This window comes from Sceloporus occidentalis, unplaced genomic scaffold, assembly GCF_023333645.1.
Source record: "Sceloporus occidentalis isolate IW3139 unplaced genomic scaffold, rSceOcc1.0.p SCAF_6, whole genome shotgun sequence".
Lineage (NCBI taxonomy): Eukaryota > Metazoa > Chordata > Lepidosauria > Squamata > Phrynosomatidae > Sceloporus > Sceloporus occidentalis.
In genome coordinates this window covers 141,516,337-141,660,515 of record NW_028316986.1, presented here as the reverse complement: position 1 = coordinate 141,660,515, position 144,179 = coordinate 141,516,337, and the positions used below count along the sequence as shown (strand labels likewise).

Genomic DNA, 144,179 nt, shown 5'->3' with positions numbered 1-144,179 from the left:
CCAGGTTGGCTCAGGATAATAAAGTACATATTCCAACATACGCATTCTTGTTACAGTCTGGAGTGGGAGAGAGACACATAATTTGATCCATACACACACACACACACACACACACACACCACCAAGACACTTCTAAATCTTTTAGAGATAGACTTACTAGGACCAGTTAACCCTGTTGTTTTAAGATTATTATCTGCTGCTATGCTGGATCAGCTTCCCCTATTAATTGTTTTTTGTCTCCATGGATTGGCCATTTAGCACTTCAAAGAATGGATGCATTCCAAAGAACTGGAATACATCTTCTGTATGAGCTCCTTTTGTTTCAGATAGATTTGCATGCAGTCAATAACCAGACTGTTCAACGGGAGCTGAAAACACAGCCAGGCCCTGAATGGATCCTCTGTTGAGAGCATGAACCAATGAATCCATAGAACACATAAGAATTCAGATTGGCTTCCACAGTGCTGAAACTATCCTTGGCATTTCCTTATTGGCTTTGCCATTTGTGGCTCCACTCTCAGGATCTTGGGGGCGGTGGCTTTGAACTTCTGTTGGCTTTGAACTTCTGCAGTTTGAAATGTTTGGGGTTTTTTGAAGGTTCAGTAAATAAGGGAAGGGCTAAGCTTTTGTCTGCAGGATGGTTGCCAGAAAATGAGTTCCCACTTATATTGATTATATCTAAATAGTGTCTGACGTCAACCAAAATATCATGAGTTCCAACATTTAATGGAAATTAAAGTGTCCTTCATTATGACAGAAGGGAGTGTGTCTGTTTCTGTGTGTATGCATGCATGTGAACACACATGCCCAGAACTCACAAGAGTTACTTTTTGGACCACAACTCCCAGAATCCCTCAGTCAGCATGACTAATGGCTGGGATATTTTGGGAAATGTAATTGGAAAAGTAATTGGCTTGAATCCTGTTGGGCAGTTATGAATACAGTATGTAACCTACTGCTACATATTCATAACTGGTATATATTTGTGATCCCTATGTATCCCCCAGTTTGGGGGCTACGTGGGGACTGTGAAAATCCTCCAAACCCCACTTACCAGTAAGCAACTACTGGGATCAGTGGGAGTCCATACCTTTGTTGATTGAGAAGTAGCTGTTTGATGTCCCCCCATACCCCCATGAAATCTCCAGTGTGAGGAGGATTTGCAACAGGGGTCTTTTTTTGTCTGTCATGTTAGAGATCACTCACTGGAGGAGCTGGAAACATCAGGCAGCCACTTCTCAACTGGCTGAGGAACAAAGCCTTGTTGATCCCAGCAGTTGTTTATTGGTAAGTGAGGTCTGGTAGAGTCTAGCTGGAATTTACTAGGTAGTGCTGTAGTTGTGGCACTATGCAGTACATAATGCACACACAGGCTTCCACTGGTTATTTCTAAGCTTTGCACTAGCCCAAGTGAAGTGCAGTGACTGAGGTGGCTCTGTGCAAACAGACACACTGCATACTTTTTCCAAGCAGGCCACCTAGTAGAGTCAGGGACGTTGCCACTACAGTGACGTCCCAAGTTCCCATTTTACCAGTTCCCTACAGGAAAGGATGGCATATTTTCACCAGCACAAGAAAGACATCCTCAGAACACCACTAAATTGAAGACTAGACCTTCAGTCACCCCAGTTATTTGTCTAATTCTACTCTTGTCACATTTTATCGTCATAGCAGCCCTTTTAGATACAGTGCCTTGTAGAATTATCCAACCACCCCTTTGACTTTTCCAAAATTGGTTGTATAACCATTTGGGATTGAAATTTATATAACTAGTATTTTTACTATTTGATGTACACAAGATACGCAATGCCACAAAGGTGCAAAATCCTATTATTGTGGCACAAAAAGTAAGTAAGCAAGTTTTAGTAGGCAACTTAAGTGTCTGAGTGGAGATTTGTACCTGGATCTCCCCAGTCCTAGTCCTAGGACAATATATTTCTTCAGTGGAACCAAACTTGTTCCTGATGGCATAATATGTATTGTTTTGCTTGATAATAATGGAGCAGCCACATTGCCCAGCTTAGTGCCTTCCAGGTATGCTGGATCACAACATCTATCATCCCCAGACAGCAGGGCCCTTTTAGTAGTGATGATGGTTGTGGTATAATGTTATAAAATACTCAAAAATGGTACAGAATATTGAGAGCTCAAGTAGGATTAGCATTCCTTTCTTACTAAATGTTCCCATCCATGGTTGGAGTCCTACTGGTGGACTATGTTTGATGTTGCAGTTCTTTCCAGAGAGGCACAGTCTTGGCAAGGAAAGGCAGATAATATCTGCATTCTTTCTTGACTATTGTGCCCACCGCATTTCTCCTCCTGCCACCATTATCTCTGGCAGCATAATTATACCAGCGCAATACATCTAGACAGATCACAGTCTGTTCAGTCTGTTCAGAAGCTACTACCATTTAGTCTAGTTAGAGTTAACTGCCATTAAATGTCATGGGCCTACTCCCAGGTAAGTGTGGAAGGCACTTTTAAAAAGAAAAGTCACAACATAGCTCGAGGATAATCCATTGGGCTTACCTCTGAGTAGACGCACCACATTGTAAGTCAACAGGTTGGTTTGGACACAGCAATGTTTACCTTCCTTTTTCTTTCTAATTTAAGTCAACAGCTCACTCATGAATATTTCCACGTGCTCATTACCGTCTTTCCACTTGAATGTTTGTGTGGTATTTTCTTGTCTGTACTACTGTTCATACTGTGAGGGCGTATTTTACTTGTGCTTTGAAAGAAGCGACTCATCGTGTTGTCATTTCTACAGATGAATATGGTGCATTGTGGCTGCAAGAAAAATCAAAAACACAGAAGTCTTCCTGAGGAGTCTTACACTGAAAGGCAGCTAAAGCAGCTTAAATACTTCTTGTGACAAGGAGTCCCTACCCTCGCATTTGTAGATTTTGAGGTACAACCAAAATCCATTAGTTATGATAAAATGTGCAGTTGACATCGATGCTGATGAGGGCAATACAATATCTTGTATTATCATTTGGTGTGTGAACTTTCCAACCTGAGCTATGACTAAGCTACTAATCAAAGAACGATTCATCATTTACCCACACATCTTGAGGCAATGATATGTAAACTGGCAGCCTGTTGGCATACTACAGTATATTTTTGTTAATTAAGTCATGCGGCAGTATCATCTTCATATCAAGGCATATGGTTTTATTTGTGTGACAAATGTAGGTATCAAGTGTAGAGCTGAAAACATTATCTCCATTAATGGCTTTAAAAAGCTTCTGTATGCAGCATTACCATGTAAAATGTAGTCTTCAAACAGCCACATGAATATCTGCTTCATTTTGGGCATATGTAGTAACAGAAAAGTGAAGCAAGATTGGCAATGATTCATAGATGGTTCAAGACATGACACAGTCCAGACTTTTCAACATGAGTATTAATTTTCATAGCAGGCAAGGTCTTTGTCCTAATCCAGAAGCATCTGAGTCAGGAATTTGGAGTGTGTGGCTCTCCAGATATTGTTTGACTATATTGCCTATTAACACTAGCCCTCACATTCACTAGGGAGAACTTCTGAGAGTCATACTCCATCAGTGTATGGAGAGTCACATATTCCCACTCCCTGTGCAATGTGCTAGTCAGTTGCTACATGAACAAAGAAGACTGCATCTCAGAATGTGCATTCCTTTGTATGTATGCTGCTGTTGCTGCTGTTCCTTTCTTTGAACTGAATGGTGATGCCCATTCCTGCAGACTTTCTAGGCAAAACTTGGAAAAGTTACCTTTTGGGGATATAGCCCTCAGAACTTCCCAACTGGCAAGGGCAGAGACTGTGTGGCTGGGGCATTCTAGGACTCGCAGTAAGTGATGCCTGGGGACTTTGGTGTCAATGGAGCAGTGAATCCACTCTGTGTTTTAGCCTGAATTTTAAATTTAAACAGTGCTGATGATATATCATATCATCAAACAAAACTAAAACCATTTGCCAATCTTCATTTCAAAAAAGGAAAGGAAAGGTTCCTCAGTGAACTTGTAGTTTCATACTTAAACTTACTTCAGCCATGGACCCAAGAATAAAACTGGGCATTTCTGCTGCCCTAATGTTAAACAAACATTTAACGTTGGACTGGGGGTTAGGCTGGATGGCCCTTGTGATATCTTCCAGTTCTAGATTCTATGAAATTTACTGCAGAATAGCAGCATTTTATTGTCTGAAAAGATATTTTAGAAGTAAAAATAATAAAATGTGCATTTGTAACCATTTGAAATATTCTTCCCTACTGGGCTTTCCAGATTGTAAAATCTTCAGGGAAGGCCATTTGCTAGGTCCCATAACTCTCTTAGGCGGGATACAAACCGCCGCTTTGCGGCGGTCTGCCGCCGCCGGTTAGTCCGCGGGGGAGCCGGAGCCTCCATATGGTGCGACTCCCGCGCGGAGCGAAAAAGAAGCTCCAAAATGGAGCTTCTTCTTGAGTCGCGTTTGCGACGTAGCAAGGCACCAGGGGCGCACTCGCTATGTCACAACGCCCGCGACACGTACAGACGCTCAGCGTCCAATACGTCAAGATGGCGGTGCCCATGTGGAAGGGGCGCCGCCATCTTGTACGTATAGGATACGTACTAGGGTTAGGGGGGTGCAGAAGCACCGCCCCTTCCTAACCCTAGTACGTATTCTATACGTACTAAATGGCGGTATGTATCCCGCCTAAGGCAAGTTTAGTGGAGATATGAGAAAGGGCCTCATCAGACCCAGGCTGAGGAACTTCCTTCCGAGAGAGGTCAAATTCCCTCTCTGTCGTTTTTGCACTGGCAGGCAAAATACTATTTTATTTAGACAGTTGTTATTGTAGTATGCTTTTAAGTTACTTCCAATTTATGGCAACGTAAGATGAACCTATCATAGAGTTTTCTCTCCCAGATTTGCTCAGATCAGGTTTGCTGTTGCCTTCGTTTGAGGTTGAGAGACTTGCCCAAGGTCACCCAGTGGGTTTCCATGGCTGTGCAGGAATTTTGAACTCTGATCTCCCAGAGTCCTGGTACAGCCTCAAATCACTACATCATGCTGGCTCTTCTCTGGCAGGCCTTGGGTCCCTTTTTGGGAGAAAGGCAGCATAAAAATGAAAATAAATAAATAAACAAAAATAATTAAGCTAGGCTGTTTCTGAAGGGTTTAAACTGTTTTTGAATGCTGTTAATTGTATGCGTAATTGTGTAGTGGGTTTCTTTCCAAATTTTAATTGTATTTTGTGTTATTTGAATTTTATTCTTGTTAGCCAACTTGAATGCTATTGTTTGGCAGAAAGACAGGATATAAATTCCATAAATAAATAAACAAGGATCAGTCACATGCTTTTAACTGCCTTCAAGTTGACTTTGAATCATCACAACCTTGCCCTGTCCTCAACAACCTGCTCAGGTCCTGTAGGCCCAGGGCTGTGTCCTCCCTGGTTGAGTCTACCTGCCTGTGGTACAGTCTTCCCCTTTTCCTGTTGTTGTTGTTGTTATTATTATTATTATTATTATTAACTATTATTTATAAAGCGCTGTAAATTTACACAGCACTGTACATACACTCTTTTTAATTGGACGGTTCCCTGCCCTCAGGCTTACAATCTAAAAAGACACGACACAAAAGGAGAAGGGAGTGGTGGAGGGGAAGGGGATGAGGGCCAGCAGTTCTTCTCTACCTCCGAGGCCTGGACCAAGGCAGATGGACTGGAGGGAGGGCTTGGCTTCTTAATGGATGGTTAATCTTCTTCCAGGGAGGCCTGTTGGAGTTAGCCTGCCTCTCTAGTAGGATAATACATATAAAATACATAGCAATACAGGAAATGATTCAATAAAATAACCTGGCATTTTCCAACTATTAATTGATTAAGAGGAGCCTTTTCCCTTTCAGTTTGTTTCATGGAATGTTGAAAGTTCTAATACTGTTGTGTCTCACAATATTCTGTTAATTTATAATTTATTATAAAGGGCTTTAGAATTTTTAAGCAGCAAGTGGTATATTTAAAGAAAATAATAAAACTGGATAGATGTGAGCATAAACCAACATGTACAACATGTAAGTAATTTTTCCCATTTTGTGCTGATTTGTGTACCTTTATAGATATTTGTTAATACAGTATAGGGCCTGAAAAACTGAGTTCCATTTATTACTGAGTACATCCTCAGTACAACCCACATTGCATTTTTGGCTAGACAATAAATCACAGGAGCTTTTTTTCCCTCCCAAAAGTATCCCAGGAAGAGAAAGGTAGATGCAGGTTCTAGTTGAATCAGCAGGGCTTGGGTCTAGATGATACTTCATTAAAACAGTAAAGTGGATCATGTGCAACTCTCAACTTGCTTTAATTATACATCAAAGTAATGTTGTGCTATAGAAAATAACTGAATGGCACCAAGAGAGTGAGTGTGCAGCTGTGTTCACTACCAATAATATTAACCACTGGAGTGACTAAAGGTCTAGGCTTTGATCCAGTGGTGTTCTGAGAATGTCTTTCTTGTGCTGTGATGCATTATGTCTCTGATGCTGCACAAAGTTTCTGCGTCATTTTGAACTGGTCCAGTGTGTCCTTTGTTACTCAGCACTGGGACAGTTTCCAGAAAAGAGCACCAAGCGCTGCCCATTAAAATGCACCTATGCTGTCTTTTCAGCAGTGAAAACTGGAAAAGTGGGAAGACACAGAAGGGTTGCAATAGGAAGATGAGGTTGTATGGAAAGCTTCTGCTACCCATCTGTCATAAAATTCCATTAATGGCTGATCTAAATAATGTGTGGAAGCAGTCCATGCACTCTCCATAATATTTTCCCATGCCCCAGTGTTTGCTGGCAATGGTGTAGTGGTTTGAGTGTTGGACTATGTCTCTGGAGATCAAGGCTTGAATCTCTGTTTGGCCATGAAACTCAGTGGGTGACTTTGGGCAAGTCAACCCTCTCAGCCTCAGACAATGGCAATGGCAAAGCCCCCACTGAAGAAAATTGCCAAGAAAACCCCATGATAGTTTTGCCTTAGGGTCATCATAAGTGGGAAATGATTTGAAGGCACATAACACACACACACACACACACACACACAGTGTTTGCATGCATGCACACACCTTTACCAACTCATGCCAATTTTGGCACTGGCCTTAGCTAAGCATTCAATGAAGTCAACAGGCAACTTGAAGGCACATATCCCTAGGATGGGTCTAACAGAAAGGATTCTGGATTTAGAGGTCCTGGATGCTTCAGCCACTTCATCAGTGGTAAAGTAGTTTTCAGAGCAATGTTGTAGAGGTTGAGTCTCCCTTATTCAGAATTCCAAAATCCAAAAACATCAAAAATCCAAAATAGTCCATATGGGTTGTTTTCTGATGATCCAGTGCACACAAACCTTGTTTCATGCCCAAGATTATTAAAAATATTACATATAAAGTTACGTTCAGGCTGTGTTTATAAGGTGCATAACATAAAAATTCCCTGTTTAGACTTGGGTTCCACCTCCAAAATATCTCATTATGAATATGCAAATATTCCAAAATCCTAAAAAATCCAAAATCCCAAACACTTCTGGCCCCATGCATTTTGGATGAGTCAGGCCTAACAAGTACAACATTTGTGGGATCAGGAATCCTTTCATAGAGTAAGAGAATCATAGAGTTGGAAGAGACCAACTTCCTTCTTCCTCCAGCCTGCCATGGGCTTTACTTCACTCCCAGCCTGACCCCAACACATGCTGTGGAAATTCACCAGGAGAGATGACTGAAAGACCACTTCCCATTTCATAAAAACATAAATGTTGCCTAAAATAGTGTCTGTAATCAAGTGACCTATGAGTAGGGATGCCATAACCCGGCGGCCCCCGTGACAAACCCGCTTTTGGGGGGCCCCTCCCAGTCCCGGTCCGGTTTGGCCCCCAGCCCCCGGTTCGGGGCCCGCCTGGCGCCAACCCACCTTCCCGTGCCTCCCCGCGTGGCCGCGCCACCCACCACCTCCTCCTCCTCCGTTCCAGGCCGTGCAGCCGTGTGGAGGAAGCGAAGGAGGAGGTGGTGCGCAGGGGGAGGCGGGAGAGGGTGGCGGGGAGGTGGGGAGAGTGGCGCGGACGTGCGCAGGAGGCGCACCTCCTCCTCCTCCTCCGTTGCAGGCTGCGCCAAGCGGAGGAGGAGGAGGCAGAGGTGCCTGCCTGGCTTGGTGCTCCCTGTGTGCGCGCGCGCCAAGGCAGCACGCACTGGCAGGCAGCCACCCACTGCCTCCTCCGCCTGGCGCGCCTCCGCGTTGGGCACTTCCTTGGGCCCGGGAGGCGGAGGCAGAGGAGGAGGCTGAGGCGGAGGTGGGTGGCTGCTTGCCTCCTGCCTTGGCGCGCGGGCGGGGGGGGGAGCGCACCAAGGCAGCCACCCACCTCCTCCTCCGCTTGGACCTGGGCTGGGAGGCAGAGGAGGAGGAGGAAGGAAGGAAGGGAGGAGGAGGAGGAGGAGGGAGGAAGGAAGGAGGGAGGAGGGAGGAAAAAAGGAGGAAGGAGGAAGGGGGAGGAAGGAGGGAAGAAGGAAGGGAGGAGGAGCAGGGAGGAAGGAAGGAGGGAGGAAAGAAGGAGGGAGGAGGAAGGGGGAGGAAGGAGGGAAGAAGGAAGGGAAGAGGAGGAGGAGGGAGGAAGGAAGGAGGGAGGAAAGAAGGAGGAAGGAGGAAAGGGGAGGATGGAGGAAGGAGGGAAGAAGGAAGGGAGGAGGAGGAGGAGGGAGGAAGGAAGGAAGGAGGGAGGAAGGAAGGAAGGAGGAAAGGGGAGGAAGGAAGGAGGGAGGAAGGACAAGGAGGAAGAAGAGGAGGAGGAGGAAGAGGATAGTGATGATGAAATGAGCCAGCTTCTGAGGCACGACCAATGTAAGTTGCTCTGATTTTTACAAACTCGTGCGCAGTGAAAAAAAACCAAAGTCCCTTGACCAAGTACACACTTCTGAGAAGTACAGTTGAAACCAAGGGCAAACCCACTTCTTGTTAAACCACCTTGACATATTCAGTGTGAAACCCAAAGAGTTTGGTTATGGAATAAGCCTCTGAAATATGCAAGAGGCCATGTTAAGTAAAGCCATGTTCAATGCCCAAATGTGCTGTTTGGAAGGGGGGGAGGGGGGGTGGCCAGAAAGGGAAAGTACATTTCTGCCATCTGTCTAGGAATAATGCCCAAATGTCCTCCATTTTGATCATGCCTAAGAAACATGTATTTATATTAACATTTTTTTAAAACCATCAATTTTTTCCGTGTGTCCTCCATTTTTAAAAAATGTGCCCTCCATGTGAAAATTTTGTCCTACATTTGTCCTACATTCGTCCCGGTTTGGAGGTCCAGACTTATGGCAACCCTACCTATGAGCTGTGTGTGGCCCTAAGGCTGTTTTTGCAGGCCCTGGAACCCCTCAGAGCTCTTTTCCCCATTCTCATTTTTCTTGGGAGGTAAATAACGTCCTCTAAAATGGCATGCCCCTCACAGCTTTACTGGATAATGGGGTAGGGGTGCAGATTTAAAACAAAACTAAAAGTGACCTTCCATTCACTTCTGATTTAATGCAGAGGGGTGTGTGTGGACCTCAGAGGGTGCCTGGAGCTGGGAAAATGGCACGTACCCCCCTGTACTTGCCCACCTCTGGCCTCCAACAAGGTATATGCCTGATACTTGTTTTTAAAGAGATGTTTACTTTATGGAAGCTCCCAGGAGTGAAATTATTATTGTTTTCTGGCCATAGCAACAGAAAATGTTGCAACAGGGGTTGGAGTCATATGCTGGCCCATATTCTTGAAGGATGTGGTGGCCAAACCTATCTTTCAATAAATACAGATGTTCATTTGGAGGCACGGTTTAATTCTAGCCCAGAGCATGTGAAATTATGTGTGGAAAGGTCATCTGAGACGTTCAGCTACCTCAGGGCTGAGGAGAATGTAGCTCATGGGCCATCTTTTGCCCCAATCTCTTTCTTGCTGCCCTTCTGATACCTATGTTCTTTTGGAGTGTGTGAATTGTTCTTTTGAAATGTGTGGAAAAGTGTGTGCAAATACCATAAAATGCCTGAAAGTGCACTTTTATTCAAAATATCACGTGGGTGGATCCCTCAATCCCAATCTGGTCAAAAATAATCCCAGCAAACATTGACACATGCACCAAAAGGAGACTTCTGGGAGCATTTGGCAGTGGGGGGGGGGGGGGGCAGATGCTGTGCTTTAGTCCCCCTTGGGAGTGAAAATTGAACCTTGGGCTGACTGCAGTTTCTCACCTCAGTTACAGAAGGAGGTGACACCCCCTTTCTGGTGTGGCCTGGACTCCTTGTCCTCCAGTGATGCTACTGCCTACAACATGCAAAATCCAAACTTGTCTGCTGTCACCATCTGCTACCTGGGGTGATAACTCTTTCTGCCTAATGAAAGGGCAGGTTCTGCTGGATGTCATTACACTCTTATAGTGCTGCTGTTCCACTTTTACTGCTCTGGTTGCCTGCTGTTGTATTCTGAGGTTTGTAGTTCAGTGAGGCCTAAGAACTCTTTAGCTGAATATTCTAAATGCCCCCTCCTTAAACTGCAAATCCCAGGATGCAACAAGAGGCAGCCAGAGCAGTTAAAGTGGAATAGTAGCACAATAAGAGTGTAGTGCCGTAATTTAGTTAGAAGTTTTGAATGCATGGCAAAAGCTGACCAATTGCCCAAGATGGAGTTCCTTGTCTGCATGTCAGTTCTAATAACATTACAAGTGGTTGACCACCATACAATAAACATTCAGCCATCTATGATGGTGCATTCAAATGAGACTTTAAGTAAAAAAGTGGTCCAAAAGACAAAATTTGTGGATGAAGGAAGATTGTATGAATACAAGCCTCCTACAAAATCCATGAGTGTAAACTGGGCCACTGTTGTAGCAGAATGACAGTCAAAGGGGGGAGGGGGAACTCCTTTAAAAAATGCTAAGGTTATTCATCTGCTGAGGAGGAAACATTTTTGATTGCTCTGGATTGTCACTGGGAATTTAAAAACAAAACATTTATGTTGGCATTTAAGTTTCTGCGTTTTATCTGTGAGGCTGCCATTCCCCGCAACAGAGTTATGAACAGGCTGTGTTTGTTTTTAAAATAAACAAATCCTGCCACCACTTATAAAAATACTTTCCTCCTGACTTGTTCAGTTTTGATTGGCATGAAATCACTCTTTGTTCTTAGCAATGGGATTATATCAAATAGTGTTTCTTTACCAGCTGCCATTACAAAGGAAGCAAAAGGCTTTGGGGCATGGATTTTCATCTAAAAAGATGAAGTTGCAACAGAGCAGAGTAATATGAGTGCTCTGAACATACCAGAAAAATATATCTGTGTATATCTAAAGAATATAATATAACAGGGAAGGAAAACCTCAGCCCAGGAGAGGTTTCCCCATATGGCCCAGACAAGCTGCTCTTATCTCCAATCAGTTTTCAGAGATAAGAGGCTATTTAAAGCTCAGGAAGTTATTCCGTGGGAAAGAGTTCTGTTTTGCAGTCTAAGATGTTTTTGCAGAATACAGGAGCTTTAATCTGCAGAAAGAAAACAAAAACACAGAAAGAGAAGTAGTAATAATGTCAGAGGAGAGGCAAGACAGAGGTTGGAAGAAAAGCTGAAACGTCTGTCCAGATGACATGCAGAAAGATAAAATACCCCACATGATTTAAATTCATACAAAGAGATGGTATAATACATTCTGTCACCTGGTCCATGCCCCCTTTTTTTAAAAGAAAGCAAATCCTCATTAAAATCGGACACACCTTTGAGCATTGGACAGAAGTTACAGCTTTTCTTCCAACCTCTGTTTTGCCTCTTCTCTAACTTTACCACTACTTCTCCTTCTGAGAGAAAATACTATTTATTGCCAATGATTTTGGCCCTTCAGGCATCACTACCAATTATGCATCATTGCAGAAGGTAGATGTGCTTTGCTCAAGTTCTTGACTAGGCTAATTCTTCCCCACCCAGGGCTGGCTCAATCATTAGACATAGTGAAACAGATACTTTATGCAGCAAATTTTAGATGATATGGAAGTGTAGCAACTTATTTGCAATTTAATGTGTTGCTGTTGTATTTTTATGTCCAGAGGATAAGTACTTCTGGGGTTTTCAGCTTCTTGTGGAAAAAATAACTTGGCCATCCCTGGTTACAATGCATCTCGGCTTGGGTGAGTGGCACTAGTCGCTGCTGCAGTTTAGACAGCAACATGTTTGGAGCCATTCCTACTAGAAACGTGCCATATGATGACCCTTTCCACATGCATCAGTGCCTTGCTTGTCTGGCAGAACCAAGATTATCCAGCTCCATTCAAGAACAGAAAGCTCCTACTGAACATGTGTGAATGCGAAACCAGCAGCATACCCCTGGATTAATCCGGCAGCACATGCCTTCATCACTTGTAAAAAGCTGGAGATTCATGCTTTGTTGGGTATACAATTGAAAATGGGGAGGGAAACTGCTTATATAACATAACCTCAGGATATTGGTATTAAGTGGCACATAAACTCCAGTGCCATCCAGTTGACTGTGTGTGTTTGGACAATTGTTTATAACTGCCAAAGGCATATTATGCCCTTGACAGAACAAACAAAGGTGTGTTCTCTGATTCAGGCAGAATCTTCATTGAGCTTAGCTCAGCAGAAGATCATTTCTGAGGATCACAGACTGCGTCAACAGTCTTCATTGTTCCAGTTTCTTGATCCCCATCTTCAGTATACTGGCCTGACTCAACACACCGAGCCACAGACTGCCAATTTACACCCTTGTTCTATGGCTTGCCTGCACTGCTGCTGGCCGCAGCTCAAGCTTGCCCAGTGATTCATGGGACTTGCTCTGACTTTGTGCCTGACTCTCTCCTTCAGCAACTGTTGCTGATATATAAACAGGACCTGGTTATGAGCAATGTCTCAGTTATCACATTTCAAAATAAGGCTGCCACCTTTGCCGTATTTTTTCACCACCTTTCTTGTGGAAACAGAAACAGCACAGGAATAACAGGAAGGATACAACAATATACATCAGCCATTATGACTAAGTGCAGGGCCAATGAGAAGTCTCTGGGATGGCATCAAAGCCAATTGCAATGCTCTATCAGTAAAGGCCTCTGAATGACACCAGAGCAGGTACCCAATGATATATAAAAAATAAAATTGCAGTCAGAAAAGTGGGAGGCAGAGCTGTTGTGTAAGAAAAAGATGCCCCAATAGTACAGATGACTCATTTGCTAGTTTAAAATATGCTGTGTTGCATTCCCTCATACCCTGTGCCTTCAATTAGGGCATTGGGACAGGGAGAGCAATGGCTCCTGCTTGCAAATGTCCATGTATTTTCTTTAAAAATGCAACCTCAGTGGGTTTTGTTTAATGATGTATTTTTAAATACAATGGATGGGTGGGAGGACCATCATGGACATGGCAACAAATACTTAAGAACGTAAACACTCCAAAACATTTGCTATTAATTTGTTACCCCAAAGGGAATGGGTGGTAAAGGTCTGCCTGAAATTGAGGGGAAACAGTGGCGTATGCCCTCCAACATTTCACAGATGTAAGCAGGGAGAAGCAACATCAGGGAGTGATCAAGATGGCAGAATTATTAATGAGAAAGAACACAAGCTAAGAGAGGCTACAGAAATTTGCTTTTGCCTAAATCTACAGTGCCCCTTCTAGCTTCTCTCTCCTGCTGAACTGAGTACAAACTTATTGTGCACTTTGAACTGAGTTTGCAACAACTGAAGTAAGCTGTGGACAAAGGGGGAAAGTAGAAAAGAGAGAAACTATTTTAAAAGCAGCTGAAAAAGTAGGACAACAGACAGAGGGGTTAATCTGCACTGTTCCTGCCAAATCAGGACAGCAGAGGAGGGGGACATTGCTCATTAGAAATATTACCTAGGACAGGTGAGTCAGACAGTCAGATGTTGAGAAATAGGCAACATGGTCACTGCAGGGACCACATGCACAGATATCGCCTCCTGCGTCCACAAAGTGCCTTCATACCTGTGATTGGTTTTATTTTCATATTCTTTTTTTCTGGCTGGCTCAGAATTCTCTAAAGCAAGGCATTATCTCCAACAACATGTCACCTTTATTTCCAAGAATGGCATACTTAAGATGCAAAGATGGTGGGTGGTTAGAAGCTAGCACCTTGTTTTGAAGCAGCTTTGACTGACAACCATGTCTGCCCTTTTGTGAATGTGCTCCACTCTATGGCATCCATTTCCAAGTGGCATCCATGACACTTTCTCAGAATTCCAGATATGCCCACCACCAGCACTAAAAGGTCAAAGTCCCCAAATCTACAGGCTTCAGTTCCCTCAGCCGTGCTCATTCTTATCCAGAGCCTGTGGGTGGAACTTTGGGCTGGGAAAGGCATGTAGACAGTCTTGAACTTGGCTGCTCTGTTTAGTCCCAAGATTTGTGCTCTCTGCCAACTATGTTGGCACCAATCCTCCTCCCTCCCCACTTCTTTGATTTTAAAAAAACAAAACCATAGTCCTCTGACTCTGAGGCTGCTGAAACAAAACAGAGGACCCCTAAGGCTACACAGTGCTTGGAAATGGTGGCTAGTATTTCAGATCAGCTACTTAAAGTTAACAACACAGTAAACTAAGGGTCATTCCCACTGGGCATATAATACAAAGCTCCCTTTGAGTCCACTCCAAATTGCGTATTTGATTCACCCGAGCCATAGTTCCCACTACAAAGCATGCAGGTAAACTGGATCTGAGTTTTTGAGGAGGGAAACATAGTGTAGCACCATTGTATAGTATGCACATCACATGGCAGGAATCTGGGTTTTACGCTACAAGGAGCACTCTTCCCCTACCACAAACCTCTTCCCTGGGCATGATTGGTGTTTCCATCCATCAAATTGAAGCCGTTTCCTCAAGGGGCAGCTGACAGCAGGGGGAGGGCACAAGTAGGACTGCTCCCTGAGTCATTCTTCCCAAGTCCCTGGCTATTCCTCTCTAATGGAGTATGAAACTGTGTGTCACCTGTCCTGTCCTGCACACTCTAAGCCAGCCTTCTGCCCTCAGAGAGGCAGTGGAAGACACTGTCAGCAGTGAAAGTAAGATTCAGATGTAAGTCTGGCCAGCTTCTGTACATGCAATGTGGAGAGGAGGAACCATCATGTCCTTCACCTGAAGCAACAAAATATCTTGGTTAGGCCCTGCATGTATCTTGTTGTGCACCTCACTCTCATGATTTGCATCAGCACCAAAGTGTGTTTTGATATTGCTGTTTTGATTCTTGGAATCTGGGGTGTGAAAGAGTGATTTCATCTTGAATGGAGCAAGGCCTAGTTTAGACAAAGATTTCCTCAGGAGAGGAGCAAAGCCAAGTCAGTGATTTAAACATGAGGCCTCCACAAGAGGGAAGTGGCCAGCTTGAGCTCTTGGTTCAAGTAGACTCCATCCAGGACATCAACGTTTGAATTCAAAATCCCTATAGAGCATCTCAAGCAGAAAAGAACCATATGATTAGAAAATTCTCTAAAACAAAGGCACTTAGAAATAAAGGGTGTCTCTGTGGACATCAGGGTCCCATTCCCACTGGGCTATAAAGCGACGAATCTTGCTGCGAGTCAGACTCGGAGCAAGTTCCCGAATTGTATTCAAATCACGTCCATCGTTCCCATTACAAAAGGGAGCAAGCAGACTCGGTTTTTCTTGACCCATGTTCTTGTTCCCATTGATATTTCTCCATTGTATTTTAACGCGGACTTTTTTGTTCCCCGTTCCCATTGCCTGTCTGGAACTGGTTTTTCCTTTTTTAAGCTGTCAATCAAGCGCTTAGGTGATTAGATGTCACAATGACGTCAGTTGCTTTGATTCATTTTGACACGGGCTATTTTTGTTCCCCGTTCCCATTTGTGTCTTTCAAACCTGTTTTTCTGGGGGGGGGGGGGGTGTTGTGGTCAATGGATCACTGAAGCGCCTGAGCATTTGGACGGCTAGGTGTCATTGTGATTGCCGTCCAGACACTGGAGCACTGAGGCGCTGAGGTGCTCAGCAAAAACAGAAAAAGGAAAAAGAAGAAATAATAGTTATAAAAAGGGTGTGCAGTGGGTATCCTCACACACCAATCTATGTGGAGGGGAGGTTGGCAGGGGGGCGTCATGCGCTTACCATGTTTGGAGGCCAATGGAGCAATTTGCAATGTTTGGACACCTGACAGAGCGCCTAGGCGATTGAAAGCTTAATTTTTAAAAAATAAATAAATTTGTCTACACACGCGATCGCCTTGCCCTCCTTCCTGCTCCACTGGGGGAAAGGCTACGCGGACGGGGGGAAATGGTGCCGGGAATGCAGGAAAGAGAACAAAGCAGGTGACACCCCCGGGACACCCCCTTGGACATAGCTCCTCCCCTCTAAAATACCGATTCAGACATCCTGTCGTTCCCATTAGTTTGCCCCGGATCCGACATGGCAGCTGCCAAATAAGCCGCTGGAAAAGTGCAGTCAGGATAACCCAGGTTATCCACCACTGCTTCAGGTTTTTGCTGGAGAAATTGATCAAAGTAGGGTCGAATGTGAATTCAAATGGGAATGATTTTTCTTAAACAAAGATCGAATGCAAGTTCAAGTGGGAACGATTGTCCCTATAATTCCATACTTGATTTGCTTTATAGCCCAGTGGGAATGGGGCCCTAGAGAGGTATTACCTGGTCCTTTGTTTAGCAAAAGGAGCTAATGTATCAGACAAGAACTTGCTTAAGAAAGACATCACTGAAGTATGTAGAGAGATCTTGTAGCACCTTTGAGACTAACTGAAGGAAAGAATTTGGCAGCCTGAGCTTTCGTAGACTTAAGTCTACTTCCTCAGATGCATTTGGCTATTACATCACTGAAGTGTTAAGTTGATCAACTTTGTCCCAAACATTTCTTATCAACTGCGTTTCTTGAATATAATGTATTGTTTACTGCCTACAGGGCCACGTATCAGGAGAGACAGAATCTTTTTTGGAGGGGTATTCAGTTGTGTCCTAATAGTTTAATCAGTAATCTTGGCACACCTAGCATCAATGAGATCACCTTCTTTCAGAAACAGGTGCTGATCACAAGTTGTTCATTAGGAGAGACTAACCCTTTTTCTCCTGAGCCAGAGGGGTAAAAGAGGTTCTATTGTAGAACATACACATGTATATTTTGGCAGGGGTGTTGCACGGATCATAACACATCTTACTCTGGTCTTGGGAAGATGGGGCCTTGACCAAATTGAGCTTTTAATAAAGTGATGTGATGATTGCTGATTGCACCTAGAGACCATGATTGTAAGGGTATGGGTATGGCTATGATTTTGTCATGGAAATATTGGAAGTGAACAGGCATCAATGCTTCTTGCTTTAGTAATTAGGGTTAGAGAGGGAACTTTTGAAATACATATCTTGTTTTCTCTCTCTGGTTGCATCTGCACTGCAGAAATGATCTGGTTTGACACCACTTTAACTGCCATGGCTGCATCCTATGGAGTTCTGGGAAGTGTAGTTTGTTGTGGCACAACAAACTGCAGAGCAGAAAAGTGGGGACACTCTCCAAGAACCTTCATGCAATTCCCAAGTTTTTAAAATGATGCCTAGACTTCACCAAAGAAGAAGAAGAAAGAAAAAAGAAAAAAGGAGAACAGCAGCCCATAATGTAAGTGTATCCTGAAGACTGAGTTATACTCATTAATTGCTGGTTTGCATCTTCCTTTATAGGAATTTAAGCACAGCATATAATCATGGTGACTTACTGTTTATTTATTATACCGCATCCTTTCTGTTCCTTCATCAACCTGCAACTATTATCTTCCTTTCCTTTCCCCCTCTCCCCACTCTCATACCATTCAACCATAAGTTTGACTACACACATATTTTTGTGAATAGAGCTATTTTTATATGTTTTACAGAGAAGATTAAGCTTATTTATTTTCTCTTCAAGAGTCAGTGGGTGGGCAGGCAGACATGGGACTGGTTGTTGTCCAATTTTTGCCTTGCCAATTGGATTACTCTGCTTGAGAGTCCCACTACTACGTATCTCTCACACTTCCCAGCTCGAGGCTCTTAGAGCTTTCCAGATATGCCCTTAAAATATCTTGATTCTGTTACTCAAATCCATTCTGTTCATGCAAGCCTCATCAGCAATTCCCCAGTTCTGGTTCAGAGCAATCTGGTGAATAATTCTGTGTTTTTCTAGGAAGAGGTAGACACAAATGCCATCAGTTGACTATTTGATTTCTCTCAAGTTGGAACAGTCGCAAAACCATGTCAATGCCAAAGTGAAGTGTTTTACAGTCCCCCGCTTCCTTTCTAGTCTGATAGAACAACATGAGAATGAGATGGGGAGATGTTTTGGCAGGAAAAGTATTCCAGTCATTTGACCTATATTAGCTAGTGCTGTCTTAATATTGTAGATCTGGGGTGAGATTGAGCTTCCATGTAGCCAGAATAGTCAGTGCTGAGTGATTATGGGAATTTCAGCCCTAAAATGCCTGCTATGGATATTACAGCCTTTCCTATCCTGGAGTCTTCCAGATGTTTTGTATTAGGGATGATGAGGGGTATAGTCTAAAACTTCTGAAGGGCATCATAGTAGCTGTGGAAATTGCTGCTATAAGTTATTTGCACCCACATTATACCATTTGCTCTGCCTGGCTACAGAATATTCCAGTCTAAGAGGCTGAATAGACTGGCATTATATGCTGGCCTCGGGGCAGAGTGCCCCAACGCTGCTCTAATGCTGTCGTCATGCTGTGTGCCCAACTGCACCGTGGGCAGCATCATAACACTTTAGCACTGTGTCCAGATGATGCCGTGCCAAAAGAAGTGCTGGAAAGTGCTGCTGTGGTGGCAAAGGGGCCTTTTGCCCGGCATGAAAAGGAGCCACATTGTGCCATTCCTTTTGGCATTGGGGAAAGGCTGGATTGAGGCCATGGCATGTAGTTCCCAAAGCCCCAATCCAGCACTGAAAGAGACGGTTGCAGGTCGCTCCAAAGAAGCAGTCTGTTTCGCCCCTTAGTTCATCAACACACTTGTACAAAGCGTGAGATGAGTCCTTCCTGAATCTTCATTCGCGAAGCAAAGCCAGAGAGAGAGAGAGAGAGAGAGAGAGAGATATGTGCATTTAAAGCAATCTTCCCCCAACTCACTGCCCTGCAGATATGGTGGACTTCAATGCCCATTTCTCCCATCAAATGTTTAGGCGTCTAACATAGATGGAGGATGCCAACATAAGGAAGGCCACTTTCAAGTGATCATTGAGAGCTTTCAGCTTTAGTGAAATGTTGCAAAACCCCAAGTGTATCTCAAAGATGAGCTGAATCAGAAAATTATAGACAGCAGGACCACTAGTGTGAATTTTACCCAAGGATGCTTAAGTGTCAACATGAGATGTTTATGTTGCAATGGTTTAAAAAAAAATATGAATGTAGTATAACAATTAAGGCAAAGGCATCTGTATGAAGTACAATGCTTTCTGACACAGATGGTCCCTGCTCACAATGAGTTGTCTGTCATTGATGAGCTCTTTAACCAGGCAGTGTTTGAACTGAAAGCACAAAGCCAGAGCATGTGATTCTGTTGGGGACTTTGGTGCATTCTGCTCTTCTTTTCACTGGTTTGTTTTCTCTGTCAGGGAGGGAAACAGGAAGAGCTGTTCAACTCTGATATGGCTGGCCCCTGCAAACAGAGGCTTCACTCCCACTCCTTCCACATTACGGCTTTAGAGCTGATCTTACATTTCCAGAAGAACAATAATGTGCTATAGCTGCATTGGGCTGTACCTCTTCAAATGGCAGGATGGATTTATAAGCCAAAATACTCCTTCATTATAAACAATGGCAACAATGCTTGTTGGTTGGTTTGTGACATATTATTTAGATAGGATTCCTTAAATAAGGAGCCCTGGGGCTCATTCACACTATGGAAATAAACCGACGTGGAACTGTTTTATTTCCATGAAGTGTACACCTGTCCTGACTGCAATTGGTGCAGTTTGTGGGGAGGATGACTGAAAAGCCCACTTAACCCGGTGCATTTGGCACCAGATCACTTAGCGGTTCTTTTCCTAAGCTAGTTTCTGCCTTCAGGTGGAGCACATGGATGGCAATGCTCCATCCTCTGCATTAAAAGAAGGTTTTGATTAATCATCCAATCATTTTTTATGGAATGGTAATGGGGCGCCATCTTGTTCTTTGTCTCAGGCAACAAAATATTTGTCGGATACCCCAGAAGTTATTCCACCCTCCTCCAATGTTCCTCACTATCCTGTTCAAAGTGGGAAGTTCTACAGTGGGTAGCTACTATTCACATTCATGCAGATCCACCAGCATAGGCCATGCTGGCTGGGGTATTCTGGCAGCTGTAATCCTAAAGTAGTAACTTTCCCATAGTCTCTTTTGGTTGTATCTTATTTCGGCAGAATATCTCAGTACCTCTTTATTGGTGAAAACATAGCGCTGCCAAAATCTCTTTAAGACCATCACTCCTTTTCACTTTGTGCTACTGTTGCCACCAATATGTGGCGAGATCCTCAAATGTGGATCTCTCTCCAGTGTCTCCTACACTAAAACTCTTTTAAGATGCCAGCCCTCTGGGTTTTAAAATCCTCCTAGCTTGGCATCATTAAGTGATAGCTAAACACCCGCTATCTGAAGTGCCCAAAATAATAAAAAGTCTTTTCTCTCTTTGGTAGCGTTTTAATTATGTTTCCATTAAACACACTTCAGACAACCACTTGTTGAAACAAACAAAAGAATTTTATTTACAAGCTGGGTTGATTACAGTATCTTTCTTAGTGGATGGTATTCAAGATGAATACGGTGTATAAGTGCTTCAGTAGTTACGGCTTAGTTCCCACAGAACCTTTATCTATCCTCTGTATCTCTTAACCCTTCTGGTTATCTGAAACAATAACAGCCACTAAATGAACTTCCTCAGTTTCCTAATGTTTATTTCATCTGTCCTTCAGATTACTTTATTAAACTTCACCACTTCCTAGTGACACACACACACACACACACACACACACACACACACACACACCTATCCCGCAGGATATTATCACATACACTTTAACTCTGGACCTTGGGTACTTAACCCCTTCAATCTGCACTTCACAACAGTCTACCCCAGTCTCCTTGGCAGCTAAACTCCCCAGAGTACAATAAATATCTCCCTATCTAACTTCAAACAAGCCTCTACATCTCTGTTTATACATCTCACTTTTTTCTAGCTTAACTTCCATTGGCTGTTTTCTCCACAAACTCTAACTCAGGCCTGCACAACATATGGTCCAGGGGGACCGCATGTGGTCCACCAAAGGATTTTGGGTGACTCATAAGGATGTGAAATGACATCTATGTTCCTCCAGCACTCTGTCTCCTCCTGAGGAGAGGGCCATGTGGAGGAGGGGAAGAAAGGGCAAATGCTCATCCTGCAAGGTTCCTCCACTGTTTGCTTGCTCCCGAAGAGAAAATCGGGTGGAGGAGGAGGAGGAAGAGGGGAAAATGCTTGCCCTTCAAGGCTCTTCCATCACTCGGCCTTCTCCCAAGGAGAAGTCTGGATGGAGGAGGACAGGCAAGGCTCCTCTGCCACCTGGCTTTCTCCTGAGGAGAGGGCTGGACAAAGAAGGAGGAGGATGGAATTATTATTAATTAGTATTAATTAATATTATTAATTAATTAATATTTAATTAAAACCTATCTGCCGCCCAAAGAAGTTTAGCCTATTTTAATGTTGGCCCCTACCTACTGCCATGTTGTTCAGGTTTACTCTAACTCAGCCTGATGATACTTGTAGACTAATGAAAATTTGTGTTTACTAGGGGCCCATTCACACTACCAAAAACATTGGTTCTCAAACCGATTCAATCACGTGAAGTTCATACTCACCCCGAATCTCACACAAGCGAATCCGAGGCTTGCACACCCGTTCCGTGGTAAATGGCCCCTAGCGCGGTGTTTTTGAAATCGGCGCAAATACCGTTTCTTTTGGAAAACCCCGGGTCCTGGGAATGAGAACTTGGCCTCGATCATGATCGAGGCAAATTGAGGGAGGGATTTAGGTCAGAGGGTGGGCAAAGGGCAAGGCATTTCCTCCCCTCATCGGAGGGGAGGGGGAGGAGGAAAGAGCCCTGGGAAGAAGAGAGCAAGGGAAGGCATTCTTTAGGAGCCTCTTTTCCCTGCATCCCCTGCCCAAAGCCCTCTGTCACTGGGCATTCCTTCCCTTGCAGGAGGAAAAAATTCAGGTCACGAACGGAGCTCACGTCAGGCAACCCCCCCCCCCCTTTTCAAATTCAAACAATTTTTTTTGAGCAAATATGCACATTGTTTGTATTCCAGAGGCAGATAGAGCCGGGCTTGCACTTTATATCCTTGGATCTCCTTGCTTTCTGCAGAGGGGGAAGCTACAAATGTTGCAAACAATCAATGTTACATTTTTAACAATTTTTTTGAGCAAATATGCGCATGGTTTGTCTTCTTGAGCAGATACAGCAAGGGAAGCAAAGGGAAAGCTAATGTTGCTTTTAAAAGCATAAAAAAAATGCATGGCAATCCCATCCTTTGCCTGGGACAGGGGCAGATCTGACCCAAAAGCCCACAGGTTTATAAAAAGAGAGAGAGAGAGAGAGGCATCTCTCTCCCTGCTTCAGCCGCTGAAACCCCTGTGCCTGGCTCTTTAAAAAGGGAGGACACTTTCCCCGATGCCCTGCAAACGTCACCATGACGATAGCTTGATTGGCAGCGGCCACCTCGCCAGCAGACACAGAATGCATTCGATTTCTAATTTGCAGGTCAAAATGCATTCGATTTCAAATTTGTAGTGGGCACTTGCTAACGGAGCGATTTGGGGGAGGGGCATCCGGATCAGCCCAGTTCCTTCCACGTCTTTTATACCAGTCTGAATGGGGCCTAGGACACAAGAGCTTTGCAAGACTGCTTCACCTCTCCATAAGTGAAACCTGTGTTGAGAAAAACAAATCAGTTAATATCTGGAGGAAAATTTTGTTCTGGAAAGGGAAGTTTACATGCATGGTGTGTGAGAAAGACAAAGGACTTTATCGCACCTTCCTGTTGCCTCTAGTGTTGAATTTGGGCCCTGTAAATCACTTCAGTGGCCATTTTTCCTAATCTTGAAGCATCTGATTTTGAAAAAAATGGCTGTTGAAGCAACTTATGAGGCCCGAATTCAACACTGAAGGCAACAGAAAGCCATTTTGAGGGGAAAGTCCATGCGATAAAATCAGTGTAACTTCCAAATTTGAGCCCAATTCAGAACAGGTAAGTCAGGCACCGGAGGTGGTGCAATAAAGTCCAAAGAGAGAGATCTGGTTCATAAAGATATAAACACATCACTGTTCCTTTACAGCAGGAGTGGGCAAATTATGGCCCCCGAGGCTGTCTTTGAGGGCTTTAACTCTCCAGATCCTACCTCTTTTCTAACTAGAGAAAAAGGAGAATCACCACTACTCAAAGCCCCCAGACTTCTAGGCACTTCTGCATTGAATATATATATGGTTTTCAAAACCAGAAGTTGAATTCCAGATATTTATGCCTTTTCTTCCATTCTCTTCTCTCCCCCCCCCCTCCACACCTTTTGTACTTTTGGCAGTACACACAGCCCCTGGGGGATCCCATGGGGTGGGAAATTGGTCCTTGGATCTATTGGATCTATCGTCCTATTAAAACACTGAAGAGATGGTGCAAGTGGGGTGAGGCTCAGTGAGAGGAGAAAGGAGAGGCCCCAGACAGCTATGTTGGGAAGATAACAGGACTAGAGCACATGTTTGGATGCACAAGATCCTAGATGTAACACCAACATCTCCAGTTAGATCATAGAATCATAGAATTGTAGAGTTGGAAGAGACCACAAGGGCCATCCAATCCAACCCCTGCCATGCAGGGACTCACAATCAAAGCATCCCTGACAGATGGCCATCCAGCCTCTGCTTAAAGACCTCCAAGGGAGGAGACTCCACTGCACTCCGGGGGAGTTTGTTCCACTGTCGAACAGCTCTTACTGTCAGCAAGTTCTTCCTAATGTTGAGGTGGAATCTCTTTTCCTGCAGTTTGCATCCATTGCTCTGGATCAGCCTTCAGGTGATGTGGAAGACCGAAGGCTTCTGCTGTTAGTCAGACTAGGCATTTCTGAGCTAGACGAATCCATAGTATAGACTTGGTATAAAGTAGTATCCTATACTCTGGTCCTCAGTAATAAACAAGGGCCAGCTTCCTCGATATCCGGACCTTCAACAGAATACAGTCTCCCTTTCTCCGCCTCCATTTTCTTTAGGGGAGGAGGGAACTGGGGAAGGAGAAAGAACTCAGCTGTTTGTACTTCATTTGGTTTCAAATGTTCATATAGCTAAAAAAAAAGTGCTTTGGGCAGCAGAGCAAGAGCAACTCTATTAAGTGGCCACCGTGAGATTGTTTCTAGAAACCAAAGGGACAGTTTGTTCTCAGCTGGTCTCATTCTGTGATCTTATAATAGAAGCCAGGGCTTCAGCAGTCTGCTCTGCACAATAATAGCTAAGTAAGGAACACAGAATCAAGAAAAATCTTTCTCTGAATTTCTCTTCCACACCAAGGGGAAGAGAAGGGGGTTGAGGACAAGCATTTTTTTAAATGAAAAAAAAGTTGTGGGGCAGTCTTTTTTTTCCATAGCACATGCACACACACACACACACACACACACACACATACACAATGAACTGCAATGTTTGAAGGGGTTCACGGAAGTGCACAGAAAAAGTTCGGACCAGATTTTACCCTGCCTCCCCCAGATCATCTTTCACATCCTTGGAAGGAATCTTTAGCCTAAACAATTATTCCCCCCCGCCCCAATCTTGTTCCTGAATAAGACTTTAAGAAAATTTCATCCAAAAAATCCCACAGTTCTTTTGAGGAGCAAATCTCAAAACCACAGTCATTATGAAATAATATATCTAGTGTCTTCTTTAAAAAAAAAAATCCTGAAATTAATATAGGGCCCTTTCAACTCTACATGATTCTATTCTGCCATGGCTACATCCTCTAGTATTCTGAGGTTTGTAGTTTGGTGAGGCATTAGAATTCTCTGGCTGAGAATTTTAAGTATTCCTTCCTAACATGAAAACCCCAGGAGTCCATAGGATGTTGCCAAGGCAGTTAAAGTCGAAACATAGTCAGGGTGGCCAGATGTCTTAACTGCAAAGGAGGATAAAGCACCAGAAAATGTAAGACATTATAAAATAAAAGCTACGAACACTAATATAAATTCATGCTTCTTAGTCATGCTCAAAATGGACGAATTCCTCCTGGACAGAAGGTTGAAATGTCGGACATGTCCTGGAAAAGGAGGATGTTTATTCACCCTGAGTATAGCACTATAGTTGTATAGGGTGAAAAGCTTATCATCTATTGATAATTAAAGCTGCAATCCTTTACTTACCTACCTGCATGTAGAACCCAGTGAAGATGTTGGAATTTAACTTCTGACTCTGAGTATACACTATTAAATGTTAGCTGAACTGGTATATCAGTTCTGAGGTGAGCTCAGAAAAGTTAATTTTGAAGAACTGCAACTCCTAGAACACTTAATCTGGAATGACCAGCAACCTTGCAGTCCCAAAAAGGAACTTTTCCAAGCAATGGGCTATGTCTACAAAACAGCTTTCCACCATTTCAGTATGATGGCCTATAGACCCCAAGTGGAAAAATGGGGTGCATCCAGCATGCCCTCCCCACAGCAAGACTATCATATACTCCATAGGAAATAATTATGCTGATTGTACCCAGGATGACCCTTCATTTCTCTACTGTGTAAACTGGCAGGTGACCAGGGGCCCCTTCATATCGCACAGTTATAGGACTATGATTGCATTAATTCCCATACTGCTGTTCTATGCAATCTTGGGATTTGTAGTTGGGGACATTTAGAATTCTCACCCAAAGACCTCCTCACCAAACTATAAAGCCCACTATCCCACAGGATGCAGCCATACCAGCTAAAGTGGAATCATAGTGCTCTAAGTGTATAGTGTGCAAGGGCCCCAGATGAATCCAAAGGACCCTTTCCATGTACACTGGGATGGAGCCAATCCACTAAAGTGGAACAGGGAGAGCACGCTTTTTGGAGAAGGCGTGATCAGGGTTTGATTCCCAGCTTGAGCATAAAGCTCATTGGGTGATCTTGGGCACATTATATACTCTCAGCCTCAGAGGATGGCAATGGCAAACCTCCTCTGAAGAAACTTGCCAAGAAAACCCTGACCTTATCACACTAGCTCAGAAACAGGATTTAAAGTAGATTTAAACTAGAAAATACCCGCAAATGTGGGAGGTTTATGACATGACATTTCTGCAAACCTGAAATAAAGCAAAAATAAAGCGAATGCAAAGAGGAGAAAATGACACCATTTTACTTTTGGAAAGTTCCAAAAATAAAAAGGTGTCATTTTTCTCCCCTTTACGTTCGCATTATTTTCACGTTATTTCAGATTTGCAGAAACGTCGTGTGGTAAACCTCCCACATTTGCGGTTTTTTCTACTTTAAATCTTGTTTCTTAGCAGAATTCCTCTAGTATGATAATGTCCTTTGCTTTAGGATCACCATAAGTAAAAACTGAGGTGGAAGCACACAACAACAACAACAACAACTCCAGGGCACATTCTTTGCATGGATGTGGTCTCATGCTGAGTCTGTGACATCTCTGGACAGGTAGCATTTAGCAAAACTGAGAAAGATCTTTTCCTGAGACATATGGTTATACCAGATCATGGAAAATTTACTTTTTGGAGAAGAGGCAACTTTCCAAATCCACAGCCACCATGGCCAGTGCTTTGAGTAATATCCAACTTCTGGGTAGCACATTTGTCTGACTCAGTCATAGTTCCAGAAAATGGCTCACAATGTTCTAGAGACATGGTAGCTAAATTAGAAAATAATAGGATATGCATGTATGCACACCACCATTTTGCAGGCTCCATGCAGATTCTCAACTTCAAGGGCTTGGCAACCTATGACCTAACAGGGCTTGGCAACCTACGGCCCTTTTGTTTCTAAACTCTTAACTCCATTAGCTGGCACAGGCAATGGACAGGGATGACAGAGAAGGTGATATAATAGCATCTGGAGGACCCCAGGTCTCCCACCTCTGCTCCAAAATCCCTGTTGTCAGAATTTCTCCTCCAAACAGTATTTTACTGTGTTAAATCTTATGGCAACAATAAATCACGATCTATTGGGAACTTTGTTAGTGTGTGCAAAACTGGGAGTCTCAGAGCCAAATCTACAATCTGTAATATAAGACATAAGAGATCAATATATTCAGGAAAGTGGATCTCCTGCTATTTATTTATTTAAAACTTGAACTTTTAACCTGCCTTTTCACACCCTGAAAGGAGTCCCAAAACAACCTGCAAACCCAGAACGCATATTAAATTTTTATTGATAACATGCCGGACCAAACGTTTGAATGTGCCTTTGTATAATTAACAGAACTGGGTGTCATGCGTTGTTTTATTGCCCCAACTCTTGGAAGGATCAGACTCTGTTTCCCTAAATGGCTGCCATTCACTTCTGTTTGGGGATAGTAGCAGGATTGCTTTTTGATTGCCTCAGAACAAAAGAATCCAGAATGGAAGCACCACAATTATTCCTTCCTGTCTGATAGAATATAAAGCAAAGCCCCAGCCAAAGCTCTAAGATTCACACACTAGTATTTATGAATAAAAAGATACTCCAGATTATTGAGCCCAGGCTGGTTGATGGTTTCCTATGTAGTAACCTACACTTTGAACTGGGACTACAAACTAATTGTCAGTCAATGCAACCACTAAAATATTAATCTTGATCTGCTCCCTTTCTTTGTGCCTATCAGGGGATAAGTTGCCTTTTAACTTTTTTATACCCTCCAACATTTCACAGATGAAAACTGGGACACACTTGGCCAAACTACATCAGTGTGTACAAGTTATTAATGGGGCAGAGCCCACAAACTAGTAGAAGCAGCAATTTACTTTTGCCTGAGCTAACTGAGAAGGACAAGTATCTGCCCTCTCCTCTCCTCCTACTGAGTGACCTGTCACACTGTAAAAATAAAGCAGTTTGACACCATTTTAACTGTCATGGCTCCATTCTGTGGTATCCTGGGGTCCGTAGTTTGGTGAGGTATTCTGCCTGGTCTCCCAAAGAGCATTGGTGCCTCACCAAACTACAAGTCCCAGGTTTCAGTAGGATAGAGTCATGACAGTTGAAGTGGTGTCGAACTGCTTTATTTCTGCAGTATGGATGCACCCTGAGTTAGCTGAGTGCAAACTACTTTTGTATTTTTGAACTTGCTTTGCAGCAACTGAAGTAAGTGGAGGACAAAGGGGGGGGATGTGGGAATAGGAGAAAGAAACTGCATCATGGGATTTGCATCCAACAACATTTGGATAACCGCATATCCCTTGTCACTACTGAGGAAAAATACTGAAATGGCTTAAAGTACAAGAATGCATGGCAATAGTTCTCAAACATTGGTCTTCCAAATATTTTGGACCTCAGCTTCCAGAAGGCCTAGTCAATATGGCTGATGGCCAGGAATCCTGGGAGCTGAAATCCAAAGCCCTGGAGGGTTAAATCTCAGAACCATTGCATGAAAGAAAGTAAAGAAATGGTCAGTTACACTAAAAGAGTTAGCAAACACTTCTGTGCCTTTTTTAAAATCACAACTGAAAGTCCAGCCTTAGGCTGTCCTTCAGTGTAGTAGCAAATTTTGGAAGAACTCATAATGAGAATTCTGGCAGGAACTCCAAAGGCATCCATCACGAGAATCCCTACATCCCCAAGGAGAAAGCAAAAGTGGAGAAAATTATGTCAATGCAATAAAACAACAACATGCTGCCCTAAGAATTTTAATCTCCACCCCCCTCAAAGGGCCTACATTGCATGGTTCAAGTAGAACAGACCCACTCAATCAATGCAACATATACAAAGGCTGATTTTATCAATTCTCATTGATAAAATCAGTCAAGTTCAATTGGAACTAATACTTGGATTTAAGTGGAGGTCTTTTGTAAGGCGTTGTTGTTGTTGTTGTTGTTGTTGTTGTGTGCCTTCAAGTAATTTCCAGCTTATAGCTACCCTAAGGTGAACTTATTGTGGGGTTTTCTTGGCAAGTTTCTTTGGAGGGGGTTTGCCATTGCCATCCTCTGAGGCTGAGAGTGTGTGACTTGTCCAGGGTCACCCAGTGGGTTTACATGGCTGAGCCAGAATTTGAACCCTGGTCTCCAGAGTCATCGTCCAGTGCTCGGACCACTACACCATGCTGGCTAGGGGATCCTAATGGCCCATTCATGTCCAAGCCAATCTCCAAAATATTTTGCCTAATAATAGGACTAACTCACAAAAAGGTATTGTTGCTGTGGAAGGGGGAAATCCTCTCTCTTGCTACTGTGAAGATTCCAGCCAGAAGTAGGGAAGCTTCAGGGGAATGTGTCTTCTTGGTAGTCACATTCTGTCATAGCTCAGGTTCTTGTATACCACTGAGTATCTTACCTCATTCTGCTCCAATAGAAACAGTGAGCACCCTGCCTACAAAAAGGTAACTACTGGGGACATAAGCTGTGTCTTAAATCATTAGAATTTTCCTGTACCAAGACAAATCCAGCAAAACTTATTTGTGGGTCCCAAGTGTCTGAGGGTCACAGGCTATCCTGGAAATCCTCATTGCAACAAACGTGAGGTTACTTAACGAAGCGCTCTGTAATGAACAGGCCAATTCAATACAGAATCTGGCAGAGAAAACCTGGATTCCCACCAAAGTGTAATTTAACATCCCCGAGCCGGGGAGACATGATTGAGAGAGTCTGCCTCGGAAGTGACTCTGAAGGGCACTTCATAATTGCAGTGCTAATGGAAATGCTCCATCAGTACTAATTTATTTCACATTTCTGAAGCGTCTCCAAAATAAGTCAAATGACTTCACTAGAAATACCAGTTCTGAAGGTGACACAGTTTAAAATCCTCTTGACTACTCACAACAAGCGGATGGGGGTGATCGGGGAGAGGCAACGGCTGGGCTCAACCTCAACATCCATGTAAATCTTCATTCATAATCCATCCATCATCAATTTGCATGTGGAATGATGTGGGCTGGCCAAAGTTGCTTGAGTGATCCAGTCTCCAACTACAAATTTCAGCCCCATTTGGCAATCTTGGTAACACAAAGCTTAGATGTGGTGTGTGGACTGCAACTCCCAGAATTCCCCAGCCAGCGTGGCTACTTTTCCAAACTCAGCTGACAATCACTTGGCAACAGCAATCCCTTCCCTTCAAACTTCTGGTCCTCTGCTACAATGTGTCCTATGTGAAATTGACCTTGATGGCTGTTCAGAAGCTTCAGCTGAAGCATATGGGCAGAAGCTCTACCATCTGTCCTTCTGTCTTCTACGCATAAGCGAAGAAATTGCTTTTGTCAGATATTATGCAAAGCAGTGAGTGTGGCGTAATGGTCTGAGTGTTGGACTCTGATGCTGGAGACCAGGGTTCAATTCCCACCTCGGTCATGAAACCCACTGAGTGACCTTGAGCAAGTCACTCTCTCTAAGCCTCAATGGGAGGCACTGGCACAAATCTTAGCAAGAAAACCCCATGATAGTTTTGCCTTAGGGTGTCTATAAGTCGGAAACAACTTTAAGGCACACCACAACAGTGCAACTTAGCGCAGTTGTTGAGTGGTGTAGTGGTTATAATGCTGCAAGTGGGGAGATCCACCACCTGCTGAGCCCTGAAACTCACTATGGGACACTGAGATGGAGGGTCACTCTCTCAGCCTGATCCACCACACAAGGTGAGCATGAGGCAGGGGAAAGCCACATATTTTGTTTGAGCTCCATGTGAAAATAAATGTAGTGAACAATTAAATTAAATTAACATTTAAAGTAGACTTTCCTCAACTGTCTGCCAGGTGGGTTGGTCTACAAATCCCATCGCATAAATAGGTGAATAAATAGGTAGGTAGATAGGTAGATGGACAAGAGTCTACATTTCCCCTGCATTCCATCAAGTGATTTAAGGTCACTTAAGGCGGGTTGCATAGTGGTTTGGGTGTTGGACTGTGAGTCTGGAGACCAAGGTTCAACTTCCATGAAACCCATTGGGTGACCTTGGGCAAGTCACATGCTCTCAGCCTCCGGGGAAGGCATTGGCAAACCTCTGAACAAATCTTGCCAAAAAGAAAAAAAACAAACAAACCATGTGTAGTAAAGCAGGGGCAGCTGAGGGAGTTGGGAGGGGTGAAGAGGGTCAGGTGGCACAGGAGAAGGAGGAGGAGTCAGGGGAGGAGCCAGAAGAAGAGGTGTGGCCCCAGGGGGTTATAAGTAGTCAGGAGGAGAGGCGTGCGGAGGAAGGGAGATGCGGAAGAGGGGGTTGTGGAGTGGCGGTTGGGGAAGGGACAGCCCAGGCAAACCACAGCCTTCAACAAAAGGCTATACCTGTTTCCCTTCAAGGGAGACACGGGGTGCAGCAACTGGGGCTGCACGAGGAGGACCAACTAAGAGACCCCAGACTGGAAAGAGACTTTGTTTACCCTGGAGAAGGAGACTGGAGGCAGCAGGAAAGAGGTAGTCTGGAAGGCGAGTGGTGGGACCCGAAGGGCGAGTGTTGGGAACAAGGCCCAAAACCCAAGGAAATAGAGATGGCCGAGAGGGAGCCGCTGGAGAAGTACCGAAGGGAACGCCAAAGGTCGGCGGCAAGCCACAAGGATCCAGCTGAAGGGGCAGAGGGGCTGTGAGTGGAGACTCCCCAGGGGCCAGACCGGAGGTGGTTGAAAGTTTATGTTTGTGAATAGAGCTTGGGACTAAGTTGCAAGTTGTGTTGACTGGGCATTATTAAAGTTTCTGTTGCAAGCACCCTCGCCTGTGCAAGTTTGTTACTCACGAGGAGTCAGTTTCCTAAGCTTGAGACCCAGGATGCAGCCGGCCACGCCTGCCCCGCCCACACCATGATAGGTTCTCCATAGGGTCACCATAAATTGGAGATGACTTGAAGGAAGGGCCAAATGCTGCCATTGTCCATCCCAGTGCAATTCATGGGCAACACGTGAGGCAGCATTCTTCACAGCAGCTCCATCGCTAGGGAATTCAGGCTTGCTTTTGTTCAGGTACCTCCTTCCCAGCTCCAGCACTTAGGTCCTTGTGTGGATTATCTGTGGTTTAAGTGGTGAGCAAGCAAAGTGAGGTTGAGAAATGGGACTTTACATAAGTCCCGGTGTCTGATATTGTTCTCTACCCCCACATTCATCCCCTTCTCTGACCTGGGATGACCTGTGAAGCAGGCAAGAGACTTTGGCCTTTGGATTTTATTGGAGTCAGCAAGGTCTTAGTGACAGGGGAAAAAAAGGTGGGGAGGAGAGGGGAGAAGAACTAGATTCACAAAGTGTTGCCGTCACAATTTTGCCTTTGAGATCCTAACTGTCATCAGCGTACCTGGGTAATATGGAGGCAGCCATGCAAATGTCTCCAAAAGAGAATGTGGAGTCTCTACAGAGCATGGAAAAGTTACTTTTGGGACTTCAGTTCCTTAAAAAGAACAGTTACAGAGTTACAGTCCAAAACCCCAACTTTTCCAAGAATTGGATCGATACATATTGAATCGTCCCTGGGTTCTTTGATGAAGGATGGGAGAGAGACCTTTGAGCCACTCTGTTCTTTGATGGATCTGAATGGTGCAGGAGAGCACTGCTCTGGCCCCTGGCCACTGTCAGCCAGTAAGAAGCTGCCAGTCAAACTGATCATCCACCCAGCTGACTGGCAACTGATTCTGGGAACTCAGGCAAAGGTCTTTCCCAAACCTTGGGACACTATCTTTAAAATGTAGGTAGTTATAATTCTGATTCCAGCCTCCAAAAGCAGATAGTTAAAATCAATTAGAAGTTTTGTTTAAAAAAAAAAAAAAGCTTTCTATTTTCCGGTTTCTCAGCATTTTCTTTATTGCCTGTAGTAGAAAATACTGTTCTCTCACTGAATATGTTTTTGCTTCAGCATCTGCAATACAGCATGAATCACAATGCAAGCCAGCACTGGCATGATTATGTCCTACAGAATCCTGGGATTTGTAGTTTGGTGAAGTAGTCAGCCTGGTCTGTCAGAGTGCTCTAGAGCTTCACAAAACTGCAAATCCCAGAATTCTGTAGGACAGTCATGGCAGTCAAACTGCACCCTAAGTTGCAATGTCCTACATTAATGTCTTAGTTATTGGGAAAGTAACTACATAATTGCAAGTGACTAGTTATTTGTAGCTGGTTACTTGCAATGCCTGACTCTTCCCTCCACTGCCGTGGCATCTTGGGGATTCGCCTTTCAGTGGAGTCGTGAATCTGCTCCAGGTCTTGTTCCAGACTCTAAAGGACCTATCCAAGGTGCCCTTACTAAACAGGTTCAGCACTTTGGAAAGTGCCATTAAAATTCAGATTAAACCCCAGAGTGAATTCACCATAATTCACTGCTGCCACTTGGTCCTTTTAACCAGAAGTGCGAGCTCTTCTGCATACAAGCAGTCTGCTGTGTTCCTGAAAATAATCTCAGGTTTTTCTCCTTCTGTTTTCAACAGCAACATCACACACACACACATACCTCATTCAAGGGCACACCACATTTTGTGTGGCTCCGTTGCCACTGAAGCTGCCCTGTTGAGTTTCTTCAGCTGGCTCCTGGTTATCATTAAACATATGTACACCTTCTCATGGATCCCTCTTGTTATTCCGCCTGAATAGCTCTGTGTCATTCAAAAGGTTTGCATAATTTAAAGCGAGAGAGTGGAGGAGAAAGAGAGAGAGTAGAGGAGAAAGAGAGAGAGGTGCTGTGACAGCAGCAAGTGTGAAAATGTCTAATGCCAACTCCGAGCTTTTTCAGCCTTGACACCGTTTCTAGCCAAAGTCCTTTGCCAGGCCTCCTTCAGCTCCAACTCGAGCATATGCCAAAGTCTTCTCTTGTAACCTTGATAGGGGCATTACAAACACACCAGAAATGAGGTTTTTAGAAACAGGACAAAGGGTTCTCTTTATTTTCACAGATGGTTTTTTTTTAAAGATGGTATTTATCTTGTGAGTCGCCTTGGGTCCCTTTCTGGAACAAAGGAAACATCAAAATGAAATAAATGAATAAATATTTGTTTAAAAGGGGGCGTCCCGGCCTCCCTCTAACCTTGGAGAGCACCGATCCGGGTTCCAGCAAGGTTGCCTACAGGGTCAAATTGTGTTGGCAGAAGGGTCAACTTGGGTCAACCTGGTTGAGTTGGCAGAAGGCTGGGGTCATCACTGGGCAACTCCTCTCCAGGCTCACACTTGCAGTGAGGACATCTGTTCATATGCAAACAATACCATAACACTAGCAGAAAACCTCCCAGGCCTGGAACAACTACTAAGAAAGATCAAGGAAGAAAATGCAAAGGCAGGCCTGCTGTTGGACATAAAGAAAACAAAAATAATGACCACAGAGAATTTACACAAACGCAGCCTAGCCAATGAAGAAATAGAAATGGTAAAGGAGTTCCCATACCTGGGATCAAAGACTGATAAAAACAGGGACTGCAGCCAGGAAATCTGAGGAAGATTAAGAATGGGGAGGGCGGCTATGAAAGAACTAGAACAGATCATAAAATGCAAAGATATACAATGCAACACAAATGTTAGAATCAATCAGGGATAGGCAACCTTTTTGAGCCGGGGGCCGGGTTGCTGTCCCTCAGACAACTGGGGGGCCGAACTCAAAATGGCGCCCGGAACGGCTTGGAAGCTGCAGCGGGGGCGGCAATTGGCGGCAGGACTGGGCTGGGGCCAGTCCCAAGGCCTTGCTGGACCGGACTCGGCCCATGGGCTGTAGGTTGCCGACCCCTGAATCAAACCATTGTATTCCCTATTACAATGTATGGATGTGAGAGCTGGATAGTTAAGAAACAAGATGGGAAGAAAATCAAGATCTGAGATGTGGTGCTGCAGAAGAGTGCTGAGGATGCCATGGGCAGCTAAAAAGACAAAGAAATGGGGCCTAGATCAGATCAAACCAGAACTCTCCCTGGAAGCCAAGATGACAAAACTTAGGCTGTTGTACCTTGGTCACATCATGAGAAGGGAGGACTCACTGGAAAAAACAATGATGCTAGGAAAGGTGGAGGGAAGTGGAAAGAGAGAAAGGCAGCATGATAGATGGATGGACTCTTTTAAGGAGGCAACAGGTATGGGTTTACAGGACCTAAGCAGAGCAGTAGAGGACAGAGAGTTTTGCAGGTGTCCCATCCACAGGCTTGCCATGGGTTGGGATCCACTCCAGGGTGGTTAACAACAACAACAATAACAACCTGCCTTATTGGGGTATGTGTGTGTCTGCCTCTGGCCTCTCCCCTCCAAAGAGGTCCCCAAGGAAGTTAGCTCCAGTCTCCCACAGCTCTTGCTCCTGGCTTGTTGGAGCCTCCATGGGAGAGAAGAAAGTCCTTTGCTTCCTGAGTGGCAGAATTCAAAGATATAGCTGTGTTAGTCTGTGGAATCAGTATGCAGAAAGATCTTGTAGCTCGTTTGAGGCTCACTGAAAGAAAGACCTGGGCAGCAGCAGCAGCAGCAGCAGCAGGAGCTCTCCCTGGACCTCAGCTTCCTTCCCCAGATGCCTTTGGCTCCGAGGGGCGTCTCAGTCTATCCTCCTCTTCCCTTTTCCCCCTCTGTGACGTCACAGACCCCCCTGTCCGGGCCTTCTGCCGCCACCCCATTGTGACGTCACAATCAGCCCACAAAATTGCTTTCCTTTTTTTGAGCCGGCAGGGACCTCCTGGCGCTGGCGCTCCCTTCCCTTCCTCTAGTTCTCTTTCTGCCTCTGCTCTTGCTCTTTCTCCTGCTGGGCGGCCGGGGCTTGGAGGGGCGACCGAGGGAGGAGCTCCCTCCTCCTCCTCTTCTTCTTTTTCTCCTTCTCCTCCTTTTTCTGCTTCTGCTGCCCAGCCCTCTGGTCCCGCTCTCCCTGGCCTCCCTTCTTCCGCTGGGACCCAGCAGCCTTGGCTCGGAGGAAGAAGAGGAAGAGGAGAAGGAAGGAAGGAAGGAAGGAAGGAAGGAAGGAAGGAAGGAGCCACCGGAGGAGAAGAGAAGGTAAACGCTCTTGGGACCCCGGGGAGGCGCCCAGCTGTTGCTCAGGCTCCGCTTCGCCTTCTAAGGGAAAGAAGCGCCCGCCCTCCTCCTTTTCCCGGACCCGTCCTCCATTCCTCCCAGGAGGGATCCCCAAAGAACCCCCCTCCATCCTTGTGGGCCCAGGCGTCCTCCTAGGATGCGTCCTCCAAAGAGGGGGTTCCCAAAAGGCCCTCCTCCCTTTGGAGCATCCATCGCTCCGGATTTGGTACTTTGAGGGGGTGCATCCGTCCTCCTTTTCCCGGACCCGTCCTCCATTCTCCCCCTTTTCTCCCTTTGGGTCTCTATTTTCTATTGGGGTGTTTGGAGCCTTTCGTTGGCCCCGTCCTCCATTCCATTTGGCGAGGACCTCTGCTCCCCCTTGGTTCCAAGCCAGGCCAGGAGGATGGGCTGGGATGGAAGGGGGCCTGATCCTTGGGGGCAGCAGAGCTCCCTTCCCAGCCCCAGGCCCCTTTGAGACCCCCTTCCTTCCACGTGCCTCCTCTGCCTCTGCTCTCACTTCCCCGGGAGATCTGAGGGCCACGAGGGAAGGAAAGAAAGACACACACCAGACACAGACACACAACACGTACATACTAGACACACACACACACACAACATAGATACAGGCACACAACACACACACACGACACAACACAGACACACACCACACACAGCACAGATATAGACACACACACACACACCCCAGACACACAGCGCACACAAACCACACACACACACAATAGGTCTCCCTTGTGGTCTCTTCCAACTCTACAATTCTATGATTCTATGAATACACACACACACACACACACACACACACACACACACACACACACACAGACACCACCCTGAGGGGCCTGTGGCAGCAACAAGTGTTGCAGGCTGACTACTGGATCCCTCCCTCCCTCTTCCACAGATGCTCCTGGGAAAGGCAGTGGTGGGTGGTGCAGCACCCAGTGGGCACTGCCTGGGCCCCAGGAAAATGCCTGACTGGCAGAACTTGGGAGGAGGATCCCTTTGGCTTTAGTGGCAGGACTGGCCTCCCTCCTCCTCTCCTTTGCAAATCCCAGGGCACAGGATGGGGTCTCCATCTCCTCTAAGGAGGACAAAAAAGCATGGAGGACCAGAGAAAAACTCAACCCACTCGGATCAGTGCCAATCCACGCTTCTTAGGGATGCTCAAGACGGAGGACACTTGGGGGTCCTGGAAAGGGAAGTGGACCCCTGGCCGCCCTGAGCTAAAAACACCCATAGAATTATTAAATCCACACTTCTTCATAATGCTGGAAATAGAGGACATTTGTGGGATTCCTCCAGGACAGATGGTAATGAAATGGAGGATGTGTCCTAGAAAAGGAGGACGCCTAGTCACCCTGAGCAAAAAACAAAAACACACTCCTTGAAGTATTAAATCCATGCTTCTTAGTGCTACTCAAGGTGGAGGGCATTTTTGACATTCCTCCAGGGCTGCATGCACACTGGAGAAATAACCTGGTTTGGGAGCTCTGGGCCCCACAACAAACTCCAACTCCCAGAATTCCATAGCCTTGAGCCAGGGCAGTTAAAGTGGTGCCAAACTGGGTTATTTCTCCAGTGTGCATGCAGCCCTGGACAGAAGTTTGAAATAGAGGATGTGTCCTGGCCTCCCTGCACACAACTGCGCACACACGCACACACACACAGCCCTCTTCCCATGTTGGGTCCAGCAAGTGGGGGGCAGACATCACTTCCAAAACTGTGCTCAGACATGGAGGCATTCCTCATCGTAAGAATAGACCCTCAGGTTGAGGTTAGGTATCCCAGGTTCTTCAGAAGGCGATGGTCCCCTCCTGGGGGACAAGAGCATCTCCATCTGAACCAGGATCTGGACTGGGGAAAGGGTAGTCTTCTGTAGTGGTTTGAGCTTCAGGACTCTGGATACCAGGGTTTCTATCCTGGCTCTGCCATGGAAACCTACCAGATGCCCCTGGGCAAGTCACATACTCTCAGAGGATAGCAATGGCACCCCCCCCCCCCCGAAGAAACTTGCCAAGAAAACCCTGCAATAAGTCAGAAGTAACTTGAAGGCACACAAAGTGCATTGGAAAGATGATCTGGCCCAGCTGCTTTCTCAGACTGAATTTATAAGATATTTACATATCTCTTTACATACATTTACATATTATACAGTACATTCTCTCAAGATGCCAGCCACAGGAATAAACTCTTCTAGAACATGGCCACATAGCCTGAAAAACCCACAAAAAATTATGAATGCCGGCCATGAAAGCCTTCGACTTCACATTTACATATGTATTTGTTATCTGCTTTCATGTCATTTCCGGCTTAGAGGAACTTGACAGTGAAGCTACTATAGGATTTTCTTGGCAAGATTTGTTCAGAGGAAGTTTGCCATTGCCTTCCCCTGAGGCTGAAAGCGTGTGACTTGCCCAAGGTCATCCAGTGGGTTTCATGGTTGAGCTGGGAATCGAACCCTGGTCTCCAGGGTTCTTAGTCCAACTCTCAAACCACTACGCCACGTTAATACCACTTTTTTTTCATGACTGTGTATACTCATGTATAAGTCTAGAAATTTAGGTTTAAAAATTGACCCAAATAACTTGAGTCAACTTATCCACGGATCAATGTAAGTATTGCATTTTAACGCAAAGGCAAAAGTTTAATCTGCCCTAGAAGCACTGACCCCCTTCTAGTCTCTCATCCATCCAGCCTTTAGTATATGTACTAATAGTTATGCCTGCTGGAATTTTGTAAGTTCTTTGGAATTATTTTCCTTTATTTCAGTCTTTAAATCCTCTATTATATGTTTTACCCTCGACTTATCCACAGGTCATATCAAAATCCATAATTTTGGCCCCAAAACTTGCCCTCAACGTCAATACGAGGTTGACTTATAGTTGAGTATATACGGTAATTTCAAGGGGGCATATACAGTTCTTCTCCATACTTTTACCATCGCTCAACAACCTTGTAATGTAGACTAGGCAGAGAGAGTGTTTCCTGGCCTTACTCAGTGAGTTTCATGCCAGATGGGGAGTTGAGCTTGGATCTTTAAAGCCCAGCCTTCCACTGCTAAGTTCTTCATAGTCTCTATTGATGGGGCTAAAAGTTGTTGGACTTCAACTCTCGGAAACCCCAGTCTCCATAGTCAGAGGCCACAGACTCTGGGAGCTGAAGTCCAACAAGATCCAGAGCTGCCCTGATTGACCACCAGGTTACTGATGGTTAGCTATATAGTGGTCCCTCCCCATTCCCTGGGGTTAAGGGTGAAGGACCCCCATGAATGTGGAAAAACTGCAAATAAAACAAAACTATTCTTTTTACCTAAGGGTAAAAAGGAATCTAGGAATCTCCAGGACCTCCAGTTCAACTCTGTGGTCAACATCTGCCAGAAGTTGATCACAGAATCATCCTGGATTCTGTAGGATTTGTAGGATGGACCTACAAATGTCTAGAGAAGTGTTTTCTCTCGGAACTTCAAGGTTCTCCAGCGCAACTCTGTGGTCAACTTCCAGCAGAATTGCGCTGGAGGCCTCTTAGAGATTCCTAGAGATAACATATTAATCAAAACAGCAAATAATCAAAGCCGCAAAACCCAAAGCCGCAAATGCGGAGGGCCAACTGTATTCTTCCACCACCCACAGCAGTCTTTCTGTGTGGGGAAATGATGTCCCTCTTCCATAGGAAGGATGCAACCCCTTTGGAGCTGCAGAAGTTATGAAACTCATGGAGCAAATTTATACCAATCCACCATTAAAACAAGCACATGCGGCTCTCTCAGCAAATATTCCTGTTCAAATAGGAGATTAAGGCTGGAAATGTTTTCTTGAGTGGGGTTCCCTTTTGAGCAAGTGTCCAGTTAAATTGGGAGAAGCGGAGTTCTTGGCCTCCCCATCTGCATTGCCTGGATGATGACAAGTTGGAGGGCTGTCACATTTAGTTTTTTCTGGTGCTGTAAAGGACGGAAAGTTTTTTGGACAACTCACTGCTAAAGTAAAGGGAATTTATTCCTGATCCAAATTGTAGCCTGGTCAAGAGAATGAAAAGATGTAACAGCCAGGTGTACCACTTGGAAGTGTTGAGAGAAAACAAAGGAATCCTGATGGTTTGTGCCAAGCTGTATTGTATCCTTCAGAGGATGGCAGTCTTCCTTTCTTGGTCTCATCAGCTGCTTTTATTTGAAGAGGCTTCTTTGCCATTGGAAAGCATGTACTTTGATTAGAGTGTTGCAAGATAACTTTTTTCCTGACTTCATCCAGGAGGGACTTTCTGTGGCCTAGTCTGCATGTAAGGGCCTGAACAGACAGGCCAAAATAAAGCTGCTTCGGGTCACTTTGGAGGTATGAGGTTTAAATGATGCATGTGTCCTAAGAGGCTGGAAGCCATGCCAAAGCCATGCTCCAGTCCTAAGTACTGGAGCACAGCTTTGGTGCGGCTTCCAGCCTCTTAGGACACATGCATCATTTAAACAGCATACCCTTAAAGTGACCCGAAGCAGCTTTATTTTGGCCTGTCTGTTCAGGCCCTAAGTGTACTATGAGAATTGAGGTGCATTTTTACACATTTGTGTTGAGTTATCTTCATGTTCCTGCACAAATTTGTCTCTATTTGCAACTGTTCGCCTTCCCTCTGCTAAAAATATGCAGCCATCCAAATGCACACTAAGCAGACAGGTGGCCACATATGCAATAATGCAAATTTCTCTGGATTTCAATGGCTACTCCAGTAAAAAAAATGCGAAAACTTTTTCCATGGGGTTTGAGGAGTTTTATGCTCCCCCTCCCAAGTCTAAGGTCCTGCAAATCACAGGTGGCCAGATGACATTCTACTTGACTGGATTGGGGAGTATTTTAAACGTTAGCAAGATGGATGTGTAGTTGCTCAAAGTAGACTGAAGTCATTGATGGGGCAGTGGAGGAGAACTTAGAACCTTCTGGAAGAAAAGCAGGAGAGAAACATAAGTATATGGATGTATAGGCATCACCCAAACAGTTCCATTGGTGTAGGAGGGGGAAAGAATAGTGTTAAGTTTTATTTGTAAACGTGGATTTTATGTTTGGTTTTGCTTTGTGCCATTTTGTGAACCTCTTTTCCTCAGTTCACAGTAATGCACTGGGAATGTTTAACTATAAAACATCTGACATCTTGTATTTTAAAAAATATTAACAATGTTTTACTCTGCTGCGATAACCTCTACTCTGGGAGCTTAGTGGCCAGCAGACTTTGGAATGCAGGCGATTCTGTATTGCAGGGAAAAACCTTTGGGGTGATGTGGAAAGGCAACACCACTGCTTAGTCAGCAAGGAGATTTGCTCTCTTAAGATATAAGATCCTTCTTTCCCAGGGTGAAATATGCTGATTGTTCAGAAGTGGCAGCACCCGAAGGAGAGGCCAGCAAGGGTTTTTTGTTTTTGTTTTTTGGTATCATAGCCCCTGCAAAATGAGCCTTTGTTCAGGGCTGACCCTGGTGTAACAGCTGAGCCCGGAGTGGGTACAAATTATAACAAAGTTGAAAGTTCAGAGAAAGCTGCAGCAAAGAGAAGGTAAAGCAGCAGAGCAACAGGCAGTCCTATGACTTCCCGGGCAGCTCCTTGATCAAGATCTTGCACACAGATGTCCCCTAGATTGGCTATGCATGAAAAGCATCACAGATTTAGTTAGGAGGTTACCCTACCTAGTCCAGCACCTCCCCGGCCCCCAGCATTCAGGCATGCTGCCTGGCAATGGTGTCTTTATGTTGGGTGTCACTCATTGTCTGGGGATGGTGGTGACCAAAAGAGCATACTCCTCTGGCCCCAGGCTTTCTCCCTAGGGGAAGCCCGGGGCTGCATCAGCCAACAAGGGTGCATGTTTGCCTCTTCTGCCTCAAGGTGGAAGGATATTACAACTGGGTGTCACCCCTCTTCTGGGTGTCACCCGGTGCGATCCGCACCCTCTTAATGATGCCACTGCTGCCTGGGAAAGCCTGTCATGACTTCCTTGGCAGAGGAATCTGTTGCATTTCTATCTCTCTGTCATTTGTGGAAGGCTCAGGAAACCAGGCAAGAGAGAAAAGCCGAAGCAAGTGGGTCAGTTCTGGTTTCTTACTGGTGGTTGTTGCAGTTGTAGGCCTAACTCTTGTGCTGCATGGCATGACATGGCATGGCTTGGTTGGGAGGGGACAAAGGAGCTTTTGCCGCTGTGAACCAACGGCTGCCAGCTGGCCCCTGGAAAGGAATATGTTTAGTAAGATGGTACAACAGCATCACTGCACGTAGTGCTGTACAAGTAAAAGAACAACAAAGCAACGAGAAGTCGAATGCTTTCATGGCTGGAATCCATTGTATTTTGTGGGTTTTTCGGGCTATGTGGCCATGTTCAAGAAGAGTTTATTCCTGATGTTTTGCCAGCATCTGTGGCTGGCATCTTCAGAGAATGCCAGCCACAGATGCTGGTGAAACATCAGGAATAAACTCTTCTGGAACATGTCCACATAGCCCAAAAAACCCACAAAAACTAACAACAAAGCAGTTCCCTGCCCATAGGCTTACAATCTATTCAAGACATGACACGAAAGGAAAACGGGATGGCAGTGTGGGAGGGGATTAAGTCCTGCAGATACTGCCTCTCTTTCTTACCCTCTGAGGACAAAGCAGTGGCAATTGGTCTGGAGGGAGGGCCTTTCATCTATTTCTGGACCTGTTCATGGTGGAACTGTGCCTGTGCTGCTTCTTTCCCTCTGAGTACAAGGCAATGGCAATTGAGATGGAGGGAGGGCCTTTCATCTGCAGTGGATGCACCAGGTGGGCATGTTGAATTGGCAGCTGCAGGCTTGCTCTGTGTTCTTTTATTCCTCTTCTTTACTTTCCTACTTGTGGTTTTCTGAAGTCAATATGGGGAAGTTTTACATATTGCCAGTAGATGATGTCGTCAATGAGGCAAAACAGCTCTAGGAAAAATCCATTAGGATTTTGGGCTACTGTGAAAACTTTGTGATAGGTTTTCCTTAGGAGTCACTATAAGTGAGAAATGACTTGAAGGCACATAACAACAACAAACGGTGTCTAGTCAATTCCATGCTCCTGCCAGAAAGAATACTTCTTTAGTCCATCTGGCCAAGTAATCACCAGCAATATGGGATGGTTGGAACTTCCCAACAAAGATTACATGGCCAGTCAAAATGTTTGTGGCTTAAAACAGTGCTTGAAAATGTGACCCAAACATAGTATATAGTTATATGGTTGTACAGTATTTTTTGTATTGTTTGATTGGCCGAGCAATATGATTCTGCTGGAAAGGAAGCCTAAGCTTAGGTCCAGCTTTTCTCCAGCCTGGATTAGGACAACTCCGTTTCTCCAGCACATTTGGAGGGTACCACTTTGCGGGAGACTACCTTACTCTGATTTAGGGGTAAGTTGATGGACTGCACTTCACAAGGGTCCTAGCCAGCAAGTGGTAAAGAATGCTGGGATCTGCTGTCCAACAACACTTGGAGGATCCCATGATTTGTACCCCTGGTCTAATTAGATCCAATTTTGCTGCTAGGCAGAGTGAAGCAGCTGCTTCAGTTGATAGATCTGGAGCTTCTGTTAAAGGACAGCAGAATGTCAAGTACATAACCATTTCCACCACTTTGCATGTGTGTTGTAAGGAATGTATTTGGAGTTGGATTGTCTGTCTTCATACCAAATTGCCTGGAATCTGAGTCTTTGCAGCAGGTGTGGAGAATACTGATATATCTTTCATCAGGCTGCTAAACTGGATTTTTGTTGAGTTACACCTTTCTGGAACTTGTGAAGCTTGAAGAAATAATTAGTGGCACTAATGATAAGCTTGGCTATTTATATTTTCTGTACTCTGTGACCAATAGTGCTTGGAATGACTAGGTGAGTGGGGAGAAGAAATTATTAATAAAATATTTTTCCCCCCCAAGTGAATGTTTTGCTATTTTTAGGGTGAAGTTTGGTTCAGTGACTTTAAAGTATGTGAAGGTGTGAAGTCTGGGGTGGTGGTAGTGGAGGGGACAAAAAACCTGTACTGTCACCATCAGGCAAGGATCATGCAGAGAGGCTCTCCTTGCTTGAGATAACCATATAGTTCAGTAGTTTTAATATTAGTTTAAACTTTGTATCCAAATATGCTGCTTGCTTAGTCATTCAGACTGTGAATACATGAGGCTCTTTATGTCCAATTAATACAGCTTGTTTATTACAAAATGTGTAGTTTCTGTTTTCATTTCCCCTATTTTTCAAACAGCAAAAACCAAGGTAAGATGTGTAACAGTTTGTTCCCTTCTTGCCCTTAGAGGCCCTATTCACAGTTTTTTCCTGAGGAGATCTAAGCATTTTACTTTTTTAAATATACTGAATAGAATAATGTATATGCTAGGTTATGAATGGAGCATTTCATGTTGTTCTGTGCTTCCAAATAATTTCTAGTGGCAACCCTAAGGCAACCCTAAATACTCTAAAGGCACCAGATCCCATATGATCTTGGAAGCTAAGGTTAGCCCTGGTGAATACTTGGATGGAAGGCTACCAATGGATACCAGGTGCTAGTACACTTATATTTCAGAAGAAAGAACTGGCAAAACCACCTCTGAGTATTCCTTGCCTAAGAAAATCCTAGGTAATTCATGGGGTCACCATGAGTTGATAGGCAACTTGAAGGCACACATGCACATGGCAAACCTGTCATGGAGTTTTCATTGTTGTTGATTTCATGTTACTAAAGCAGTAAAATAAATTTCAGTTTCATATGCAAATAAGTATTGCTCCCATTTTCTGCCAATTTTGATGTTTATCTGGTTTTTTTTCTTTGGGGGGGGGGGGGAGGCTCCAGAAATTTTTTTTTGGTAAAATCTGTTTTTTCCTCCATGGATTTGAAATGTCTGGAACCTTTGCACCTACTTATGTCATGTATGTAGTACATGGCCTTGACTTACCTTGCTCATGTATGCATATGACTGATGTGAGCACAAGGGGGTTGAATTCAGAAAAAGCCCTAATAGAAAATTCAGTTGTAGACTCCTTCCTGGTTTGTTAATACAGTACTTATTGGTGATTCTTGGTCATGTGGCCCTGTCTTGACCTTTTTTGGAAGTGGCTATGTGTCATTATTGATCGCAAATTGCAAAGTACTTGACAGCTTTTTTTTTTTTATCACAGCAAACATGTGGGTTAGAGAAAGCCATGTGAGGACTAGTTCACAATCCAACCAGCGATCCTCAGGACCTTCATGTGTTTGCAAATTCCTGTTTGCTGTGGATAGTGGGAGTGGAGTGGTGCACTTCTTATAGGGGCACTTGGGAGGGATGCTTTACCTCTTCCGAACTCCTACAAAGGCTTCCCTTGTGTGGTTTTTCTCTAGTCGGCCTCTAAAATAGGGAACATGCCATGTGGCTGGGTGAAGGATTAAAAATAGATAAATGATGAAACATATTTTTCCTTTTTCCATGTTTCCCCTGTGAGGACCACCTCGCAAAGCTATGTTTTTAGCAGGGATCTTGACTTGTTTGGACTGAAAAGAAAGTGTCCACTTATCTGTATAGTAATGGCATGTATCAGAGCACTGGTACATTTCTTGATATCTCCCACTAACCTCCCTATTTCCTTCCCTCCCCCTTTTGTGTTTGAAGGGCTCCTTGTGGTATTGTTTCCCATCTAAATCCATGGTGTATTGACTTGCCTGATTTAGACTTAACCATTATTATTTTGAACTGAAAGAATATGGATATCTGCTATTGAGTGACAATGGATGTAAAAGATAATGGATACTTCTGGTAATACTGCGATGGTTTGGAATTGAGGAGTGCCCCTTGTTGAACCGGAACATTTTGCAACGATGTGTAATCAATCTTAAGTGATCCGTTTTGCTTTTGCTACAAAAGCTTCCATCTTGTTGTCTTACGAGGAAGTATTCATGGTAATGGTCATGATATAATAACACATCCTTGAAGGTAGATGATTTCTACACTTCCTGTCAATGCACAGAACAAACATTGCCCGCCTGCAGGTGATGGAGTCTGGCATACCATTTTGAAAGGAAAGATTGCTATCTTGATTGGCCAGATATCTTCTAAAAACCTTTGTTTTGTTGAATGTGCTGATTATCAGAATCTCTTACCACTATTCCCAGTGCTTTCCACCTGAGGTCTAGTCACTGGGTTTTTGTCATGACTAAGTGCCACTCATATAGTGAGAGAATTCTGCAATGTAGTGTGGTGGCTTCTTTGGGCACAGGCTTGGGTTGTTGTCAGAGCTTGGAAAAGTTGCTTTTTTGTACTACCTACTCACCAACACCCCCAGGCAATACAGCCACTTGGCCATCCAAGCTGGGAGATTCTTATTATTATCTTATTATCTTAAAAATGTAATATTTCCAAGCTCTGGCTGTCATGGAAGTCTGCAGAAAAGGGTCCTGCCTGATCCTTGTTTGAATTTCTTTTTTTACATTAACAGGATCAAATAGTTGGAATTGTTGGAAGGGATTGTGGAGGCCATGCAGTGCAGCTCCCTGCGTGTTGCAAGGAATCTTGTAGCTACAGCATCTCTGACAGATGACAGTTCGGTCTGTGCTCAAATGCTTTCTGAGAAGGAAGAGCCCTCCACCCAACCAGGCAGCCTGTTCTACTCTCTTATAGGATACCTGTTGAGTCTCTGCTTTTTGCTGTTGGAAGATGGAATAGAGACCAGGTGAAGATAGCTTTGTGCTTCTAATACTGCTCTTTTTGGAAATAAATATCGGGAACAATTTCAATAGAGAAACGATTATGCATCAATGCCTATCATTTAGTTCTCAAGAACTGTGTTTCATTTGTGTTTGCTAGCTTTCAGATTATGGATATGTGTGTGTGTGCATGTGAAGGAATACAAGATTGGACTTGTTCTCCTTGAAAAGCTGTGTGAAAAAATGTAGCACCTTAAGTGTTGCTTAAAACACAACGTTTCTAGAAGTTTATGCCCTTAACCCCTTGCTTATCCTGGTATACTAACCCAATAGGATTTAAGATAACAAATTAATAGAAATGATAACAAATTAATAGAAAGGTGGATTGAGTAAATGACCTGTGTGCTGATTGCCTTCTGGAATTACTGTTTAATCTGTTCCATGAAGATGCAGGAAGCAAACATCTGATCTGGTACAATATCAATATCTTAGGTTGCACTGCAGAAATAATGTAGTTTGACACCACTTCAGCTCAATGCTGTGGAGTCCTGCAATTTGTAGTTTGTTGTGGCACCAGAGCTCTCTGACAGAGAAGGCTAAATATCTCACAAAATGACACATTCCATAATTACATAGCAATGAGACATGGCAGTTAAAGTGGGGTCAAACACCATTAATTTTGTAGTGCAGATATACCTCTTAGGCTACTATCCCATGGATGCTTATAGGGCCATAATACTCATTGTTATTTCCTTCTGAGCATAGGATTGCACCAACGGTGGAGTGCTACTTAAAGTGTGTTCTAAACTTTGGGCACAACTGCTACACTTTTGTCAGGGTTAAGCTCAGTGTCACTAACATTCTGGTCATATATTTGTCTGCAGAAGGGCATCTATTTGCTGTTTAATGCACTTGACCTAGTGTAACTCTTTGTGAGCTGAGATGCCATTCCCAGTTGGCAGATCTCAGGAAGTTTTTAAAAAGAAAATAATGAATATACAGGTTGAAGTTTTTTAAAAAGTAGCAGTGTTAGTCACTTGCAGCATAAAAGGGAGGAAGGGGGAGAAGGGGAAAAAGAAGACTAACTGGTTTTTATTTTAGCATGAACATTCATGTATATAAACACACTTCTTTGGATGCAGTAAAGAGTGATGTCCATGCCTCAGGATATAAAGCATCTTTACACAGTTGTGGGAGTTGGATGGAATGTAATAGCATCAAGAAAAAATGCAAATCATGAACATTTAGGGCAAGGGTCATGATTTGCATCTTTCTAGATCTTGTTATATTCCATGTCACAACTGTGTAAATATACTTTATATCCTGAGGCCTGGATATCACTCTGTACTGCATCTGTAAGAAATGGGCTTTTATCCACAAAAGCTCATGCTAAATAAAAAAAACGTAATCTTAAAGAGGAACTTCCTGACATTAAGATCTGTTCGACAGTGGAACACACTTTCTCAGAGTGTAGTGGAGTCTCCTTCCTTGGAGGTCTTTAAACAGAGGCTGGATGGCCATCTGTCAGGGATGCTTTGATTGAGAGTTCCTGCATGGCAGGAGTTTGGACTGGATGGCCCTTCTGGTCGTTTCTAACTCTATGGTTCTATGATTCTAGGTGCTGTTGCATTTATTCTTCCCTCTCCCTTCCCACCCCCCTTTTTCTACATGCTTGAGGCATCCGTAACTGACCCGCGGTATGGTGATGCTCTAATATAAGGGTGGGTGACTTCCAATGGGCCAAGGAAGGGCACATTTCTCCTCTGGGATTCACTGTAGTGCACACCAAGTCCGGAAGTGCCATAAAAACATTAAGCCATCTATTTCTAGAGAGAGATTAAAAGAGGGAGGGGAAGGTTTGGAGGGCTATGGGTCCACCCCCTGCTTTGACATAAATGAACAGCTCTGGGGAAGAAGCAAGTTTTGAGTTTTAAAATTGTTCAGGGGACTCTGAGGGCTGCAAAACCAACTTTGGGTGGCACATATGGCTTGTGCAGGACACTGCTTGCTTCTGCTTAGCACTCAAAAGACCATTTTTACTGCTGCTCAGTTATGGGTGGCTTCAGTGCCATTACAGTCATTCCTCTTGTAAAACCAGTTTGATAAAGTTCTGTGTAGTTGGTATGTCATTGCTAATCTGGAATGTTGACCTTGACTTTTGGAATGAGTTGCTGCTCATTCTCTTGGCTGGCAATGCTGCCATGGTGTGAGGGCTGTCTCTTGTCCAGTTTCACATGTGTAGTAGGATTGCACTTGATCACCTCCTCCTGGGGTGGGGTACAGACATCTTCTCCTGCACCCTTGCTGGCCACCTCTCCCATGCATGTAACTTACTGAGGTGAGTAGGTCTACACAACTGTTTCCTTTCACTTCTTTTGGAAAGTAGAACTTCTCCAGTGAACATTATATGTAGGTTACCTACCCAAATATGTGAGACAGTGTGCCTGTGCTTGATTGGGTGCTATTGAATTGCATGTGAGAGACTGTTGGATATGGACCATGTGTTCTGGCACTAATTATTACCCTACCCTATCTTTCCATATACCCTGCCAGCATGGCGTAGTGGTTTGAGTGTTGGATTACGACTCTGGAGACCAAGGTTCGATTCCCTACTCGTTTGTGAAACCCAGAGGGTGACCTTGTCCAAGTCATGTTCCGAGCTTCAAGGGAAGGCAAGGATAAACCACTCTGAACAAACTGTGCCATGAAAACTCTATGCTAGGTTTGCCTTAGGGTCACCATAAGCCAGAAATGACTTGGAGGCACACAACAACAATGACAATCTTTCCATGCTTACAGTCTGTCTGTCTGACTCAGGCAAGCAGCTTGCAAGCATTTTTATCACATGTCTGAGTAAAGTACAAAGATCCTTTTTGTCATAGCAGGGGGCTTTCATCCCATTTTGCATTTGTGGCAGCCCCTTGGGAGTTACCTCCCCAAGTTTAATCTGCCCAGCCTGTGTAAGCTCTGACATATTGCTGGGAAGGCTACTTTTAGGAAGAAGAATGAATACAGTGACATGTTCAAGCCATCCATAACTGAGCAGTGGTAGGATAATGCTCCAGGTCTCATCCTACCAGCTGCTTTAGTAATGGATAATTTCAGCATGGCACAATGCTTATTCTTCTTAAAAGTAGCTTTCTGGTGTATGAAACAAATTGGAGTGAACTCTGTGGGTACATGTTTTGCAAAACAAGCAGTTTAGCTCTGAGTTTTCTAAGGCATGAGTTTCAGCTTTTGTGCACTGAGAACGCAGAAGGTTCAGTGGCAATGAAGTATAGATGTTGTCTTGGTAGAAGAAAACCTGAAAACCACTGGTCCAGCTGAAGAACTTAACAGTTTCTGTTCAGTTCAGCTTTTGCAAAAGTATGCCCTGCCCAGAGTGTGGTTTCCTTTGGCACATTACTAGTATTCTGTTCTGAGTCAACCTGAAGTTCTTCAGAAGCTGATCAGGTGTTCCACTGTGAGAAGTGCACACAAGTGGCTTCTGCCACATGCCTTGATCTCTAGGGAAGGCCTTCAGTTCATTTAGGTTTCGATCCATCTGCAGGATCAATACTCCCTCACTTCTTTTGCCTTCAAAACCATCATCTTCCAAAGTGGCTTTTTTGAAATGTATATAGTGTCAGGCCTCAGCTTGTATATAGCATGAATTTAGCCTAGAAGATTCTCCACAAAATGCAAGCAGACCGTATGTATGAACTGATTCTGACAGATTTGTATGATGACACTCAAGGAAGGCATTAAGCATAGGTGTAGCTTTCTCAAAAGTACACATAGATTCAAATCTTTTTCTTCTCAGCTTTTTGCCCTAGGCATGAAAAACCTCTCTCTCTCTCTCTCTCTCTCTCAATCTCTCTCTGTGTGTGTAGTTTGTCTTACAAATCCAAGTTACATCAAATCTCATGTATAAAAACATTTGTAATGCCATGTAAAAACTGGCACTAAGCATTGCTGCAGGAGGATACGGAGCTCAAACTTAATCCTCCCAAGCTCTTAAAACAGACAGTAGCAATGCTCCAAGTAGCCAATATTGTTTCTTACTACTTTCAGCAATAAATAAGTATGTGAGGTCAGGGACTGAATGGGATGTAAGTGTATTTTAAAATCAGCGTTAATAGCAGCAGTGTATTTTTCATGATTTAGAAGTGTAAGAGGGATGCTTGGGATACAAAAACCTAAGGGGAGACTAAAAATGGGAAACACAAGGGAGGAAAAGCAGTGGCAGACTTAATTGGTATTAAGAGCTCTAGGTTGCCATGAAACTTCACATGAAGTAAAGGTTATGTTCATTGCCTTTTCTCAGGCGTTTGGGGGCCTGAGAAAGAAAATTCAAATAGGGCTCTCTGCTCGATGGCAAGAAAGTATAATCGACAATGTGAAAATATAATTGACAATTCACTTTTAATGGCATTCCAAAATTACCATTTGAGACCAGATGCCTTACTCTGATGATAGGATGGAAAAATTGGGGCTTATCTTTAAAAGTGGAAAGGGTCTTTCTCCTTGAAGGTAGGAACTGGTAGAAACTTTGCTCTAAACTTGGGGGAAGAAGACATGAGATTCTGCTGGTAAGGCATTCAGGGTTGCATGTTTTATAATGGTAATAAAGCCAACTTATCCTGAACCAGGTAACTAACAAGTGTGACTATGTTGTTAGGTATAGATGAATATCTTTTATTTTACCAGTTGTGCCCTTTCTGTGAGTATGTGCCTTCAAGTCACTTGTCAACTGATCCATTACCCCATTAATTTCATAGATTTTCCTTAGGCAAGAAATACTCAGAAATAGCTTGTCATTCCCTTCCTTTGAAATATAGCCTACAGTTCCTGGTATTCCTTGGTAGCCTCCCACTGAAGACTGATCTTACTTAGCTTACAAAACAAATGGGATCTGGTGCCTTCAGGGTTGGAGAGATGCAAAACTCTTTCCTTACAGGTGGTTTCTTGGCAAAATTTGGGAAACCTTGCTTCTGTGTTTACCCTTGCCATGTTGCCAAGATTTCTAATTTTACCTAGGACTGGGTCTCTCTCTCTCCTCTTTCTTTTCTTGCACTGCCTTACAAGTATGCAATTTGCATACTTCCTTCTGCATTAGTAGTCTTTTGCTTCTTTGTGCCAACCTGTACTACCAGTGGGAGTTTGCTTTCAGCTTTCAAATAATCATGTGCAACAACTTCCAGTTTCTGGGAAGCTTTAAAGCTCTGATTACAGGAAAGTTGGTCAGGGATAAATGCCCCAATGACTTCATCCAAAGTTTGTTGTCTGTGATGAAACGAAAACCACAGGTTAGCAAAAAAATAAATAGCTAAATGAATAAAAAAAATGTAAACCCCCAACTAATCACAAAACAACAAACAAACAAAAAAATGGCTTAGAGAATCTTGCTTCCACAATTTTGGGGAGTAGTGGTGGTCATTTTTTGGGGTCTTTTTTTGTTTGTTTAAAAAGAATGAGCTGAAGCTTTCTGATTCTTAATTGTGCCCCTGCAATGTGAGCCTTGTGATTGTTTTCCATATTTTGCTCTTTTAAAAAGTTGCACAGGCATTCTGTCTCTCCGTTGCAAGCAATCTTTTCACAGCACTGTGGGTTTGGGAATTTGCATAGCTCATCTAAACCAGAACTTGATCTCTAAATGACACATAGCTTCTCTCTGTGAGCCTGCCATTGAGCAACTTTGCCTAGGAATTCCAAACTTTACCTAAAATCATCTTTGCACTATTAAAGTTCCCCTAACCTCTTCAGTGGCTTTGGAATTCAGCACAATGCTCTCAAGTAAATTGGTTGTTCAGACTCAACTGTGCAGCACCTGTATACTTATGAATGCCTTTTAGGCAGTATTGTGTTAAAATGAATGCTATATTAAATATACAGTATGTAGTTTAAGATCCCTTTAATGTTTTTACTTTCAAGTGGTCAGGATTGTCTTGTGAAAGCTGGACAGTGAGGAAAGAATCAACTCATTTGAAGTGTGGGGCTAGAAGAAAGTTCTACAGATACCGTAGACTGCCAAAAAGATAAATAAATGAGTCTGAAAGCAAATAAAGTCTAAATTCTCTGTAGGAGCCAAAATGACCAAACTGAGGCTTCTGACACTTTGACCATATCATGAAACTATATGACTCATTGGAAAGCACAATAATGCTTGATACAGTAGAAAAAGAGGGAGACCACATTACAAGTGGATAGACTCAACCAAGAAAGCCAAAGTCTTGAGTTTGCAAGACTTGAGCAAGGGCAATTTGGTAATAGGTTGACTTGGAAATCTCTTATTTATAGGGTCTCCATAAATTGACTTGATAACAGTTAACAACAACGAAGTGATAGGGCCCTGATCTGAATGGCAACTAGCATGTATACAGTGTATGTTAAACCTTCCTCTCCTGCCAATTTTTATTTTCACCTGAGTGAAGTCTAAAAATATGAGGAAAGCCTTCCATTAATGCTTATGGAGGCTTTCCCTCTTGTTTTTTCCAGCCCCTGCGTGAGGACATATGTGTGTTTCTTGAATTATGACATGAAAGGTAGCCTGTGGGAGACAGTCTCAATCTCTTCCAGCCGTGCCCCCTTATCCCAGTCTGAATTGGATTGTATGTATTTACTTGAAGGTTAAAAAGAGAAAGAGATCATAAAACTGTATGCAGTATTTGATGTGTGGTTTGGCCTTGGATATTATTTCATTGAGCTCAGCTGCTAAATTAAGAACCTCACCTGTGGTATCTGTTGCACTACTTTGCCACTTCAGGATGCAGATGGAAGAATTTAATATACAACATGTCCTTGTGTAAAAAGAGTCTTCTTAATATGCAAAATTAACCTGTATTCTGGTCTTCGACGTGCTACTTTTGAGTTTACAAAATAAGTTCTAGGTGTGTGTGTCTTAAAAGGAGGAAGCTTTACAATGTTGAAGTTTTCCACCTTATGTTTTCAGTAGTGCATTGCATGAGACTACTAGCTGTGTGCTTTGTCTATCTGTTAGCCACACAGCTGAGTTGTGTGGTCCACTTGGCTTGGGAGATCTAGGTTACATTTCCAGTTTGCTCCATGACAGATCTGCTGGCTGGCTTTGGACAAACAGTTATATTTCAGATTCTAGGTCATGACTTCATTTAGGTTCCCCCCTCCATCTGTGTTGCTCTATAATTTGTTTGTTTTTGGATAATACAGTTCCCTTTCTCTAAAATGAGAACAGTCGTGGGATGCATCTGCACTGCAGAAATAATAGAATTTGATAGCACTTTAAGTGCTGTAGCTCCAACCTATAAGATCATGGGATTTGCAGCTTAATATAAGGTCTTTAGCATTCTCTGCCAAAGAGTGCTGGTGCCTCACAAAACAACAAATCCCAGAATTCTGTAGGGTGGAGCCATGTCATTTAAAGTGGTGTCAAACTGTATTATTTCTGCAGTGTAGATGCACCCTTGGACTTGGGTCACTGGGGCTGCATCCGCATGGAGGAAAAGAAACGTTCCCACTCCGTTCCTGCACTGATCTGTTAAGGTGATGCATGCAGTGAAACACATTCCAGGATGATTCTTCGTAGTAAAAAGAGTCCCCATTTGCTTTGAATAAGGGCAGAAACTCCAGAGAATCCCCTGAGTGTTTGGACTGCATGCTGGTGCAGGATGGGGGGGTACATTGGTTGGTGGATGGAAGAGATCAAGAGGAGGTGCCCTAGGCTGAGTAAACCACTGACCTGGGGGAGTGTGTTGACCGTGCTGCCAGTGTTGTCCTGTTGTGGGTGCCGGTTGTGCATCTTGAAGCGATTTTCCCCTCAGTATGGACACAACCTTTATTTAGGCTGCAACATGCTTTGTCTTACTTGGTCATAGAATCATAGAGTTGGAAGAGACTATTAGAGATCAGTACAAGTGGCTGGCATCCTGTTAGTGAGTTACAGTGGTAAATGTCCAGCTTATGAAAGCGGAGTAACTTTCTTTGTTTCTTTGTTTCTTTCTTTTTGCCAGTGCAGACAACCCCTATGACATTGCATCAGTGAAGATGTACAAATGAGGTTTGCGTTGCATTACAGTCTATGCTAATGTATTACGCCGGCATTTGTATAGTCATATCTGAATATGTTTAGAAATGGAGGTGTCATTGACCCATAAGCCCATTGATATCTTTTAAATAGTGCCCCCTGCTACACTGTTAACAGGAGTTTGATGCTACTTTAACTGCCATTGCTCCATACTGTGGCATCCTAGGTGCTCTAGTTTTGGGAGGTACTTGGAATTCTCTTACAGAGACTTCTAATGAGTTAATATTTCTAAGTACCTCCCCAAACTACATATTCCAAGACAGCATAAAAGTTAAAGTGGGATCAGACTGCTATAATAATGCAGTGCAGGCACACCTCTAATGTGGTGCATAGAGCTGAAAGATTTTTTTGGAATGCTTTATTCCATGTTATAATATTTTTTCCATTTCCTCTTCCAAGGAAAAATGGAAATGGGAGGCCAGGGTGCTGATATAATTGAAATACATACACCATTTAATGCCTTCTCAAATATAATCTTACTGCTTTAGCAGCATAAAACACATGGTTTGAGACACAATATGTAAAGTGTGCCGTCTGGCCTATTTATGAAATCTACAGGCCAATTTTATGCATATTTTCTCCAAACTCAGCTCAGTGTAGTTCATGTTTTTCTGTGGGTCTTAGTTAAATCTTCTTTTTCTCACTCAAACCTTCAGATACTTTAGCCCAAAGAAGTACTTAAAAAAAATTCTCCTCCACCTCCTTATGACCCATTTATCCTTGCTCATGGCAGGAGAGATTAAGCCGCTTCTTCCCCATGCTGTAGCAGATGCTGTCTCACAGTTGTTTGTCAGGGAAGAAGTGAAAAGATCAACCACAAGGGAGAGGCCAAGTCAAAAGGACAGCAGATGCATGATGCTTCCAGAATCTCCCCATTCAATGGAAGGTCACCAGAAGAAGACAAGCAGCAACTGACAAGACACAGAGGCCCTGTATGCCCTTCTCATCACCATGGCAGTTCCCTTGAGGTGCAGAAATGCATCTTGGATTTATGTGTGGAAACAGATCTACAGTACAAAGGGGAAATTATACTTCCCTGATTCTGTAAATCATTTTATGTTGTTGTTGTTCTTGTGTGCTTTCAAGTTATTTCTGATTTATGTTGACTATAAGGCAAAAGTATCACAACATTTTCTGGGGTTGAGAGTGTATGACTTGTCCAAGGTCACCCAGTGGGTTTCCATGGCGGGGCAAGGAATTGAACCCTGATCTCCAGAGTTGTAGTCCAACACTCAAACCACTACAGTATACGGTGTATACTCATGTATAAGTCTAGACATTTTAGTCAAAAAATCAACTCAAAAAACCTGGGTCAACTTAGCCACAGGTCAATGTAAATACTATATTTTAACTTTTATCAAAATAGGAACCTTCTCTGAGTAGAGTGGCAAAAGGCGAGAGCTTAGTTCATCCCAAGAGAACATCAAAGAAGTACTGACTCCCTCTACTTTCTCCTCTGTGGTGCCACTTCTAGCCTTTTTGAATGCCTGAGCGGGAAAATAGTGGCATGCTTTGGCACTGTTTTCCTTTGCTCCATCCTTTACCTCCTTCGTTACATGCCCATAAGTTTTACCCTCAATGTGTACATGGGTTATATCAAAATCTATAATTTTGTCCCCCAAACATATCCTCGACTTCTGCATCAGGTTGACTTGCAGTCGAGTATATAAGGTAGATATTTTATATCACACACACATTTTCATTGAGTAAACCTTGCTTTGAAAGGGATTTTGCTCGTTCCATAAGAGAAAATACTTCATAGGTATCCTCCTGCATTTTGATTTTTTTCATGGCGGGAATGTTATGGAAAAACATGGGGGTGAAATTCTAGTCCCCCCCCCCCCCCCACTCCTCCCACTTGACCTTCATATCACTAGGAAATAATGGAAATGTGTATAGGATTTGTGTCTTGACCAGCAGCACTGCCAATGTGCCTCCCTTTTAAGACCTGGCACAACTGCTATGAGAAAAATTGAGTTATTTCTCTCTATATGGGTTTTCCCTGTAGTCTTTCTCTAGCAGGGGAATATTGAGGGTGGGACATTATTGGGGCCTTTTGATAAGTAGTAATAAGGAGAAAATACCATCCATTCATATGGGTGACAAAGTTGGAATGTGAGACATTGGTTGCTGGGTTAGACCAGAGAAGGCTATGTAGTGCTCTGCAGGTGTTTGAGACTACAACTCCCATAACTGGCCATGCTGATGGGGGTTTATAGGTAATCCAAACAACTGGAAGACAGAGCTAGTGTCCTTTCCCTCTGCACAACTTAGCACTGTATTCTGCTTCATCCTATGGAATCCTAGGGTTTGTAGTTTGGGAGGAACTAAAGGAACTATTGGTCTGAGAATTCATTCCTTAAACTGTATATCCCAGGACTGCATTGGATACAACTCATAGCACTGCACCTGTATGGTGTGAAAGGGCCCTAGGTTGCCTGCCTCTCCATTACAGCAAAAAATGCCCTGCTAGCCAACTTGATACCTCAGAGAAGATAAGGAGCCATGCACAAAGACAATGGCAGCCTTCTCATATGCTACTAGTAGATGAATAAGCTACCAATAGGCTGTTAAGAGAAGCTTCTTCAGTCTGAAGTGAACAAACTACCAGAATTAGTTGGGCTTCAGAAGTGTGCTGGAAGGTCAGTGGAACAATTGCAACTAGGAGTTATTGATGAACATAGCCATTATAGAATCATAGAATCATAGAGTTGGAAGAGACTACAAGGGCCATCCAATCCAACCCCCTGCCATGCAGGAACTCTCAATCAAAGCATCCCCGACAGATGGCCATCCAGCCTCTGCTTGAAGACCTCCAAGGAAAGAGACTCCACTACACTCCGAGGGAGTGTGTTCCACTGTCGAACAGCCCTTACTGTCAAGAAGTTCCTTCTAATGTTGAGATGAATTATGTATCTGTCAGATTTTTCACTCTCCCTTCAATTTTATCTAGGCTAAGCAAGTCTTTAACATGCTTTGTGAGGGACAGGAAATCGCACATGGGAGTTTTATAACTTTTTCAACTCTCTGCCAGTACTGTGTTGTTGTTGTTATTGTTTTGTCAAAGCTCCAGAAGTAATTTTTGAATTAAAACAAGGCACTAGACTGCTTTACACCCTTAAAAAAACCCACAAGTTAATTACTTGCATATCTCAGGAGCAGCCAAAAAGCAGCTTTCCAGATGTCTCCTGTAAGCCCTGGCCAATATATCTGATGGTGAGGAATGCTGAGCTGCAGTTCAACAACATCTGGAAGGCCTTACCATTCCTTCCCTTGCTTTATAAAGATATAATTATATATATATTGAAAGAACCATCCCTCCACTTCCAGTTTTGATTTTCTTTCTCACACACCTTTTAGGGCTGTTGTCACCCATGATGAGATCCTGGAAGTGGAAAATCAGCCACCGGAACTTGTCATTGGTTCTCAAATGGTGGGGTGAGATTCCAGGAGTGTTTGCAAGAGTTGCTCAAGAGGGCTACAAAACTTGGAGGCTCTGTTCCCTCCTCTCCCCCCTTCTCCCAAACTTTTTCATGTGTAAAATTTACACATGCATTGACTTAAATACTGAATTTCCTTAAACAAAGCTGTTCTAATTTAGGTGATGTTATTGCCTTATAAAATGTAAAAAAATATGAATATGCGAATAAAAACAAGTACACTAAATTAACAAAATATTTGTATGCATATGCAACACCAAGTGGGCTGTGTGTGCATCACCCACATGTAGATGTAAACGGGAGTCCCAAGGGTAAAAGATTTGAGTACCACTGCCTCAGGGGTATATAAAGATACTGTTGCTGTAATATTTTAGCTCAGCCTGAACATCTTTTCCTTTTGTCTCTGCTGAAATGGGAAGTCTGGTGGGGAGGAACTTGTTCATACCACAGCATTGCAGTGTATGCATTGTTAAGGCAGGAGTGACAGTCTTTGGAAAAGAGGAAACTAGTGGAGGTTTAGGTGCTCAGTCCTCAACGCTGGCAGTTTGTGATCCTGGAGAAGTTACTTATTGTCCAAGTTACGTAACACTCAGTTTGGTCAAGGGTTCAGAAGAATTTGAAAGCTGACCTCATTTGCATCATTTTAGTGGTCTAATAAAGGCAAAACTCAATTCTGATTTTTTTTTATCTCCACCTAGTTAAACCGTTTGGGCTAAATCCTGTTCTTAGTTCCAACTAAAGCAGATCCAATAGATCAAGGGACTCACATAAGTGTGGACTTATCAAGGTCCCTCTGATTTAGTGAGTCTTCTCTAGCAGGGTTTAAGAATTGTATTTAGTCCTCCATTGTCAGTAGTATTTGATCAGTGCAGACTTGTCAGGAGGGCAACAGTGTTCCCTAATTGTTTCTCCCTTGGTCTGTCTGGTGTTCAGAGATAAGGTGTTTTTGGACCAGGGAGTCCAGTGGGCTGCCATGGCTGATAGGAGGGATCTACTCTATGATGCAGGGTAGAACAGATTTGGGTGGATGAAACTGAGGGGTGGCGTGGTGGGAGTGCCTTGTCCTTGTGGGTAAGATTTGTAAGAGTCCAACTTCTTGGCAGCATCAATCATCTCTCCTTTCCTTAATAACCTCTCCTTTTCCTCTCCTTTATGGCAAGGTTATCAGAGGAAGTGTGAAGAAGCAAAGTAAACACAAATCTGAGCAGTTCAGTAATTTATTACAGGTCAACTGCAAATTATCTCCTCTGCCACTAATAAAAGCTTCTTTAATCTGAGGTGTGCAGGTTTTGGAGGATATATGTATTTTAAAAAACCCATTTTCTCATCTGTTGTGTACAAAAATGTTTTTTGCACAAACAAATGTCCAAATATGAAAAAAAAATATATTGTTAGACACTAAGCCCCCAAAGCTCTCATAATCATATCCAGTGGGATGAAAACCTTTGAAATTCTTCTGTTTTGCCAGTAAGAATGACATCAGTGAAGATTTACGGCTAGTATGTTGTTGTTGTTGTGTGCCTTCAAGTCGTTTCCGACTTGTAGCTACTCTATCATGGGATTTTCTTGGCAGGTTTCTTCAGAGGAGGTTTGCCATGCCTTCCACTGAGGCTGAGAGCATGTGACTTGCATAAGGACACCCAGTGGGTTTCATGGCCAAGCTGGGAATTGAACTCTGGTCTTGAGAGTCACAGTCCAACACTCAGACCACTAACCATGCTTGCTGTCACCTGTGTGTATATGTGTGTGCATGCACATGTGAACATTTCTGCAGGTGAAAGAAAGATGCCGGGCATAATAATATAGTGTGACTCCGTATACCCTGCAGAAACCTGACTAAACCTCTCACTTAAGTGGTCTGCCCATGTGGGCAGTGTAATGTGGTACCTACAGACCCATGCAATGTTGGCACTCATTTTCTATTAAAAACATCACAACCACAAAATCTTGCTCTCACAAACAAGTAATTTCATCAGTGCAGGCCTGTTACAACTTTTTTCAGAACAAGCTCACACCGTACATTCTAGATGAAATCAGAAATAATTAAGTACATTTGCTTTAAAACTGGCAAGATAGATTATTTGTTTCCTAAGATTTATTTCCTTTTAAAGAATAACCTCCTTTCCATGAGTGAAATTTCCTTCATGGGAAATTCTATGCATTTCTGTATGTCCTATTCTGTACATTTGATTTACTGTCGGCAAGCCCAACCTTCACTGAAGATGAATTTCTAGCGTTGCATCACCTTCCAAGTGTGGGATGGACGGATCTTCCCACCGACATCTTTGCCATTGCTATTCTCTCTACTGTATATACCACTCTTTTAAATTTATTAGCAAATAGTTATAGTAGTTCTACCCAGAAGCCAGATCTTGTCTACAGTCTGTATTTAACTCCACTTTCTTGCTGTTACTGTAGGCCTACTGCTTCCTTAATAGTGCATGATGAGTGGCTTTGTAATATTAGACCTCCATAATTAAGCTTTGTGGTTCACCTTCTACTTGTCCCCTTCGCCCAAGGGTGAATGCTTAACTTTCCAACCTTGGCACAAATGGAGCATGAACTTGAAGTATATACACATTTTGTTCAACCAGTGGCTGAGTTCATGAGCAAAGTATATCGTGCAAGATAAATCAGTGCCGATAACTGTTTAGAAGGAGATTGGTGGTGATTTTTTTCTAGCAGTTGAGCCTGAAATGTACTGCTTGCTGCTAAGAGGGTACTTGCTATTGACTCATTTTGCAAAATTCCATCTTGGAATGTGTTCTTGAGCTCTTAATCCTTCTAATGGTTTTTCCTGGCCCCTTAGAAATGTAGACATCAGATTACACATAAAAATTGTTTCTCATTAGAAGTGAGTGATAAATTTGAGGCATAGTTTAAGTGTGTTTGTTCATTGAAGGTATTTTCATTACGCCCTTCGAATAAATAAAAACCATCTCCTCTTCCCTCCATCTGCAAACCTGTCCTCAAATGCTAAAAACACTAACACGATCTGGAAATATTTTTACTTAAGGGCAAATGTAGATGTGAAAGGTCAAGAAAAATTAAGATTATGATGGGCTAGTGTAACAGTTTTCAAACTACACCATGAGTCCCTTCTGAACTGACTCATCTCTTAATGGATTCCAGAATGGTCCCTAAGAAATACCCTTAGTGTGTCCACACTTCACAGTTACAGTGCTTTGATACCACTTTAGATTCCACAGTTCCTGTGATGTAGGATTTGTAGTTTGATAAGTTACCTAGACCTCTCTGCTAAGGATTTCATAGTTCATAACACTTGTAGCTTAGAATTAACAGTTCCACAGCTCAGGACACTTGTGCATTAGAATTAACAAAGTACTCAAAGTACTTTACAAAACTACCAGTTTCCATAGGATGAACCCATGACAAACAAAGCAGTATCAAACTATTATCATTGTACAGTGTGGAAACAGCCCTTGATGGTACTATATGTGTAACATCCAGCAGGGTGGCATACAGTTTAGCCTTCTTGACAGATGTATGTCCTGAAACCAGCCTTGAAATGACTGTTTTGGAACACCACCCAGTCCTGATTGGGTTTAACTCATTGTGTCCAGTCTGAGAATGGACTGAGTATTTTGTTCTATTGACTCCCATAGAGCTGGGACAGTTAATATTTTGGATAACAAGAGCCATTTCCCCTCCCCTTGATGGCATGGCTGTGCTTGCACATTTCAGGGAAATACAGTAATGATTGGGATAGAAAGAATACTCAAAAGAATGGTTGAAAAATGTATTTTTCAAGTGTTAGGAAAACCTCACAGGGAGAATCCAAGATTGATTATGGTTTTTGCAGCTCAGGATTTATTTTGCACAAAATTTGCATATAGATTTTTGCATGGAAAACAGCATTTTCAGTGCTGGAAACTTAATTCTCTGCACTGAAAATACAGAAAATACCTTTTTTATGTGCACAGTATGTGCAAATTTTGTGCAGTGTAAGCCCCAAATTGCTAATTCTTGCTTTGTCACAGTAGGAAGGAAATTGCTGAAATGACCCATTGCTTCCACTGAGAAGAAATTAGCAAATAATTACAGATCTAGATAATGGCGATCAGACTTAACCGTTAGCAGATTGTCACATATATATGTTCAACCCCTGAATATTCTCCCACTGCTAAGTGTCCCCTCCTGATCACTTTGCACATTCCTTGTTACCTCTAGGCCAAAGTAGATGTGCTTTAATTTAGCTATAGCATGGATGATTTCCCCCCCTGGAAAACTAGTAGGTGGCCAGGCCCAGAGAACCAGACTTTCTACCCCATCATTGTGCTCCACATTGGACCCTTTGTACTTGCTATTTGACTTGATTCACAGTTGTGCGAATCTGGCCCAGTGAAAGAAACCTGGTTGCAGCCTGGCCCTAGATTTGCCTTTCTTCCTTCTCACTTAGTAGATGTGACAGATTAGCCAACTGTACTAACAGGAATTCTTGCCAATGGACTGAAGCCAAATACTTTGATGGTTCTTTCTACCACTTTCGCCTTTTGTCTACTTTTAATCGGATTACAGTAACTAACCACCCGGGTTAATAATCTTAGAATGCTCATATATGTCTGGTCCTGTTCACGAGACTGGAGCACACTTGCTGACCTTTACACCCAATTTAGTTAATATGAACAGCCAAGCAGATGACTTGTGTGTTTCACATTTGTATGTGTGATAAGGTGTGCGTTAGTCCTTTTTTCCAGTATTTATTTGGATACGTTTATAGGCACTTATATATAGTTTTTTTATTTTAAAAAGGTGCAGTGATTTACAAAGGATAGATATATTAATAGAGCAAAAAACAAAATGAGAAACAGGGTTTTCAAATGGCAAAAATCAAAGCAACTGAGTAGCAATTTCTATGAGTAGGATTTTAAGAGCCTGAAAAAAAAAAGAAAACAGGTTAAGCCATTTGGAGAAGAGGCTCTGAAAATGGTTGAGGTTTATCTAGGTGGGAAAGAGTATATTTCTGATACCTAAGCAATCAGCTGGAGAATATGTGGTACTCCTAGTGTTACTGGACTTCATCTCCCATGATCCCTCACTATTGGATGTACTGGATGAGGCTGATGGGAAATGCAGTCTAGCAACAACAGCCCCCCCCCCCCCCACACACACACAAACACACATTTCTCTAGCCTAGCTTAAAAAAGGATTTGAAAGTTAAATTTTTGAACTGCACATGGAAAGGAGCTGCCAGCTAATGTGAATATATTAAAACTAGAGAGGGATTACTGAGGGGTGGTTTTTTTCATATATTTTTTCTTGGTGTGAGTCCTTTGAATTAGGTCCAAAGCACATTGCAGAAATAATCCAGTTAGAGACAACTTTAATTGCCCTGGCTCAGTGCTAGGGAATCCTGGGAATTGTAATTTATTGTGACACCAGAGCTCTCTGACATAGAAGACTAAGGCTCAATATAGATGGGCACAAAGCGGTGTACCGCTGCTGATTCTAGGGTTCAGGATGGTGCAGCATCCACACAGTCCAGAACCCTAGAACGTGCGGACACCATCATCGTGGACTGCCATGATGACATGCACGATGCGCAGCATTCACGCGTCCACAACAAGGAGTGATGTCGTAAGGGCTGCAATGCAGTCCTTATGACATCGCAGGAAGGAGCTGGATTTCACAGCTCCTTCCTAGAGCAGATCATTCCTGTAGCAACCACACGGCCACACGGCTGACCATTTCTCCTCTGTAGGGCCAGGGTGTCTGGAGGCATGAAGCCCCAAGGAACCCCCTTTTCCGGGCCATGGAGAAGTGGCATTTTCCCGCTTCTGCGTGGCCCTGAAAATGCTGGATTAGGGCCTCAGGGCTGCCGGTGAGGCTGCCCTGGCCCAATCCAGCGCGAAAAGGGGTGAGGGCAGGCCACCCCTTTGGGGCGGTCTGTACTGTGCCTATGTATCTCATAAAACCACAGTTCTCAGAATTCTGTAGCATTGATCCAGGGCAGTTAAACTGGTGTCAAACTGCATTATTTCTGCAGTGTGTTTTGGACCTTAGTCTTCCTTTTTTGATGGTTAATATCAAGTGTCCATTTCCTGTGAAAGGTTCTGTCCAGATGATTTCATTGTCCTCTTAAAATACCATGTAATGTCCTGAAATTATGAAAAAGGATACCCTTGGACTAGTGGCCTTGGTTTTCCATTTTTATTGATTGAATTCTGTTCTCTTGCAAGCAGATCCACAGAAATGTGGGCTTTAACCTGCACCGAGGAGCGTATTTTTAGCCAGTGTCTTCTTGAAAAGTGCTTTTCGGGCTGGTGATAAACTGCTGCATTTTCTGGCCTTAGGCAAAGGCAGCTACTGAGAAGGTGGCATTAGCCTTGTTTTTTTTTTTTTTTTTAAGTATGTGTATATATGCTTTCATGTTGACTGTGGACATATGGCAATCCCATGTATTTCATGTGGTTTTCTTAGGCAAGAAATACTCAGAGGTGGTTTTGCCAGCTCCTTCCTCTCTGAAATATAGCCTTTACAGCACCTGGTCTATCGTTTAGAAAGACAAAATAAGAAAATTTGAACTGCATTAGGTAAAAGGAGGGAGTATCTTGAACTTCACCATATTCTCCCAGTTATTTGAGGTGATACTGCATTCCAGTTATATCAGAGTGACTATGTTGTCTTGTGTCAAATGCACCTTCAGATTACTGTATCCACTTGTTCTCTATCTTCCACTGGTCCATCTGTGGGCTGGGCTGTCAGCCACGCTTCAGGAACTCACCTCCATTTCCAGTGTTGTCTCAAAATGGGAGTTGCCCATCTTGTGATATCAAAAGCTGAGGAGGAAAGAAGGGGCAGTGGGGCTGGAATGAGTCCAAGTCCCCACTTTATTTGGCACAGGGCTTGGGAGCTCTGGCAGTGGCTATTGCCATTTATTTATTCATTTCCCACCTTTCCTCAAAAACTGGGACTCAATGGGGCTTGCAAATTAAAATATAATACTGTGGAAACCTACAAAAGAGCAGCATCAGAATGGAATGAAGCTACTAACAGTGTTAAAAGCAATGGAACAGCTAACAGTTAAAAACGATAGAAGGCAGTTTTAAGGAACAGTGCAGTTAAAATAATAATAATAATAATAAACTTATGGCATCTTCTTAAAAGTCTTTTCACCAAAAAACATTCAATTCCCAAAAGTTTGCCACCATAATTACAATAGTAGTAGTAGTAGTTGTTGTTGTCTTTGCCTACTGACAGAAGGATCTCAAGGAATGGGCCATTTTGACATTCCTGGGAAAGGAGTTCCAGAGCCAGGAGACAACCACCAAGAAGGCCCTGTCTCCCATTGAGGGAGACACATGAGAGAAGGGTTTCTTCTGAAGGTCTCAGGGACCAGGCAAAACTTGTATAGGGAGACACCAACTTTGGTGACACCCAGTGCAGTAGGAGGAATGCCGAGGGGGTGATGATCTGCCCCACTTTCCATTCCTGCTATCTTGGTCACCTGCCACCCTCACCGCTGACTGGGGAGAGAGCCAGGCTGGTGACAAAGCCACATGGGGTGCACTTGTCCCATGGCTGTCCTCGCTACCGCCTTGGCCCCCTCTCCAAGGAGAAAGCTGGGCTGGTGAAGAAGCCACAAGGGATACCTTGTCCTTCTGCCAACCTCATTGTTGCCTCCCGGGGAGAGAGATGGGCCAGCCATGAAGCCATGAGTGGTGCACCTACCCCTCCATTGCAGTGGGAGTAGTGTCCAATTCCTCTGGGGTGTCACCTGGTGCAATCTGAATGCAACCCATATGATAAAATGTCCCATTATCATATCCTGAAAACACATTTCATGATATGGTTGCTGTCCCTTTTAGCAACACGGTGACTCCACCAGAAGACCATTTTACCATGTGGGGGGAAAAAAGTGAGAAAAGTTTTCCTCATCATGGAAAGCTCGTGTATAATAATAATAATAATAATTCAGCTTCATTTTCTTTAACTGTCTTTAGAGTGAGTCTCTAAAAAGCATTATGCTAAAAACCAACTGGGTGGTATTTTATCAGAGTCATCAACCTTTCTAGGATACCCTATCCCTTGTAACTTATCCATGGTAAAAGTGGAGTGAAAGGTAAGGAAGCACACAATGACAACCAGGGCTTTCCCACTCAAAGTCCTGTCTCCCTGAATATATATATTTTAAAATAGAATAAAAAAAAAATACTGGCTTGAAATGACCTTGTAATTTGTTCCTATTTTATAACACTGTTCTTGAAACAGGATTTGGAAACTGTATCTAGGAAAGGTAGTACTTTGTTCTACTTTGCCACCTTGCTTCAGTGCTCGGGTTGATGTATTTCTGTTGCTATTGGTATAGGCATTCTTTGTACTTGGCAACTATTCTTCGTCTCTCCTTCAGGTCTTAGATATCTATCACATAGAAAGCATTGTCCTACCAAGAGACCAAAATGTAAGATAATGACTAGGGTGGATGACAATAATACTTAGTTGTTTGTTGGAGTTTTTTCCCTGTAGGTTCCCTGGAACACTGTAGAATATGCACCCGATGAAATTTAATGGTTTCTTTTGACGAAGCAAAGCCAAGAGCAAGTAGGTGACTCACCTGGGAATAAACATTCTGGGGTTGCAGAAGAAAATCAGTTTGGGGATGACTTGTAGCAGGCAAACCATAGGAATGGGAAAACATTAAGCAAACATATACATCTCCTACTTGAACTACTGGGGAGGCGGGGGAGAGAGAAAGTTACTAATCTGGTAAACTCTTGTCCAGACTGATAAAAAGCAAGTGAACAGGAAGAAACTGAAGCATGCAAACATAGGCCTATAGGTTGTTTTGCATACAGAGAACCTATTTTTCAAGTAAACACCTTTTTGTAGTTATACTGGTTCTGCATTTAGGGGAAAACATACTCAGAGCTATGGAAATTTTACTTTTCAGCCATCAGTCAGCAGAATCCCTCCTGGCACCAATGTGGCCACTGATCAAATAATTGTACATGCTCAGCTATGTTTACTTGCAGGTTCCTTTGCCTCAGATAATGCTTTTCTGCTAAGGGTTTTATATGGAGAACGTACTGTTTTTCTAGGAAGATTTTTAGGAAGTTTCCTGTTTTCTTGTGGAAAGATTAAAAGAGCCTCTAAAATCTAGGAGAACAACATTGAGCATTTCATCATGCTTGAAAACATTAGCCGTATTAGAAGAAGAAGAATAATTCATCATCGTCTATTATGAACAGCTCTTGCAATTTTAACAGCACTTGGAAAAATTGCTTTTCAGTGTTACAGTTTCCCAATCTCTCCCCCCCCCCCCCCCATCCCTACTAGCGTGGTTGGTATTATTAAGGATTTATTCTGCATTTCACATACTTACAAGCCACTTTGAAAAATCAATCTAGATTCCATCGCCTGGACAATGCATAGACAATTAACAATGCTTTCCTTGTGTCTCTGCTGCCTTTGATGAAGTTTAACTGTACATCATTTACAGCCATTTTGGATGGGAAGGTCTCTTTACATTTAAAAGTTTTCTGCATGTATTCACTTTATAGATAAATGGCAGTAAAAGGTTTTGCTGCTTTCAGGATATGACATGTGGACGGGGGAAAAAGAAGAATGCGTTCCATACCTCTGGATTGACATATAATGAGGTAGAGAAGGACTGTGCTGGAGAAGGCTTGTAGGTTTGCTTTTCTAACTGCCTGCCTCTTGCCTGACAAGCTGAGGTTGACTAAAGCTGCATCATGCACTGCAAAAATAATCCAGTTTCACACCACTTTAACTGCCATGGCTCAGTGCTATGGAATTCTGGTATTTGTAGTTTTGTGAGATATTTAGTCTTCTCTGTCAGAGTGCTCTGGTGCCACAATTCCAGAATTCTATAGCATTGAGCCATGGCAGTTAAAGTAGTATAAAACTGGATTATTTCTGCTGTGCAGATGCAGCTTTAGTCAACCTCAGCTTGTCAGGTAAAAGGAGGATAGACAGGCAGGCTGTCAGGAAAGCAAATGTACAAACCTTCTCCTGCATAGTCCTTCTGTACCTCACTACATGTCAGCTCAGAGGTATGGAATGTCAAACTGGATTATTTCTACAGTGTGGATGCAACTAGAGTCTGTAAATCCTCCTTTAGGATGCACTTGTTTGTTTTAATTTCTACTGGAAAAATCTGAAGAATGAGGCAAATAAAAAAGGCTTGTCCTTTTCTTTTTTAAAAATGTTTAATGAGAAAACCTCTCTATTTATTTTTAACATGTTTGTTAAATAGGTATGTTTTCCCCAGTGGAGGAAGTAATAGATCTGGACCAGGTGCATTGCCGTAGAAAGATAACATGCAGCAATGAAGGCTGAACATCTTGTTTAGTAATTTTGAGTATTTGAACCCTCTCCTCCCCATACATCTGTTTTAAGTGTGTGTGTGTAAAAAAACCAACCCAGGAGCCCTTTCACACTACACAGTTATAGCACTATGATTCCAGTGAAACAGCCATGGGCACATTCTATGGTGTCCTAGGGACTGTTGAAGCAATAAAGGATTTATCTGGCTAAGAATTTTAAATATCTTACCCTACATTGCAAGTCCCAGGTTTCAAGAGGACGTTGCCATGGGAGTTAATGTGGAATATAACACTATAATTTTGTATATGAAAGGGGCCCGAGGGATCTTTAATCAGATTCGTACTCATCTGTTTTGGCCATAACAAGAATTAGGCCTGATGTGAAAGAGAGGCTGGAATTCAGGATGTATTTTTAAAGGCTTTATTCCACAAATAAAACCGTTTTTATCCATTCTGAGACTTCACAGCAGGTTTACTGGAAGTTTCCAGTTCTTCCTATAAACCAGCCCCACATGTTCAAGAACAGTCTAGCATATTGCTTACCTTTTCTTTTTTCTCTTTTTTTTAAAGGATGGCAAAACCTCTTTTAAAGAATGGAATTATTAATGAGCCAAATACTTCTGATTTGTGAAGATTCCAAAATATTAAGACTGAAGATTAGGAACATTTGTTGCTTTCTGGGTCGTCTTCAATTTGGTCATAAATCACATTTCCTCAACCTTTGTGGCAGAAAATCCTCCACATATGGGGAAAGACTCAGGAGCTGTTTGCTTAGGCTCCCATTTTGAGGGCTACCGCAGACTTCAGAACCTTGGTAGCTGGAGAAGTATCTGATGTACCTAGACCATTTGGAGGTGTGTGTGTGTGTAGAGTTTAATTTCAGCCATGATAGCTGACACGTGCCACATCATGTTTCCATCTATATCTTTTTATCACACATGAAGACTTTTTGCTTCAGCCTCATGCTTTCTGGAGTAGAATGTTTCTGCACTTCTTTCACCAAGATCATTTCCAGAAACTCCTAAGAGTGAAGAAAAAAGCCTTACTCGGGACATTTTAGCTGCCCCATGACTTTTTTTGCTTTCTGGGCAGATAGCTTTGCCTTTCACCTCACTGAAAGCTACTCTCGGAAGCTATTCTTGCCACTGGGTTTATTCTCACTTTGTTCTGCAGTTGGCCCTCAACATTTGTAGCTTTGACTTTTGCAGATTTGATTGTTCATGGATTTGATTAATATGCTCTCTCTAGGAATTTCTGGGTTCTCCATCATGACTCTGTGGTCAGTGTCCTCCAGATGTCATGCTGCAAAACCTAAAGATTCCTAGAGAAAACATTTCTCTAGGTGTGAAGTCAAAGGTTTTCATGGCTGACATCCATAGATTTTTGTGGGGTTTTCGGGCTATGTGGCATGTTCTAGAAAGAGTTTATTCCTGATGTTTTGCCGGCATCTGTGGCTGGCATCTTCTCTGAACAACCTGAAAAATTGCTTGAAAAACCTACAAAAAATTACTTCTCTAGGTTTTTGTAAGTTCTCCAGTTCAATTTTATGGTCAGTTTGCGCTGGAGGACCTAGAGATTCCTAAGGAGATGTCCTCTCAGGTAAACAAACAAAACCCCCAGTGTTTTTTTATTTGCATTTTCCCCACTTTCATAGGGGTCCTGCATGCCTAACCTCTGTGAATGTGGAGGGCCAACTGTACTGCCTTTAAAAACGTCTCCAGTCTTTCCTTCCCTTTTGTCACGTGGTTCCAAGGGGAGCTGGGCTGGGTGAAGAAGAAGGTGACTGCCTGGGTGTGGAGGAGATGCATTGGATTCCTGCCAATGCTGGATGGCTCCAGGGCTTCACCACAAGGGCTTTCCAGGGGGACAAGGGAGAGAGCTGCCTGAAAACTTTTCTGCTGCCTTGAACTAGTTCTTCTGCCCTAGAACGCAAGCTACCCATAGGTGCACTCTCCTTGCTGTCCTCCCTCAGGCCTTCTATGCAGTTTGTAGGCTCAAGTCTATGAAAGCTCATGCTACTAGCATCTATTAGATCCGTGTGTGTGTGTGTGTGTGAGAGAGAGAGAGAGAGAGAGAGAGAGAGAGAATAAGTCATTAGCACACCATGTTGTAGCGTAGTAGCAAGAGGGACTGGAAGGGGGCTAGATCTCCCCTGATCCCTATGTTCTCCCCACCCCTGATAACCGACTGGCCACCCAATATCACAAATACACTTTTACACAGCAAATCACTGTGTGACAGAAGTGGTAAAGAAAGTTATTACCAGATTTTTTTTTCTATTATTTTTTTTTAACGCTTTTCGATTTGTCTCCCTTGGGACAACAACAGAAGAGTGACAGCATCATGCTGTAAGCTGAAACAGAGGGTATTATTATGCAGATGCAGTTGCATTTTAATTGCCTCATGCAATAAGCCCCCTTAAGTTTTGGTTCTGAGAGAATGGCAGGATATAAATATCAAATAAGTGTGTGGGGGTGGGAGGGTTAAGGTGGGAGGGTGGGGAAACAGGGAGTTTGGATTTTTAAAAACATATCCTTTCATGAATGAAAAGAACAATGTCATGACAAGTCAAAAAATAAGAGCAGAGTAAAGTCGTTCTTGTCTGGTCTGGATTAGTCTTAGGTCCTCAAACAAAAGCTTGATTCATCCAAAACTGAAAGTATGCACCCAGACTGTTAGGTTTTTGACATATTTTCAAAATTCCCCTGTGCAAGACCCATCTGCCTCATCTTTTCTATGACTAATTTCTAAATATTTGATTTCCTGGTACAGTACTCATACATTTTGAACATTGGCATGAGATGCTTCTTGGCTAGAAGAGCTGCAATATTAGTTGTCTTAACTGAGGAAAAGTGTGAGGCTTGGGGCTGGGTTCACTTCTCATTTCTGATCTGCCTTCTGTCGCTTACTTGTAATTCTCAAAGTGCTTTGGCTGGTATGTGCTAACTATGCCAACACATTCCTTGTAACAATCATTCTCCTTGAGAGGCAGACCCCCTATGGAGGCACAGATAGTTGCTGTGGGAGGGGCACTGGTTCCTTTATGATCCCTTCTAAGAGGTATAAAGCAAGAGGCTGCATGTTCATTGTCAACAAGGTAGACATAATGTTCATAACTTTTGTCACATAGGCCTTGTCTGCATGGGCTAAAATGTCCATTTCCCCCACCATCACCTCCACCACTGTTCTGTAATGATGCATGGCCCGGTTCTGATGTGAGCAGTCCAGACAACATGTGGCACATTCAGCACCAGAACTGGGGTATAACACCCTTAAAACTGTTTTTTAAAAAAAAAAAAAACATATCTGTTACCCTGGATCTTCTGGGAAGATCTAGACCCAATGTGGGTCACTCATTCTGAAGCCAGAATTAGATACTCAGGCATGTGACCATCACCGGGCCCATCATTCTGACCTCAGAAGTGAGCGACCCATGGTAATGCCAGGTAGGTCAATGGAATACCCATGCAGACAACCATTGCAATGCAGGAACTGGAGGGCCAGGTAACAGAGGAAATCTGGGCAGAATACTCTGGGTTGAAGACATGGCCTCAGTGTCAAAGAGAGCAGCTACTGTAGCAGTTCTCAGTGCAATAGTAAGTAGCAACACCAAGTACATTTTTATACCACTTACCAGTGCACTTAAGCACTCCCTAAGTGGTTTACAAAGTGTAAGCTAGTTGCCCCCAACAATCTGGGTACTTATTTTAGCGTCCTCAGAAGGATGCAAGTCTGAATCAAGCTTGAGCCCCTGACTGGTATTTAACTCACAACCTTATGGTTTGTGAGTGAGTGGCTGCAGTACAGGCATTTAACCACTGCGCCACCAGGGCTCTTCTTCAATGTCTGTTTTGTCTTGGGCACAAAGTACGCATAGCATATTTTAAAATATCTGTGTGCCCTTCATGGAGGGCAAGGGTGGGGGAAAGGCACCCTGTGCACGTAGTCCTCCAATTCTCTTTCTGCACACACACCCACAAGCTCCATGGGAAACTCTCAGTGCTTCCAGAACCTTATTTATTTATTTATTTATTTATGCTCAAACAGAGACTGTGATGTCACTTCCAGTTTACCAGTGACATGCTGGTTTGACCCACCAAAAGTATGCAAGGGCCAAAAATATCCCCTGGCTTCCTCATGGTTTCCTGTTTCTGGTGTGGAGGTAAAACCTGACAGGCTATGCAGATATTAAGTGGTGAACTCGCTTTTCTGTCTCTCCCATCCCTCTTTCCTTTTGCTACAGGTTTGGAATTAATATAGCATTTTAAGACATTATAATTTGCTGTATCCTTTGTAATGGAGAGGGAACTGACTTTCACAACTGACCTTAATAGTGTGGCTATGTATTGCATGAAATAAATAAAATAAAATAAAAACAGGGATCATTTCCTTGTATCTGTGTGGGTTCTTCATATTGACATTAGGGATAGTTGTTTTGTAACTAACTTTTCCAGTCATACGGCATGATATCATTTCAATAAAGATTGTATTACAAGAACACTGAACCCAGTCAGAGAGGCTTTAGCAGGAAGCTTGTGCAAAGCATTTGTCTTCCGCTTTATGAAAGAAGAAAAGTAATAACTTGCCTTTTCTTTTTTAAAAAAAATAGATTCCAGTTACTAAAAGTAGGGCCACAAAGAGGCTCTGAGTGCAGACTGGACCTTAGACAGTTATTGCAATGTTTAATGTAAATTTACACCAACGAATATTGTGGCTTTTGTCCATGACAGTGTTACATAAACTAGATCAATTGTTACTCTGATCCAGTATCAGGCAGCAGGCTGGCCACCTGGAGAGTCAGGTGGCAAGTAGATGACTCACTCAGAAAGTGAGTGCAGAAAATATCCAGCTTCACAGGAAACTAATTACAAGAGGAAAAAGAAGGCTTGCTACTCAGCTGAGCTTATATATGCAATCCTTACTATGTCCTACAACATTCATTTCTACTAGTCAATTCAGTTCATATTATACAAGCAGGAAGCAAACCCAACAAACAGGCCAGGACAGTGTCACAAGTAGAAGAAAACAGAGAAGAAAACTCCAAGTGGTGGAAAATATTCTGGACTTGTTCTGTTTCAGACCACAGTCCACGAAGCATTTTTTTGCATTGTTGTCAATGCTCTCCCCTTGAAGACTTGTTTTCAACCTCTTGCATCCATTATCCATGGTCAGACATTCCTGGAAATCCTCTTCCTTCATAGTCACACATGCACTCTTCCTCCCTCCCTTTCACACACAAACACAGACACAAAGGATAACGGGTGTTGCACTGCTTATCTTCCCATATGTGGCCTCACTTGTTTTTTGGTAGAATGCTGGTCTTATTCAAAACAAACATCATGTCTACAAACTGGAAAAGTTATTTTTATTGTTTTCATATAATTGCTCAGCCAGTTAAGCTGATGGAAAAACAACTTTCATAAACTCTGCTGTTGACTGATGCAGAAATGGCTCTTCCCTCTCCACCTTGGCTATTTTAAAAAACAAATGAACATCTGAGCCATCTTAGGTTTTGGACACAGGCACCAAATGTCAGCTTTCTAGCTTTGGTGGATGTCTGCTTGTTTTGGAAATATATAATTGCTGTATAACTAAAAGTTATTTTCTTGTTGTTGTGTGCCTTCAAGTTTCATATGGCAACCCTAAGGTGAACCTATCACCGTGTTTCCTTGGCAAGTTTTGTTTAGAGGGAGTTAGCTGAAGCTGAGAGAGTGTGACTTGTCCAAGATCACCCTGTGGGTTTCTGTGGTCAAGCAAAGATTGGAACTGTGGTCAGAAAGTGTTTTGTTATGTTACCTTCTTATATATACACCATCAAAGAAATGTTCAGATATCTTACTTCACCTCCCTTCCCTCCTAGCTTCTCATATTTTTTCTCATCATTTGGGTGTTTTCTGTTTTGAATACTAGATTTTAAGCAACTAGAACAACATGGCTTGAATCCTATTGTTAGTTCCAACTAGTTATGGACCCATTGAATTAACAGGATTTACCTATGGGTTCTCACATACAATAATATTCAGTGGGTCTATCTAGTTTGGACTCACCAACAGGATCCAGGCCTATTTATCCTAACTATCAACTCCTGGTGAAGTGAGAAATTTGGGGATACATTGTCTTTGATACTTTGAAACTGATTCTTTCATGAAGATAAAATATAATGCTTAATAGTTATGTCATACCTGGGACTAGCTGAATTCATTGTCAGATTGTCTAGATATTTCCCATGCCAGACACCCTGAGTGGCAGTAAAATTAGAGGACTGAACCTAACCTTAATGTCAATCTGTCTGATTTTCCAAGACTGAATCAGCCTCCAGGCAAGTGATGGCTTATGGGTGTTCAGATCTGTGTGATGCAACCATTTTTCTGAAGCTAATCAGGAATAGGTCTGCTGATGGATTGATTGAATGAATGATTGATTGCACTTATTGATCACCCTTTGACTTACCATAGCTGCCAAGGTGATGCACCAACAGTGCAGACTCACAAACTGAAGGAGAAGCAGGACAAAATGAGCTTCACGTTTAGACAAAATGAGAAGCCTAGTGAAATCTAAACTGTGAGAGCAGGTTCAGTTCCAAAACAGCACTAACTCTTGTTGTAATGCATCACCTACTTTCTAACTAGGAAAAAGTCACAGTATAGGAGTAGATTATTTACTTCACATTGCGGAGAACTCAAGTTCAGTCCTTGGTATCTCTAGTGAAAAAGATCTCAGGCAACTAGCCTAGGAAGACTGTTGCCCGGAGGAGACTTTGCCAAACAGAACAGTTGATATTGGCCTTAGATGGGCCTTTGTTTTCCGTTCATACCATATAGCTTTATAGGTCCACACATAATCCCCTCAGGCTATCATTAAAACAGGATATAGGCACAGGAGTAATAAAACACAATCAGAGAGGAGATAAATGAACAAATACCCTGTCTCCAAATGTTCCAGGGCTACATTCTTTCCCTAGAGTAGTTACATACTTTATCTCCGATGTCTGTCCCCAGATTACATTGGTTTGCATCCTTGAACTGTTCACCCTGCCACTAGTTCTAGCTGCTGGGAGATGATGGAAATTATGCAGAGTCTTCTCAGTGAAAAAGAAAATGGCAAACAGGAAAGGACCATTTGGCACATTTATACCACAGCATGTGGTTAGGGCACATCCTGTACAATTCTACAGTAAAGTCATTGCAAAGTTTGCAGTGATCTCTTATAATATTTATCCAACCCCTGTGAGGGACAAGGAACATTTTGGGTTGATCAAACCAGAGGAAAACCAGGATGGTGGTGGTAGTGGATTCTCATGTGTTCTGTTGTTTTATATACTTTTTATAGTAAGGGGGAGGAAAAGGTTGACATTACTATTGGTCCTTGGTAAAACAAAACAAAAAACTTTTAAATGTATGTGATTTGTTATGTTAGGTAAGTAGGTTAAAACTAACTAACCCTCTTCAAGTGATTGTGAGGAAGCAACTCTGTGGATTTGTATGGTTCCTCTACTTAACATCAATAGTCTTCCTTTCTTCTGTCATGAAGCCATCATACATCAGATTCCTGGGTAATCACACTTCCTATAGGAGCTTGCTCAAAATCTAATACCATCCCTTCTGCATTTCTGATGCTTTGCATGGCTTTTGGCATCATGCATATTGTGCATGATTGTGCATGGTGCCAACTGCCACCCACATTTCTCCTAATATATGCTCTCCTTTTTTTTTTGCAAGCAGCATTCGCAAGCCTTTTTGTATGCCATTTGTACCCATAAATATTTTTGTATATTTTTTTCGAAGATATAAATTCTAAACTACTATTAATTGGTTGGTTGGTTGGTTGGTTGGTTGGTTGGTTGGTTGGTTGGTTGGTTGTTGGAGAACTATTCTTGATCTGTTCTTCTGTCTTTACTCCTGGTCTGAATGATTTAGGCAGCTTGAACACTTTCTTTGACAATTTGTAGCCTTCAGATAAATGAACTGCTGCAGTGTTTTAAGGTTTTGCTATTCACTGATTTTTTAAAAAAGTAAGCAAAAAGATGAATCACAGCTATTTGTAACTGAGAGGAAACAGATCTATTTGAAAGAATCTCTTCTTAAAATTATCAATTATTTCCTGTGTAGCTGCAGCTGGTTGTAAAACAAGTTACTATTGTTTTTCTCATAGGCTATGACTTGCAGAAATCACTTATTTTCACTATTTAAGGAAAGTAGGAACTGCTTGCATTTGGTCCCTTTCCTTGTAGAGGAACTGAAAACTATTTTAAAATAATCAGGATGTGAATTTCTTGATGGGTCCTATCCACTAACAGTGTTTCTCCCCCATTCATTGTCTTTCCACTGTTTAAAGCTAGTGAATGTATGAAGATTCTTATCTGTATACATCACATGTTCAGCATTTACAACTCAAATAGTATACTCAAATATATCTAAATTGTAAACCTGCATAGTAAACTCACATTTTATAAGCAAATACTTACGTAATCTAATATTTGTAGAATTTTCATTGAACCTTTGGATCCAGTTAACAAATGCTTGAAAATATTTTTGGAAAATCTGAAAAGCAAACCTTGATTTTGCCACTTTATATAAAGAACACCATATTACTACACTGTTTTATTTGATGGGAGTTATTTGCTACACCATTTTATTTATTTAATGAGCATCCATGGATTTTGGTATGCGGGTGTGTGTTTGTGTCCTGAAATCAAACCCTGGCAGATACCAAGGGACCACTGTAAATGACAGACCTCTCCTTCCCCGTCAGTATTCTACATGTGTTGTGACAAACTGAAAGGAGTCAGAATAGTAATCTAATACCAGGCTACTTTAAATGCCCTGCTATAGAAGAGGTAAAAATAACTATTTCTCTCTCTCTCTTTTAGTATAAACAATGGAATCCTTGGATAAAACAATCAATAGCTATCTGGATGTTTGGCTTGGCCCAAGAGGTATGTACTTTGAGAAGGACTGAGCTATTCAGATTTTAGAGCGGGGTGGCTGGATTCAACCCTCCAGATGTGTTGGTCTGCAACTCCCAACAGCTATAATTCACATGGCCCCAAGTAAGGAAAGCAGCAGTTGTAGTCTGACAACATCTGGATGATTATCAGTGCTTTTAATTGGTTTTTTTTAAAAAAAATCTGTGACTTTTATCACAATTCAATAATGCTCTTGCTCCATAGAGCCTCCGTTGAAACCTTAGCTAGTCTTTTAATTTGAAAAAGTGGCATATAATTTTAAAAATAAGAGCTCTCCCAAACCAAACGCAGAAGCCCACCCCCACCCCCCCCGCACAAAACTCATTAGCATTGTGAATGAATAGCTTACTTCTGCATTAGATCTGCTATCCTTTGGCTTTGCTGGATGAGACTGATGGGAGTTGCAATCCAACATGAAGTGGAAAGTCACAATTTACCCAACAGTATCTCAGAACTACTGCTGTTCTGTCTCAGTAGGTGTTGTTCCATGGACTGTGTGAGCTCTCTCTCCGTGTGTGTATGGATATGCCTTCCTATTAGACATCCTTCTGTGTTAGTGTTATCTTTCATCAGAACTCTCCAGGAAAATCCACTCATCTTAGCCTTGTCCAAAGCCAGCTCATGCTTGGCTTGGTATAGCTGGCACACAAAATGTGAGTCCACATGTTCTTATTACTTTACAGGCCAAAATGCTCTACTCAATGGTTGCCAGCCTTTGGTCCTCCATTTATTTTAGACTTCAGCTCCCAGAAGCTCCAGCTAACTTGGCCAACAGTCAGGAATAATGAGTTGAAATCCAAATAATCTGAAATATCAAGGATTGTGAACCATTGCTATACTGGTTTTCAGTGTCGGCATAGAAATACTTATATGAGGAGCTGTTCATATTACTGGCATGCATAAAAACTCAATCAGTTGATAGAGTCATAAACAACTTATCAGTTTCACAGCAAATACTGCAATTACTCCTCGATTAGTAGATGTTAAATAATTATGGATGCAATCCAAAGAAATTAAGTACAGTGAAAAAGATTTGAGCACACATTGTATGTTTAGCGGTACTGCATATACTTTGTGTGGTACGGTTCCTAGGTTTTATTCCTGGCATGACCTCTTAAAGGGTTCTGAGACAGTGTAGTTAGGAAAGAGTTCTGTTTAAAACCTGGCAAGACGTCTGTTTGTGAGAACAGATACCAATAAGCTAGTTCAGCCTAAATTCTGATTAAGGGCCGGAACAGATGAGTATGAAGGGGTGGCTTGAAGCTGCCCCACCCAAGATATCTTGGGGCTGTGGCAACCACATTCCATGGTCCCAATCCACCGGGGAGCCAGTCCAAATAGAAGTGGAAAAGATCCACTCCTATTTGGGTCAAGTTTAAGGTGCCCCGCTGCAGCTCCAGGGTGGCTTCTGGGTGTGTGTCATCTAAACACCACACTCCTAAGACGTGAAGCTGCTGCCGTCTGATTGACTGGGTGGCTTCAAGATGCCTTGGAACATGTGGCATATAAACACCATGCCCCCATGCTTTTGGGAAGCTGGCTTTTAGGGCTGGTCTGTGCTGTCCCTAAGGCACAGGCTCATATAATTAACACTCATGCACTAGGATTAAAAAACAAATTTGGCAACCATTTGAGTGTGTGGGATATATTCTGACCCCAATGAGAAGTTCATTGTATGTGTATAGAAGGGTAGAGTTCAGGATATAATGTACACTTTTTAAATGTCCTGGTCCCAGTGAGAGTCCCAATGTCTTTCCCTCCACCCTCCATGGACCTGAGCACTCTCTACCTTCCACCCCCCATGGGCCTGAGCAGATGGGTCTGGGGACTTGCCCAGGTCAGGACCTGAGTCCTGAACTGGATAAGTCCCTAGGCTGGCACGGAGGCGAGTGAGTGTTTTCCTATTTGTCTACTGCTGTGCCATGGGCCTGCTACCACCACACACCCCTTAACTTCCTCCATCATCACCTCTACTGAGAAAAGCCTCATTGCAGCCTCTTGATGTGGAAACAGGGTGTCTGGCTACACCCAGATGGCCAGATGCCCCCTTTCCATGTCAGAGGTCATGGCAGGCATCTTCTCAGTAGAGGTGACAGCAGAGGAAGGTAAAGGGCATATGGGGCCATCTAGTCTGTCAAGTATTGCCGTGGAGTTTTCTGGAAACTCTGCAGCAAACAGCGGGTATTTTTGACCTGTGCTAAGGCCCCTTTAAGCCATAATCATACTGGGACTGCTGGATCAGTGTCTACTCTGCCCATTCCCAGCCTGGGGGTATTGGTCTGCGTCGTCCAGACAGGATGGTGCGAGGCGAGGGTGCGCACAGACTCCGTGTTGACTTTCCTCATATGAGGATATCCTACATTGTTAGTAGGATGTTTTGCTTGTTAGCAGGATATCCTCATTCTTTGCTGTCTCATAGTTTTCCAAATCATGGCATAAGACATTTTTTGTCCCAATATGCCAGATTGGCTGGAACGAAAAAGTACCTTGGTGCAAAAAAGCAATAGATTTGCAGGGTTTTTGTTGCCCTGGCTGCCACTTGTCTGTTAAAATACAACAACACCCTGTGCATGATACATGGGATAAATTTGATAAGGTTTGTTTTCAAACACATCTGTTCAAGTGACAGTGTTGTATATTTTAGGTCTATTTTGACTCTTGAGGATGTAAATTCCCCATCCTGGTACTTAAGCGTTAACTCTGCCATCCATTGAATGGTAACCAAAAATGTTCAACTCTTGTTTGGGCCAAATTATTCAACTCTTGTTAGAGTCTCAAGTCCCAGTTCTAAAATATGAATATCCAAAGTACAACTACCTTTCTACAAGTCAGTAAAACTGAAGAGCTCAAAAAAGCTCTGCAAACAAGGGAGTCCAAACCTATTTAGAAAAAGTAATAATTCTGAATACTCATTATTTTGCGACAGGCCTGGCAATTTTAGACTGTCAAAATAAGTCAGACAGTAAGGTTGACTATTAAATGGTGAGTCGGGTAGCTTGGCCCTCATAAAATCTCTTTTTATATTTAAAAACATGAAGCAGTAACAAGGTGGGTGGAGAGAGAAGTTGATTGAAAGGAGAGAACAAAAACTAACTTGGAACAGAAGCACCTGGCTTCAAGATATGAAAGATAAATATGAAGACTGGTGTATCAAATGCTCCTTTGGGGAACAGCAGTTTGTGAAGGGAACATAATTAGTTGTACTACCCTTAGCAACAGTACAGTTAAATTAAACCTCTCTACTTGTGTCTGGCGATTGCATAATTTAGAACAATTATCCTTTCTATTTACCAGCTATTATTCCTTCGGCTTTTGTTGCTAAATCCTGGCTGAAGATTGGGGCCAGTGGTGAGGAATCCTAGCATGGGGTGAAGTTATTGACCCCTTTATTCTGGCATATTGATGCTAAAACTGCTTAAAGAACTTCAGGGCAGAGTCGTTTAAAGTTCCTTTTTTTAACTGTATAACTCAGAATCCTCTGGGTAGTATGGCCCCCAAAACATCTCCCCAAAAATAACTTTTCCAAGTTTTGCTTTAGTATTTCTACGCACTTTGCAACCACTTCCCCATCTTTCTTCTTTGCAACTATTAAATTGACTCATTATGTTGTCATTATGTTATGTTAGATATATTGAATAAAATATTTGCTGTTTTTCAGATCCCAGAGTGAAAGGATGGCTTCTCCTGACCAACTACACACCTACTTTCATTTTCTCTGTCTTATACTTATTAATCGTATGGTTAGGACCAAAGTATATGCAGAAGAGACAGCCATTTTCCTGCAGGGGCATTCTAGTCATCTATAATATTGGACTTACACTGCTGTCCCTCTATATGTTCTATGAGGTAAGAAAGGAGAGAGCAGCATATTTTGTTTCAGTCTGTTCTCTATTTACCCGTGCAATATTTGCTGTCCCCCCCCCCCCCCCCGTAAGTAGAATAATAGAATCATAGAATCGTAGAGTTGGAAGAGATCACAAGGGCCATCCAGTCCCCCTGCCATGCAGGAACTCTCAATCAAAGCATCCCCGACAGGTATCCATCCAGCCTCTGCTTGAAGACTTCCAAGGAAGGAGACTCCACTACATTCCGAGGGAGTGTGTTCCACTATCAGACAGCCCTTACTGTCAGGAAGTTCCTCCTAGTGTTGAGGTGGAATCTCTTTTCCTGGAGCTTGTATCCATTGTTCCAGGTCCTAGTCTCTGGAGCAGCAGAAAACAAGCTTGCTCCCTCCTCAATATGACATCCCTTCAAATATTTAAACAGGGCTATCATATCACCTCTTATGCATTGATACAATTAATGAAAATTGATAGAAATTTTATTATCATAAAATGAATACAGTGATCCCTCCATATTTGCAGGGACTGGGGTGAAGAATCCCCAGAAATGTGGAAAAGTACACCTGTTTAGGAATCAAGTCATTCAGTTCACCTCTATGGTTAACATCTGCCAGACATTGATCATAGAATCTTGCTGGAGGTCCTACAAATTGCCAGAGAAGTATTTTCTCTAGAAACTTTTAGGTTCTCCAGCACAACTCTATGGTCAACATCTGGCAGAGGAGGACATAGAGATTCCTAGAGAGAACATATTAATCAAAACTGCAAATAGTCAAAGCCGCAAAAGTCAAAGCTGCAAAAGTGGAGGGCCGACTGTACTCTTGTGTGTTTCCTCTTGTCCAATAAAGCCAGTTTCCTCCAGTGTATCTAACGTACCTACTTCATACTTCATCATATACAGAGGACCTGGTCCTTGCCCAGATAGCAGGAAACTGTGTGAATCTCTTCCAATAGGAATGGAGAAAGACGTCATCATTTTGAAGTCCAGCAGCAAGAATGTCATTGTTGCTTTATTGTCCAATAACTTTGGATATAAGGCAGGATATAAATATTTTAATAATAAAAATAAGTGGAATTTATATGGGGTCTTCCTAATGCCCTCTTCACACATGCCTGTTCATCATTTGATAATTGCAACATCTGACGATACCTTGAATGTTTGAAAGACCTATCTGGGACCAGACATCATCAGTAGATTTTGTGCACCTCAAACACAAAAATTTTCCAGGGGAGTTCAAATAGGCACCTGTAATTCTTTGATCGCAAATCAAATGATGCATGTGTATATGTGAACTAATCCTTTGTAGGATAGAGGGAGACATTAAGTGGTGAAAAGTGATCTCATGCTGGGAGAAAGACAGGATATTAAATTTAAAAATTAATTTAAATTAATCAATTTAATTTAATTCACGGAAATGAAAGGAAGGGACAGAGGGAATCAGCATGGAGGTATTGCTTGAAAATATGCAGCTTTTAAAGTGCCTGCTCCTTAGGGTGAAAGTGGATATATCAAACCATTGTTTAAAATGTTTTATCTGGTGCTTATGTCATAGTAGATAGAAGGAGTGGGAATCATGCAAGCTTTCAGATGTAGTTGGACTGCAGTTTCCCAGCATCTCTCATTCCTTGCTATGCTGGCCAGGTGCTACTCAATTTTCAGTCCAGCATCTGGAGGGCTACACAATTTTGTAACTGCCACAGAGTAAATGAAATCCAAAAGCTACTCTGAGCAAGTGCTCAGAATACTCTTCACTCCTTGTAAAATGATACACATTTTACACTCTTCCCTTCCTCTTGAATTCCAGTCCAGCCTTGGAGCACAATCAGATTTGTTAACAAACAAGTAATTTTGTCATTTAGAATGCATTGCTGTTTTAGGATTACATGCATATAGACTCTATGAAAAGGCCTCAGCCATTAAAATACTCCCATTAAAAGGAGGGAGCTGTCATGTGGATGAAAAATACCCAGAGGCAGGTTTGGCAAACATAGAACCACTTCCTGCTATTGGTAAACTATAAACCCTTCACACACACACTCCTTTTTTTAATAGAAGGATCTCCATTTCTGATATGGTTTCATTTCCAGTATAAGACTCAGTCCATGACGTCTGGAGGAACAGAAACTCTCTTTCCTTGAACTAGGTCATTGTTAAGATTGACATTTTAGAAATCATAACCAAATACTATAACATAAAAGCTAGTGCTCCAGGAGAGATGTTGATGTTTTGATATTAATTTGTTACTTGATAAAAGAAGAAAAACAAGTGAGTTTGATTCTTGGTCCCCGGCCCCCCCCAGATCATGCTAGTACCCATGGGAGAAGGACAGGGGAAGCGTTCAGGGATGTGATCCCCGATAGCGCACTTAGCCGAGTTTAAGGATGGGAGAAGGACACTGTCCCTCCTGTGTGATAATCTCCAAAGAGAGCACCAGCTCCTCAGGCTAAGTGGTTTTAGGATTACATGCTGGAACAGCTTTTACAGCCAGACATTCCTCTAGACGGAATCTCTTTTCTTGTAGTAGTTGTAATCATTCACTCTTAGATTTGCTCTGTTTTGCTATTTTTCTTGCCAAATAGAAGGGGATACTTCTACCGTCCTGTCTGACTGCTGTTGTGTTTTGATGTTTAATCATACAATCTTTCCTAATGTAAATAAAACCATTATTGTGGACTGCCCGCCTTTCTGTTTTAGGTATAGTATTCAATGATCCCTAAAATTACATTGCATGCAGACCAAAAATGTCATCTCCTCCATACTGTTGCAGACTCCCAGAACTGCTGCTGTACTATTGTAGACAGCCATAACTGCTGTCTGGTGGCATATGATCTGGGCTGCATCACTTATTTGTACAGTCAGGATCAGTTGAAAGAGTGGGCTTTTCAGTGGTACTATGTGAGCTAGCCCTTATGTTATGATGGTGTTTTGAGATGTTGGGGAAAGAGGTATGCTTTTGGTGAGCATGTGAATGCCCAAAGTGTGGGGAAATGTTTGCTTTTTTGTTTTTTAGCCAGAACTCACAACTAGCATAATAAGCTCACTTTATCTATAGTCTGAAGGCATGTGATGTTGGAAATTGATTTTGATTTTGGCTGCTATCTAGATAGGAATGTGATGTAAGGTCCTCTCAGACAGCTCTTTTCAGAGGAGGTTAAACTGCTTTGTGGACAAAATGGCTTAGAACAGGCATTGAGGTGGAATCCATCTGGTGTAGCCTTCCACTGGCAGAGAGAAGCTAGAGCCACATCTGCATTGAGGAAAAGAAACGCTTCCACCCATTCCTGCACTGACCTGTTTGGATGATGCATGGAACCAAAACAGGTGAAACATGGATCTAATCCACACTCCAGGGTGATTCTCTAGAGTAAAAAGAGTCCCTAGTTTCTCCAAATCAGGGTGGAAACTCTGGAGGCTCTCTTGAATGTGCGGACTATGTGCCAATGTGGGATGGGGAGGGAGCATTGGCCAGCAGATGAAAGAATTCAGGGCAAGAGTTCAGTTCAGGGAAAGGTGAGCCACTGAACTCTTCCTGGCCAGAAAGTCCAACTCCCACCAGAGCACTTTCACTTTCAAGTTCATGGTGTTCCTCCAGCACAATTCCTTTTAATGCTTCACATTACTTGAGAAATGGTCTAATAATTGAGCAGATATGAGAGGAGCAGTTCCTTTGTTCTGAGATGATTAGCCTGTGTTTACTTTTCTACTTGTCCATATTTGCTGGGTCAAAGTAGGTGTTCAAGTGAGATAACAGCATCTGCGGTATGCATTCCAGATCCAAATATTTTGGCACTAGTGTAGATGTGTTCATTGTAGCGAATTACTTCTCTCTTCAGGAATGTCTTCCTTCCTTTCATGTTTAGTTTACCCTTAATGGCAACAAAATGCCTGAAACTGATATATTTCTTTCATTCAAAGCCCATTTTGCTTTATATAAAATTATACAGTTTGGGGTTGAAGTATATTGCTGTTAAGAGTTAACAATAAGCTGATACCTGCTCTCCCTTTATGGCAGATAGAGAGGAATTTGTAGTAGTACCCTGCTTTTCTTGTTGTGCACATTCAAGCTGATTCCAGGTTGTGGTAACTCCTATCTTGGGATTTGCTTGGCAAGATTTATTCAGAGGAGGGTTTGCCATTGCCTTTTTCTTAGACTAAAGCAGGGGTAGCCAACCTTTTTGAGCCGGGGGCTGGGTTGCTGTCCCTCAGACAACTGGGGGGCCGGAGGCAAAAAATAAATAATTAAATAATTTTTAGATAATTAAATAAATAAACCGGGACAAATGTAGGACAAAATTTTCAAATGGAGGACACTTTTAAAAAACTGGAGGACACACAAAAAAAATTGTTGATTTTTTTAAAAATGTTAATATAAATGCATGTTTCTGAGGCTTCTATAGACAATTGCCCACCGTTGCCCCCTCGCATGAGAGGCCAAAGGCCCCAGCGGCAATCGGCGGCAGGACCGGGCTGGGGCCGGTCCCAAGGCCTCGCCAGGCCGGATTCGGCCTGCGGGCCGTAGGTTGCCTACGCCTAGACTAAGGGAAGGTGACTTGCCCAATGTCACCCAGTGGGTTTCCATGGCTGAACAGACATTCAAACACTGGTCACCTGGAGTCCTAGTCCAATGTTCAGACCACTACACTACACTGGATCTCACACCCATGCATAGTCTTGGTTAACAAAATTTGGGTTGGAACATCACTGAAGACTGGGGTGGGGGAATCCCTGGTGGTGGGCTGACCATTGGCAAATCATGTCCTCATAGCCACTGCTGCCCTGGATCCCCACCTTGAAATGTCAGTTCAACAGCTATAATTAAAGGTGGGATCCCATTTCTACTGCAGAGCAGAGGGTACACCACCAGCCTGTGTCACCTGTCCCATTATAAAGGTAGAACATGAGTGTGTATGCTACAGGGAAACGTAGTGAATCTGCCCACCACTACTGTAGATCAAACTGCATGTTCCTTCTAATATGTATAATGCAGAGTTTCCCTCCCCTCTACTCAAAAATGAAAGACCCCATCTGAGGACACACACTAGGGTTCCTATCCAGACTGGAATGGCGGAAGTACTGGATGCCTGCAATTTCTGTATGAAGAAAGTATCCATTGAAAGGAATTGAAGCTCTTTTCTTCTATTACACTTTTAATCTAGCTTCTAAATAATATTCTTTGGGGTGGCATGCAGTTCGCATGGGTGACACAACTGGATTGGAACCACAAAGGATTAAAGTATTAAAGACTCCTCCCCTTCGCTGCATGCACGGTTTCTGGGACATGTAGCCCAAAATACTACTAAGGCATTCTGGTTGTTGCAATTTGAAAGTAGCTTTTCCAAGCCTCTGAGTCATAGTAATTTGTGTCTAAATGGTGCACGCAGTTCTGCATTCTGTAGAGAAAGTTTCAGAACAGAACAACACATGCAGTGACGTTGTTTCCATAGAGCCTGTGGCTAATTGTCCATAGAGGACAATTAATAGTTAAGCCCTTGTTTTCCTTGTGTGTCTGAGTCTCTCTTCTTATCTCAAATGTGAAAGTATTTGTAGTGGAGTATGAAAGTTTGGAATGGAAAGCATTCCACATTGTAGCTTGGTGCTAAGGAGAACATGCAAAGTAAATATTACTAGCAGTATTTCTATAATAAAATTTCAGTATTTTCCAAGAAAAGTATTTTAGTAGAAATGCTGCATGTTGCAGTTATGTTCCATTAGCAATTAAAAAAATAGATTAGGGGACTACCTTTGTTTACTTGTAGTTCACTTATTTGTTTTTGGAAAGAATGTAGGGACCCCTTATAGGCCCCCTTATAACACTGACTGCTGTAATGCTGGAAACGCAGCGAAGAAACGTATCCCATCTGGCGGGTCAGTGTTCCCAAGCACACAAAAGAAGAGGGGTGTGATAAGAAATGTTTTCAAAGCAATATGTTCCTGTTTCCTTTCATGACACATTTGCCGCAAAACAATGTGTGATAATGTTATAAGACAAGAGTGTGATAATGTTGTAAGACAAGAGTTGGCAACTCCAAAATGGGGATGGGGGAATGATGGGTCTGAGGTGCGGTGGCCACTTCTGACCTGTCCCCAACTCTACTAGCTAACTGGCAGCCTCCAGTAGGGAATCTGACTCTCTCAAAGGGAATGTGACTCTCCACAGACAAAAGGGTCCCAGGATCAACCCTACTATTAGAAAGTGTGAGATGGCTGCCTCAGGCAGTAAATTTATGGTGTCATGAACGGGAACAAATGGTTGTGTACAGTTGGCCCTCCACATTTGCGGCATTAACTTTTGAGACTTTGATGATTAGCAGATTTGATTAATATCTTCACTTTAGGAATCTCTTAAGTCCTCTAGTGCAATTCTGACAGAAGGTGACCATAAAGTCACACTGGAGGGCCTAGAGATTCCTAAAGAAAACACTTATCTAGCCATCTGTAGGTCTTCCAATGCAATTCTGTGGTCAACTTCTGCCAGATGTCGGCCATAAAGTTGTGATGCAAGACCTAGAGAGTCATAGAGAGGTGCCCTCTCAGGTTAAAAAAGGAGTAGTTTTTTATTTGTGTTTCTTTTCACTTCCATGGGAGTCCTATGCCCCTAACCTCAGTGAATGTGGAAGGCCCACTATAGTTTGTTTTCATTGTATTTTTACTGCCAGTAATAGGGAGATGTGTTTGTGGGCTTTTCAGCCTCAGGTGCCAAGGTAAACTTGGCTGGCTTTGCATCATGTCCGCCCTGACTCAGGTGAGTATATGGGAAGGGAGCCATTTACCGCTGTGCTGTCATTTGCTTTTTTGCTTTTGCCTTAATGATGGCTGTGAAAGTTCTCCACCTTAGCCCTAAGGGCTCGTGAATAAGCCCATAGTTCCTCCATTACTTCACATCTTAAAAGTTTTAAGTTGCAATAATGCAGTCAGTAGTGTTAACAACTAGCTATTTCTTTTTTCATCAGCTGGTGACGGGAGTGTGGGAAGGAGGATACAATTTCTTCTGTCAGGATACACACAGTGGAGGTGAAGCTGATATGAAGGTAACATTATGAGCTGACTCTGCTGGTTTGCTTTGCTACTTAGATTGAGAGGAAAGGACAGTACTGAAGGACAGGTACTCTTTGTTATTAATGCAGCTCAAGGAAAGGCATGCTTCAACTTGGATGCCATGACAGCACTTTGAAGGGGAAAAAAACCAATTAAAACAGTAAAATTAGTCAGGATAAGTTAGTACTGGGTCTCTAAATCAAGACACATGTATACATAAAGGAGAGGTTTTGCACACTGCAAATGTTTAAACTGTCAAGGAGTCACAAAAACTGTAATTTACAGTATTTTTGAGTCATATATTTTGAAGTTGATATGTCTAGAATTCCTGGCTTAAACCTTTCCAACACTCTGAGCGGGGGACATCTGTTTAGGATGTTTGAATATTCTAGTTCTGGACCACTTGTGTCTTATGTACTGTAATGAATATACCACATTGCACTTAACTAAAATAAGAAGGGAAAAATTGGCAAACCTAGTGTGGAAAAGTCAAAATGTTACACAAGACTGCCTGTCAGTATCCAATAAACAAATCTCTCTTACAAAGTAATTTTGACGTCAGCCTATAATAGGGGGGGAAATAACTTTAAAACATGAAACTATATTTACTTCATCTTCACTCAGACTATAATGCTTGAAAATCACACTACCTATTACAACTGATGAAAGAATATGAATCCTAATCACTTAATTCCCTTGTTTTCCATTCTTTTGTATCATACCACTAAACCCTTCCAATGAAACCCTTAACTGACAGTTGCCTGTGACAAGTTTTAAATGGAAAAACATTAATAACTAGAGACAAGGAACTCATATCCCTCCAGAGAATACTGTGAGACAGATGAACCGTGTATTGTTCATTGTATAATATGATAAAATTGGATCACACACAGCAGCAGTATTTTAAATCTGAGATGAAACAAGTGAGCCCACTGCAAAAGGCTATGTTGCTGAGACAGCAAGAACATCGTCCTGCAAAGGCTCCAGCACAGGGCCCCAGGTAGCTCATTGGTGACTTACAGGGAGAAGCTTCAAGGAGAACAAAATGAAGGCATTGCCCTCCACAATAAGATGTCTGCGCCTCCAATGAAATGTCCCTTCAGTCCCCAAATTTCTAGCTTTAAGACATCAAACTTCAAATTTACTAAGAGAGCATGAACACAGCAAATATTCTGAGAATATTTCTAAGGTATGAATATATTTTCAGTGTCTCAATTCTCTGCAATGCTAGGAATTTGGAAATAAAATTTCATGGGGGAAATAATTATTGTTTGGAGGGACAGTGGCCTAATTTCTCATCTACCCACCTACCAACCTCTGGTAGCTACATCCCTGGTGACTTACCATCCCTGGAATATCAATGGGTGTAGATGCAGCTATACCTCATGCTGTATATACTCATGTATAAATCTAAAAATCAGTCGATGCATGCCCTAAGCCCTGGTTCTGGTGCGAACAGTCCAGATGATGTCAGACATTTTCACCAGAACCAGGGTATAACATTCTTAAAATGAATTTTTAAAACTTAACTTCTGGGAAGATCTGGAGCCCTTCCATTTGTATGCCAGGGTGACTGCATGGGTGTTCCACTCAGCCACTGCTGTTGTCACCAGTCTCTCACTCTGAAGTCAGAACTAAGTGTCCAGCCATGTAATTGAAGATGGACACCTTGTTCTGGCTCAGAAGCGAGGGACCCACAGTGGAAGTGCCAGGCAGCTCAAGAGGACATCCATGTAGACAGCCACTCTGGCATGGGAATGGAGGGCCAGATAATGGAGAGATCTGAGCTTGAGGGCAAGATACTCTGGGCTGCCCCTGCAGTATCCTGGTCAGTGCAGACAAGACCAAAGGCAGGAGGTCACTTGGATATTGTACAGATGTAAGAACTGAAATGAGCAGTAGTGCTCTGGTATAGAAGGGTATGCCTATTCATTTTTCTAAATCCCACCCCCCCTTCCATATTCTCACACTTGAGTTTAATAGTTCCTGGAACATGATCATAACATACATTAGCATGTTTGTGGATTCCTTGTAGTGAACCATTTTACATGAATGCCTGTGGCTTCTTGAAGAAATGTTTTTCTTCTTTCACATTGGCAGTCTTCTGTGCCTTATTTTCTCCAGCCTGAAGAAAGAAAATTCCTTTTAGGGAATACAACAGCAGTACCTTCTGTTTCCTCATATGCTTATTCAAAGATCACAGAAGGAATATAGAGATTAAATAGCTCTCTTGTGTCTCTCAGAGCACCTGAGGCACACTTTAATAGGCACATAAAGGATTGTGGCTTTTGGTTTAGTCAAACCATCAGCTTTATGGCTGCTGTCCCAACAACTCTTGTAGGAATGCCCAAGGTCTTGGGCCCACCCAGTGGAGCATCTAACTTTAAATAGCAGTATTGCTTTCTTTGCAGTGTTGCAAACTGGTTGGAAATCACTGACAGAGGCTCTCCTGGATTTGACAGGAACCTTGTTCTCCTCCATAACTGGAGCTGCCAGGGCCTGAACCAGTGATGTTCTGCATGAAAAATTACATGCTCCACCACTGTACTGTAGCACATCCTTGTGGAAAACAAACGAAACCAACCAGTAACAGCAACTAAAACTTAATCATTCAAAATTCAAGGCCCCATTTAGATCACGGAGTGAATTATACAGTTCTCTGTACTATGGAGGAGAAGGGGGGAGGGACTAGAATCCTCTTCAGGTAGAAAAAACAATATTGGAACAGCACAATGAGTCCATATCTAATTCCATCATTCCTTCTAATTCCATCATTCCTTTCTACTCCTGTGCCTATCTACAAAGTGTGGAACCATCCCACCTCTGGCAGATACTGTCTCATACTGATCATTGATCACTAGGATTTTGTGGGGAAGTGGTATTAGATTTCAGGCCACCAAAATTTGACATGAGCTCTTACTCAGTAAGTCCTTGTGGGACAAATGACTGATGTTTCTCTCCCCTCCCCCCCGCCTCTTTTTCATTAGATCATACGTGTCCTCTGGTGGTACTACTTCTCAAAGCTCATTGAATTCATGGATACAATCTTCTTTATATTACGAAAAAATAACCATCAGATCACAGTTCTTCATGTCTACCATCATGCAACTATGTTGAATATCTGGTGGTTTGTTATGAACTGGGTGCCTTGTGGCCACTGTAAGTATTCTTTTAACTCAGAGATGTGGAAACTCTTTCAACCCAAGAGAAGACACATTTGGGGGCTGCATTCCAGTGTTGGGAGGAACCAAAGGCAAAAGCTCAAATCCAAACTACCCCCATGTTTTGTTTTACTTTTCAGTTCGAAGCTCTTAGTGCAAATAACTAAGCCTGAGGAGAGGTTTCTGGAATGGGGAAAAGGCCCTACAAGAACTGGGAAAATATATAAATGCAGGGGTAGCTGTGTTGACCACAAAACAAAATCCACAATGGAGATACTTTAATTTGGCCAGTCAAAAGGTTCAAAATAAATCACATTAGCTTTCAAAACTCATCACAAGCTTTTTAAATGGCAAAGATGGTTAAAAAACAAAAGGCATTCAAGAGAAGGAATGGCCAGTTTCATGGAGAAAGAGACATGACCATTTGAGAAACTTGCGCCGCTTGATTTGGATGCCAGGATTTGACTCCAGGACCTGAGGTTCTTTATTCTAACTGTTCTTGTGATGGTGGGGGTAAACCTGTGTGCATTTCTTATAAGATCCATTTCATTTTTAAGAGGGTGTATTGAGGTATGTATACAAGTAGGCTTTTCAGGAGAACAGTGGCTTTGTTTGGAAGGCTTTTTGGCAGTGATGTCTGGAATTCTACATGCGCTACTTAGTTACATAACTCTCTCAGTTGCATAGCTATGTAGCTTCTCTTGATTTATTCTCCTCCAAATTTACTTTACTGGGCATCCAGCTGAGTGTCCATTCTGCCAGCAATTGTGGACGGGCAAATAATGTTTCCACCCCTTGCATTAGCCAGCAGGGCTGTAACAAAGAATTGCAGCAGAGATCTTGCATCCTCGCTGGCTGGTGGGAAGGCATGGAAAATCATCTATCCACACCAAATCCCTGAAAAAATAGACCCCCTTCTCTCCACATGGTTGATGACCATTAAAGTGGGACAGGAAAGCAGTTACAATCATGACAATAATGTCACTATCATGACTACACAGAGATGGTGAATATAGATCTGCCATGGATTCATAACTCCAGGTTATACATCTGTAAATCTAATCCTGATGTTTGACCAATATTATGAAACTTATTGTTGATACTGTGTATGTGATCTTACTTTGTGGTCAGAAACTCTTCAAAATCCAGTCCATCCTGACATGCAAAACTTTGATTATGTAGACGTGAAAACTGACATTTGATAAACATGGGCCCATTAGGCTTCTGGTCATGAGGACACTGTTCAGTTTGTTTCATTATGCAGGTGGCAATGAAAAATGATGCTTCCTTCCTTGTCATTATTTTGCTTAGCTTTACATCTCATCAGCTATATGTCTCCTGCAGTGCTGTTGCTGCTGTTTTGGTTTTAGTTAGGCACCAGACTCCCCAAAGAATGCCCCATGGAAGCTGCCAAGAAACTCTTCCACATGGCACTGGCTCCCTGTGGGCACATCAGAACACTTACAAGCTATTTCTTGTATGGATGCCCATGCAGTTTGGCTTCTCTTTCAGTGGTCTAAGAATATACAGGACTAGCATGAAGTCATGTCATGGTTGCCCCAGTCCAACACAAGGGAGAACCAAGGAAGCAGATACATCATTGAGGTGCTCTGCCTGGATCAGGAACTGTGCATCCAAGACGCTCCAGGGCAATGGACATCTGGATGGAAAGCATCAGATACAGTTCTCTGGGCAAGCTCTACATTATGGGATGGAGAGCAGTGGCCCACCAGATGTTTGGACTCCCATCAGCCCAAGCCAGCATAGCCATGGGTGAAGGATGATAATTAACATCTAACAATGTCAGGAGGCTTGGGTGGGCTTTGGCCAACCTTTCTTTAACTTGTAGACAGAAGGTTCACTTCTGCCTGTACTCCTTTGTAGAAGTGAGCATCCCTCACCATTCTTGCAAGCTGTATGTACATTGCCATGTGTATTGGGATATATGGCAATTTGTACCACCCTCTGAAAAACACCATCTGAAACATCTATTTGCAGAAACCATGCAATAATTAAAGCACTGGTGCCCAATTTATATAGCAGCCGTGACCTTAGACATCTGTGCTGATTGCAGCTTTTTGCATTCATTTGTTTTTATGCTAGTATGTCGAGTTTTGTTTTGTTTTAAAAGTTTGTAATACCATTAACTTTTAGTATGCTACTGTAATGCAGGCTATTTCAAAAGAAATTAATGACAGCTTCTTTTCTTTCCACTTGTAGCCTATTTTGGTGCCACTCTTAACAGCTTTATTCATGTCCTCATGTATTCCTACTATGGATTATCTGCTATTCCGTCTATGCGTCCATATCTCTGGTGGAAGAAATATATCACTCAGGGACAGCTGGTGAGTAGTCAGGTGTTTGTAGTCTCCCCTGCATTTTTTAATGGAGGCTCACCAGTGCCAAGGGAGGAGGACCTATTTTCTTTTATGATAACTCTGTAAAGTCAGTTTATTGCATAAGCCTGCAGTTATAATCTGAATCATGCTCCAAGCAAAAAATATTCAGTGTAACATCCTCTTCTCTGACACTTAATAGCAGGGCTGCAGTATGTTTTGTGGTGCACAGCACCCACCTGGAAACCTCTGAAGCCTTCACCTCCCCCCCCCCCCCCCATTTTTTAAAAGTGATCCCAAATTGTCAAAAAACTGAAACTCATTCAGACCACCAAAATGTGGTTTTAACAGTTATGGCTACTCACTATTTCCCAACCACCACCAACAAACAAACAGGGGGAAAAAGACCTGCAGAAATTGATCATATTTGGCCAATTCTAGGATCAGTTTGGGGGAGGGGTGCAGGGAGAAAAAAAACACAGTAGTTCCCCATCCATTTTTAATAGCAGTCTTTAGGAGATACAAGGGCTCTAATATGTATCTCCTTAACTCTGCTGCTTTTGTGAGGATATTGTGAGGATCACCTTCTTTATTCCATGTCCCGTTTGCCAAAACAAATAGGAAAGCTTGTAAGCTGAGGTGGGAGCCATTTTTGCAACTAGGGCTGCTGCATGTTTAGGCATAGATTGATCAAAAAATGCAATTCAGAAGTGGAAGCAAAGGTGTGTAATGGGCCAATCACTGCTCCAGGCAGCATTTGGTGGCATTTTGCAATGGTGGTTCCTATGTCGAGGTGATGGTGAATCCACTCTGGGATGTGGCCTGATGTGTTTATCCAAGTTGCTGAAATTATTCTGGGGAGAGGATTCAGTGCTTTGGATGATTTTGTTGAAGTCAAGACTTAAAACTAAAGTGGATTCATTGTGCAACCAACTCGGAAGCCAGCAGCTTCCACTGGCATTTTGGTGCAGTTGGGAGCATTTTTTGCCCATTTTTTTTATTTGGGGAAAGGTTCAGGGGCTGGAGGCTGGAAATTAGATTTGAAGTTGCATGTGGCCCACAGTTGTTACTTTCCCCACCTTTGTGGAACATCCAAGAGTTTAATTTTGCACTTTCGAGCACATGGAGGTCAAGAGAGCATCTTGGTCAGTACATTTAAACTGAAATTTCATGTGGCTCGACTTTCTGTTGGCCTCTTTATCTTGTTAGCCTCAATTACGTTTCTGCCAAGGGGAGAGCAATGTCTTTTTAAAAGGTTTGCCATGTTGGTGATCAGTTGGAGACTGATCTCTAAACTCTATAAAAAGTGCTCCTGTTGTGGCACCACAGAATGATGCCCCTGCTTGTTTTCCCATATATATATATATATATATATATATATATATATATCCCTAATGCCTCTGCCAGTTGGGACTGCCTTTTCTGTTAAGGAAAATGCAACATGGGATATACAGTAGAAGAAATAAAACATGTATGTGAGAGTCACAGTGACTAAGCAAAAGCAATTAAGAAGCCACACAGGTGTAAAAGCTAATGTAATTTAGCAGTCCTAAATGCCAAGGACAGAAATGTAGAATGTTCAATTGGAAACACCTGAGAATCATTAAGTGTACAAGGTGAGATGATGAAATCCTTAAGTATGGGTTGAACTATGAGAACCAATCAAAATGAGTGTACACGCCCACTGGGTGGAAACTGACTAAGTGGGTGGTGTTTAACAAGGGCTATAATAATTGCTATGTTTGCCAATGTATTTTGTGGGTAGTTGTGGAGATTGTAGAGATTGTGATTTGGAGGGCATTAGTATTTGTATATAGTAGAATAAAGTAGATCTTTTATATAAGACTACTGAGTTGTCTGGTGTCTTGAGTGAAGACATAAGAGCCAGCAGAATCCTGGAGAAGTGTGAAGACTTCTGTGGAAGAAGAGTGAGAAGGCTTGGAGAGTTTGTCAGGGTCTTCAGCCTATTCTCTGAAACTCTGCTGCTTTGGAGAAAAGCATTAACCACTGGCCAAAACTGGTCAGCGCCAGTGCATAACAAGGTGGTGAGTTAGAGCCAGAGGTGAAGAGCTACAACTCCCATCATCCCTGATATTTTCATCAAATGCAGCAAACTGATAGAGGGTAAACTGTATCACCTGATCTGCTGTCTGGTGATCAAAAGACAATCCTCAACGTGGCACGCAGCCAACATTACTGTGGGAGCAAATTCAAAAAGGACATCTTTGCATTCATACTTCACAGGAAACAGTTCAAATGTACTTGCTTGTTGTGGGTTTCTTCTCTCACCTTAAACTGACCTTTCATCCTCCCTTTCCCTCTCTTACAGATTCAATTTGTCCTGACAATCTTCCAGACAAGCTGTGGAGCTGTTTGGCCTTGTCGATTCCCTATGGGATGGTTGTACTTCCAGATAGGCTACATGATTTCCTTAATTATCCTTTTTACAAATTTCTATATTCAGGTAAATTCTGTTTTATTATTATTATTATTATGTTTTACAGTGCTGATGCTGTTATCACTGATTTTTTTAAATAAAAATTTACTGGAAAGTTGATATATAAAATTTCTAAAATCTTTAACTAATTGGCAGAAGACATACTGCCCCCACCATCATCACACTCCTTCAGTTTTGCAAAGGGATCTTGTAGCCACTCCTAGCATAAGGTTTTGTAGAATTTGCCTCCGCCCACCCCCCTGCCATATTCAGCAGGTGTCCAGTCAACACATGGCCCAATCCCCAAGTTTCATGTGAAACAGTCTGGACAACGTCCAGACCCTTCAGCACCAAACCAGGGGTATACCCTTTTCATAATGGTGTAAAATAAGTTCCTGTTTGCTTCAGTCCAGGATTCACTTACTTAAAGGTCTGAATAGAATATTTCTAAGAGCCAATGAGAACACCATTGCCTTCCATACTATGTGCTGATTGCTAATCTGGTGCTTATCCCCGAAAAGCCACAGAAGCACCAATGGGCAGGTCTTTGTCTCATTAGTTACATATATGTCCCACTTCATCTATAGTGTTTGTGGCTCTCCTTTTTTCTCATTTTAACCTCAAAACAGCCTTTTGAAATAGTCTAGAAGGTGAGAAGGGAGGGAGTCACCTAGTACATTTCATGGCTCAGTGATGACATGCATCTGAACCTCCTGAATCTCAACACGCATGCCATGCCCCAATCCCAGCAGGTCCACGGCACAAAAAGAAGCCGCAAAAAGCAGCTTCTTTTTATGTCTCAGAAGGGGCGCGATAGCTGCTGGCTCTGTGGCTTTTCGGCACTCCTGTGGCACAGCACATGTACACACTGCACCAAGGGAGCACAGTGATGCCTCCCGCCATGTGGTGGGGTATGCGGTGTCACGCCAGCATGGGGCAGAATCGGGGCATGCGGTGTGCAGTCACCATGCCCCCATTCTGCCCCAACGCCGGCATTTATCGCCGGTCTGTTTAGGGAGTGAGTACAGTAAAGAGCAATTTCCTTTTTTAAAAAATACTCCCTATCTGTTCTCCCAAATGGTGGAACACAGTAAGTAACACAAGAAAGTGTGTGTGTGTGTGAGAGAGAGAGAGAGAGAGAGCCTATCGGAAATAATGCTTCTTGAATGACTTTCAACTGTCTTATAAACTTCTGCACTTTTTCAGATAATTTTTCAAATTATCATTTGGAAGATTTAAGAACAAGCAGGCAGGGGAGAGATTGGAGAGAGGATTTAATTTGCAGTTGTCCACAAGCTACAGTTTATTGTTTGACTTAGGTATGGAAAGCAGTGATTTGTGCAAACCATAGTTTGTTGCCAAACTAGGATATGGACCTGGATGTGATCTTTCATGGCTCAATATAGCCTTTAGTCAACATAAAGGAATGGGTGAATGCTTGTTAAGTAACTACTGTTAAATAACAGTTGTTAACTCAGCTAACGTGCTCCTTTTCCTTTTGTTGCTGAGGTAAAAGCTCACTACTGACCTCTGTGTATATGTGTTTTAGACTTACAACAAAAAGGCACCCTCAAGAAGGAAAGAGTATCAGAATGGCTCTGCAGCTGCTGTGAACGGGTACACAAATAGCTTTTCTTCCGTTGAGAACAATGTGAAGCAAAGAAAACAAAGAAAGGATTGAAGACCAAACTAAGAAACCATTTTGATATTCCAGGCAACAACAACAACAAATCATCTGATTGTAAGCACAATATGTGTTGTGCACTGATAACTCTTGACAGCTACTTTAACTATTCCTGCCTAGAATAGTATTGATTTATGTAGGACTTTAACCAGTGCAAAACATCCTAGAAACTATCCATAGGCTAAAGCTGATGATGCTGATAATACTGGGTGGTCACAGACCCAGGGATAAACTGTGGAAGGGAGTATTATTGTAGTATATATATATCATATATACATATATTTATGTATGTATATGTATATATGGAGACACTGCTGTTGCCTTACTAGTCAATACGATAGGTGCTGAATTATGATTCACAACTTCAGAACTGTAATCCAAATTCATATTTTTTAACTGTAGATAATGCATGTGATTGTAATTTGTACAATGAAGTTGTTCAGTTTTTTAATTTTCCAGTAGTTTAAAAACACACATGCCTTAAATTAAAATAAAAGCAGGGCCCAAAACTTAATACTGGTTTGAAAGTGTATGGAAATGTTTCACTTCTCTTTGGGGAACAATTACTTATGCGAGACGGGTTAGACTGTGGTACAGATACCCAAATACCAAACACACAAGTATAGTGTGAAGTCAGAGGCTTTCACGACCGGCATCCATAGTTTTTTGTGGGTTTTTCGGGCTATGTGGCTGTGTTCTGAAAGAGGTTATTACTGACGTTTCACCAACATCTGTGGCTGGCATCTTCAGAGAATGCTGGCATGGAAGTGAGTGTGATATATCAGTGGCATCACTAGTGGGTGCGAGGTGTGTGGACCACACAAGGTGTCACCCTAAAGAAGGGTGACACCACTGTTCCTCAAACACCTACCTTTTGGCAGAAATGGGCTGTGGCATACATCTGCTTCCCTTTAAAATGATTTAAGAAGTGGTGGGAGTGGGGTGAAGTGGAGTGGGGGAAGAAAGGAGAGGCTGTAGTTTTTTTTTTTAAATTTCAAAATTTCAAATTTTTAATTTTTTTAAAAATTATTTTTCCAACTTTCTTTAAAAACATCACACTTTAACCCAATCTTCACTATGTATATGTAAATACATTTAGGTTGGGCATATAGTAGTGTAATTTGAAGGTATAATTTTAATTTTGCTAGTTGTTTATGTCACAACTACAGTGCACTCTTGCCTTACGCAGGGATCCATTCCGGACTCCACCGCCTAAGGCAAGTCCCACGCATGCTTGAGCTCCATTGAAACTAATGGGGCTTGTGCATGCGGCGCACGCACCATTGACTCTTTGTCACGCAGCATTCAGCATAAGCGTGCCCACGTATAACATATGGCATGCCCACATATAACATGGGCACTGTATTAGCATTACATTCAGTGCTATATGGGAATTACAGTTTACAAGAAACATTAGTGTAAAAAAGCAGTACTAAAGATTCTGTATGGTGTGAAATGAGAAGAAGTCAATAGGGGAAGGTGACACCATGAGTTACCACACCTGGTGACAGTAACCCTAGGAATGCCACTGGGGTATATATACTGTGTGACCTTTGGTTGAGAGGAAATGATTTACATATTAATCTGTAACATGGATCGGGGGGGGGGGTGTTTCCCAGCAGACAATGGCTCACTAATTACATAGACACCCTGAGGCCTGGCCATGCAACAACAGACCGACACATGTAAATCGCTTCCTGTCAACCAAGGGTCAAACTGTATATATACCCCACTCACTTCCATGCCAGTGTTCTCTGAAGATGCCAACTACAGATGCTGGCGAAACTGAAGCGTCAGGAATAAACCCTTCGAGAACAAGACCACATTGCCTGAAAAACCACAAAAAACTACACAAGTGTAGTTTTGGTTATGAAAGTTACATATGTATATAGATACTAGGTTTTCTCTCATTCAAAATATTTGTTAGTGGCAGTCATGTCATGGATATATAGAGAGGAAACCCCTGCAGTGGCTACTTAGAAAAGACAGGACCCTCACTTGCAGATATTTCATGTACTCTGTTTACACTGTGTACACTGATGCAATCTCTGTGTACTCTGTATTTTTGGAGACAGCAAGTATGAAATGGATGATGGAGAGGCTACCTCTCGTGATTAGTTCCTTTTATGAGTTAATCAGATGCAGTGTTTGGAATCTACCATGTGATACCATGAAACTTGGAATGGTGGGTAACCTCAAAGTCTGAGTCTCCCACATATGGCTGGTTTATGAAATGAACAGGCCATTGAACAAGCAGGACCATTTATTTCTGCCAAGGCTTGAGATGGAAGAACTACCCAAACATGCCTGGTATCTTCTTTTTTTAAAGTTCTTTTGTCACAAGTCCGAAGCAGTTTATTTTTTAAAAATCAAAATCTTGACTGTGCTTTAATTTTCATAAAATTAATTGGCACTTAAAAAGTAGAAGCGGAATTCTAAATACTCTAAATATTGGAGCAGCCATCCCCAAATTGGTGATCTCTAGGTGTGTTGGGCTACAATCTCCACACCCATCCAGCATGGAGTCAAACGTATCACCAGTATGGGGAAAGCTGGCTGAGAGAGCATGTGGGATGGAAAGGTGGTCATGACCTCTTACATCCTTTAAATTGGCATTCCCAACTTAGCACCTGAAACTTGCAACATCTTTTTTTAAAACTGCCAATGTAGCATGAGATGAACAAGCTGTGGCCTGTTGTTTTGGGTCACCTGTACCAAGAAAGTAACCGGGCAGCAGACACACTGGTTTCACCACCCATCCACACACACTGTTTTCAGTGTTAGTTTTGAAAGGGACAGATCCCCCAGGTTGAAACATGTCAGGCACAGTTTATGATTGAAGTAGAAAGCAGTTTGCTGGAAATAGCCAGCATTGTGATTGTGTCTGCATTCTCCAAACTAACTCAGATGTTTAACCAAACTTTAAAAACTGATTGCAGGGTAATTTCTGGCATTTGACTTTTTCATACTTAAGTTGGCATTTTTGTTTGTGTTGCTGTTTGTATAACAAACATTGGGCTGGATCTCAAAAATGAGGAGTGGAATTCCACTAGCAGAGCAAGGCTTTTCTGACTTCTTCCTCAGCCTTCTTCAGCATGTAAAAGTTGACCCTAAAGTCAAAGAATGGTTCACAATGAATGGTGTGTGTGTGTGTGTGTGTGTGTGTGGAAGGTGGATCTAAAGGGTCAAAGGGAGACTTCAGGGACCTGCCCCAGTGCAAACAGAAATAGCTTCTGCTTACACAAGCAGCCCTTTGCTCCAACTCATTTTAAAATGTGCCTATACCAAGTGGTGAATTGCCACAGGCTGAGAGGAAGGATGTGTGTGGACGATGCCATTACATGGAGAAGCCTTGCAAACATTTTGGGTGATGAGTGACTGTTTTCTTAGTGTCTGTTTATCTCACCTGTACTTCTTGCCTTGTCAAAGATTTATTTAGAAATGTTTGTTGAAATTGTTAACTGTAAGATCACACACACACACCTTGAAGTGTCCATTGTAAAGCAGGCATCTGTTAACAGATACGCTATGTAATATGATGGAGTTTTAGCCTATTAACATGTTTGTCCAATGTACTTCATTGGTGTCAAGCCATCCTATTGTTCATATGCTCAAATTTATATATTAATTATGATTTGATATTTATATAAATATCAATTTTACCATGGTTTTGCACAGCTGATTTTAGGGAACTAAAAAGTTTTCCCTATTAGCCTTGCCGATTTAAAAAATTTGCTTCTTTTTGAAATGAGAGACAGCACTAGTTTACTTTTTGTGTGTGTGCATGTGTGTAATTTTTTTTTAATGCTCTCAAAGTTTGTCTGTATGTGTCTTGGTTTCTAGGTACTGATTTGCAAAGTCTTTACATATTTCATACAGCAGCTTCACCATTCAAAGTATGCTGTCTAAATATGTGCTAAAAATAAAAAAACCTCTAGCTTGTCTGAAATATTTGCATTATTAATGTTTTGTGTTTTAATCATTAAATCATTCTTAATTACATGTGCCTGTGTTTTAGTACTGTGATATCATAATTGATTTGATTTTGATTTGCAGCTAATGGGAATTCAGTGTCTCCATTTTTGCATGAAAAACATTGGTCAGCTTTTGTTTCATTATTCAGTACCAGTCGCTGCCCAGCAGTCCTCAAGCAACTCAGCAAAGGGTCAGATGTGTTGCAAGGCAATACATGGCCATGGAAGATGGCTCATCTTTCCTGGTCATAGGTTCCCCATCTTCTCTGGATTTGGGCTACAAAAATCAAAACAAGGTGTAGCTGTGTAGAGGATAAACAAACACACATGGTGACATTGCACAGTGTCATTTCTGATCATGGGCCGTGTCTGTTAAAGCATCAGTCTTCACTTACAAATCCCTTTCTTTATGAAGCTTAAGCCAGCATGACAGCATTAACTATTAAACTGGCATGTTTATTTTATAATTGAATTTTCCTCAGAACTAAATGAATTCCCTCCATTTTTTTACTGAATTTTCCTTGAAAAGAGAAATGTATTATTACAGTGCTGGCTATCCTATCCTTTCTCCCCATTGCATTTTTGAATTTGTATTCTTGCAAGCTGACCTATATGAAACGTGGAATTAATTAATGGTAATTAGGTTCTCTCTAGGAATCTCTAGGTTCTTCAGTGTGTCTCTATGGTCTTGCCAAATGTCATGCTTTCCATCCTAATCCTAGAGAGAATACATCTCTAGGCATTTGTAGGTTGTCTAGTGCAAATCTGCGGTCACTTTCCAACAGATGTTAAAAATAGAGTTGCCCTGGATGACCTAGAGATGTGTGATCTCAATACCAAAAAAATAGTGTTTTTTATTTGCATTTTCCCACTTTCACAGGGGTCCTGTGCCCATAATCCCAGGGAATGTAGAGGATTCATTGTAGAGGAATGAACAGAGGTATTCGTCACAGGCTGCCTTCCAGCATCTACCACAGCAGTGGCATTGTGGGGCTCCCCAGATGTTACTGGACTAAAATTCCCAGTATTCTTTCCTACTGGTTATGGTGGCTACGGCAGCTGGGAGTGGAAATCCAGCAATATCTGGCATGCTGCATGATCTAGTCCTTTGCCTGGAAGAGCCAATGTTTAGGGAGTGGAGGATTCTGTTCCTGTCTCTTCCAGAACTTGCCTCACATGTTCCAGTAGTTCCACTAGACACACAGTTGGAAACCATGGACTGAGCAGTCAATGAGGTCAAATTGTTCTGTTTCTGTTAAATTCATTTCCAGATGGCAAATTCATCACCTTCTAGTATCTTTTGGTTCATTCTGTAATAACAGGATATGCAGATTGGAGCCCCATTTCTTCATTTCAAGCTATCAACCCTTTCTTAAAATATGCTTTGCCATTATAGTTGGCCCTCTGTATCCACAGCTTGAAAATATTCCATATATTGCAAAAGCTAACCTTGATTTTTCCATTTTATATTTGGGTCACCATTTCACTACACCACTGTATACAATGGAACTTGAACATCCATGGATTTTGGTATCCATGAGGGTCCTGGAATCAAACCCCAGCAGATACCAAGGGCCCACTGTAATTATGCCCAGGGTTCGAGTGTTGCTATTCCTGCACATGAAACCCACTGGGTGACCTGTGGCAAGTCACATGCTCTCAGCCTCAGGGGAAGGCAATGGCAAAATTCTGCTGAACGAATCTTGCCAAGAAAACTCCATGAGGATCACCATAAATCAGAATCAAGGCACGCAACAATTCCTGCACACTAACCTACACAGTCAGTGACTATGAGGCCCTTTCAAACTACACAATTATAGCACTATGAGTCCATCATAACTGCCATGACAACTTACTATAGAATCCTTGGATCTGCAGTACAATTTTTATTATTTTAAATTTGCCTATGTGTAATATATTGGGAACACAGCAATTAGAATGGTCAAGAAGAAGGAGGAAGATAATTTATAGTTGTTGTTTATGATCAAGTCAACTTTGACTTATGGCAACCCTATGAGTAAGAAACCTCCAAGAGCCCTTATCATCAACTAAGGCAGTAATGGTGAACCTTTTCGAGGCCAAGTACCCAAACTGCAACCCCAAACCCACTTATTTATTGCAAAGTGCCATGTCCCTCTGGCTTTCTAGTAACAAACTCTGGCAAACTCTGTGCTGGGACAATGGCACATGTGCCCACAGAGAGGGATCTGAGTGCCACCTCTGGCACGCATGCCATAGGTTTGCCATCACTGAACTAAGGTCTTGCTAATTCAAGGTTGTGGCTTCTTTGGTTGAAGGTACATTTACACTATAGGAATCATGCACTTTGACACCTCTGAAATTGCCATGGTTCCATCCTATGAAATTAGGGAATTGCAGTTTTGTGATGCACCAGCTCTCTTTGGTAGAGAAGGCTAAAGACCTTGTAAAACTACAAATCCCAGGATTCCATAGGATGTATCTACATCATTCAAAGTGGTGTCAAAATGCCATATTTCTACAGTGCACATGCACCCACAATCAATCCACCTGTAATGTGGTCTCCTTCTTTTCCCACTACCTTACCCCACATTATCCTCTTTGCAGTGGGTCATCTCATGCCCCAAACTATGACAGCCTCAATTTGTCATCTTTGCTTCTAATGAGAATTCAGGCTCGATAGGGAAATAACAATGCAGGAGCAGAAATATTAAAGCCAGAATTCGAGGGACAGACTAGCACTGTTACAGAGCAAAGTTGCCCTTCCTTTCTGAGGGAAGCCTTGGTTTCTGAATCTATCTGTACATCTTCAATTGTCTTGACTAAAACACAAATCCTAGAAACCTGAAACATAAATCTTTATGTCACGTAACACATCCTGCAGTGTATTAAGTAGATGCAGCCATCTCTATTGATCAGAAACTGTTTTTGGACTTCCGGTGGCGATGGCGGCGTGAATAGCCTCCTCCAGGAAAGGCTCCGGAGGATGCTAACAGCTCGCGGGGACGGGGGTAGGTGGGGTAAGGTACCCCTACCCAGAAGAATCCCTCTATTAAGAGGGAGGCAGAGGGGCTCGGCAAACCCCCAAACACCAAAAACGGCGGGGAAAAACGGCCCATTTGACTCAGCGTTTAGGCACTGAGGAGAGCCGGGAAGAGCGCGGGGCTCGAGCAACCACGCCTGTGAGCGGAGGTGCTTCAAGCCGCGGCTTGAAAGCAGAGGCGCCGCCACCACTTTACACCAAACTGAAGAAACCTAACTAAAGAAGAAGAAGAAACCTATCTTGAAAAGTACTTTCTGCAGGAGGATCCAGCCCTAGCAGCCTGTGGCCCTAGGCAAACCTGAGGGACAACCAGTCTTAAGGAAGCCTACTTATAGAGGAGACTCCCCGAGGACTAGGAGAACAAGACAACTTTGTCCAAATTGGAGCTGCCTAGCACTGTCTTCCCCCCCTCTCTGTTTGGCTTTTCTTTTTCCCTCTTTCTCCCTCCTTTCTTTCTCCCTTTCCTCTCCTCTCCTCCCCTCCCCCTCTCCCCCTGTCCTCCATTTTCTCCTCTTCTTGCCTTTTTGTCATTTCACAGGTGCGGAGGGAAGGTCAACGAGCCCAGCTGTATGTTAAGAAGCTGAATCAGCAAGGAGGCGAGGCGTGGGAGGAGAGAGAGAGGAGGCTAGCGAGGACGAAGAGAAGAAACAGAAAGCTACTACATATTCTTAAACAAAGTGAACTTTAGGTCTGAAAGGAACTATTATTAACATCTAAAGGAGGGAAACTAAAGGTGAAACAAATACTGACTTTTAAGCTGATTTGATAAGGTGTAGCTTGATATTAGTTGGACAATAATGAAGGGGAAACTGTTGTGGAGAAACGTGGTCTAAAGAGTGAGAGTGAAGGAAGAAGATATGGTGCCCACACTTATCTCCAGCGCCTGATTTTGTAAGTTTGGACTGTGACTCATAGGGATAAAAATAGAGTTAAAATTACTAAATCTTTCTCTTCCACCAATAGTGTAACTTGTTTATGAAATTTCTATTATCAGCTGGGGACATTTAATGAATTGTTTGGCATAAATACTTGGCAAATAACTTTGAGAGTCCTATTTCCACTGGAAATTATATTTAATGTAACAAACTAACTAATTGTAACCAAGAGTATATCTGTCTGTGTACAAACTTGAATTAGAAGCTTAATAAGTTAAACTATTTGAAACAATTTGAAAGGAAACAAATGAAGAGAAGTATGACAGAAAGGTGGGGAGGTAAGGGAAAGTGTTGTATTGAAAGTTTTAGGCTTAATCAATTAACCCCTCAATTTTTGCTTTCATTGTATTAAGTAGATTATTAAGTGTCTGATTGTTTAAACTAATTTTAATACTCTTAATTATTAATTTTGACCCCTGCTCTTAATTGATTTTAGGTGCATACATATATCTCTTTACTCCCCTTCCCTATTTTTGGCTGGAGTTATATCAACTTACAGGGAATTGATTTCAACTTTCTGATCTCTAGATATATTTTCCACATAAAGCGAACATCTAACCTAAAGATTTAAAGGGTATAACAATAACCCTTTGATTAATCCTTTAAGAGACTCAATTTACTTCTCCCTGTAAAATACCCTATCTGGTAAAACTTGCCTACCCTTTTAGTTTACATTATTTAAACAGACTACCCGAGTGGATCATTAAAACTAAATTACCTCAGACTAACAGCGTCGTATTTGAAAAAAGGGATTGCTTGCCATCTTTGATTAACTATATAAAACTACTTAAAACTGACCAGAGCTACACAACAAATTATTCATAAGGTAATTAGTAAGCTGGGTATGTGTATGTATATATATATATGTATGTGTGCATATATGTATATACACATATTTTATTGAAAGCAACATTAAATCTGGTGGCGAATTCTAATTTGCTCGAGTCGATATTTCTATTCTTACTACTTTTTTTTAATTGTCAAGATGGCGTCAGGAACACGCAAAGCCGCAGCAGCAAGACAAGGAATGTTACAAAATCACCGTAGACCATCGATTGAAAATTCTTTTAAAACTACAGACTCAGCTGAGACTATGTTCGAGGAGATGAAGAGATTATTGGCGGAGACAAACGAGAACATCTTTAAATCAAGTGAAGAAATTAAACAAGAATTCAAACTCGAAATGTCTGAGATGAGAAAATGTCTGGACAAAATGTCGGAGGATATGAGTAAAGCAAATGGAAGGCTGAAGAATCTAGAAACTCACGCTGGGAAGATGGAGAGAAAAATATCTGAAGTAAAGAATGAGGTTCTGGAAGATCAGGAACAAATACTCAGGCTACAAATGAAACAAAGGGAAAACTGTCTTAAACTGAGGGGCCTGACTGAAAAACCTAATGAAAATCTTTATGTGGAATTAGCTCCGATTCTCGCGAAATTCATTGAAGAGCCTGAAGCTCAGTTTCCCTGGGAGTTAGACTGCATCTACAGAATAAACTCTTATGTAGCTAAGCAGAAGAAGTTACCGAGAGACGTGGTTGTGTATTTCGTGCGGAAACAAACAAGGGACCTCATCCTTCAACAAAGCTACAAAGCAAAACTCATGGTTGATGACAGAGAAATCTTGATTTTAAAAGATATCCCCGGGAAGATTTTACGTAGAAGGAAGGATTACAATTTTTTGACCGACAATCTGAAGAGATATGGTATTTTTTTTAAATGGGAAGAGATTGAAGGAGTGCAGGTTACTTGGAAGCGGAAAAAAATCAGAATTAATTCTGTGGAGAAAGCCAGAGATTTCTTAAAGGAAATTCAAAAAGAGCTGGAGAAGGGAGGGGTAGATGAAGCAGGGGGAGGAGGGGGAACAATGAAGGAATGACAATAATGTATGGTTGCCTAAATGGGATATATAATTCAAATCTTGCCTCCCCACCAACCTGTTCCAATCTGTATTAATCTTTATTAACTGTATTGTTCTATATTAATTTACAATGACTTATATTGATCTGTATTTAAATGCATATTACCCTTTTCTTTGAACGGAAATCTGATTATATTACAACTAAACTAAAATTATCTGGGCAAACTTACAAAATTTAATATTTTGGTTGGAACACTAGATCACGACTCAAATCTCTACAACTATTATTACTATTTCCATGTCTACCAGTCACGCCACTTATAAGATGTTTTACTAAATAAAATTTTGAACCCTTTCTTCTCTTGTACTCCAATATTTTACTGAACTATTGTCAAATTGTGATTTTACACCAATACTTTAAACAATGAAGATCATATCTTGGAATATCAAAGGCCTAAACTCACCCCAGAAAAGAAAGAAAGTTTTCCTTTTTTTAGAAAGAAATCAATCAGATATCATCTGTCTCCAAGAAGCACACATTAGAACTATAGATTCAAGACTTATCAAAAATAAAAAATTAGGTAAAGAGTATATCTCGGCAATCAAGCAAAGCAAAAGAGGAGTTATCTTTTACATTAAAAATTACATTGAATCTAAAGAAATCTTCAATGACAAAGATGGCCGTTATCTAGGAGTAGAGATTAACTGGAAAGGAAAGAAATGTCTCCTGGTGGGTATCTATGGTCCTCAAGAAAATAAGAATGAATTCTATAAAAAGATACAAAGACAAATAACCGATTTGGACTATGAGAATGTGGTGCTGATGGGAGATTTTAATGGAGTTATCCAACCGAAAGTTGATAGGTCTTCAGGTAAATCTATTAAAGATACACAGGGGAAACTGCCAAAAAACTTTTTTGATTTAGTAGAGAATTGTAGTCTGATTGAGATATGGAGACACTTATGCCCCAAAGAAAACTGCTTTACTTTCTTTTCAGACAGGCATCAATCCTTATCGAGATTGGACATGTTCCTAGTATCACAAAATTTACTAAAAGAAGTCAAGGATATGGAAGTTCTCAATAGAACTATCTCAGATCATAACCCTATAGTTCTAAATCTAAACGAAACTAAAACAACCAATAATTGGTATTTAAACGAGGATCTATTGGAAGATGGAAAAATTGTGGAGGAGTTTAAATTAATGTTTCAACAATTCTTGAAAGAAAATAAGGACAAGGAGGTCCAACTGTCAACAGTCTGGGATGCAGGTAAAGCAGTGATTAGGGTTTTTTTTACGCAACATAATATTAGAGTTCAAAGAGATATAAAACAAAAGGTAAAAGAATTACATAGGCTTCTTAAAAACAAAGAGAGGGACCTACAAAGGTTCCCGAGAGATAAGAAAATCCAAAGAGAGATCAAATCAATAAAGAAACAACTGGAATTGGAGGCATCAGATGAACTAAATAGAAGACTAATGATATCTAGACAAAAGTTCTTCGTACATGCAAATAAAATGGGAAAATGGCTAGCCTACAAATTGAAGAAGGAGAAAGAAAAGAAAGCTATCAACAGGATTAATTCAGATAGAAGAGTAGTCACCCAGCAAGAAGAAATTAAAGAAGTTTTCGTGAAATTCTATCAAGAACTTTACAAAGAAAACCAAATTGACCAGGAAGAAATTAAAAAGTATGTGACATTGTCAAATACAGGAGCTTTAACAGAGAAACAGACAGCACAATTAAACCAACCAATAACAATTCAGGAGATTTGGGATGCAATAGACTCGAGCAAATTGGGCAAATCACCAGGCAATGATGGATTATCGGCAAAGTTCTATAAAACATTCAAATCTGAATTGGGAACTATTTTACAAGAGGTTATGAACAAAGCCTTAGAGCCAAATTCGTGGAGAGAGGCGGAGATAATAATGATCCCAAAAGAGGGAAAGGATACCCTAGATCCAACGAATTATCACCCAATCCCACTTTTGAATAACGATTACAAAATCTTTGCCACAATCTTAGCAAACCGCTTAAAAGCCTGTCTCAAAGACCTAATTGATGTTGATCAAAGGGGATTTCTACCCCATAGATTTATGAGAGATAACTCAAGAATCTTATTAAATATCTTACAGTATTACGAACACCACAGTGACAAACAATTAGGCTTACTATTTGTTGATTTAGAGAAAGCCTTTGACTCTGTCAACTGGCATACCCTTGTAGAAGTCCTAAACAAAATTCAAGTTGGACCAAATTTCCTTAATTGGATAACTAAAATTTATAAAGATCAAAAAGCTCAAATTAGAATAAATGGAGAAAAAACCAAATTTATCAATATAAGGAGGGGTACAAGACAGGGTTGCCCTCTCTCTCCCCTTTTGTTTTTACTAATTATAGAGTTGCTACTAAAAGAAATCAAATTCAAAGATCGAACTAAAGGGATAAAAATTAAGAACCGAAATTATAAAATTAGAGCCTTTGCCAATGATTTGATCCTCTTTCTGGAAAATCCAAACGAAAATATAGAGTTAGTAATGGAAACGTTAAAAAAATTTGGAGACATAGCAGGTTGTAAAATTAATAAAGCCAAATCAGCTTTTATAACAAAGAATATGAGGGAGAGGGAACAGAAACAACTAGAAGAAAGATCAGGTATCAAAATCGAAAAGAAAGTGAGATATTTGGGGCTGCAAATCTCAAATAAATTAAACAATTTGTTTGAGATTAATTATAAAGCAACTTGGGCAAAAATAAAACAAGATTTGATCAAATGGAATAAATTAAACCTCTCGTTAACAGGAAGAGTGGCTACTATAAAAATGATGGTATTGCCACGAATTTTATTTTTGTTTCAAATGCTCCCAATTATTACAACAGACAAACCCTTTAGAGAATGGGACAAGGATCTAACTCAGTTTATTTGGAAAGGTAGGAGACCTAGAATTAAATATAATAACTTGCAAGATTCAAAGGAGAAGGGTGGATTAGGTTTACCAAATGTTAAATTATATTTCGAAGCTTGTGACTTACTGTGGCTCAAAGAATGGATATTGCTAGAGAATTCAGATTTATTAGAGATCGAGGGTGATGGTAACAACTATGGTTGGCACACTTATTTGATTTACGAAAAAGATAGGTCTAACAAACGTTTTAAAGAGCACTGTATCAGAAATCCTCTTATGAGAATTTGGAACAAATATAAATCCAGAACCTTCCAAAATATTGAGGGGTGGGTTTCACCCCAAGAAGCATTTTATAGGAAAGAGATGATAATAGATTTTGAATGGATTAGATATAGGGATATTTTAGAACTGAGAGGAGGCAAACTAAAACTAAAATCAAAGGAACAATTAAATGAAGAGGGTTGGAATATAAATTGGTTCAATTATAATCAAATTCAGTCAAGGTTTAAAGAAGATTCTAAAGGACAAAAATTAGTACCCTCACAAGGAAATTTGGATTTAGGGAAACTCCTTTTGGGAGAGAATCCAAAAGTAATTGGGAAAATTTACAAAATTCTGTTATCTTATGAGCTAGAACAGGAAGTGGTGAAAGAAAATATGATTAAATGGGCAAGACTGGTAGGTCACTCAATATCCATGCAACAATGGCAAAACTCTTGGAAAAACAACTACAAATTCACAGCATCTCAAAATTTGAGAGAAAATTATTATAAAATGTTCTACTTTTAGTATATGACTCCAGCCAAACTGGCGAAAATATATAAGTTAAATAATAACTTTTGCTGGAAATGCAAAAAAGAATTAGGAACTTTCTACCACTGTTGGTGGGGATGTAAGGAGGCCAAACAATTCTGGAAAGAGATAACAAACCAAATTGATCTCATTATGGGTAAGAAAATACAATGGAAACCGGAAACACTATTATTGGGCATCATAGATGATAGCTTAAAGGGCAATGAGGGGAAAATCCTATATTATTTAATTACGCTTGCCAGAGTAACCTTCGCCCAAAAATGGAAAAATTCAAAATGTCCAACTATAGACAAATGGATTTTAAAATTATACGACGCTATTGTGATGGACAGACTAACACAGACACTTAATAACAAAATTGAGACACAAATAGAAAATGATTGGTCGAAGGTGATTAAATTTCTGGAAACGAATTGGGGTAAGATCGCCACAATATCATTTCAATAAGCTATCTAGACTTGGTTAGTATTATCTGTAATTGATACATTTTAAAGAACAAAGGGAAATAGGATCCACTAAGAAACTAGAAATATGGAAAGTCACTAGTCAGTAGATAAAATCAAAGAAGATAGGAGGAAGTCACTATAAGTATGTCTGTTGAAGTGCAAAGTGAGTATGTATAGAGAAAGAATGAGTGAGGATTTAAGTAGAAATTGAGAACAAGGAAAGTAAGATAGTCAAGAAAAGTAGTCGAAGGAAGAAGTAAGTGTAGAAGGTGTGAGTAAGTAGTCATTGGAAAAGGGAGAGGAGAGGAAGCTAAATAGGATGGAGGAAATAGGTAGAGATAGAGAGGATAGGAAAGAGAATATTATAGAATGGGAAAGATGAGAGATAGGCTATATGAAGAAACAAGAAATAGATGGCTTGATAGGTAGGATGAGGGAGATACGAGAAAACAAAATTATTGAGGATTTGTATGAATTTGTATCGTAAACAGTTGTAAATGGTTGTGAATATGTTATATGTTATATGTTATTATTTGTTTGTGTTTTTCTAATAAAATTATCAAATTAAAAAAAAAAAAGAAACTGTTTTTGTTGTTTTGGAAGGCCCAGGGATTAGTAAAACCCACTGGTTACAGTATACACCACTTCTGTTCCTTCCCACTGTCTTGCCTAGGTTTTTGTCCATGGACAACAAGCAGACAAATCCTGCACTGGTCTGCCATGCTTATTTGCATATATAATTTTAAAAAGTGGACAAAGTTGAACACATATCTGCATATCAATGGAAATATAGTGTTACATTGAAGGAAATAATAGTGCCACTCTATTCTGCTTTGGTCAGATCTCACCTAGAATACTGTGTCCAGTTCTGGGCATCATAATTCAAAAAGGATGTTGACAAGCTGGCGCATGTCCAAAGGAGGGTGACCAAAATGGTGAAAGGTCTGGAAACCAGGTTCAGTGAGGGGAGACTTAGGGAACTGGGTATGTTTAGCCTGGAGAAGAAAAAGTTAAAAGGTGTGAAAAGATAGCCATGTTTAAATATTTGAAGGGATGTCACACTGAGGATGAAGCAAGCTTGTTTCCTGCATGACAGTGGGTTGAACTGGATGGCCCTTGAGGTCTCTTCCAACTCTATGGAGATTATCACCCGAGAGATGGAATGTCATTGTCCCGTTCTTCCCGCCTGGTCATGGGAAGGACTTTCACACTTGACCCACATTTGACCCAGCAGGGAGTGCAAGTGATTGTGTAAATCACTTTCACACTGCAGCCATCTGAAAAGCACTTTCAGACATCATTTGCAGTCTTTTGTATTAACAGCTTAACCTGTTAATATCATTATGGCTGAAAACACTTTTCAACTGGGCTGCAGTAGAAAAGTGATTTGCACAATCACTTTCACTTGGGTCATGGACGGGATAAGGATGGAAAAGCGATCCCATCCCTATCCCTTCCTCCATGTGATAATCTCCAAGGATTCTATTAACAGAGTGAAATGCCTGCTCTGACTGCTATTAAGATCCTAATTGTCAATTGTCAAATTAAAGTCCCCTGCTCACCCCTTTTATCCTTTTTGAACTTTAAAGTGGGTTTAAACTAGACAGTCCTTCAAACAGAGGACTATACCTGGGCAGTGTTTCAAACTGAGGAGTGTCCTCTGTAAAGTAATACACAGGACCACCCTACTTGTCGATCCACAGAATGTTAAGAAAAGATAATTGCAGAGTTGTAGTCCAACACTCAAATCACTACGCCACACTGGCCAACCAAATCCACTTCACTTCCGGGCTGTCATAGCAAAAAATGTGGAAAAATCAAAGGCAGATGAACATGTCTGCAAAAGGCTGTATAAATGTGGAAATGAAAGTCCAACTGAGGCATCTGAAGACTGATCAGCATTTGCTTATGTGCCTTTTGGCAGGAATAGGAATTGTGCAGCCCTCTAGATGTTGTTGGACTGTAAATTCCTGCGACCCTATCCAGCATACCCAAAAGAGAGGAATGCTAGGAGTAACAGTTAAACAACATCTAGAGGACTGTATCATTCCCACCTCTATTTTACCCTTGGACATTGCTTGCTTGCTTGCTTGCCTGCCTGCCTGCCTGCCTGCCTGCCTGCCTGCCTGCTTGCTTGCTTGCTTTCAGAGAAAAATTATAAGATAATGTTGGGAAAGAAGCTTTCACCTGAAGTCCAGCACCACCTCAGCTCTCCTGTTAGAGTTTTTTTTATCTTCCCTCCTTTGGTTTAAGATAATATTCTCAAAATTTAAGGGATCGTCTCCATAAGAAGTTTTTTAAGGGACACTTTTCAGACCAGCCCTCCCTTTTCTCCTTCCAATTTAGCCCAAGACATTTTGCTGCCTGTGGAGGAACAGCAAATCATGCCCCTCGCCCATCCGCTCATCAAAAATCTCTTTAATATTACACAGTGATCCCTCTTGAACTATAGCTGAAGGGCGGGGTATGAATACTGTAAATAAAAAATGAATTAAAAAAAAACCTGGGGACTGGATTGTTGCTTAAGAATTCTAGCTTTTCGGGGATGTTGATTTATTTTTCTCTTGTGGTTCTTGGGAAACCTGTCTTGAGTTTTTCCAAAATTTCCTGAAAGAAGAGCGCTCCTCCTCCTCCTCCTCCTCCTCCTCCTCCTCCTCCTCCTCCTCCTCCTCCTGCGAACAGAAGGGCTGTCATCAATTATTTGCAAGGTAACTGTTTTGATATGCCCTTGTAAGTGTTCTCTTTGTTGCTGAAAACCAGAATATAATGTCCCCTGACAAGGCAGGGAAGAAATATCTCCTTGCTGTCTCACCAAGCAAACATTTTTGCATGTGTTAGCCACTCCTATGGAAAACTGGGGAAGAGTAATAGTTCGATTTCCTCTTTTGACTAGAGGAGTCTTTTAATGTTAGCATTGTTGTGTGCCTTCAAATAATTTCTGACATTTTGCAAAACAATGAATTTTAAAGTCAGAATGCGGCGTAAAAGTTTGCAAGGGAAATAAATCAGGCCAAAGGCACCATTCGTTTATTTGCTTCCTTTTTCTCCTGAAACAAACTTATTGTTGAAGTGTGGTAAGGAATGGGGTTCAGTGAAAGTCTTGGCTTCCCTTTGTCTTGGGAGATTATCGCACTGCGTTCTGAGACTGTTCTCATCACGTGATGAGAACGGAACGCATTTGAGTATACCGCACGTATGTGTTCCAATCGGGTTCTCAGAACGTTTAAATGTGTTCCAAATGTGTTCCAGGAGGGTACAGATATGAATGTGTTCCCAGAGAGCTGAAACGTGATGAGAACATTCCAACAGAGGTGTGTGCGGTATTCTTATCTGTTCTCAAATCCGTTCTCTCATTCCTCCGTCTCCTGATTGGCTGAAAGAATGACAGGCAGGGAGGGAGGCAGGCAGGCGAGCGACTGCAGTGAGGGAAGGGGTGTGTGTGTGAGGGGGGAAAGAAGGAGGGAGGGAAGGGAGGAAAGTTGGGACAAGTGAGAGAAGAGGAAAGAAGGGAAAGAGAGAGAAAGAGAGAGAGAGGGAAACAGGGAGGCCAGAGCAGAGAGCAAGAGGGAGAGGGTCTGGCTGCTTCTGCGGGGGCCTCTAGTGTTATGTCCAGCGGGGCTCCTGTGCTGGCAGCCTGCAGGAGGCAAGGATGGCAGGGATGCCCAGGACCTTCTCCTCCTTCCCTCCAGGAAGGAACCCACAAAAGCTCCTCTGTTTGGAGCAACACACAAAAGCAAGCAAACAACTCCCAGAATTCCATAGCAAAGAGCCAGACAAGAATTAAAGCGGGGAGGGAAGCTCACAGGCCCCACCTGGAATATTGTGTCCAGTTCTGGGCACCACAATTCAAAAAGGAGCGTGTCCAAAGGAGGGCGACTAAAATGGTGAAAGGTCTGGAAACCATGCCCTACAAGGAACGACTTAGGGAGCTGGGGATGTTTAGCCTGGAGAAGAGAAGCCCTGGTGGCGCAGTGGTTAAATGCCTGTACTGCAGCCATTCACTCAAAACCACAAGGTTGCGAGTTCAAGACCAGCAAAAGGGCCCAAGCTCGACTCAGGCTTGCATCCTTCCGAGGTCGCTAAAATGAGTACCCAGACTGTTGGGGGCAAATTAGCTTACTTGCTAATTAGCTTACTTGCTGTTCACCGCTATGATCTTTGGAATAGCGGTATATAAATAAAACAAATTATTATTATTAATTATTATTAAGAGGTGATATGATAGCCCTGTTTAAATATTTGAAGGGATGTCACATTGATGAGGGAGCAAGCTTGTTTTCTGCTGCTCCAGAGACTAGGACCCGGAGCAATGGATGCAAGCTCCAGGAAAAGAGATCCCACTTCAATATTAGGAGGAACTTCCTGAGAGTAAGGGCTGTTCGACAGTGGAACACACTCTTTCCTCAGAGTGTAGTGGAGTCTCCTTCCTTGGAGGTCTTTAAGCAGAGGCTGGATGGCCATCTGTTGGGGATGCTTTGATTGTGATTTCCTGCATGGCAGAATGGGGTTGGACTGGATGGCCCTTGTGGTCTCTTCCAACTCTATGATTCTATGATTCTATGAAGGCACACATTACATGCGCACACACACAGGAGGCAAAAGGCTGACAAACAGCCAAAATGGGGAATTGGGATGACAGCAGAGGACTGTTCTTTTCTAACCGGTTTAAAGAGCTGCTATGGCTGCCGGGGCTCTGCCCTTGGCCCAGTCCCCTCCCTGGCAACTTGCTTTTCTTCGGCTTGAAGAGACCTGCATGGAGCTCCTCCTTCTTCCCAGCCTTGCAAAAGAGGTTTGGGATGTAATTTGCAAGGCTCATCTCTCCCCATTTCTCTTTCTCCCTGCCTTCCTCCCGATCCCTCCTTCTTCCCTCCCTTCCCTCCCTCCTCCTTTCCCCCCTCTCTCTCTCACACAGACCCCTTCCCTCACTGCAGTCGCTCGCCTGCCTGCTTCACTGCCTCCCTGCCTGTCATTCTTTCAGCCAATCAGGAGACGGAGGCGGCCTTGGTGGAATATGTTCTCGGAACGGTTTCAGGAATCGCTGTGCGGTAAAATGCAGTTCTGATCACGTTCTGATCACGTTCTAGTTTACTAATGCAGTAATATCCGTTCCAGGAACGTTCTCATCACGTGATGATAGGAACGTTCTCAGAACACAGTGGGATAATCTCCTTGGAAACAGCTGTGAACGTGTTGAAGGACAGGGCAACTGGGAAGGCAGAAACTGGCCGATGGGAAGATTCTGAAAAGGCCAGTGATAGGGCCCAAGAACTTTCAAGATGCCACCTGCTTAGAAACCAGTTAGGGCACTTGTGAAAAATGGAAGAAAGGAGAGGGGAGAATGTAATACATAAATAAACAGAGCACAGTTTGCCTCTGCAGCTGCCAGCAAAAGGAAATTGTGGAGTCCAGACGTTCTGGAGTAGCCAGCTGGGAGTTTCCTAGTGTTGGCTAATGGCAGGAAATTAGCTTTGCTCAATTTATTTTACAGTTTGCTACATGGGTATCCTAGCCTTCTTTCCACTAAATTCAAGGCTCCATAGGTAAGTTTGCCCAACCACTGACCAGGCACAGATTATTTTAGTCTGTTCCTTCAAGTCATATTTCTCTCACCCCACACACATATCCCCAAATAGCGCAAAAGAAGCACAGGGCAAGTCTACACTTACCATAAAATCTGAGTGGGCCCTAGGTTTCCCAGGTTTGCAGCAACAGAAAACCTCACAGACTTGGAACAACTACCTAGAAAGAACAAGGAAGAAAGTGCAAGGGCAGGCCTACTGTTGAACATAAAGAAAACAAAAATAATGGCCACAGAGAACCTACACAAATTCAACCTAGCCAATAAAGAAACAGAAATAGTAAAAAAAAAAAAAAAAAAATTCCATACCTGAGATCAAACATTGATAGAAACGGGGACTGCAGCCAGGAAATCAGAAGATTAAGAATGAGGAGAACTGGAAAAGACCTTAAAACACAAAGATATACAACTGAACACAAAAGTTAGAATTTTACAAGCCATTGTTTTCCCTATTGCCATGTATGCATGTGAGAGATGAACAGTTAAGAAAGAAAATAGGAAGAAAATCAATTAATTTGAGATGTGGTGCTGGAGAAAAGTGCTGAGGATATCATGGACAGCCAAAAAGACTAATGAGTGGGTTCTAGGCAGATCAAGACAGAAAGACAAAACTGAGGCAGTCATACTTCAGACACATCATGTGAAGGCACAACTCATTGGGGGGGAAAACCAATAATGCTAGGAAAGGTGGAGGAAAGTAGAAAGAGAGAAAGGCAGATGGATGGACTCTATTAAGGAGGTCATGGGTATAAATTTACAGGAATTGAGCAGAACAGTGAGGGACAGGGAGTCTTGGAGATGTCTCATCCACAGGGTCGCCATGGGTTAAGATCGACGTGAGGGCAGTTAAAAACAACAAAGCAACCCTGGATTTGTCTACACTGTTTCCCATGAGAATGATGTCATTCTGTCAGTAGGTGACAGCAGGGAAGGGGTCAACCGAGGGAAGCAAGCTCCACAATCTACATCATAGTTTATGATCAGTTCTGCATTATACTGATGTTCTTAAAAGTTAGCGACTTCTGATGGGAGACAGTATGAATGCTACTTTCCAAATTAACAGGCCAGGTGGGGTGTCATGCAAATAACTGAAGAGATGGGTTTGAAGACTACTTAGAACCAACCCAGGAGCAACATCCCTTAAAGCCAGGAACTTGGAAACATTGCTTCAGGGTCGCTAAGTGAAGAATCAGCAAGCTTCTCTCTGGCTCCAGTGACTCATCTGAGGGCATCTGGCCAAGTTCTGTGGCAGCACCCTTTTCCTCCCAGCTACAAAGACAAGACAAGAGACACAAGGAAGGGTGGTTTGGCACTAGCCAGGGACTTGGTTTTGAATGGTCAGTAAGGGGTCTGACCAGTTCCAGACGTCAGGATAATTAGACACACATTCATCCACTGTTGGCCTTGAAGGCCCGACTTCCAACCCTAATCGTGGGTCCGGGAATTCCTCCCGAGGGTCATTCGAAGGATGATCGCAACAGCCAAGCGTTCACACAGACGTTCCAGACAGTCCCTAACGCCCCACCACCATAACCGCCTTTCCCACCCTTTCCCACCCTTTCCCACCTTCTACTTGCCTGTGAAACTGTAAGGGTTAGGAGTTCAGGGTTCAGGGTTAGGATTAGGGTTAGGGGTTAGGATAGGTTTCAGGGGTTGGGGTCTAGGGGATGGGGGTCGGGGTCTAGGATTCGGGTTCAGGGTTCGGGTCGGGGTTAGGGGGTTGGGGTTAGGGTTCTGGTTAGGGGGTTGGGGTTAGGGGGTGGGGTTGGGGGTTAGGGTTTAGGGTTAGGTTTTAGGGGTTAGGGTCAGGGTTAGGGTTAGGGTCAGGATAGATTGCTCCTTTAGAATGACTCTGGTATCAGAGCACTTATATGCAGGGTTAAGTTTAGGGTTAGGGTTGTGGTTGTGGTTGGTGTTTGGGTCTAGGGTTAGGGTAAGGGTGTAGGGTTAGGGTTTAGGGGGTCTGGCTCCTCCCGCTATTTTCCCACATTGCACCCATGGGAAAGAAGGGTTAGGGGTTAGAGTTAGAGTTAGGTATAACTTTTTTTTTTAGGTATAAATATTTTTATTTAAAAAAGTACATGCTACTAACAAATTTAGTTTCAGTTTCACTTCAGCCTGCTCTGTTTGTTTGTTTATGGCTTGGCTGTCTGTCTCTTTTTGAAGCAAAATAGCTTCTATTTGGGGTACTTCAATACACTCTGTCTCTTTAGGGAGGGTTTGGGATCCCAATTACACAGTTAAGTCCCTTTGCAGCAAGTTTATGTTGCTTTTACATGCAGTTTCTTTTTCTGCAACGGCTGCCACACCCAGATTTCTCAGAGCTGCTTCAGCCATTTTCTGGCCCCCTTCTCCTTCTTTTGGGGTTTCCAATTGCATAGAATTTCCCCCTGGAACTTTTAAAATCTCCTGTCCACTTTTCCCAACTGGTCCAGAATCAGTTTGATTGAAAACTGCAAAATCTCCAGTACTCACAGTCTCTTGAGGCTTGCTTTTCTCTGCTTGCTGAGAAGCCATTGCTTTCTGCAAAGTCACTGTAGGCTGCTTAGGGGGCTGAGTTTGATCTCCCCCAGAGATATTTATATTTATATATAAAAATAAATGTATTTATTGTCTAAAGCTGCAAGAATTTATTCATAAATTTATTCTATATATTTAGTGACTTAGGCTGCAAGAATGTTTTAATTAATTTTTTAAAAAAAAATTTATAAATTGAAGCTGGAAGAATAGATTAATTAATTAATTATGTTTTTATTTGTCTTGTTTTATTTTATCTGTCTGGCTCTGTCTCTGTCTGGCTCTATTTGACTCTGTCTGGCTCTGTCTGGGTCTGAGTCTGAGTCTGTCTGGCTCTGTCTGGTTTCTATATGGCTCTGGCTCTGTCTGGCTCTATCTGGATCTGGATCTGTCTTTGTCTGGCTCTATCTTGCTCTAGCTCTGTCTGGCTCCGTCTGGCTCTGTCTGGCTCTATCTGGCTCTGTCTGGCTCTATCTGGCTCTGTCTGGCTCTATCTGGCTCTGTCTGGCTCTGTGTGGCTCTATCTGGGGTTAGGGTTAGGGTTAGGGTTAGTGTTAGGGTTAGGGTTTAGAAGTATGGTTTAGGGTTAGGGTTAGAATTAGCATTAGGGTTAGGGTTTAGGGTTAGGGTTAGGGGTTAGGGGTTAGGGGTTAGGCTTAGGCTTAGGGGTTAGGTTTAGGGTTAGGGTTTAGGGTTAGGGGATAGAGTTAGGGTTAGGGTTTAGGGTATAGGTTAGAGTTAGGGTTAGGGTTAGGATGGCCATCTATCATGAGAGCTTTGAGGATGTGTTCCTGAATGGCAGGGGGTTGGATTGTTTGGATCTTGTGGTCTCTACCAACTCTATGATTCTAAATGACATCTGCAGTGCTCTATTCAGTCAGGCTCTGTCTGGCTCTATCTGTCTCTGTCTGGCTCTATCTGTCTCTGTCTGGCTCTGTCTGGCTCTGTCTGGCTCTGTCTGTCTCTATCTGTCTCTGTCTGGCTCTATCTAGCTCTATCTGGCGTTAGGGTTAGGGTTAGGGTTTGGGGTTAGGGTTTACGGTTCAGGTTAGGGTTAGAGGTTAGGGTTAGGGTTAAGGTTTAGGCATAGGGTTAGGGTTAGCGTTAAGGTTTAGGGTTAGGGTTTAGGGATAGGGTTAGGCCTAGGGTTAGGGGTAGGGTTTAGGGTTTAGGGTTAGGGTTAGGGTTAGGGCTAGGGTTTAGGGTTAGGGTTAGGGTTTAAGGATAGGGATAGGGTTAGGGTTTGGGTTTAGGGTTTAGGGTTATGGTTAGGGTAAGGGTTTAAGGTTAGGGTTTAGGGTTAGGGGTTCGGGTTGGGGTTTGGGTTTGGGTTTACAGATAGGGTTAGGGTTAGGGGTTAGGGTTAGGGGTTAGGGTTAGGGTTTAAGGAAAGGGTTGGGTTTAGGGTTTAGGGTTAGGGGTTAGGCTTAAGGTTAGGGTTTAGGGTTAGGGGATAGAGTTAGGGTTAGGGTTTAGGGTTAGAGTTAAGGTTAGGGTTAGGATGCCCATCTATCAGGAGAGCTTTGAGGATGTGTTCCTGAATGGCAGGGGGTTGGATTGGTTGGATGTTGTGCTCTCTTCCAACTCTACGATTCTAAATTTGCAGTGCTCTACTCTGTCTGGCTCTGCAGGCTCTGTCTGGCTCCGTCTGGCTGAATCTGTCTTTGTTTGGTTCTATCTGTCTCTGTCTAGGTCTATCTGCCTCTATCTGGCTCTGTCTGGCTCTATCTGGGCTTAGGGTTAGGGTTAGGGTTAGGGTTTAGGGTTCGGGTTAGCGATAGGGTTTAGTGTTAGGGTTAGGGTTACTGTTTAGAGATAGGGTTAGGGTTAGGGTTTAGGAATAGGGATAGAGTTAGGGTTTAGGGTTAGGGGTTAGGCTTAGGGTTAGGGTTTAGGGGTAGGGGTTAGAGTTAGGGTTACGATTTAGGGGTCAGGGATAGGATGCCCATCTATCAGGAGGGCTTTCATGATGTGTTCCTGAATGGCAGGGGGTTGGATTGCTTGGATCTTGTGGTCTCTACCAACTCTACGATTCTAAATGACATCTGTAGTGCTCTACTCTGTCTGGCTCTATCTGGCTCTGTCTGGCTCTATTGGGCTCTGTCTGGCACTGTCTGGCTCTATCTGGGGTTAGGGTTAGGGTTAGCCTTAGGCTTAGGCTTAGGCTTAGTGTTAGGGTTAGGGTTTAGGGGTATGGTTTAGGGCAGGGGTAGGGAACGTGTGGCCCGCGGGCCGGACGCAGCCCGGCGAGGCCTTGGGACTGGCCCCAGCCCGGTCCTGCCACCGATTGCCGCTGGGGCCTTTGGCCTCTCGCGCGCAGGGGCAAGGAGGGCAATTGTCTATAGACGCCTCAGAAACATGCATTTATATTAACATTTTTTAAAAAAATCAGCAAATTTTTTTGCGTGTCCTCCACTTTTTTAAAAAAGTGCCCACCATTTGAAAATGTTGTCCTACATTTGTCCCAGTTTATTTATTTATTTAAATTTTTGAAAAAATATTTAATTATTTATTTTTTGGCTTTGGCCCCCCAGATGTCTGAAGGAGAGCAACCCGGCCCCCAGCTCAAAATAGTTGCCTACCCCTGGTTTAGGGTTAGGGTTAGAATGAGCATTAGGGTTAGGGCTAGGTTAGGGTTTAGGGATAAGGGGTTAGGGTTAGGATTGGGTTTAGGATGCCCATCTATCAGGAGAGCTTTGATGATGTGTTCCTGAATGCCAGGGGATTGGATAGGTTGGAACTTATGGTCTCTTCCAACTCTACCATTCTAAATGACATCTGTAGTGCTCTACTCTGTCTGGCTCTGTCTGGCTCTATCTGGCTCCGTCTGGCTCTGTCTGGCTCTGTCTAGCTCTATCTGACTCTGTCTGGCTCTGTCTGGCTCTAACTGGCTCTGTCTGGCTCTGTCTGGCTCTATCTGGCTCTGTCTGGCTCTTTCTGGGATTGGGGTTAGGGGTTAGGGATAGGGTTAGGGGTTAGGGATAGGGTTAGGGTTAAGTGTTATGGTTAGGGCTAGGGTTGAAGGTTAGGGTTTAGGGTTAGGGTTGAAGGTTAGGGTTTAGGGTTAGGGGTTCGGGTTAGGGTTAGGGTTTAGGGATAGGTTTAGGGTTAGGGTTTAGGGATAGGTTTAGGGTTAGGGTTAGGGTTTAGGGATAGTTAAAGAGTTAGGGTTAGGGTTTCGGGTTAGGGGTTAGGCTTAGGGTTAGGGTTTAGGGTTAGAGGTTAGAGTTAGGGTTTAGGGTTAGGGTTAGGGTTAGGGTTAGGATGCCTATCTATCATGAGAGCTTTGAGGATGTGTGCCTGAATGGCAGGGGGTTGGATTGGTTGGATCTTGTGGTCTCTTCCAACTCTGTGATTCTAAATGACATCTGTAGTGCTCTACTCTGTCTGGCTCTGTCTGGCTCTATCTGGCTCCGTGTGGCTTTATCTGTCTCTGTCTGGCTCTATCTGTTTCTGTCTCGCTCTATCTGTCTCTTTCTGGCTCTATCTGTCTCTGCTTGGCTCCATCTGGCTCTGTCTGACTCTGTCTGGCTCTATCTGTCTCTGTCTGGCTCTATCTGTCTCTGTCTGGCTCTGTCTGTCTCTATCTGGGATTAGGGTTAGGGTTAGGGTTAGGGGTTAGGAACAGGGTTAGGGTTAGGGGTTAGGGTTAGGGGTTAGGGTTAGGGTTTAGGGATAGGATTAGGGTTAGGGGTTAGGGTTAGGGGTTAGGGTTAGCGTTAGGGGTTAGGGTTAGGGTTACGATTTAGGGATAGGGTTAGGGTTAGGGTCAGGAGAGCTTTGAGGATGTGTGCCTGAATGGCAGGGGGTTGGATTGTTTGGATCTTGTGGTCTTTTCGAACTCTACGATTCTAAATGACATCTGTAGTGCTCTACTCTGTCTGGCTCTATCTGGCTCTGTCTGGCTCTGTCTGGCTCTATCTGGCTCTACTTGGCTCTATCTGGCTCTGTCTGGCTCTGTCCGGCTCCATCTGGGTCTATCTGGTTCTGTCTGGCTCTATCTGGCTCCGTATGGCTATATCTGGCTCTGACCGGCTATATCTGGCTCTGTCTGGCTCTGTTTGGCTCTATCTGGGATTAGGGTTAGGGTTAAGGTTAGGGTTAGGGGTTAGGGTTAAGGTTAGGGTTAGGGTTTAGTGTTAGTGTTAGGGATAGGGTTTAGGGTTAGGGTTAGGGTTACTGTTTAGGGATAGGGTTAGGGTTAGGGTTTAGGGTTAGGGATAGGGTTTAGGGTTAGGGTTACTGTTTATGGATAGGGTTAGGGTTAGGGCTTATGGTAAGGGTTAGGTTTTAGGGTTATGTTTTGGGATTACGGGGTAGCTTAAGGGTTAGGGGTTACGGCTAGGGTTAGGGTTAGGGTTAAGGGATAGGGTTAGAATTAGGGTTTAGGTTTAGGGGTTAGGGATAGGGTTAGGGTTATGTTTAGGATGTCCATCTATCAGGAGAGCATTGATGATGTGTTTCTGAATGGGAAGGGGTTGGATTGGTTGGAACTTGTGGTCTCTTCCAACTCTACGATTCTATATGACATCTGTAGTGCTCTACTCTGTCTGTCTCTATCTGGCTCTGTATGGCTCTGTCTGGCTCTGTCTGGGTCTATCTGGCTCTGTCTGGCTCTATCTGGGGTTTGGGTTAGGGTTAGTGTTAGGCTTAGGCTTAGTGTTAGGGTTAGGGTTAGGGTTTAGGGGTATGGTTTAGGGTTAGAGTTAGAATTAGCATTAGGGTCAGGGTTTAGGGTTAGGGTTTAGGGATAGGGATAGGAATAGGGTTAGGGTTAGGGTTTAGGGTTTAGATTTAGGGTTAGGGTTAGGATGCCCATCTATCAGGAGAGCTTTGATGATGTGTTCCTGAATGTTAGGGCGTTGGATTGGTTGGATCTTGTGGTCTCTTCCAACTCTACGATTCTAAATGATATCTACAGTGCTCTACTCTGTCTGGCTCTGTCTGGCTCCGTCTGGCTCTATCTGTCTCTGTCTGTCTCTTTCTGTCTCTATCTGTCTCTGCTTGGCTCTATCTGGCTCTGTCTGCCTCTAACTGGTTCTGTCTATCTCTCTCTGTCTGGCTCTGTCTGGCTGTATCTGGGATTATGGTTAGGGTTAGGGCTAGGGTTTAGGGTTTAGGGATAGGGATAGGGTTAGGGTTAGGGTAAGGGTTTAGAGTTAGGGTTAGGATTAGGGTTAAAAATAGGGTTTGGAGTTTGGGGTTAGGGTTAGGGTTAGGGTTTAGGGATAGGGTTAGGGTTAGGGTTTAGGGTTAGGGGTTAGGGTTAGGGTTAAGGTTTAGGCGTAGGGTTAGGGTTAGCGTTAAGTTTTAGGGTTAGTGTTAGGGTTAGCGTTAAGGTTTAGGGTTAGGGTTTAGGGATAGGGTTAGGCTTAGGGTTAGGGGTAGGGTTTAGGGTTGGGGTTAGGGTTAGGGTTTAGGGTTAGGGATCGTGTTAGGTTTAGGGTTTAGGGTTAGGGTTAGGGTTAGGGTTAGGATGCCCATCTATCAGGAGAGCTTTGAGGATGTGTGCCTGAATGGCAGGGGGTTGGATTGGTTGGATCTTGTGGTCTCTTCCAACTCTACAAATCTAAATTACATCTGTAGTGCTCTACTCTGTCTGGCTCTATGTGGCTCTGTCTGGCTCTATCTGGCTTTGTCTTGCTCTGTCTGGCTCTGTCTGGCTCTATCTGGGATTAGGGTTAGGGTTAGGGTTTAGGGTTTAGGGATAGGGATAGGTTTAGGGTTAGGGTTAGGGTTTAGGGTTAGGATTAGGGTTAGGGTTTGGAGTTTGGGGTTAGGGTTAGGGTTAGGGTCAGGTCAGGGTCAGGGTTAGGGTTAGGGTTAGGGTTATGGTTAGGTTTAGGGTTTGGGGTTAGGGTTAGAGTTAGGGTTTAGGGAAAGCGTTAGGGTTAGGGTTTAGGGTTTAGGGTTAGGGGTTAGGGTTAGGGTTAAGTTTAGGGTTTAGGGTTAGAGTTAGGATGCCCATCTATCAGGAGACCTTTGAGGATGTCTTCCTGAATGGCAGCGGGTTGGATTGTTTGGATCTTGTGGTCTCTTCGTACTCTACGATTCTAAATGACATCTGTAGTGCTCTACTCTGTATGGCTCTATGTGGCTCTGCCTGGCTCTATCTGGCTCTGTCTGGCTCTGTCTGGCTCCATATGGATCTATCTGGCTCTTTCTGGCTCTATCTGGCTCTATCTGACGTTTGGGTTACGGTTAGGATTTGGGGTTAGGATTTAGGTTAGGGTTTAGGTATAGGGATAGGGTTAAGTTTTAGGGTTAGGGTTAGAGGTTAGTGTTAGGGTTAAGGTTAAGATTTAGGCATAGGGTTAGTGTTAGTGTTAATGTTTAGGGTTAGGTTTAGGGTTAGGGTTTAGGGATAGGGTTAGGCTTAGGGTTAGGGGTAGTGTTTAGTTTTAGGGTTTAGGGTTAGGGTGAGCCTTAGGCTTAGGGTTAAGGTTAGGGTTAGGGTTAGGGTTTAGTGTCAGGGTTAGGGATAGGGTTTAGGGTTAGGGTTAGGGTTAGGGTTACTGTTTAGGGATAGGGTTAGGGTTAGGGTTTAGGGTTAGTCTTAGGGATAGGGTTTATGGTTGGGGTTAGGGTTAGGGTTAAGGTTTAGGGTTAGGGATAGGGTTTATGGTTAGGGTTAGGGTTAGGGTTTCTGTTTAAGGATAGGGTTAGGGTTCGGGTTAGGGGTTGTGGTTAGGGTTAGGGTTTAGGGTTACTTTTTAGGATTACGGGGAAGGTTAAGGGTTAGGGATTAGGGTTAGGTTTAGGGTTAGGGTTAAGGGATAGAGTTAGGGTTAGGGTTTAGGTTTAGCGGTTAGGGATAGGATTAGGGTTAGGGTTAGGATGTCCATCTATCAGGAGAGCATTGATGATGTGTTCCTGAATGGGAAGGGGTTGGATTGGTTGGATCTTGTGTGCTCTTCCAACTCTACATTTCTAAATGACATCTGTAGTGCTCTACTCTTTCTGGCTCTATCTGGCTCTGTCTGGCTCTATCTGGCGCTGTCTGGCTCTGTCTGGCTCCGTCGGGCTCTATCTGTCTCTGTCTGGCTCTGTCTCTGTCTGTCTCTTTGTGGCTCTATCTGTCTCTGCTTGGCTCTATCTGGCTCTGTCTGGCTCTCACTGGCTCTGTCTGACTCTATCTGGCTCTGTCTGGCTCTATCTGGGATTAGGGTTAGGTTTAGGGTTTAGGGTTAAGGGATAGGGTTAGGGTTAGGGTTTAGGGATAGGGTTAGGGTTTTGGGTTTAGGGTTAGGGTTAGGGTTAGGGTTACGGTTAGGATGCCTATCTATCAGGAGAGCTTTGAGGATGTATTCCTGAATGGGAAGGGGTTTGATTGGTTGGATCTTGTGGTCTCTTCCAACTCTCCAATTCTAAATGACATCTGTAGTGCTCTACTATGTCTGGCTCTATCTGGCTCTGTCTGGCTCTGTCTGGCTCTGTCTGGTTCTGTCTGGCTCTATCTGGGATTAGGGTTAAGGTTAGGGTTAGGGTTTAGGGATAGGGATATGGTTAGGGTTAGGGTTTGAGTAAGAGTTAGGGTTAGGGTTAGGTTTTGGAGTTTGAGGTTAGGGTTAGGGTTAAGGTTAGGGGTTAGGGTTAGGGGTTAGAGTTAGGGTTAGGGTTAGGATGCCCTTCTATCAGGAGAGCTTTGATGATGTGTTCCTGAGTGGCAGTCGATTGGAATGGTTGGAACCTGTGGTCTCTTCCAACTCTCCAATTCTAAATGACATCTGTAGTGCTCTACTATGTCTGGCTCTATCTGGCTCTGTCTTGCTCTGTCTGGCTCTATCTGGATCTTTCTGGCTCTGTCTGGCTCTGTCTGGTTCTGTCTGGCTCTATCTGGGATTAGGGTTAGGGTTAGGGTTAGGATTAGAGTAAGGGTTAGGGTTAGGGTTAGGTTTTGGAGTTTGAGGTTAGGGTTAGGGTTAGGGTTAGTGGTTAGGGTTAGGGGTTAGAGTTAGGGTTAGGGTTAGGGTTAGGATGCCCTTCTATCAGGAGAGTTTTGATGATGTGTTCCTGAATGGCAGTGGATTGGATTGGTTGGAACCTGTGGTCTCTTCCAACTCTACCATTCTAAATGATATCTGCAGTGCTCTACTCTGTCGGGCTCTGTCTGGCTCCGTCTGGCTGTATCTGTCACTGTCTGGCTCTGTGTGGCTCTATCTGGCTCTGTCTTGGATTAGGGTTAGGGTTAGGGTTTAGGGTTAGGGTTAGTGTTAGGTTTAGGGTTTAGGGTTAGGGTTAGGGTTTAGGGATAGGGATATGGTTAGGGTTAGGGTTAGGGTTAGGGTTAGGGTTTGAGTAAGGGTTAGGGTTAGGGTTAGGTTTTGGAGTTTGAGGTTAAGGTTAGGGTTAGGGTTAGGTTTAGGGTTTAGGGTTAGGGTTAGGGTTAGGGTTAGGGTTACTGTTTAGGGATAGGGGTAGGGTTAGGGTTAGGGGTTATGGTTAGGGTTAGGGTTTAGGGTTACGTTTTAGGATTACGGGGTAGGTTAAGGGTTAGGGTTTAGGGTTAGGGTTAGGGTTAGGTTTAGGGGTTAGGGATAGGGTTACGGTTAGGGTTAGGATGTTCCTCTATCAGGAGAGCATTGATGATGTGTTCCTGAATGAGAAGGGGTTGGATTGGTTGGATCTTGTGGTCTCTTACAACTCTACGATTCTATATGACATGTGTAGTGCTCTTCTCTGTCTGGCTCTATCTGGCTCTGTCTGGCTCTATCTGGGGTTAGGGTTAGGGTTAGGGTAAGGGTTTAGAGTTAGGGTTAGGATTAGGGTTAAAGATAGGGTTTGGAGTTTGGGGTTAGGGTTAGGGGTTAGTGTTAGGGTCAAGGTTTAGGCATAGGGTTAGGGTTAGTGTTAAGGTTTAGGGTTAGGGTTTAGGGATAGGGTTAGGCTTAGGCTTAGGGGTAGTGTTTAGGGTTAGGGTTTAGGGTTAGGGTGAGCCTTAGGGTTAGGGTTAAGTTTAGGGTTAGGGTTAGGGGTTAGGGTTGAGGTTAGGGTTAGGGTTACAGTAAGGGTTAGGGTTAGGGTTAGGTTTTGGGGTTTGAGGTTACGGTTAGGGTTAGGGTTAGGGGTTAGGGTTAGGGGTTAGAGTTAGGGTTAGGGTTAGGGTTAGGATGCCCTTCTATCAGGAGAGTTTTGATGATGTGTTCCTGAATGGCAGTGGATTGGATTGGTTGGAACCTGTGGTCTCTTCCAACTCTACCATTCTAAATGATATCTGCAGTGCTCTACTCTGTCGGGCTCTGTCTGGCTCTATCTGGCTCCGTCTGGCTGTATCTGTCACTGTATGGCTCTGTGTGGCTCTATCTGGCTCTGTCTTGGATTAGGGTTAGGGTTAGGCTTTAGGGTTAGGGTTAGGGTTAGTGTTAGGTTTAGGGTTTAGTGTTAGGGTTAGGGTTTAGGGATAGGGATATGGTTAGGGTTAGGGTTAGGGTTTGAGTAAGGGTTAGGGTTAGGGTTAGGTTTTGGAGTTTGAGGTTAAGGTTAGGGTTAGGGTTAGGTTTAGGGTTTAGGGTTAGGGTTAGGGTTAGGGTTAGGATGCCCATCTATCAGGAGAGCTTTGAGGATGTGTGCCTGAATGGCAGGGGGTTGGATTGGTTGGATCTTATGGTCTCTTCCAACTCTACAAATCTAAATGCCATCTGTATTGCTCTACTCTGTCTGGCTCTATGTGGCTCTGTCTGGCTCTATCTGGGATTAGGGTTAGGGTTAGGGTTAGGGTTTAGGGATAGGGATATGGTTAGGGTTAGGGTTCGGGTTTGAGTAAGGGTTAGGGTTAGGGTTAGGTTTTGGAGTTTGAGGTTAAGGTTAGGGTTAGGGTTAGGGGTTAGAGTTAGGGTTAGGGTTAGGATGCCCTTCTATCAGGAGAGCTTTGATGATGTGTTCCTGAATGGCAGTGGATTGGATTGGTTGGAACCTGTGGTAACTTCCAACTCTACCATTCTAAATGATATCTGCAGTGCTCTACTCTGTCGGGCTCTGTCTGGCTCTATCTGGCTCCGTCTCGCTCTATCTGTCTCTGTCTGGCTCTATCTGTCTCTGCTTGGCTCTATCTGGCTCTGTCTGCCTCTAACTGGTTCTGTCTGACTCTATCTCTCTCTGTCTGGCTCTGTCTGGCTCTATCTGGGATTAGGGTTAGGTTTAGGGTTTAGGGATAGGGTTAGGGTTAGGGTAAGGGTTTAGAGTTAGGGTTAGGATTACTGTTAAAGATAGGGTTTGGAGTTTGGGGTTAGGGTTAGGGTTAGGGTTAGGGTTAGGGTTTAGGGTTAGGGTTAGGGTTTAGGGTTAGGGTTAGGGGTTAGTGTTAGGGTCAAGGTTTAGGCATAGGGTTAGGGTTAGTGTTAAGGTTTAGGGTTAGGGTTAGGGTTTAGGGATAGGGTTAGGCTTAGGGTTAGGGGTAGTGTTTAGGGTTAGGGTTTAGGGTTAGGGTGCGCCTTAGGGTTAGGGTTATGTTTAGGGTTAGGGTTAGGGGTTAAGGTTAAGGTTAGGGTTAGGGATACCATTTAGGGTTAGGGTTAGGGTTACTGTTTAGGGATAGGGTTAGGGTTTAGGTTTAGGGTTAGGGATAGGGTTTAGGGTTAGGGTTAGGGTTACTGTTTAGGGATAGGGGTAGGGTTAGGGTTAGGGGTTATGGTTAGGGTTAGGGTTTAGGGTTACGTTTTAGGATTACGGGGTAGGTTAAGGGTTAGGGTTTAGGGTTAGGGTTAGGGTTAGGTTTAGGGGTTAGGGATAGGGTTACGGTTAGGGTTAGGATGTTCCTCTATCAGGAGAGCATTGATGATGTGTTCCTGAATGAGAAGGGGTTGGATTGGTTGGATCTTGTGGTCTCTTACAACTCTACGATTCTATATGACATGTGTAGTGCTCTTCTCTGTCTGGCTCTATCTGGCTCTGTCTGGCTCTATCTGGGGTTAGGGTTAGGGTTAGGGTAAGGGTTTAGAGTTAGGGTTAGGATTAGGGTTAAAGATAGGGTTTGGAGTTTGGGGTTAGGGTTAGGGGTTAGTGTTAGGGTCAAGGTTTAGGCATAGGGTTAGGGTTAGTGTTAAGGTTTAGGGTTAGGGTTAGGGTTTAGGGATAGGGTTAGGCTTAGGCTTAGGGGTAGTGTTTAGGGTTAGGGTTTAGGGTTAGGGTGAGCCTTAGGGTTAGGGTTAAGTTTAGGGTTAGGGTTAGGGGTTAGGGTTGAGGTTAGGGTTAGGGTTACAGTAAGGGTTAGGGTTAGGGTTAGGTTTTGGGGTTTGAGGTTACGGTTAGGGTTAGGGTTAGGGGTTAGGGTTAGGGGTTAGAGTTAGGGTTAGGGTTAGGGTTAGGATGCCCTTCTATCAGGAGAGTTTTGATGATGTGTTCCTGAATGGCAGTGGATTGGATTGGTTGGAACCTGTGGTCTCTTCCAACTCTACCATTCTAAATGATATCTGCAGTGCTCTACTCTGTCGGGCTCTGTCTGGCTCCGTCTGGCTGTATCTGTCACTGTCTGGCTCTGTGTGGCTCTATCTGGCTCTGTCTTGGATTAGGGTTAGGGTTAGGGTTTAGGGTTAGGGTTAGGGTTAGGTTTAGGGTTTAGGGTTAGGGTTAGGGTTAGGGTTTAGGGATAGGGATATGGTTAGGGTTAGGGTTAGGGTTAGGGTTTGAGTAAGGGTTAGGGTTAGGGTTAGGTTTTGGAGTTTGAGGTTAAGGTTAGGGTTAGGGTTAGGTTTAGGGTTTAGGGTTAGGGTTAGGGTTAGGGTTAGGATGCCCATCTATCAGGAGAGCTTTGAGGATGTGTGCCTGAATGGCAGGGGGTTGGATTGGTTGGATCTTATGGTCTCTTCCAACTCTACAAATCTAAATGCCATCTGTATTGCTCTACTCTGTCTGGCTCTATGTGGCTCTGTCTGGCTCTATCTGGGATTAGGGTTAGGGTTAGGGTTAGGGTTTAGGGATAGGGATATGGTTAGGGTTAGGGTTCGGGTTTGAGTAAGGGTTAGGGTTAGGGTTAGGTTTTGGAGCTTGAGGTTAAGGTTAGGGTTAGGGTTAGGGGTTAGAGTTAGGGTTAGGGTTAGGATGCCCTTCTATCAGGAGAGCTTTGATGATGTGTTCCTGAATGGCAGTGGATTGGATTGGTTGGAACCTGTGGTAACTTCCAACTCTACCATTCTAAATGATATCTGCAGTGCTCTACTCTGTCGGGCTCTGTCTGGCTCTATCTGGCTCCGTCTCGCTCTATCTGTCTCTGTCTGGCTCTATCTGTCTCTGCTTGGCTCTATCTGGCTCTGTCTGCCTCTAACTGGTTCTGTCTGACTCTATCTCTCTCTGTCTGGCTCTGTCTGGCTCTATCTGGGATTAGGGTTAGGGTTAGGTTGAAGGTTTAGGGTTTAGGGATAATGTTAGGGTTAGGGTAAGGGTTTAGAGTTTGGGTTAGGATTAGAGTTCGGGATAGGGTTTGGAGTTTGGGGTTAGGGTTATGGTTAGGGTTAGGGTTTGGGTTAGGGTTTAGGGTTAGAGTTAGGGGATAGTGTTAGGGTTAAGGTTTAGGCATAGTGTTAGGGTTAGTGTTAAGGTTTAGGGTTAGGGTTAGGGGTAGGGTTAGGGTTTAGGGATAGGGTTAGGCTTAGGGTTAGGGGTAGTGTTTAGGGTTAGGGTTTAGGGTTAGGGTTAGGGTTAGGATGCCCATCTATCATGAGAGCTTTGAGCATGTGTTCCTGAATGGCAAGGGGTCGGATCGGTTGGATCTTGTGGTCTCTTCCAACTCTCCAATTCTAAATGACATCTGTAGTGCTCTACTATGTCTGGCTCTATCTGGCTCTGTCTGGCTCTGTCTGGTTCTGTCTGGCTCTATCTGGGATTAGGGTTAGGGTTAGGGTTTAGGGATATGGTTAGGGTTAGGGTTTGAGTAAGAGTTAGGGTTAGGGTTAGGTTTTGGAGTTTGAGGTTAGGGTTAGGGTTAAGGTTAGGGGTTAGGGTTAGGGGTTAGAGTTAGGGTTAGGGTTAGGATGCCCTTCTATCAGGAGAGCTTTGATGATGTGTTCCTGAGTGGCAGTCGATTGGAATGGTTGGAACCTGTGGTCTCTTCCAACTCTCCAATTCTAAATGACATCTGTAGTGCTCTACTATGTCTGGCTCTATCTGGCTCTGTCTTGCTCTGTCTGGCTCTATCTGGATCTTTCTGGCTCTGTCTGGCTCTGTCTGGTTCTGTCTGGCTCTATCTGGGATTAGGGTTAGGGTTAGGGTTTAGGCATAGGGATATGGTTAGGGTTAGGGTTAGGGTTAGGATGCCCATCTATCATGAGAGCTTTGAGCATGTGTTCCTGAATGGCAAGGGGTTTGATTGGTTGGATCTTGTGGTCTGTTCCAACTCTCCGATTCTAAATGACATCTGTAGTGCTCTACTCTGTCTGGCTCTGTCTGACTCTATCTGGGATTAGGGTTAGGGTCAGGGTTAGGTTTAGGGTTTAGGGTTAGGGTTAGTGTTAGGGTTAGGATGCCCATATATCAGGAGAGCTTTGAGTATGTGTGCCTGAATGGCAGGGGGTCGGATCGGTTGGATCTTGTGGTCTCTTCCAACTCTACGATTCTAAATGACATCTGTAGTGCTGTACTCTGTCTGGCTCTTTCTGGCTCTGTCAGGCTGTTTATGGCTCTGTCTGGCTCAGTCTGGCTCTATCTGGCTCTGTCTGGCTCTATCTGGCTCTTTCTCGATCTATCTGGCTCTGTCTGGCTTTATCTGGCTCTGTCTGGCTCTTTCTGGCTCTGTCTGGCTCTGTCTGGCTCGGTCTGGCTATATCTGGCTCTGCTGGCTCTGTCTAGCTCTATCTGGTATTAGGGTTAGGGAAGGGTTAGGGAATAGGGTTTAGGGATAGGGTTAGGTTTTTGAGTTTGAGGTTAGGGTTAGGGTTAGGGTTAGGGGTTAGAGTTAGGCTTAGGGTTTAGGGTTTAGGGTTAGGGTTAGGGTTAGGGTTAGGATGCCCATCTATCAGGAGAGCATTGAGGATGTGTGGCTGAATGGCAGGGGGTTGGATTGGTTGGATCTTGTGGTCTCTTCAAACTCTATGATTCTAAATGACATCTGTAGTGCTCTACTATGTCTGTCTCTATGTGGCTCTATCTGGCTCTGTCTGGCTCTGTCTGGCTCTATCTGGCTCTGTCTGGCTCTGTCTGGCTCTATCTGGGCTTAGGGTTAGGGTTAGGGTTAGGATTAGGGTTAAAGATAGGGTTTGGAGTTTGGGGTTAGGGTTAGGGTTAGGGGTTAGTGTTAGGGTCAAGGTTTAGGCATAGGGTTAGGGTTAGTGTTAAGGTTTAGGGTTAGGGTTTAGGGATAGGGTTAGGCTTAGGCTTAGGGGTAGTGTTTAGGGTTAGGGTTTAGGGTTAGGGTGAGCCTTAGGGTTAGGGTTAAGTTTAGGGTTAGGGTTAGGGGTTAGGGTTGAGGTTAGGGTTAGGGTTACAGTAAGGGTTAGGGTTAGGGTTAGGTTTTGGGGTTTGAGGTTACGGTTAGGGTTAGGGTTAGGGGTTAGGGTTAGGGGTTAGAGTTAGGGTTAGGGTTAGGGTTAGGATGCCCTTCTATCAGGAGAGTTTTGATGATGTGTTCCTGAATGGCAGTGGATTGGATTGGTTGGAACCTGTGGTCTCTTCCAACTCTACCATTCTAAATGATATCTGCAGTGCTCTACTCTGTCGGGCTCTGTCTGGCTCCGTCTGGCTGTATCTGTCACTGTCTGGCTCTGTGTGGCTCTATCTGGCTCTGTCTTGGATTAGGGTTAGGGTTAGGGTTTAGGGTTAGGGTTAGGGTTAGGTTTAGGGTTTAGGGTTAGGGTTAGGGTTTAGGGATAGGGATATGGTTAGGGTTAGGGTTAGGGTTAGGGTTAGGGTTTGAGTAAGGGTTAGGGTTAGGGTTAGGTTTTGGAGTTTGAGGTTAAGGTTAGGGTTAGGGTTAGGTTTAGGGTTTAGGGTTAGGGTTAGGGTTAGGGTTAGGATGCCCATCTATCAGGAGAGCTTTGAGGATGTGTGCCTGAATGGCAGGGGGTTGGATTGGTTGGATCTTATGGTCTCTTCCAACTCTACAAATCTAAATGCCATCTGTATTGCTCTACTCTGTCTGGCTCTATGTGGCTCTGTCTGGCTCTATCTGGGATTAGGGTTAGGGTTAGGGTTAGGGTTTAGGGATAGGGATATGGTTAGGGTTAGGGTTCGGGTTTGAGTAAGGGTTAGGGTTAGGGTTAGGTTTTGGAGTTTGAGGTTAAGGTTAGGGTTAGGGTTAGGGGTTAGAGTTAGGGTTAGGGTTAGGATGCCCTTCTATCAGGAGAGCTTTGATGATGTGTTCCTGAATGGCAGTGGATTGGATTGGTTGGAACCTGTGGTAACTTCCAACTCTACCATTCTAAATGATATCTGCAGTGCTCTACTCTGTCGGGCTCTGTCTGGCTCTATCTGGCTCCGTCTCGCTCTATCTGTCTCTGTCTGGCTCTATCTGTCTCTGCTTGGCTCTATCTGGCTCTGTCTGCCTCTAACTGGTTCTGTCTGACTCTATCTCTCTCTGTCTGGCTCTGTCTGGCTCTATCTGGGATTAGGGTTAGGTTTAGGGTTTAGGGATAGGGTTAGGGTTAGGGTAAGGGTTTAGAGTTAGGGTTAGGATTACTGTTAAAGATAGGGTTTGGAGTTTGGGGTTAGGGTTAGGGTTAGGGTTAGGGTTTAGGGTTAGGGTTAGGGTTTAGGGTTAGGGTTAGGGGTTAGTGTTAGGGTCAAGGTTTAGGCATAGGGTTAGGGTTAGTGTTAAGGTTTAGGGTTAGGGTTAGGGTTTAGGGATAGGGTTAGGCTTAGGGTTAGGGGTAGTGTTTAGGGTAAGGGTTAGGGTTAGGGTGCGCCTTAGGGTTAGGGTTATGTTTAGGGTTAGGGTTAGGGGTTAAGGTTAAGGTTAGGGTTAGGGATACCATTTAGGGTTAGGGTTAGGGTTACTGTTTAGGGATAGGGTTAGGGTTTAGGTTTAGGGTTAGGGATAGGGTTTAGGGTTAGGGTTAGGGTTACTGTTTAGGGATAGGGGTAGGGTTAGGGTTAGGGGTTATGGTTAGGGTTAGGGTTTAGGGTTACGTTTTAGGATTACGGGGTAGGTTAAGGGTTAGGGTTTAGGGTTAGGGTTAGGGTTAGGTTTAGGGGTTAGGGATAGGGTTACGGTTAGGGTTAGGATGTTCCTCTATCAGGAGAGCATTGATGATGTGTTCCTGAATGAGAAGGGGTTGGATTGGTTGGATCTTGTGGTCTCTTACAACTCTACGATTCTATATGACATGTGTAGTGCTCTTCTCTGTCTGGCTCTATCTGGCTCTGTCTGGCTCTATCTGGGGTTAGGGTTAGGGTTAGGGTAAGGGTTTAGAGTTAGGGTTAGGATTAGGGTTAAAGATAGGGTTTGGAGTTTGGGGTTAGGGTTAGGGGTTAGTGTTAGGGTCAAGGTTTAGGCATAGGGTTAGGGTTAGTGTTAAGGTTTAGGGTTAGGGTTAGGGTTTAGGGATAGGGTTAGGCTTAGGCTTAGGGGTAGTGTTTAGGGTTAGGGTTTAGGGTTAGGGTGAGCCTTAGGGTTAGGGTTAAGTTTAGGGTTAGGGTTAGGGGTTAGGGTTGAGGTTAGGGTTAGGGTTACAGTAAGGGTTAGGGTTAGGGTTAGGTTTTGGGGTTTGAGGTTACGGTTAGGGTTAGGGTTAGGGGTTAGGGTTAGGGGTTAGAGTTAGGGTTAGGGTTAGGGTTAGGATGCCCTTCTATCAGGAGAGTTTTGATGATGTGTTCCTGAATGGCAGTGGATTGGATTGGTTGGAACCTGTGGTCTCTTCCAACTCTACCATTCTAAATGATATCTGCAGTGCTCTACTCTGTCGGGCTCTGTCTGGCTCCGTCTGGCTGTATCTGTCACTGTCTGGCTCTGTGTGGCTCTATCTGGCTCTGTCTTGGATTAGGGTTAGGGTTAGGGTTTAGGGTTAGGGTTAGGGTTAGGTTTAGGGTTTAGGGTTAGGGTTAGGGTTTAGGGATAGGGATATGGTTAGGGTTAGGGTTAGGGTTAGGGTTAGGGTTTGAGTAAGGGTTAGGGTTAGGGTTAGGTTTTGGAGTTTGAGGTTAAGGTTAGGGTTAGGGTTAGGTTTAGGGTTTAGGGTTAGGGTTAGGGTTAGGGTTAGGATGCCCATCTATCAGGAGAGCTTTGAGGATGTGTGCCTGAATGGCAGGGGGTTGGATTGGTTGGATCTTATGGTCTCTTCCAACTCTACAAATCTAAATGCCATCTGTATTGCTCTACTCTGTCTGGCTCTATGTGGCTCTGTCTGGCTCTATCTGGGATTAGGGTTAGGGTTAGGGTTAGGGTTTAGGGATAGGGATATGGTTAGGGTTAGGGTTCGGGTTTGAGTAAGGGTTAGGGTTAGGGTTAGGTTTTGGAGTTTGAGGTTAAGGTTAGGGTTAGGGGTTAGAGTTAGGGTTAGGGTTAGGATGCCCTTCTATCAGGAGAGCTTTGATGATGTGTTCCTGAATGGCAGTGGATTGGATTGGTTGGAACCTGTGGTAACTTCCAACTCTACCATTCTAAATGATATCTGCAGTGCTCTACTCTGTCGGGCTCTGTCTGGCTCTATCTGGCTCCGTCTCGCTCTATCTGTCTCTGTCTGGCTCTATCTGTCTCTGCTTGGCTCTATCTGGCTCTGTCTGCCTCTAACTGGTTCTGTCTGACTCTATCTCTCTCTGTCTGGCTCTGTCTGGCTCTATCTGGGATTAGGGTTAGGGTTAGGTTGAAGGTTTAGGGTTTAGGGATAATGTTAGGGTTAGGGTAAGGGTTTAGAGTTTGGGTTAGGATTAGAGTTAGGGATAGGGTTTGGAGTTTGGGGTTAGGGTTACGGTTAGGGTTAGGGTTTGGGTTAGGGTTTAGGGTTAGAGTTAGGGGATAGTGTTAGGGTTAAGGTTTAGGCATAGTGTTAGGGTTAGTGTTAAGGTTTAGGGTTAGGGTTAGGGGTAGGGTTAGGGTTTAGGGATAGGGTTAGGCTTAGGGTTAGGGGTAGTGTTTAGGGTTAGGGTTTAGGGTTAGGGTTAGGGTTAGGATGCCCATCTATCATGAGAGCTTTGAGCATGTGTTCCTGAATGGCAAGGGGTCGGATCGGTTGGATCTTGTGGTCTCTTCCAACTCTCCAATTCTAAATGACATCTGTAGTGCTCTACTATGTCTGGCTCTATCTGGCTCTGTCTGGCTCTGTCTGGTTCTGTCTGGCTCTATCTGGGATTAGGGTTAGGGTTAGGGTTTAGGGATATGGTTAGGGTTAGGGTTTGAGTAAGAGTTAGGGTTAGGGTTAGGTTTTGGAGTTTGAGGTTAGGGTTAGGGTTAAGGTTAGGGGTTAGGGTTAGGGGTTAGAGTTAGGGTTAGGGTTAGGATGCCCTTCTATCAGGAGAGCTTTGATGATGTGTTCCTGAGTGGCAGTCGATTGGAATGGTTGGAACCTGTGGTCTCTTCCAACTCTCCAATTCTAAATGACATCTGTAGTGCTCTACTATGTCTGGCTCTATCTGGCTCTGTCTTGCTCTGTCTGGCTCTATCTGGATCTTTCTGGCTCTGTCTGGCTCTGTCTGGTTCTGTCTGGCTCTATCTGGGATTAGGGTTAGGGTTAGGGTTTAGGCATAGGGATATGGTTAGGGTTAGGGTTAGGGTTAGGATGCCCATCTATCATGAGAGCTTTGAGCATGTGTTCCTGAATGGCAAGGGGTTTGATTGGTTGGATCTTGTGGTCTGTTCCAACTCTCCGATTCTAAATGACATCTGTAGTGCTCTACTCTGTCTGGCTCTGTCTGACTCTATCTGGGATTAGGGTTAGGGTCAGGGTTAGGTTTAGGGTTTAGGGTTAGGGTTAGTGTTAGGGTTAGGATGCCCATATATCAGGAGAGCTTTGAGTATGTGTGCCTGAATGGCAGGGGGTCGGATCGGTTGGATCTTGTGGTCTCTTCCAACTCTACGATTCTAAATGACATCTGTAGTGCTGTACTCTGTCTGGCTCTTTCTGGCTCTGTCAGGCTGTTTATGGCTCTGTCTGGCTCAGTCTGGCTCTATCTGGCTCTGTCTGGCTCTATCTGGCTCTTTCTCGATCTATCTGGCTCTGTCTGGCTTTATCTGGCTCTGTCTGGCTCTTTCTGGCTCTGTCTGGCTCTGTCTGGCTCGGTCTGGCTATATCTGGCTCTGCTGGCTCTGTCTAGCTCTATCTGGTATTTGGGTTAGGGAAGGGTTAGGGAATAGGGTTTAGGGATAGGGTTAGGTTTTTGAGTTTGAGGTTAGGGTTAGGGTTAGGGGTTAGAGTTAGGCTTAGGGTTTAGGGTTTAGGGTTAGGGTTAGGGTTAGGGTTAGGATGCCCATCTATCAGGAGAGCATTGAGGATGTGTGGCTGAATGGCAGGGGGTTGGATTGGTTGGATCTTATGGTCTCTTCCAACTCTATGATTCTAAATGACATCTGTAGTGCTCTACTATGTCTGTCTCTATGTGGCTCTATCTGGCTCTGTCTGGCTCTGTCTGGCTCTATCTGGCTCTGTCTGGCTCTGTCTGGCTCTATCTGGGCTTAGGGTTAGGGTTAGGGTTAGGGTTGAGGGTTTAGGGATAGGAATCGGGTTAGGGTTAGTGTTAGGGTTAAGGTTTAGGGTTAGGTTTAGGGATAGGGTTTAGGGTTAGGGTTAGGGTTACTGTTTCGGGATAGGGTTAGGGTCAGGGTTTAAGGATAGGGTTTAGAGTTAGGGTAAGGGTTAGGGTTACTGTTTAGGGTTAGGGTTAGGGTTAGGGTTTAAAGTTCGGGTTAAGATTAGGGGCTCAGGTTAGGGTTCGGGTTCGGGTTTAGAGATAGGGTTAGGGTTAGGATTTAGGCTTAGGGTTTAAGGATAGGGATAGGGTTAGGGTTAGGGTTAAGGGTTATGGTTAGGGTTAGGGTTTAAGGTTAGGGTTTAGGGTTAGGGGTTCGGGTTAGGGTTACGTTTTAGAGATAGGGTTAGGGTTAGGGTTAGGCGTTAGGGTTAGGGTTAGGATTAGTGTTAGGGTTAGGGTTTAGGGATAGGGTTATGGTTAGGGTTAAGGGTTAAGGGTTTAGGGTTTGTGTTAGGGTTAGGGTTAGGATGCCCATCTATCAGGAGAGCTTTGATGATGTGTTGCTGAATGTCAAGTGGTTGTATTGGTTGGATCTTGTGCGCTCTTCCAACTCTACGATTCTAAATGACATTTGCAGTGCTCTACTCTGTCTGGCTCCGTCTGGCTCTATCTGTCTCTGTCTGTCTCTGTCTGTCTCTGTCGGTCTCTGTCAGTCTCTGTCTGGCTCTATCTGTCTCTTTCTGTCTCTTTCTGGCTCTATCTGGCTCTGTCTGGCTCTGCCTGGCTCTGCCTGGCTCGAACTGGCTCTGTCTGGCTCTATCTGGTTCTGTTTGGCTCTGTCTGGCTATATCTGGCTCTATTTGGGATTAGGGTTAAGGTTAGGGTTTAGGCTTAGCCTTAGGGTTTAGGGTTAGGGTTTAAGGATAGGGATAGGGATAGGGTTAGGGTTTAGGGTTAAGGGTTATGGTTAGAGTTAGGGTTTAAGTTTAGGGTTTAGGGTTAGGGGTTTGGGTTAGGGTTCGAGTTCGGGTTTAGAGATATGGTTAGGGTTCGAGTAGGGTTAGGGGTTAGTGTTAGTGTTAGGGTTTAGGGATAGGGTTAGGGTTAGGGGTTAGTCTTAGGGTTAGGGATTACGGTTAGGGGATAGAGTTAGGGTTAGGGTTAGGGTTTAGGGTTTAGGTTATAGTCAGGGTTAGGGTTTGGATGGCCATCTATCATGAGAGCTTTGAGGATGTGTTCCTGAATGGCAGCACGTTGGATTTTTGGATCTTGTGGACGCTACCAACTCTATGATTCTAAATGACATCTGCACTGCTCTATTCTGTCTGGCTCTGTCTGGCTCTGTCAGGCTCTGTCTGGCTCTATCTGTCTCTGTCTGGCTCTATCTGGCTCTATCTGGTGTTAGGGTTAGGGTTAGGGTTTGGGGTTAGGGTTTAGGGTTAGGGTTAGGGTTTAGTGATAGGGTTAGGGTTAGGGTTTAGGGTTCGGGGTAGGGTTAGAGGTTAGGGTTAGCGTTAAAGTTTAGGCATAGGTTTAGGGTTAGTGTTAAGGTTTAGCGTTAGGGTCAGGGTTTAGGGATAGGGTTAGGCCTAGGGTTAGGGTTAGGGTTTAGGGTTAGGGTTTAGGGTTAGGGTTTAGGGTTAGTTAGCGTTAGGGTTAGGGCTAAGGTTATGGTTAAGGTTAGGATTAGGGTTTAGGGTTAGGGTTTAGGGTTAGGGTTAGTTTTAGGGTTAGGGCTAGGATTAGAGTTTAGGGTTTAGGGTTTAGGGTTTAGGGTTAGGGGTTAGGCTTAAGGTTAGGGTTTAGGGTTAGGGGATAGCATTAGGGTTAGGGTTTAGCTTTTAGGGTTAGAGTTAAGATTAGGGTTAGGATGCCCATCTATCAGGAGAGCTTTGAGGATGGCAGGGGGTTGGATTGTTTGGATTTTGTGCTCTCTTCGAACTCTACGATTCCAAATGACATCTGTAGTGCTCTACTATGTCTGGCTCTGTCTGGCTCTGTCTGGCTCTGTCTGGCTCTGTCTGGCTCTGTCTGGGCTTAGGGTTAGGGTTAGGGTTAGGGTTGAGGGTTTAGGGATAGGAATCGGATTAGGGTTAGTGTTAGGGTTAAGGTTTAGGGTTAGGTTTAGGGATAGGGTTTAGGGTTAGGGTTAGGGTTACTGTTTCGGGATAGGGTTAGGGTCAGGGTTTAAGGATAGGGTTTAGAGTTAGGGTAAGGGTTAGGGTTACTGTTTAGGGTTAGGGTTAGGGTTAGGGTTTAAAGTTCGGGTTAAGATTAGGGGCTCGGGTTAGGGTTCGGGTTCGGGTTTAGAGATAGGGTTAGGGTTAGGGTTTAGGCTTAGGGTTTAAGGATAGGGATAGGGTTAGGGTTAGGGTTAAGGGTTATGGTTAGGGTTAGGGTTTAAGGTTAGGGTTAGGGGTTCGGGTTCGGGTTAGGTTTTAGAGATAGGGTTAGGGTTAGGCGTTAGGGTTAGGGTTTAGGGATAGGGTTAAGGGTTTAGGGTTTGTGTTAGGGTTAGGGTTAGGATGCCCATCTATCAGGATAGCTTTGATGATGTGTTCCTAATGTCAAGTGGTTGTATTGGTTGGATCTTGTGCGCTCTTCCAACTCTACGATTCTAAATGACATTTGCAGTGCTCTACTCTGTCTGGCTCCGTCTGGCTCTATCTGGCTCTGTCTGTCTCTGTCTGTCTCTGTCGGTCTCTGTCTGGCTCTATCTGTCTCTATCTGTCTCTGTCTGGCTCTGCCTGGCTCTGCCTGGCTCTGCCTGGCTCGAACTGGCTCTGTCTGGCTCTATCTGGTTCTGTTTGGCTCTGTCTGGCTATATCTGGCTCTATTTGGGATTAGGGTTAAGGTTAGGGTTTAGGCTTAGGCTTAGGGTTTAGGGTTAGGGTTTAAGGATAGGGATAGGGATAGGGTTAGGGTTTAGGGTTAAGGGTTATGGTTAGAGTTAGGGTTTAAGTTTAGGGTTTAGGGTTAGGGGTTTGGGTTAGGGTTCGAGTTCGGGTTTAGAGATATGGTTAGGGTTCGAGTAGGGTTAGGGGTCAGTGTTAGTGTTAGTGTTAGGGTTTAGGGATAGGGTTAGGGTTAGGGGATAGGCTTAGGGTTAGGGATTACGGTTAGGGGATAGAGTTAGGGTTAGGGTTAGGGTTTAGGGTTTAGGTTATAGTCAGGGTTAGGGTTTGGATGGCCATCTATCATGAGAGCTTTGAGGATGTGTTCCTGAATGGCAGCACGTTGGATTTTTGGATCTTGTGGACGCTACCAACTCTATGATTCTAAATGACATCTGCACTGCTCTATTCTGTCTGGCTCTGTCTGGCTCTGTCAGGCTCTGTCTGGCTCTATCTGTCTCTGTTTGGCTCTATCTGGCTCTATCTGGTGTTAGGGTTAGGGTTAGGGTTTGGGGTTAGGGTTAGGGTTAGGGTTTAGTGATAGGGTTAGGGTTAGGGTTTAGGGTTAGGGGTAGGGTTAGAGGTTAGGGTTAGCGTTAAAGTTTAGGCATAGGTTTAGGGTTAGTGTTAAGGTTTAGCGTTAGGGTCAGGGTTTAGGGATAGGGTTAGGCCTAGGGTTAGGGTTAGGGTTTAGGGTTAGGGTTTAGGGTTAGGTTTTAGGGTTAGTTAGCGTTAGGGTTAGGGCTAAGGTTATGGTTAAGGTTAGGATTAGGGTTTAGGGTTAGGGTTTAGGGTTAGGGTTAGTTTTAGGGTTAGGGCTAGGATTAGAGTTTAGGGTTTAGGGTTTAGGGTTTAGGGTTAGGGGTTAGGCTTAAGGTTAGGGTTTAGGGTTAGGGGATAGCATTAGGGTTAGGGTTTAGCTTTTAGGGTTAGAGTTAAGATTAGGGTTAGGATGCCCATCTATCAGGAGAGCTTTGAGGATGGCAGGGGGTTGGTTTGTTTGGATTTTGTGCTCTCTTCGAACTCTACGATTCCAAATGACATCTGTAGTGCTCTACTATGTCTGGCTCTGTCTGGCTCTGTCTGGCTCTGTCTGGCTCTGTCTGGCTCTATCTGGGCTTAGGGTTAGGGTTAGGGTTAGGGTTGAGGGTTTAGGGATAGGAATCGGGTTAGGGTTAGTGTTAGGGTTAAGGTTTAGGGTTAGGTTTAGGGATAGGGTTTAGGGTTAGGGTTAGGGTTACTGTTTCGGGATAGGGTTAGGGTTAGGGTTTAAAGTTCGGGTTAAGATTAGGGGCTCGGGTTAGGGTTCGGGTTCGGGTTTAGAGATAGGGTTAGGGTTAGGGTTTAGGCTTAGGGTTTAAGGATAGGGATAGGGTTAGGGTTAGGGTTAGGGTTAAGGGTTATGGTTAGGGTTAGGGTTTAAGGTTAGGGTTTAGGGTTAGGGGTTCGGGTTCGGGTTAGGTTTTAGAGATAGGGTTAGGGTTAGGGTTAGGCGTTAGGGTTAGGGTTTAGGGATAGGGTTATGGTTAGGGTTAAGGTTTTAGGGTTTGTGTTAGGGTTAGGGTTAGGATGCCCATCTATCAGGAGAGCTTTGATGATGTGTTCCTGAATGTCAAGTGGTTGTATTGGTTGGATCTTGTGCGCTCTTCCAACTCTACGATTCTAAATGACATTTGCAGTGCTCTACTCTGTCTGGCTCCGTCTGGCTCTATCTGTCTCTGTCTGTCT

The 144,179-nt window shown here is 43.1% G+C and overlaps 1 protein-coding gene and 1 long non-coding RNA gene across 6 annotated transcripts; one reads left to right on the top strand and one right to left on the bottom strand.

Annotated features, from left to right (window-relative positions):
* Positions 1–33,955: 33,955 nt before the first annotated feature.
* LOC149311465 (uncharacterized) lies at positions 33,956–35,586 on the bottom strand. Of its 2 annotated transcripts, XR_016281804.1 has the most exons (4): positions 35,504–35,584; positions 35,271–35,407; positions 34,114–34,268; positions 33,956–34,035 (listed from the first exon to the last, which is right to left on the bottom strand). It is a non-coding gene; the product is annotated as an uncharacterized LOC149311465 (long non-coding RNA). The 2 variants fall into 2 exon arrangements; XR_016281803.1 differs by having other exon boundaries at positions 35,271–35,586.
* Positions 35,587–35,759: 173 nt separating this feature from the next.
* Positions 35,760–101,954, top strand: ELOVL5 (ELOVL fatty acid elongase 5). 4 transcript variants are annotated; one of them, XM_089531118.1, is made up of 8 exons: positions 35,760–36,038; positions 77,361–77,426; positions 81,115–81,302; positions 88,250–88,327; positions 91,322–91,493; positions 93,716–93,840; positions 96,161–96,295; positions 97,818–101,954. In XM_089531118.1, exons 2-8 carry the CDS (start codon positions 77,369–77,371, stop codon positions 97,947–97,949), a joined length of 888 nt encoding a protein of 295 aa, XP_089387244.1. In that variant the 5' UTR covers positions 35,760–36,038; positions 77,361–77,368; the 3' UTR covers positions 97,950–101,954. The 4 variants fall into 4 exon arrangements, with proteins under 4 accessions (XP_089387244.1, XP_089387245.1, XP_089387243.1 ...); XM_089531119.1 differs by lacking the exon at positions 35,760–36,038 and adding an exon at positions 46,709–46,729; XM_089531117.1 differs by lacking the exon at positions 35,760–36,038 and adding an exon at positions 77,934–78,109 and having other exon boundaries at positions 77,359–77,426.
* Positions 101,955–144,179: the final 42,225 nt, after the last annotated feature.

Coding starts and splice junctions, on each gene's coding strand:
- ELOVL5 (XM_089531117.1), top strand. CDS start 77,944: ATGGACTGTGTGAGCTCTCTCTCCGTGTGTGTATGGATATGCCTTCCT. Junction 78,110..81,114: donor GTATAGCTGGCACACAAAAT/GTGAGTCCACAT, acceptor GCTGTTTTTCAG/ATCCCAGAGTGAAAGGATGG. Junction 96,296..97,817: donor TTACAAATTTCTATATTCAG/GTAAATTCTGTT, acceptor TATGTGTTTTAG/ACTTACAACAAAAAGGCACC.